Raw genomic sequence first — 144,179 nt, 5'->3', positions numbered from 1 at the left:
TTCTAAGGACTATATGCCTCGGTGGAGAGTAGAACCGAGGCATATATGTGTGTATTGCTTCGGGTGAGCATAGAACCGAGGTAGTATTGCTTACCTCTTAACCCAGCTGCCTCAAAAAAACTTAACCTACAAGTGTTTCATTTCCTTCTTCCTCGAGAAACAATTGTTCTCGCTCTCGCCCCTTTCCCCTTTTCCTTTTCTTTTCTCGTGAGCAACCAAATCTACAAGGCGGCTCCAAAATCTCCCCCTCCACGCAGAGACCAAACTTGAAATCGAAAACGAGATCCTTTCGCCTTCGTCTTTGTTCGCCAAAACCCTACCGCCGGGAGTCACCACCACCTCGTCGTTGCCTGCGAGTGCATCGCCTTTGGAAGGAAGAGCAAGCGGTGGCCGTTGGAAGTGAAGTGAGGTTGCTGATGAGCGACAACCATGGAGGTTGAACGGGGTTGCGCCATGGAGACGAACATGAAGGTTGGCAGCGGCGCTAGGTGGTGATGAACGGAGCTTCGTGATGGTGCATCAATGGAGGTTTCTGGTGAAGAAGGTAAGTGCGGCGACTTGCGATTGGGGTTTTTCTGATGTTGATGGTGGTGGTGCGAATTAGGGTTTGATGACGGCAAGGTGAAGATTGGGGGAAACTGTTATGCTCTACCGCGAGTTCTCTGCGCACGATGACGGTGGCGGTGAAGGCGGTGGTGGCGCGATTTGCTGGTTGCCTTTCTGATATCAGGTTGTGCGAAGGAGAGAGAGAGCTCTCACGATGGTCATGGCGGCGGCCTCATGGAGCTCGCGAGGTGTTGTGGCACAATTGCTGATGGTGGTGGCACGGCGCGACACAATGTGGTTGCTGATGGTGCGCGAGAAGCGTGTTTATGGGTGGCGGTAGTCGCGGCGGCGTCCTGCTTCTCTGGCTTGGTTCAATGTTGGGACGTGATTTGGAAGCATTGATTCAGAGAGGTAGGGACCACAAGAAAAAGTTCAGGGATATAATGGATGAGCTTGGAAAGTTGGAAGAAGAATGCAGACTAGAGGATGGGAGCTACCACTTCGGTTCAGTACATGCCTAAAATATGAAGAAAAAAAAACACGTTACTACCTCGGTTACCTAAAAATCGAGGCATAATCCTAATCTCTTTTGATTCGGTTCATACCCGAGGCAAAAAACTTACCCTTTTTTTTCTCATTTTTTATCTTTTAATTCCGTTATTATTACATAAATGATTGATGAATGAGTGAATTTGCTTTGGTGTGATAATGATTATCTAATGATGATATTAATGAATTTATAAATTGTGTAGAAGGAAATCTATTTATTTTTATAAATTTTAAATTTATTTTAATATTTATTTATTTTTATTATGGAAAATTATTTTGTTCTGTGAGGTGATATTCGTTTATTTTATTTATTTATTGAAGTGCAGCATTTATTATGTGACATTGATTTTATTTTAGGTGACGTTAACTAAAATAATCTTTTGGGCGTTGATTTTAGTTTTTTATGGTTAATGTTGAATAGATATTAGTTTAAAATTTGTTCGTTTGACGTCAGAAAAAAAATTAACTTGATCAAAGTTGACCAAAAGTATTTTTCGTCAGCATTAGAAATTTTTTGTTGATAAACTATGGACAATAATAACATTTTTTTTCATTGATAAAAAGAAACTCCAACAGAGGTTGACCAGAAGAATCACAACTAACGTATTGAAAAAAAATATAGATAACATTTATCGACAAATAGACTCTCCAACATTAAAAAAAAAAATCGCTAACAAATAATAAGAAGAAATAACAACGACCTATAATGACAAAAGATAACCCTAACAATGTGAATGAAAAACAAATCTTTTTAACATTAATAAAAAAATCTTAATTGATATAAGTCGTGAATAGTCTTGTGAGTATTGGTTAAGAAACTCACTCATAATACCAATTTTAAAATTAACCTTGAGTTATGTTAGCTAAAACTTAACTCTTATTGATGTTACTCAAGAAACAACCATTAACAGCTGAAATAATATTTTACATCAATTCTAAAGTGTTAACGAAGAAAAATTGTAATAACGTAGATATAAATAAGAGTGAGCTACAGTAAGACTAGAATAACCTTATGCAAATGAACCAAAATTAATAAGAGAGAAATTTAGTGATTTTTTTCTGAAAAAAGTCATGTAACTTTAGTGTAATATTTTATTGATTTCTTTTATATATTCTTTCAGAAATTAATCATTCAACCATGAAAATACAATAAAATTAGAAAAAGTCATTAAATCCGTCCTCAAATTAAAATTTTTACTTCATAAAATATAATTTACAATTATCTAGTTTCAATTAATCCAATTATTTTTATAAAATTTTAGTTTAAACTTTTTTACCTAAATAATATTTGTTATGATAATTTCAAATTTTCCTCTCTTGATTAACATTCATACTCTGGTCATCTTTCTCTGAACAGATAACACATCTTGACGTGCAAAATTACTTCACACAAATATAACACGCTTCGTCTTAATCATGGTACAGATAATTACTGATTAATATCAATCTCAGTCCTTCAATTAACATGCTGCTATGAGAAAGAATGACAATCTTGTTGGCAAGACAAACTCCAACTCAATTATAGGAAGTTCTGGAGTTTTCTTTTCAAGGCAATTATCCAGTTAGTGGACCACAAATTTCACGTACAAAAGTTAGAAGTCAGAAGATATTGATGGTTTATGCGATTCACCGTAGTCAGTCGGGATTTATCTTTGTTTCAAATATAAATATTATTTCCTATTTTTTAACTACAAGTTTTAAAATTAACAATATCTTGAATTCACAAAACCTTCTTGAAGTATATACATCTCCGACGTAAGATTAGACATTAATAGATAATTTGATAGGAGTAGAATAATGTCTACACAAATTTTGTTAAGATAGACTTTAATCATAATTCTGAATCTTACACAATCAACTTATAAAATAAAGTTTACACCCACTTATATATTATAAATTGATTTTATATCTGAACTCCCAACGGAGAGGGGGAAAAAAGAATACTTCACGTAACAGTAGTGACTTGGGACAAGTTGGTGGAAATTTAGGAGCGAAAGTTAGTACTACCAGCACTGTTGAGCAACCACTAACAAGAATGCAGAGCAATTGAAGAAGGCAAGGAAGTTGGAATGGCGAAAAAGGAAACGGAAGCAGGTAACCCAAGTCACAGAAAGTCGAAGGGAAAGGAAATGTAGTTTTGTAGTGAAGAATTAATTGACTTTGTCACGTTGCACCCCGATTTTCAACAATTTGAGCTGGAAAGGTTGGAAGATAGAGTGATGGGTGGGAAGGATTAGAATGGTATGCGTTGTTGAGAAGCATAGGCATTGAATTTTTTGGAGCATTGGGCAAATGGGGTAACAAATCCAATGTAAGCATCGTTTTCAAAGTGACGGGCAAAGATATTTTGACGAGATTTGGTGGGGGCGCAAGTTACTCCTATTTCAACTTTTTCACGGCACTCCACATGCTTCCAGATAATCATATCATCTCCCACCACTCTCTTATATTCCCTCTCCAATTCCAATTCTCCCATTCACACACTGTTGGCAGAAGGAGAACCAACCTTAAAGGCTAATCCATATTTTTAATAATGCGTATTCAACTCAGACACTTTGTGGTTGGAATGTTTCTCAAAAGAGAGCAAGTTGCATGCGCCTTTTTCTCACTCACCCCAACTTTTTCTTTGCCTTTTCGCTCTAATTTATTTCTTCCACCCCAAACTTTACCCACAATTAATCAGTATGGATAAGTGGTTATCTCGTTAATCCACAGTTACCAGTTCAGGACCTTCTGCATTATTAAAGCTTCAACCCTCACAAAACACTTTTTAAAAACACCAATTTGGGTATCACGTGGATATTAGTTTCGCAATCAAAAGACGTGACAAAACCTTCTTTAAAATAATAAAATGAAACCCAACTTTACCTGTTTCTTTTGTCTTACTAACAAAGCTTCGACACTTTCATTCCTCGTGTCCAACTAATTGCTTTACCAACAGTTACTTCCATCAAACTGAACAATTTGTCTTAAATTTCCTGGTGTTCGTTAATTCTTTCTTCTACAATTCATTTAATATAATTAAAATATGAATTTAAAAAAAATAGTTTTTGAATTCTAGCGCTTTGACCAACAATAAAAATTAAATATTTAAATACTGAAATTTAATTAGAATATATAATTAATACGTAATTAAATCTAAAATAAATAAAAAATATTATTGGGATTTATTCTTTTGCAACAATAAAACTATTTACAAATGGTAAATATGTCTAAGATGGAATTGGAATTAAGGGCAACAAAATTTGTGATTAAATAAAGTAAAATGACTTTACAGCCCTTGCTTTCGGTGTTTTTAGGGGAAGAAGAAAATGTAGGAGGAGTTCTGATGAAGACTGAGGAGGGTTTCTTTATACGTTTATACTTTAAAAGTTCCACCACCACACTTACTCTCGCACCGTCAAGGTGGGCCCTACGACACACCCTTTCACCATAACAAATTTTAACGGGTTTGGCTCAAAGATCACAGCATACTATTACTATTTACACCTCCTTCTTACAATGACACCTCTTTTGTTTTCCTTCTAGAAAATTGATAAAAGAATTTATATACAGTCTGGTATTTAGTTTTGGGAAGAAAATTCTCACGTTCTCTCATCAAAAGGAATAGCATCGAGGGATGTTCTTTTTTGGAGTTATGGTAAGCTTCTAAATTCGGACATTGATATTCTGGGTGGTGGGCCACATTAGCCTGAAGGATTCAAAATGGCTTCAGAATTGTTCACATAAAAGCCTTGTAAATTGCCATGTGCCTAAAATAATTATTAAAATCAAATCATCAATCAAATTTCTCCCATACTTGGAGTAAAGTGGGTAATATTGCATTGTGAATCATGTAACTATGATGTTCATATTTCTATGCTACTGAACATTTTTGACTCTTTTTGAAATTAATGAGTGTTGGTGCAAACTAGGTAAATAAATTATAAAACAAAATATAAAATTTAGAAGGAAAATATTGTGCAATGGAGAAAGACAAGAAAATATTATCTACTTAGGTGGAGTTCCCACAAACGAACAGTGGAAGAGAAACTTACTAAGCAGGTCCAATTCAACCATGATACTGCAAAGGTAGGAACTAATGGGCCTGAACAGCCCGTTTCTTTTCCCTGCTATTTTTGGATAGAGTGTTTCATCCTACACCTCCAACATCTCATCCTACACTTTCAAAAATTTTTCTTTTAATCTTTTGACATCCTGTATCTCCAACTTTTTTAAAAATTTTATTTTTAATTTTAATAAATATTTTTTTATTTTCATCTCTTTTCTATAAAAGATACTTTAATAAATATCATTTTATTTTATTCTCTTTAATAAGGCATTCTACACTACCTTAACAATAATATAATTTAATTTAAAATTTAAGTATTATTTAATATAATTTAATATTTTAATAATTATTAAAATATGATTTATATTATAATAATAGTAATATTAAAAAATAAAAAAAAAAATAATAAAAATAAAAATAGTATAAAATTTAATTTAATATATTCAAATATATTAAATTATATTAAAATAAGTTAAATAATTATTAAATTTTAAATAAAAACAAAAATTTTTAAAAATTTGTTTAACAGATATCAAAATCAGTTTTGTTTTTTATTTAAAATTTAATCAATATTTAATTTAATTGAAAATTATAAGATTATTTTATATTTTTATTATTTAATAATTATTAAAATATGATTTATATTTCTATAATAGTTTTATTAAAAAATAAAAATAAGAGTAATCACGAAATAAAAATAATATTAAAAGTTACATTTAATATATTAAAATATATTAAATTATATCAAAATATTGAATTAAATTAAATAATTATTAAAATTTAAATAAAAAACAAAATTTTAGAAACATACGTTAGTCGGATACAGAGATCCAATAAATTTATGATCGGATATGGATATCCGATAAATAAATTTTTCTAAAATTTTGATTTTGATTTAAATTTTAATAATTATTTAATTTAGTTTAATATTTTAATATAATTTAATATATTTAAATATAATAAATGTGATTTTTAATATTATTTTTATTTTCATTATTTTTATTTTTATTTTAGTTATTATTATTTATATCTTTTAATAAAACTATTATAAAAATATAAATTATATTTTAATAATTATTAAAATATAAAAATATAATAAATAATGCTATAATTTTTAATTAAATTAAATATTGATTAAATTTTAAATAAAAGATAAAACTGATTTTTGATAACAAGTTTTTGAAAATTTGTTTTTATTTACAATTTAATAATTGTTTAATTTATTTTAATATTTTAATATTTTAATATAATTTAATATATTTGAATATATTAAGTCAAATTTTTTATTATTAATATTATTATTATTATTATTTTTATTTTTTTAATATAGATATTATTATAATATAAATCATATTTTAATAATTATTAAAATATAAAATTATATTAAATAATATTTAAATTTTAAATTAAAGTAGAATTATTGTCAAGGTGGTGTAGAGTGTCTTTAATAAGAAAGAGAAGAAAATAAAAAGATATTTATTAAAATGTTTTTAATAAGAAAGAGAAGAAAGTTAAAAATAAAATTTAAAAAAAAATTAAAGATGTATGAGATGGAGGTTAAAAATGAAAATTTTGAGTTGCAGTGTGAAGGATGAAACACTCTTTTCGACATGGCTTTGAAGTGATTCATTATTGAGATTCTATTTTTGTTTATTTGTTGGATATTTTCCAGCATCTCTACGTTTACTAACTGCACCCCAATACTATAAAAAGACTTAAACATTCTTGACCATTACACTACACCACACACCCTTCTACCATCGTTTTCACCACCACCACCACCACCGTGGCATCACTTTTGTAAAGGAAGAATAAGTGAAAGAGAATGCGCACAGAAAGAAGAAAGGAAATACAGAAAGAAACTCATATCAAAAAGTTTTTTCTAGAACATGTTCACGTGTTCCCAAAAACAAATTTCGAAACATATTTTATATATAGATACGTTGAAAAACTCATTTCGAAAGAAAATTTATGAATTCTAGAATCTTCTTTGGATGTTGTGCAAGAAGTAAAAGGGGACACTTCTTCCTACACTCCCACGAGTTTATTTTTGTCCCTCCAAACTTTTTTCTATTTTTCATTTTACTTTCTTGGTAATAATAAACTGAATAACATAATAATATGGAAAAACAAACTGGATCAAAAAGTATAAGAAAGATGTAATGTTAACTGTTTCGGGTAAGCGTTGATACTCAAAGCACCATCAAGCTACATTATGTCCTCTATCTCTATTTTAGTGTTGTGAAAACAGGTTATTTAACTCGACTCGACTCGGTCTATCACGGGTTGGTCATTTAATAAACCAATTCAATCTGACTCATTTGTTAGTGAGTCAGAAAATTTGAACCTGACTCGACCCACCACGGGTTGATAAGTTAAACAAGTTGACTTACTTAATTATAATTTTTTTAAAATAAAAAAAATTAAAAATACAAACTTTTTGCATCCCAACATTAAGCAACAACAGATTCCTCTATTTCGATTTCACATGTAATATATGTTCTTTCAATTCTAATATCTTTTTTCGCTACTTGTTGCTTTTAGTTTTTGAAGTAAGAGGTAACACAACATATGAAGGGATAAATTCTCTGCGCGACATGTCCAGGGAATGAGCTGTGCATCCCGATTGTCGGAATGCTACTAACCCTTTTCATGAATGCAATGATTACTGTTTTAGAGTAAATCCTGATAAAACTAGTAGTTGAAATTGCTAAGACTGTGTGCTTGATCGAGGTCTTGAGAAATACAAGGAGTTTTCCAAATACAATCTGAGGCAATTAACAACAACTAACATGGGTTGGGGGTTGGGAATGATCAAAAGTGAAGTGAGAGCACCGTGAGAGCATAGCAGATCCGCGAGAGCAGAGTGATGAGAGTATTTTGTATGGTTTCATAAGATAATAAATTAATAAAATAAAATTAGGTGGGTTGGTGAGCCAACCCGGCTCACTACGGGTTCAACGCGGATGAGCCGGGTTAAAAGTTGACCCACATAAAAAAATACATTTTTTTTCAAACCCAACTCAGCCCGAACCCGTGGTGAACCGGGTTAGCCCGCGGATTGTAACCCATTTTGACAGCTTTACTCCTTCTTGTCCAAGTCGAGTGGGAGGGTAACTATGAAAGACCGAGCTCAAGTCAATGACTTTGCATAATAATATTGTAATAAAGATGAATAATCAGAATTAATTACTTGATCTCCCTGTCAAAAATATATTTATAGATATTATAATGAGGGCACCACTATATCTCACCTATTAATTACCAATAAATGATTTTAATTATTCCTATTAATTTTAATTAATGATTATTATTCTCATTAACTGCTTATCAATAGTTGTTATTGCTCAGATTAATTATCAATTAATGACTGTCCCGGACCGGACGATCATTTTCTCGCTGGATGGTCGATCGCCTGTTCCTTGGCTAACTAGGTGGCCATACAGTACACAAGCCCTCCAAGCCCAATCAAGCTCTTTATTGGAAGAGGTGCACATGGATTATTGGGAACTTGAGAGAGGTCGTTTGTGTAATATTGGGGAATATATTTTCGATACGCTTTAAGTCTTCGTTCCTCTCTGTTTTTTCTGATCAATGAGCTCTAGGAGTTCCCTGGGAATGTTCCCTAGGCCGTATAAACACGAGTGAAAGTTCACGAATAACGTTCCTCATCGGTAACCTTCCTAGGCAGAATAAACGCGAGTGAGAGTTCACGGAGAACGTTCCTCACCGAGCCATACACTCTATGTTGGCCAAGTGGTTTGTATGCATGGTCTTGTCATCTGCATTGAAGAAAAATAACAATTCGAATTTGAACAATTTTATTTGTTTTAGTTTGTTTGGTGATCTTCTGATGGGTTGTTTCTTATACCGTGATGAATGTTTTGAGATTTCATGTGATAACATGCAATGTATATTTGAGGGATATGTGATGATAATGAATATGTGGTTGATCATGTGAGTTATATTGATGAACATAATTCCATGACCCTCGTGAAGAGGTTACATGGTGGTGCGGTGTATTGTTGTTGTATGAATGTATGGAGCTTTATATATATTGGTGGTTTATTCTGACACTCCCAATAACCTCAATCTCAAGTAGAGATGGATAGTTATGTCGTGAAGTGTATCAGGAGGTCTAGTCTAGGGACTTTACCTTGACCAAAAATATTTTATGGACTAAACTTGTATGGTATCTTGGGGTGATCCTGCAATATTACCATTACAAGTGTAAAAAACGCTATAGTTTGACATTCATACTATATCCGGATGATCAAGTCTAAGTCTGTGACATGTTTAGGATGAATATTTATATTGTGTGTGTAATATAATGTATGATGAAATTTTATTTGATTAAGATAAATTGTTTTACCACTAACTTATCATTGCTTTTATGTTGTCTATTTCTGTGTATGTATTTCTCTTTTGCAATGATCACCTTAACCCTTAACCGGTATGAGCTTAGAGAGTGAACATATTTCTAGTTGTTTTAACGTGAGGAGGAAGATGAAGCAACAATATAGATAGGTTCTCCTTCTCTAGAAGCCTCTCAAGTTTCTTGTAAGTTATCATCTATGTAACACTTTATTTTAGTAGTTTTATATTTTTAAAATAAGATATTACAATTTTTGTCCTCTGAATAATTATTTTTTAAATTAAAATAATTATTTCATCACTTTTATCTTTAAGCGAGTATTTTTTAAATTTAACCTTTGTTTTCTATTTAACCTTTTTTAATCTTAATTATTTTATTAATTTTTATTATCATAAAAAAAATGAACATTTACACATATCATATGTATTTTGACTCGTATGTATAATGTTATTGTTTATTTAAAAATTTAGTTAAAAATATATTGAAATCAAATGTAACAAAAATATATGTAGTTTGGCTTGTTTCAATTTAAAAGTTAAAAAATAACCAAACTAAACTAATTTATCCAGGTTGGTTCAGATCAACACAAAAAATATTAAAATACGAGCCAGTGTAAAAAATTTGACAGTCAATCAAGTTAGTTCAATTAGCAAATATTCATATAGTTGTAACATATATAAAATAATAATAAAAAAAACTATCACTAATTTTATTTTTAACATTTTCTTTGATTTTTTTAAAAGCATGTCATGTAAAAAATCAAACAAAATTTTTCTATATAAAAAGGACTGATGTCAACCAGTGCAATAATAATCAAACTCATCCTGTTCTTTTGAGTGGATTTGAGAGGATGGATTTGAGGGGATTTGAGAGGATTTGAAGATAATTTTTTTTGTCGTTTATTTGAGTGAATTTGGAGGTAAATGAGAGTGAATTTGGAAATAAAATTTATGAGAATTAGTATAGAATTGTATTGACATGACAAATTAAAAAAAATTATTTCCAAATTCACTTTTATTTACCTTCAAATTCACTCAAATAAACGACAAAAAAAATTATTTTCAAATCCTCTCAAATCCCCTCAAATCCATCCTCTCAAATCCACTCAAAAGAACAGGTGAAATTTTATCAAATTTTAAAAACATATAAAATATAACAATCAATATAATTTAAAAAGTAGACAAAAATAATTAAGCAATATAAACTTAAAAGTAAATTATGAAAGTAACTTATGAAAATAATTGATGAAATGGAAAAAAATCAAACATGGGATGAATCTCTTCTTAAAAGAAAAGGTGCATTAAGAAGATATATTCGTTTTTTTTATCATTTTTGGTAAACACATTACTCGATATCTGACCCTTCATATTTATACATGTAATATATACTTTGTTTCTTCAAGATGAACCCAGACATGTGCTTAACAGCTTAATAGAATATCAGTCTACTCCCTTTAGTTGACACTACTAATCATGATTTAGCACTAATCACCTCACGGCTATTATCCCATAATTAGTTGACTTTTTTTTCCGATTCCACGTCATTGAGTGTAGAACTGTCAAAACAGGTCACTCGGTCCGACACGGCTTGGCCCACCACGGGTTGGTCACTTAGTGAGCCAACCCAACCCGGCTAATTTATTAACGAGTTAGAAAAATTCGAACCCGGCCTGACCCACCACCGGTTGGTAGGTAAATGGATTGACTCACTAGCTCACTCAATTATAATTTTTTTAAAATAAAAAAAATTACAAACTTTTCTATAATTTAAATCTAAACAAATTTCACTCGGGGTGTTTAATTAATTTTGAAAATAAGGAACTTAAATAATTTTTTCAAACAAAAACAAAATAATAAATAATTTTTTTATTAAATTAAAATTAAATTTTAATAAAATAAAATTAGATAGGTGGGTTGGTGGGCCAACCCGACCCACTACGGGTTCAACCCGCATGAGCTGGGTTGAAATCTGACCCGCATAAAAAAATACAATTTTTTCAAACCCAACCCGGCTCAAACCTGTGGTGGGCCGGGTTGACCCACAAGTTGTGACCCATTTTGACAGCTCTAATTAAGTGCCCTAATTGATTAGATATTGGGAAGAGGATGCCGGATGATTTAGAAACCAAATAATTTTGTAAGAAAAATTAGATTGAAATTTATAACTTATTATTACTATTATTATTATTATTATTATTATTATTATTATTATTATTATTATAATAATGATGATAATGATGATGATTGTTGTATTATTATGATAATTGTTGTTGTAGCTATAATAAAAAATATATATTAAAGGTATATATTGTAGTTTAATTTGGTTTGAATAGGTTTTGAAAATTCAAATATAAATGGAATTAATTCTGTGAAAATGAGTTGAAATTCGTGAGCCAATCCGATCCACTAAGGGTTTGAGTCGGGTGTTGGGTTTGAAAAAAATATAATTTTTTATGTAGGTTAGTTTTCAATAGGCTCACTTAGAACTAGACTTACTTAGAACTCGGCTCACCACCCCACCTAATTTAATTTAATTTAATTATTTATTATTTTGTGTTTCAAAATTATTAGTTAGCATTTTTTTTATTATATTGTAGATGAGGATAAAAAAAGATGTTTGAAGAGAGAAAAATATTATAGATTTATCTATTCAAGACTCTAATATTATAAATAGACAAGTGATACAAAAATTATCAATATTAAAAACTTTTTTGTTTGTCTTTTATACTTGTTTTTATGCTTGGATTGTATGATATTATTTTATTTTGAATTGTCTTTGGATTTTAACATCATTTTAGAATGAAATTTATTTAGATTTGAATTAAAAAAATTATAATTTTTTTATTTAAAAAAAAAACTTATAATTAAGTGAGTCAATGAGTCAACCCGTTTAACCCACCAACCGTGGTGGGTCGAGCCATGTTGAAATTTTTTCAATTCGCTAACAAGTGAACTGGATTGGGTTGACTCACTATTTGACCAATCCGTGGTGGGCTGGATCAGGTTGAGTCGGGTTATCCGTTTTGACAACTCTAAATTAAACAAAACTAATTAATTCATACAAGACAATTTTGAAAGATTTGTATGTTTTTTTTCATTTATTGGTTATTTATATTTAGTTTTAATTTTTTCAGATGGGTTAAATTTTAGACACTCCTAACCAGAAAGAATGTTAGTCAACTATTAATATTTTAACAAATAAAAATAGGCCAGAATTAGAATTAGACACAACAAAATAATTAACTAGATAAGTTCTATAATTTAAATGTTATATGAGCAATTTATTTTGTCATTTTATTCAATGCTATGTAATTAGGTCTTAAAAGAGCTGAAGGCATCTATTGGGTCTAATAACTATCCAAGTTAATTTATGATGTTGCAATGATCAAAAGTTAAAATGCTTCTTTTATTTAAAGTTTAAATTTAAAACGAAGAAGAAAAAATGCACTTAAATTAAGTTCATTCATTTAGGTTCGTTAAGATTTCTCTGTTTAGTTTATAAAAGAGGGTGATATGTTACCATTTAGCTTAATAGGAGGATTATACTCGTACTAAGAAATTTGTATACTTTTTTGACTGATATACATGGTTGATATAAAATAATTAGATATATTTTAAACATTTATTTCTGGGGGAGAAATTTATTCTTAGATTAAAATTAATATTTTTAGTTGTTTTAATTAAAATGAAAAAAACTTTAGCCGCTCTACGCACGTGTCTCACTTAAATACTATAAAATCATTACTAAGAAGCTTGGTAACAAAAATACAAATTCAAGAGGAGCTTTTGAAATTTAAAGATAAAAAAGGTCAACTTTATAATTTAGAGTGGAGAACGAAAATGTTTTGGGGAGTGAAAATATGTTTGAAAGTTAATTTAATTTTTGCTTATGTTCTTTGTCCTAGTTCGTAGGAGCCGTAATAACTTGTTTAGCCGCCTAATAGCGATTTTAAAAATGTAAAACCTAGCCAACATAATACCAATTAATTAATTAATCTTTTCTTCTTCCGAATATTGTGGCTCATTATAGGAATAGGAGAAGCCGAAACATCATATCAGAAGTAGGAGTGAAGTGCTCTTCTAATTATAGTTGCATTAAATTCAACATGCTTCTCTCAACTAAATTAAACCAAACAATTACGAATCATTCAACATTGCCACATTCAGATAATCTTACAAAGCACCTTTCATCAATGCCTATTAATTCCCTCCATTCCTATCAAGTACTTCCTTCGCCAATATCAATTCTATTTCCCCATCACAACTCAATTATAAAACATCCTACCAAACCAAATTTGGAGATACCCAAAACCTCAAGAACCCTAAATTTTCTACACTTTAACATATACAAACATCCAATTGATGCATTCTTTATTTTGTTAACTTACTTTACTAATTGTATGTTTGTGTTAATCATTTATTTCTCCTCTTCCTATCTACTATCGAGAATTGTTCACCAATCTTTTTCCCAAAGTTAATACAAGTTTGAATTGCATCAATGCTAGCAACATGCTAGCATGGTAGGGTAGGGTGTAATGTTATGGGATCATCTTCTATGCTTCAACTTTAGAGAGCGTGTCACGGAAACGACCCATTCAGAAGATAAGGATGGTAAAAGTTTGGAACTTTTGGATAATTGTTTTTCAATGGATATAACTTTTGTACACTTAGTGATATACTTTTGAGCCCCACGTTTCGTTTGGAACCTAACATGCTACCTTTTAGAGTTCACAGCTGGGAGGAAGGACATAATGCAGGAAGCAAATAAAGACTCTGAGATTCAATTGAGGAATTGTAAGATTTTACCAAACTAATCGGTTGTTTGCAATACATAAATTCTTTCTTTGCTATGCATGCCTCCACCTCGGTCATAAATGCTAGCCTTAATTGTTGTGAAACGGTGCTGTGATAAAATCAGCTACATGCTTTAATGAAAAAAAAATTGGATACAAAAAATGTGCCAACTTAGCTTGATAGCCTATAAAGCCATTTCGTCACTCAGAAAACTACCAACATACATTTGCTGTATTGCTGGAAGCTTTGTTTGGTCTGTGGTGCACCCGACTCAACAACTGAACGATGTGTATAGCTTTGTTTCTTTGGCAATGCCACCCACTGTACCCTTTTCTACTTTTGAACAACAGAGATGAATATCACAGTAGGCAAGCATTCTTCTTATTGCTGTTTATTTTTTCTTTATCTAAGTTTCTGGCACCTGATGACTTGTGGAAAATGCATGCACCTACACAATTGTTACTTGGATGAAGGCCTACGAAGCCTGTGTGTTGGTGGGAAGATTGTGATATATTGGGAGGAAGAGACGAAATAGCAATGGGAACATGGTTGGCTTGTTCTACGCAAGGAAGGGTGGCTTTTCTCACCAATGTTTTGGAGCTTCATACCCTCCCTGAGGCCAAAAGTCGTGGAGACCTACCCGTTCTATTTCTCAAGGTATGCTTAGAATCAACATTTTTTTTTTTTGTAATTGGACTGTCTACCAGCATAGAGAAAATGAAATCAAGCATGTTCAATATGAGAGAAAGAGATAGAATGATCCAATTCTCTGAAAGCATGTATCCCTGATACAAGACTAAGATCTACGTTGTTATTCTTTTAAGATTTTAGGTTCTTTAACTTTTTTTATATAAACTTTTTGTGGTTTACTGATGACAGAGCAGCAAGCAACCGAAAGAATTTGCAGAAAGCCTGAAGTCAGAGGCTCATTATTACAACGGATTCAACTTAATGTTGGTGGATATTGAGTCGAAATCAATGGTGTACGTCTCGAACAGGCCAAAGGGACAAGCTATTACCATTGAAGAGGTTGCACCAGGGCTGCATGTACTTTCAAACGACAAGTTAGATTCGCCGTGGCACAAGGTTAATAGATTCGTCTTCTTATTACATTAAAAGAACATAACTTACTAAAGTAATAGATTCTCTACCAAAAGAGTCCTAATTTGAGTCAGGTGATGTTTTTGCAGTCTCTACGGCTTGAATTAAGTTTCAAAGAACACGTTGCCAAATACGGGGAAGGCGAAATTGGCGTAAAGGAGGTGATTGAAAAGGTAATGAAGGACAGAGTTAAAGCCGACAAAAGCTTACTACCTCGAATATGCTCACCTGATTGGGAATTCAATCTCAGCTCCATTTTTGTTGAAGTAGAAACGCCACTGGTATGTTAACAATTCATTGAAGCCCACATTATTAATCATGGAATGGAACCTTTGAGTTCATGTATTTGCATGCAGGGTGTATATGGAACAAGGAGTAGTGCTGCATTGACCGTAAGATCAAGTGGGGAAGCAAGTTTTTATGAGGTTTATCTGGATGATGCCAAGTGGAAGGAACATGTAATCGATTTCCATATTGGGAAGTTGAAGTAGAGAACAGTCACACGGATGAATTGGCCTGGGCAAGAGTAATATATGACACAATTCTAGCTTTAGTATGCTCAAGTAATGAACTCTATCATCATTCATGAATGAGGAAGAATCAAAATCAATTGATCCAGTTTCTTCATATTTATGTAATTCATGTTTGATGAGATATGCCGTGAATAAGCACTGGTAATAGAGTGCATGCATGTATGTGGATTATTAGCCAATGAAATATAGTCATTGATAACATACAAAATTGCCCACATAGGAGAAAGCTGCGACGAACCATGAATCCAATATTCACTCACGCTGCAATAGATGACACAATTCCAGCTTTATGTTCATCGGCTCTAATTTTTTTCATAAAAAAACGACTACATTTAATGTTAATTTTAATCGTAACGCTTTTTTTTTTTACTTTAGGCATTCCACACTGTATCTAAGTTTTCTTTATGATAATTAGCAAATAATAGGACTCTGCACCATGCGCCATAATTGTTGCCATTTTCATTCTGGGGCATATGATTCTCAGCTTTGTATCTTAAATAATTTGTAATTAACTTGCAAAACATGTTAACTATAATGCCCTAACACAATGCAAAATTGGACAAATTCCTTATGTGAGTTCTGTGGAGAATATGAAGACCGTAACTCAGAAGTTTTCGATATGTGATATTTAAGCAGCATCACCACATATTAATAGATACTAGGAACTGTGTTCTCATTAAGCTTTTAATTTGGAAGTAAATATAAGGGGTTAAACGTAGTTTGTCCTAATTATTATACAAGAGGACGATGTAAAATAATATGTATCTTAACCTTAAGTTGTATTAAGATGTTTTTGATGTTACATTCAGCCTCATAATAAAGATATAAATTGGGAGGAATTGGAGTGTATGATAGTCAATTGGATTGATATGAAGTTATTTTGAATTGTACAATAATGTCTGTACCTTTCACATATTTAGAGATATCAATTGGGAGAAATTTAAGAAAATTTAGACACTAAGGACAACATGTTAAAAAAAAAGAGATTAACATGTTGGAAGGACAAACAATTAACATTTTTTGGAAGGGTATGTTTGATTAAATCAATCATTACTGTTCTCCTCTTATTCTTTTTATCTTTTTTCAAAGTCTCAGAAACAATGATAAAGGAAATTAGAAAAATCCAAAGACTATTTTTATGGAGATGGAGAACAGAATAAAGAAAATGGTCAACAATATGTAAACCCAAAGAATTAAGAGGATTAGACATAAAAAAATATACAAAGTTTTAATAGGCATTACTTGCAAAAAGTGGAAATGGAGGTATGCAAAAACACATTGTTATATGGGGATTTGAGAGAACTAAATCAACCTAATCAACTCAAACAGAGTATATATGGAAACAGAATATATATGGTGAAAGAACTTGAAGAAAATATGTAAGGTAGGATATGAACAACCATGGTTTGACAACAGTATCACATAGAATATAGGATGGGGAATATCAATCAAATTATAGAATAATATATGGAATAGAGAAATAATCCTTTATGAAAAATATCCTAGGCTATATAATAATTCAAACCCATGACAATAATGTATGAAATGGAAAATTTGAATAATAATCAATGAAGATGAAAATTAAAGTCAAGGAGGAAATGATTTTGAGTGAGAGTTATCCTAGGTTGACTTGTTGTTGAAAAATGACTTTAACAAGTATTTGTAAAAGATATAGGATCAAGATTATTGGATATGGAAAGGAGAAGATGTAGATATATATACAATGGTGGCGGCTTGCGGGTTTGCGCGTGATGGCCGGCGGCGTGGTTGAATGGCGGTGCTTGCGGCGACCCAAATGGCTAGTGATGGTGGCGGCCTGATGATGGGGTTGGTGGAGAGGAGAAATCGTGAGGCGGAGGGAGGCAAAGATGAGAATAGCGAGAGTGCAAGAGAGAAATCATTTGGTTGTTTGATTTTAACCTAAGGGTACTACCTCAGTTATATTTAAAACCGGTGCCTAAACCCTTTAAGTGCATCAATTACACAGCAAACCGGTGCCTAAACCATTTAAAATTCATATTATATGCCTCGGTTGGCCTTCTACTCGAGACAGGAACATCTATAAGCATCGGTTCATATATAACCGAGGCATATAACCGCTCAATATTTACCGAAATGCTACTGCACTTTTATACGCTTCGGTTTCAGTAGAACCGAGGCGTATATAGCACATTAAAAAAACCTTTTTTTTACTAGTGCAAACTCAGTAACAAGTTCCTTGGACAACAACTTCTCTCTAATAAAATGACAAACAATTTTTGTGTTTTGTTCTCTCATGAAACACTTGATTGGAGACAATATGAAGGGCTGCTTGGTTGTCACATTACAGTTTCAACGACTCATTTTTATAAAATTTCAATTCTTGAAGAAGTTGTCTGATCCACACAAGTTCGCATGTAGTTAAAGTCATAGATCGGTATTCAGCTTCAGCACTAGATTGAGCAACAACACTTTGTTTCTTACTTTTCCAAGATACAAGGTTCCCTCCAAGTAAAACATAATATATTGTAATAGATCTTCAATCAATTAGACAACTAGCCTAATTTGTATAACAATATCCTTCGATCCGAGTGTATCTAAGAATGCGAATCACTGCATTCCAATGATCAACGAACTATCAATGGGATTGCAATTTGTTAGGCTTGTTTCCTCTAAAATATCAAGAGCATATTTCCTTTGTGAAATGATGACACCCTCTTTTGACTGTGCCATTTTAATACCAAGAAAATATTTTAGACGACCTAGATCTTTAGTTTGAAAGTGGTTGAACAAATGATTCTTTAATTGAATAATTCTAGTGACATCATTCCGTGTAATAACAATATCATCAACATACACCATGAGATAAACACATTTGTCAAGAGAAGAATGACCATAAAACACTGAATGATCCACCTCACATCGTTTTAGTTCAAAATTTTGCCTAACCCGACTAAATTTATCAAACCAAGCTCAAGGTGATTACTTCAAGCCATAGAGGAAACGACGTAATTTTCAAACTAATTGAAACTCCCCATGAACAAAAAAGCCAAGAGGTTGCTCCATATATATCCCCTTTTCTAGATCACCATGAAGAAAGGCATTTTTAATGTCCAACTGGTAAAGTGGCCACTAAAGAATGACAACCATAGCAAGCAAAATACGAACTGTATTTGTTTTAGCCACAAAAGAAAAAGTATCACAATAGTCAAGGCCATAAACTTGAGTATATCCCTTAGCTACTAGACAAGCTTTGAGACAATCAATTTCACGAGTAGGAATGTTACTAGAGATATGATATGAGGCACTTGAGTCAAGGATCCATGGATTGACCTTCCACAGATTGAGATATGCAGGCAATTGACACATTGGACATGGAGGAGGATTGGCCAGGATTAAAAGATTTTCCATACTTGTACCTCAAAAATTCTTATTACTCTTCATTTGAAATTCTAGATTCTAGATCATTAGATTTAGAAACATGAGCAGCTTTGTCTAGATATCTATGTAAGGTATAATATTTCTCTTAAGTATGGCCTATTTTCTTACAATATGTGCATTGAGGACGCATACTACGACCACCACGTCCTCCTCGGTTGCTTTTACCTCCTCATCTTCCTTGTGGTGTTACCATAGTTGATGTTTCAATACCATCAATTGAATTTTTGTCTTTAACTAATGAAGGTATCCGAAGAAGTCGAGTAACTAGGTCGTCCATTGATGGGACTTGGTCACCAGCGATCATTTGATCACGAACATGATCAAAATCTGAGTGTAGACTTCTTAGAATTAAGACCATGTAAAACTTATCAAGCTTCTTGTTTATACCTTCTAAAGAATCAACCACAAAGAAATTCTTCAATTCCTCTACAACAACATGAGTCTTTCCTATGTGAGCAATCATATCATGATTGTCTTGTTTGAGGGAAGTCACTCTTTGAGTTACATTAAAGAGACGTTGCACATCATTAGCAAAGATATCATGTGCTCTTTTCCAAAAGGAGAGCATGTTTTGTAAGGTTTCAAAATTTCTAAAACCTCTTGCTTGACAGATTTTCATGGGACAACACATAATTGAAAATCAAGCTTCTGCCATTGAGAATTCTCTTCATCGGGTACAATGGAAATATCTTGTTCAAGATGATCATGGTATCCTTGACCAAGAAACCATAACTCCACGGAAGAAGACCAAGATAGATAGTTTTTCCAACTGAGTTTGGCAGAAGTAATGGTAGAGGTAGTAGATAGAGAAGGTGTTCCAAAACTAAAAACCATTATAAGGCCAAACAGAAGAGGGAAAAACTGATTTGAGGGTAGAAACCCTAGATTGAAGCTATTATCAATGGAACAACAAAACAGCGACCACAACACACTCAGGAAACTGAGGCAAAACGACTGGCAGTGGCGCGGTGATGTTCCGACACGAGGAAGGCGGCGTGTGAAGCCCACACACCCGAGACTGGTCGAAAAGAAGTGACGAGTGATAGTGCGTCAGAAGGAGAATGAAGCAGCGACCACCAAAGATGGGTCGCGCTCGTTGAGCTGCACCTAACCCTTGATTTCGTCGGAGAAAAAGTTGTGACGGTGACGATGGCGACAACAGACAACGACGACATCAGACAAGAATAGCAACCGTGGACAACGGTGGCGAACATTGGTGACAGACAACAATGGCGAAGGCTGACTCTAGATACCAACTTAAAGAGTTGGGAGAGAAACTGAAATTTTTTATTATTACTGTTCACTTAACACTAATACACATACTACCCTAGTTATAAGGGATAGTAGATCAACATAAAAAGGAAAAACAAAAGACTCCTAAAAATTCCACTCTAAAAAGCTTACTAGAAAATACATACATTTCAATATAGCTTATCCCATATTTCTTCTATTATAAATAGAGGACCTTATGTGTATATTCAACACAAAGGAGATTAATCACATACATAGTTTTCACTATATTCAATATATTATTTAGAGCCTAAGGTTCTTTTGAAAAAAAAATGTTGCCTCTACACTAGTTTCATAAAATTAAGATGGTAAGAATATGAAGTTCATCACGTATTAGTTTAATCATAAGTTTGATAACAACAAAGAAACAATATTTTCGCAACCACTAAATGATAATAAACTAGGGATGTATTAGGTTCAAATACTATACTACTGAGAGTTCTTTTAAAATTTATTATAAATCTAAATTCTGTGTTAACAAGAAAGTGAGTTAGTTCAACTGATATAACTAGAAAAATAGCTCTAAGCTAACTTTTAACTAAAAAAAGTGAGAAGAATAGTTATCTTGTCATTAGGAAATGAATATCTAACACTCCTTCTTAAGTTAGTATAAAGATAATAAAAGAATTTTCCTTAAAAGAACTTTAGGCTCTGATACCATATTGAATATAGTGAAAATTATATGAGATTATTCTCCCTTATGTTGAATATATGCATAGGGTCCTCTATTTATAATAGAAGAAATATGGACTAAGTCCAAAATATAAATAAGAAATAATAACAAACTAACTAAAAATAAAAGATAAGTATAAAATAAAAATAATATATCTAACAATCACGATCATATCACCGATGAGTCGCGCCACTCTTCAAAACAAGGTAGAAAAGTTAATCTATGTCAAATATCAGAAATTGTTCGTGCGACGAGACGAAAATGGAAACTCTCTATCGAGTACTAGATGTATGATGATCATATGGATGATGGAAGAGAAGATAAGAGAAATAAACAAATGAAAGAAAGGACAAAAGAGTCGGCTAGGTGGGATGACAGACGTACCTGTGACAAGCCTCGTTTGAAGGACACCATCCAAATGATATTTGGAGGCTTCGCAGAATGCAAAGCAACATCCTCAACAAGAAAAAAAATTATTTGAAGGCAATCCAGTTAGGAAACACAATGTTTATAAATTATCAACGTAAAAGATGTCACTGATTTTTTTTTATGATAACATTTTTTTATCTTTTTATCAATTTATCAGCATCAAACTGACCCATAAATAATGGATACACTCAATTTATTTCTTTTACGATAATGTTTTTTATTTTTAATCTTATATTATCATGTAAAAAAAACTTAATTTCTGACTTCTCTTCTTTCAACATGTTTTATTTCCATCTCTTTTAATCACACCAGGTTTGGTAGAATTCTGACATTACCATTGCGACTTCATACCTACAATTTTGTGCCTTTGTTCTTTTTTATAATTATTCAAAAAACTTTTTGAAGTCATTCTAGGATTATGAAAAGTAATTATATGTCAAAATTATAAAAACATCTTAACATAAAATTACCATTTGTTAAGAATTGTTCTTTTGATAAAATTTTATATAATTTAGATGTTTTTTGACATTTCAAAACGTTATATTGTATAATACAACAACAAAATTGTTCTATTTAAAAATAATTAGCATTAAAACACTAGAGAAAATTTTTAAAATGTAAAAGCAAAAAATATTTAATCAATTTATTTATATGGTATGAAGATAATATGACAAAATTAATTTCAACACAAATAGAAACACATGTCAAAATAACAATCAAAAGTGCTTCCGGTATAATTTTCTAAAAATAGAAGGAAATAAAAAATTTCAAGTCTGACAGTAAGTTGTTTTAAAACGTTTTCTTTTTCTTTCTTTTCTTCAAGTTGTAACCATTTATATCTAATTGTTTTTCATCAAATTGTTCTATGTCATCTTCTCTTGATACAAGCTCTTTTATAGTTTGTGTATTGTCTTGATTATCTGCCACCTGATCCAATACTTGAGTTTAATCCAAAATATGGATAGAATGTCTAAAGGCCGATCCAAACATATAAGGTGTGAACTTTGGACTGACGAGAGTTTGAAGATACAACAAAGTCTTTGGATTTATATGAAGTTTTGATTTAATTAACATATCTTTTAATATAGGAAATATTTTAGCAAAAAAAAAAGAAAAAGATGATTTACAATCTTAGTATCTATAATCAGGAAGGTAGTCCTAAAATCCAAGCACTTGCATTGTATATATTTAGTCCTAAAGTAGTAAATTTTTTTTTTGAAGCACTAACCATTTGGTAGAGGACAAAGTGACAAGTACTAAAGAGTTGGTGGAGTAAAAAAAACTTTTTCAAGATAAGTTTGGTTTATGAAATTTGAAGTATTAAAATATACTAAAAAGATTTTTAAAAAAATCAATACAATATATTTTAGGTTTAATACCCAATTTTGTCCCCAGTTTGGTTGACAAATCTCAATTTAATCCCTCATTTTAAAAGTGTTTGAAATGAGTCTTCTCTTTTAAAATTTTGAGTCAAATCAGTCCCTTCCGTTAAATATAACCAAACGACGTTAATGGGGTGATGATTTGGCATCAGTTAGTGGTTACGTGTCATAATTTGCTTGTGTGCGTCCTGACGTGTTCTGAAGATAGGGTTTTATTAAAAATTTAGATTTTTTTTAATTGGTCCTCAAAACTCTCGAATCATTCAAAACAACCAGAATCGCTGCCTCAATCTCGCAGAAATAGGTTTGATTATGTGCTTCAGCTTCCCATCCCATCCTTCTTTTGAGCTCGACGATTTCGCTGCAGGGAAGGCCATCGGAGATCATGGGAAGCTCTCGAGACCATGTTTTAAGCTCCTCCGACGAGAGAGCTTCAGATTTTTTGGAGGATTGCTTTTTGGAAGAGCGTTTCTTGCCTTTGGTGACGACGGCAACGACGACGGGTTGGGGAAGGGAGGCAGAGATGACGGTAAGGGTTACAGAGAGTTTGAGTAAGTCGAAGCGGTTGTGGTTTGGGGTTTTGTGGTTGTCGTCTTTGTTGGATTTTGTGGTGGGAATTCGGGAGAAGACGGAAGGGTAATAAGGGGATTTTGGAGGGCTTCTGAATTTGGGGTTTAGGAGAAATGAGGATGAAGAATAACGAAGAAAGCAATGTGAAGCCATGGAACACTATAATGCCACAAATTCTAACAATTGAGATCCATAGTGTATATATTCCAATTCAATCCAATGAATAAAACATGTCGAAATCATCCTCGCACTAGCCAAAGTCGTTGCCGCCATCGTGAAGCATCTTCATAGGAGCACCACCTCGTGCAAGTCGTGACGCAGAAGTGCCCCAATGCCGCCACCACCTCGCGCCTCATCACCTTCGTCTCGTGAGTTCGTCTTCTCGTAGGAAGATCCAGAAACAAACCACAGAATCGCAGCGCCTTCGTCTTCGCGAAGTCCCTCTAATCTCTACGCGTTGCCTCCATTCGAACCTGTAACCAAGGACAACACAGAAGATCTAGGAAAAGCCCCAAATCAAAACCCTAAGTCGCGATCTTTAATTCCCATGTCAATTCGCCCAGAATTGTGAGCAACGTTGGAATGTCTTCTCTGAATCGAGATTCACACCTACAGTTAGCGGCACAAACGCAAGCAAGATTGCGCCTATACCTTCTTTTGTAATTAAGGAATACGTCAGGACACACACAAGTAAATTTTGACACGTAACCACTAATTACTGCCAGATCATCACCCATTAACGCCGTTTGATTATATTTAACGGAAGGGACTGATTTGACTCAAAATTTTAAAAGAGAAGACTCATTTCAAACACTTTTAAAATGAGGGATTAAATTGAGATTTGTCAACCAAACTGGGGACAAAATTGGGTATTAAACCTATATTTTAATGCTCAACTGATAAAAGAAATCCAGAGCATCTGGACTCACCTACGTATAAAATTGGGCTCTTGTTTTACGCAGACGCAGGCAAAGTTTTTTGTGGGGGCACCTTCAGAAAACGCCATGTTCCCTTCATTCATCAATTTAATTATTAATACAGAGATTTTGCAGTAAACCAAAATGGTTGGTATAACATAATCCAATTCAATATGGGAAATGAAAAGTAAAAGCGGAGAAGTAAATATTAAATGGAGGGAGGTTTCTTGCATGACTGAATTGGTGAGAGTGTGACCTCTGTTGGCGAGTGACTCGAAGTTATGAAATGAATGTCAAAACTTGTTTGTTCTGGGCGGTACTAAAATAATAATTCTTTTTTTAATATTTGAACACCAAACTCGCTTTCATTAGCCTTAGAACAGTCCAGGGATAATTTAGTTTAACCAATATGTGTAGCATAGAAAAGATACATTTTTAAAAGAAAGTTAAGTTATAGTCGTATCCTCCTTTGGTTGTTCCTTCTCCGTCTACCACCTGCCAAGGAAACTTGTATATTATTACACGCTTTCAAGTCTCTTTAATTTTCCACAGTTTTGGTCAAATTGATTTTAATTTCTGAATACTTAAATAAAGTTGTAGTGCATAATTACCATGAGAAGAAGAAATGCATGTCACACACTGCATCGTCGGAGGTTGATCGACAAGTTCGTTTGATGCTTGGGGCCCAGTGGCTTACTACAACTCGTAATTATTTGTTAAATTAACTTCATTTAAATAGTAGTCGAATATTTTGAAAGGATTAATGTAGTAAGACTTCAAATAAATATAGATTTGTTAAATTCTCTTTTACAGAAATGCTTTTAAACTCTAATCTATATCATAATATAGATTTCAAATAAATATGTATATTATCATAAATGCTTATAATTTTCTTTTATTTGAGTTAATTAACGAAAATACAAACCGGTCTTAAAACTTTAAGGTTCACATCTTATCACGTCATCATAGTAGCTAATATTGAAAATAGTATAGAAGTCGATGCCTAAATATAATTCAGACGAAAGAGTGTATATAAATAGCTAATAAGCATCTATACTGCCATTATGCCATATAAAGGGTGTAAATAAACTATGTAAATAAACTATAAAAGCTGATAATAAACGTGTCGGCATTATACTCATTTAAAATTTAATGTAAAAGTTGAGGTTAGAGTTGGGAAACATAAGTTAAGTATGTTGCTTATTGTTTTTAATATACAATAGCAAGCAAGGACATTCTGAGGCAAAATATAATATAATGAGCTGCTTGAACAGTAAAAAAAAATCACAAAAATAGTTTCCTGTAGCCAAAATTTACATCTTGCCTCTCCACTAAATTCAAAAGAAAAAGAAAACCGTGGGAAAATAAACCTATTTTAGAAATTCTGTGGTGTATATGCACACGAAGTAGATCGCTGTACGTGCGTTGAGGCACAGCACTCCATTAAAAAATGGAGTCTAGGTAATAATTGTAACGCTTTCTGACGAACTCTAACAAGCTACCATAGGTTCTGTCAGCAATGCCCACAAATAGAGCCTCTGTGTCTGGGCTAAAGGATATACCAGCAATCTCACCAAATAGATCTATCTCTTGACCTTCTACATAACCAGAATGAGAGTCATAAACATGGACAAAGTCTGCAGGCTCAGCCATGGCCAAAAACCGTCCATCAGATGTGAATCTTAAGGCTCTTATTGCACCCATTCTTCCCTTTAACACAGCCATAGACTGTGAAAGATTTCTTATGTCCCACAACCTGCAAGTTGTGTCCTGATTCCCAGTAGCTAATATACGTCCATCTGGGTGCCACGCCGATGCAAAAGAGTAGTCCAAGTGACCTTTTAAGCTTCCAGTAATCTGGGCGATACCATAATATATATATAATCAGGAATCACACAAAATTAAGGAAAATAAAACCTTAAAAACAATTGCAAATTGAAGTACCTTTCCAGTGTTAGCATCAGCTATCAAGCACTCTGTACTATCCCCAAGTACAGCTAACGACTTCCCATCCGGGCTAACCGAAATATTCTGCAATGGCCAATGTGTAAAGATAACTGCTTTCTTCAAACAAATGTTTTAAGAGATGAAGACTCTAGTAACAGAAATATCAGTTGATGATACTCACATTAACAGACCAATCATAGTTGAAACAACCAAGGGAAGCAAAATTCTCTGCTTCAAAAACCCGAACTTGGGAATCATTATTTGCTGTGATGACCCTCAACGACCCACTGCAAAATGAAGGTTCAGTTATAAACCCAACCAAAACAAAATTTTAAAACAAAAAAAGTCTGCATTTAGCTGCTTACGCTGGATTGCGGTAAACGTCCACAGCATTGGTTATGGCATTATCATCTGTAGTTATTTTACCACAAAATAGAACTCCAGGCTTCTTCAAATTCTGGTCCACAAATAATTCACACGCATTAAAAGGGGGCTTCATTCGGTTAATTAATAGATTGAGTTGAAAGAAATAGTGAAAACCCTACCTTGCATATAAGCTCACCATGGAAACCACCTGCCACCATCAGATTTTCCTTAACAGTCATGGTGCTTATTTGCACTCTAGAGACTGGCTGCGCTAAAAATCCAGTACGCTTCTACATATGAACAAAAACACACTAATATCCATTGCATTGAGTACAACAGAAACAAATATGATTAACTAAGTGGCCACGTACAAGACTTGGAACAATTGGTTTGGCTACGTTAAGCACTTCTTTAGCCCTTCGTAATACTGCGGACCAGTGCATCACAGAGTAGTTTTGCATAAGGTAGACATCATGCTTCGAAGTTGCCCACAACAAGTTCCTCAGCTGCATAGACAACAAATATATTGATGACATTAATATCCATACCCAACAGGGAAAAAGCAAGAGAAAATATAGTATGCTAAACAAGCCTTCAATATCCCTCAAAGCACCAAGGTCTAGAATTGAACATGATCATTTGATTATAAATATTTCTATCAAATAACAATTAATCTAATTATTAGAACACAGAGTAGTAGGGTATACGACATCGAAGTGTTGTAGAATTAAGCTGTTGTTTTAGTATACTGTGGCTCCTAATTGATTCAGAGTCTGTGTATGTGCCAGGTGACATTGGACTTAAGCTCAGAATTGTAGAAAGTAGAAAAAGCTATACATCTCTGTCATTTCCGTTATTACAAAAGAGGCAGAAGTTAAGTGATTGGTGATAAATATGGACATGATGCATGCCAGTGGCCAAACTAAAATGGATGACTCTGATTCCTGGAAGGAAAACAAGACAGGCAGAGAACAAAAAAGGTTATCGTTCTAATCATGTGTAAACACCTAGTGATTGTGTAATTTCATAGACATCAACAATCACTGACACATCATGATCTCCAATAGGAAAGCGGGTAATAATACAAAAGTTCCGAAGAAAACTTTATCATGTGTGTTATAAACAAATAATAAAGTGCTTCGTGATGATGATGCGGAATAACAATTTTTCTAAAATACAACAGAATTTATCAAACTAGCACAGTTCTATACAGTATGAATTATCTCCATATTAATGCTAACATTTAGATCACTAGTAAGGTAACAGACTATCTAGGTACGAAAAGGACTAAACGTACAATAAACAGTAATTAAATTATTACTAGTCTATAGACAATAAGATGTAGAACACGACTAAGCATGAAGAATGTAGAAATACACAACTAAGATGAAGGATCAAGAGGTAAAATCCTCTCTTCGACAAGGAAAAAATCAACACTAACTAATAATAGATATTGTTAGAGCCCTCTCAGATCTGGTCAGATATTTTCCTATCATACCATATTATAATGTCCTGCCACGCTGCTCACTTTCCACCTGCTTTAAAAGCTGACATAAAGAGATAAATAGAGGGCCCAAATGCAAAAACAGGTTAAGTAATAAATTAAATTGCAGGAAAAAAACAGGGCTGCAGCTACTAATTTCACAAATAGATATCCATTATAGAAAAGAATGCTAGCATAAGTGTAAGGGATTGATCATACATACAAATTAGCAAACATTAATGGGAAACAAACATTGAATCATTCAAGACTATTCAAGCTGCAGAATTCAGTACAGATTATTCTTCAACCGTATAAGTATAAAATTTACTACTGTGTTATAGTCTTAAGTCACTCTAGTAGTAGATAAGAAAGCTGCACTGTTAAAAGTAAAAAGAGCATATACAAGACACCATGTAAGTTGTCTCCTCCGGCAACCCAACAAGGAAGCACATCGACCAATAACATATTTGGCTTGACGAAAAATAAATAAAGGTAAGGTAGGCTAACTTTAATAGTGGAAGACTCTGCTAGTTCCACTTAGAAACAATAATGGTGTAATACAACACAAAATCATTATGTTAGTTTTGGAAAAAAAAAATGGAAGAAGTCGATAAACCTCTGCTAGTCTAATCCAAAGTGTCGCATGTGGATGTGGGTAGGTGCTGTTTGTGCCCATCTCTATATTGCAAGTACGCATATTACACATGGAACAGAATCTGTTTATAAGCATATTAATACACATGGAACAAAATCTATTTATAGGAAATCACCGATCTTTTAAGCATGTCAAGTCATAGCATAGCCTTATGCATCCATACCCATAAATTATAATGAAACCGTCTTGTCCGAAGAAAAGAATTTCTGGCATCTATGAAGATATTCTCTTGAAAATCGACTCTTATGATTATATTAAAGAAAGTTTAATAAACAAACAGACTGTAAACGGAAGGGGAGAAAAGCAAGAGGATCCGTGAATAAAATTCTGGGGTTAAAAAGCCTTCAAGTAAGGCAAATGATAAGAAAACTGCTGAAACATCTTTATCAGAAAAATCCTCTAAAAGAAGATTCAATTCCTTTTCTAAAGAAATCCGGGCACAGCATAAAATTTCCAGAACAGATTAATTAATGATATAATATATTATGTTCAAGAGAAAAAAGGTTTCCATATGATAACCTTAAAAATATACAAAGGTTAAATTTGGATGAGAATTTATACATGTAAAATACAAAAGAGATCCTATTTAAATCCTTAATAGAGGGAAGTCGCCTTTAATTCAGTCCGTGTGTAGAAGAACAATACAAATTACATACCCTGCAAAACTAGCATAGCAAAATTAAGCACAGCAAAACTTTTCGGTCAGATAAAGCCAGGTATGGCTGTGAGGCTAACAACAGTAAAGAAAACCTGCAGGCATTAAAGCAAATAACCCATTTTATCTGATAACAGTAGTCCATGAAAACAAGAATAAAAATTATTACAAAAGTATAACAAAGACGACAACATGTAAGATCAATGAACGCATGCTTATAACTTAAAGTTATTTAATTATAATTATAGTAATAAACGTTTAAAGCCAACATGTAACAGTGAAAAAGTCACATCGCAACCGAATGAGACCCCTGTACCCTCTAATTTCTGGAATCTAGATAATAAGCGGCGATAAACAAAGTCTCTACCTGAAAATGCACAATTGTGGATTTGACGAGCCTGGTATTGAAGAAGAAGTCATAGAAGGTCTTCCCCTTCTGCACGTTCAAGCACTCCTGCAAAAAAATAAATAAAATAAAAGAACAAAATTAAGAAAAACGGTACAAAATGATATTAATTTATTATTTATTTACTACTATTAGGATCCAAAAACAAGAGAGAAAAACCTTATGAAGGTGGTGGCGTGAACGGGACAGGCTCTCGTAATTTTTATACTGCTTCAATCGAGTCTCGCGGTACTTGTCTCTACTATAATTGAGCCTCTCCCAGGGGATTCCCTGGATGTCTTTCCCGTTTCTGGCTTCAGAAGCGGTGGTATCAGTCTTTGCATTACTCTGTTTTCGCAAAAGAGAACGTTAATGACTGAAATAAAAGGAAGGAGAAAGAAAGAAGCGATAGCGAAGAAGGCATACGGTTAGGAGATCTTCGTCGTCCAAGTCAAAGTCGGAGTCTTGAGAATCGGCAAGGGAGGGTTGCTGAGGAAGAATGTCGGCGGAGGTGTGGCCTTGGAAATCAGAAACGTCGTCGTAGTAGTAGTCGCCGACGTACTCAAGATCGTCGTTGTTGAAGTGCTCCATTTTGAGAGAGAATAAGAAGATTGAGATGAGGAAAAGGGCGCAGGGTGAGAGGGTGTGGTGATGTACTTATAGAGTGGAGCAGGGAAGAGAAGGAAGAAGGGAAGGGAAGGGAAGCGAAGCGAAGGAAGAAGGGTGGGACCCGCCGTTTCGGTATTAGGAGGAAGTGGAATACAAACTTTGGGCTCCATTTAACCGAACGTTACTTTACTGTCTCTGCCGTTAACTTCTAACCTCTGCTCATCAAACCAACGCAGGGCTCGGGTTTGGCTTCGCCCCAGAGTTTTCATCGACCACTCTGACGCCATCGTTTTCTCATTACTTCTTGTTTCTAAATTTCATTATTTGTTTAAAGTTTTAAAGTATAATACTGATAGAAATACGATAAAATAATTGCCTAATATATAAAATAAGAAGGAAGAAGGCTCTGGTCAATTTCTTTTTATTTGGATGAAATAGAAAAAGTGAAAGGCAAGATTTCTTACAAGTCAGAAAGTAGATTTTTAATAAAAAATTAATTCCCTATAATGAAAAAATATATTAATTTAATTGTAATAATACTTTATCTTTATTAAATGGCATCGAAGTTCAGACACCATATTATTTAATATATATATATATATATATATATATATATATATATATGTGTCTGGTTTAGTTTTTTTCATTTTTCTGGTTTTAAGCTATTTTTGAATTAAAGTTAAAACTTAAAAGTAATTGCAGAAATAAGAACTTACGATAAGAAAATTATTATTTTTTAAATTAAAAACAACTTCTAGGTTAGAAGAGAATAAATATTTAAAACTATATAAAGAATTTTTTTTTTTTTTAATTATGAGTGTAGGAGGTTTTTAACACTAAAATGTTAATTTGGATTATTTGTTGAGTTTCTTTTATGTTATTTATCTGTTGTATTCAAATATACTTGATTTTCATGTTTTAAAATATATAAAAAATAATTTAAATATATTAACATCAGTATATTTTAATATTTAAGAGAGGATACAGTAACAAACTCAGCACCTAAAGTATTAAATATTATTGTTTTCTTATTCTTTTAGCCTAATGTTTTTTAGTTTAATTATGTTATTTATCTTAATATTATGCTTATGTTTCAGAAATTATATATTTATAATTTTTATGTTTTATTACTCAATTGGTTAAATCTCTTGATTATTATATTGATTTGAATGCTCTTAAAAATATTAATTGAAACAATATTTTTTTAATAAGTCATAATCATTTTGTAATTAGTATTTAAGAGTTAATAAAAATTTACTTGATTATGGAAAAACGTTTAGGAATGTTTTAAATTTTTATGATTATTCATTGTAAAGAATATTATATATATTTTTAATAATCTACGAAGAAGATTACACATAAAATATGAAAGATTATAGTCGATTTAGAGTTGTTAAATTTGATGAAAGCACATAAATTATCAATTAGGTAACTAAAAAATATATTAATAATAGTTTTAGCTTTAAGTGTAAACAAAGAAATTATCAATAACAATATCTATAAATAAATAAAGAAATCATTAATATTAAGTCTGAAAGATCATATTATTAGTCTAACTTGATTGAACATGATTTTGTTTGACTTAGTTTAATTTAAATTTGAATCGATTCAACTCGACCTAAGTTTAAGCTAATTTGACTTAACTTAAGTTTGAGTCGCTTAATTTTATTTTAGTTTGGCTTGATCTGAATTTGGTCATACTAGACCCAACTTAGTCTTGATCAAATTAAGACTCACTTAAGCTTAGCCAACTTGACTTAATATGTGTCAACCTCGATTCAGATGAGCATAGACTCATCCCAACTTAGCTTGACCTAATCTTAATCGGGCTAAGTTAGATTTGATCTTAATCAAACAATAGTTGCATTGGGCATAGTCCAACTTAGTCGAATTTAGGTTAATCTTGATCATATGAAGTTGTTTTAACTTTATTAAATGTGATTTAATGTAAGTCTATACCAACTTGACATGGCTTAGACTCAGATTAACTTTGCTCAAGCTAATGTCAACTCAACTCAATTAAAACTTAAATATATTTTACCCAAGCCAAGTTTAATCCCAAATTGACTATATTTATTTTTATTATCCAAACTCACTTAATCCAACCTAATACTATTTTACTTCATTTAGGATGGAATAATTTAAAAATAATTTCATTTAAAATAAATTGAAAAAGTTTTATAAAAGTAAATTAAAAAGATCTTAAAGAACTTTGACAAACAACAACCAATATAAACTAGAAAATATATCAAATTTAATATTTTTTTAACTTTTTGCAATATTTAATATTTAAATAATTTTTTAAATTATCATACTTTATTTAAATAAAAAATGAAAATTTCACTAATTTCAATTACGTTATACAAACAAGTTATTTGAAGAATAAAATAATTTAAAATGCAATAAAATTTAATTAAATATATTTAGATATCGTAAAAATATGAAATTTCTATCTAAATGCAAAATAATATCTCTCTCAAAATTGCCATACACCCAAAATCACATGCATTCACTGTACGTACGATTATTAAGTAGGTAAGACATTATGAATTAGCAGTGAATTAACATTGTCATGGTTAAATATTTGAATAAACCTTATAACTCTTTTAACTCTATATTAATAATTATATATAATCATGTAATTTCATTTAATCATTAATAAAAAAATTATACTTATACACACAATTAATTATTTTTGCAGACATTTAAATTTTCAAAAATCCATTTCAGCTTTTCCATCTTGGAACTCCCACATCTACAGAGATGGTCTGTTTGTCCATAAAAAAGAGTTGAGGAAAAAGCAAATTTCAATGGCCATCCTCAAACGCATCATATCCGATCTCACACTGCAAAAATTTATGAAAAAATTATTTTCATTGGAAAAAATGTACAAAATTGATTTAAAAAAATAAGGTAGGAAAAAAATATAAATGTGGTCCCGTCGAGCCAATGGTTGCTTGGGACGGGGTAATATAATCCACCTGTAGCGATTTGCGAAGTCCACGTGGCGGATTCAGAGGAAAGTTCACGAAGCCTGGCGATCTCTTGTTCCCCCACGTGGCATGTGTCAAAGGCTGGCCCACATACTTCCATTTCCCCAATACCTAATACCTCACCGTTTGTTCACCGTTTGGTTAACCATGATTAGTTAAGACACGAGTTTCCCATTCTTTGGTTTAAGCTCAAATCACGGTTGAACCTCAGTTTCACCGCCTATTCCAATTGCTATTATGGGCTGGGTTCACGGTTTCTCGTGTTTCTCTAAGTGCTTGCTTAAATTCATCAATTATTATCATGTTTCTTCAACTTAATTTAAATTATAATTTCAGGGATGCATAAAATATAATTTTTGAATGATTACAATTTCAAAATAAAAATATATATGAGAAATAATAGGAAAATGGTGAGAATAAAATCGAGGAGACTAGAAGGGCAATGCGCACAAAGAAACATGGTATAATGTAACGTTTGGCAAGATCTATTACAAGACAACGCAACCTTGAATTGGATTGCAACGACATCACTGAATTGTCGTTTAGTCAAGGAAAGCTTCCTTAAAGAGACGCCACGCGTCAAAATGCACTGAAAACATCAATATTTATGGTGTAATTATCGTTTAAGTAATATTATTATCACTTAAATTATCTCTTTTTTTCTAGTTTAATTTCTCTGTAATGTCAATGCAGAGTTATCATCCAAATAATTATGTTTTAAAAAATTGGTATGAATATACTTTTATATGATTATATAATTATGTCAAAAGTGTGAACTGTTTGTTCTTTATTATAAGAAATATTGTAGAAAATAATAAAGGAGATTGCGTTCTTGTTTGCATTGGTCGATAGGGATTTGGTATAATATGACGATCAATGAAACTTACCCACCTGCACGCAAGCTGCAACAGTGCTTCCCATGTTAATCTCAAAATAAAGCTTTTGGATTTTATCCTCGTTGTGGTTGAATCACCCTCCTAACAATATTTGGTTAACTTTTAAATTTTAAGAATATATCTAAAATTTAAATAAAATAAAAATTATAATATAATTAAAAAATAATTTCTTACACTTTTATGAAAGAGCAAAATTTTCATCTCCTGGTTATGTCAGTGGTTTCACAATACAGGCTTGCTGTTGCTGCATCCTCGGGCTACAGTGGCCCGGTGAGCTGCTCTATTTGGTTGGACCATCATCAGTTTGTTTTTTCTTCCAAAATATCTGTCTATTTTCACTTCCATATATCCTTTTCTCATTTTTTTTAAAGTCCACTTCTTAGTGTTCCGCGGACAACAACAATATAGGTAATGCTCATCTTTCACATATAAAATCCACACCTCATGAGTAGTTATCTTCTACATTTAAGTAGTCATGTGCAATAACATCTTCATAACAATTTTCATATATTATATTTTAATATGTTTGATAGTCTCGTCTTGTTAAATAATAGAGATAAAAAATAATTTAAATATACATTTTTTCTTTTTAACAAAATTATGAAAAAACTTTAAGTTCTTAATATAAAGGTTAAAACATTCAAGGACTAAATCCGATAGTTGCATTAAAAAAAATAAAAATGATGTAAATAAAGAATGACAAATTGTAAATAAAATTTCAAAACATTTTGAAAACACAGCTAATAGGAAGAAATAAAAAATCTAATGTTGATCATAATATTTGGGTCATAGTTTTCATTTATTTACTTTATCATTTCTTATTCTACCCTTAATATTTTATTTACTTGCAATTTACATTTCTACAAATCCTTTGTCTCCATTCTTCACTTTTATTTTTATTTTTCTTTCATCCATTATTCCACTTGTTAAAAAAATAACCAAAAACACAATATATATATATATATATATATATATATATATATATATATATATATATATAAATTGTTTATTAAATTCCTTATAAAAAGAAAATTCGATGACTTGAAAATTTTTGTGACTTTAGAAGGTGGATTTTTCATTACACTCACACTAATAATAGATGTATAAACACTAAAACATTTTCAAACAAATTGAAAATTTTATATATTTGTTAGTCCACTATAAATTAATCCATGTCAAATAAATTGGATTCATATTATACAAAAACATTAAACCAAAAGATTCCAGAAACAATTTCACATTCATCATAAAAGTTTTAACCGTACTTAAATAAGTAAATTAAAAATAATTAGATCTCTTTAAACTTGTTACATAAAATGTTATCTTAATTCGGCAGATAAAAATGCTTTAATTTGGAATATGGTGCATAAGAAACTATACAAAACACATTTTTATATTTCAATTTTTTTATCAATTCATATTTTTATAAATACGAGTTTAAGTTTAGTTTTTATGTAATATCAGTGTAAAAAAATATTATACTATCAATCATTCATATTAATTTGGAATATGGTGCATGAGAAACTATACAAAACACATTTTTATATTTCAACTTTTTTTATCAATTCATATTTTTATAAATTCGAGTTTTAGTTTAGTTTTATGTAATATTAATGTAAAAAATCAATCATTCATATTAATCATGACTTGCTGATTGATTAATTTTTTTTATAACAGGACAGTTTAGATTAAAGGAAGACGAAGATAAAGAAAAGTGGCGAAAGGTACTAATTACCGTCAACATGAATTTATAGTGGCACTTTTATATTGCTTACCGACATAAGAGATTTGAGAAGTCTTCATAGTTGCTTATTATAGCCTTTAAAACAAATTGGTTATTGTAAATATTAATAAGATTGAACGATAATATACAAATATTTTACATTCTCAACGTATTTAAATTAAAATCATAAAATATCTTCACAAAATCTTTAAAAATATCTCAAAGAGCAACAATTGAAAAGTATATACTATTCCCATTGGTTCTTCATTTAAAAATCAGATTGTGAAAAGTACGGTAGGGACTAGAGATGGTGTATTTGGTTTTTTAACATGCGTTAATAATAATGATTGATTGTTAATTATTTGCGAGGAATTTAATAAAAATGATTATTTTTTTAAAGTATATTTTTGGTTTAATTATACCCATTTTATTTAATTAATATGAGATTTCTAATATATTATCTCCCGTTGAATTATATATACCACGAAAGATAGAAGATAGAATTAAACATTAAAAATAATCATATTGAAGTAATAATTTGTATTAAACTCAAACTTTCTTCTTGCATACCTCCTCTAAAAAGAACATAAGAGAATAAGAAGTAAAAATTAAATATTAGCATTTTTTACGAAATGGGTGATTTTCTTACCTACTTTAAAAAGAACATAGGAGAATAAGAAGTAAAAATTAAATATTAGCATTTTTTACGAAATGGGTGATTTTCTTACCTACTAGGAATCCCATGTTACCTTCATAAACTTACAATCCACATAAATTATTATAGAAATATCATTTACTTGATCGATCTCTATTTGAATAGTTTGACTTTGGTAACACAATAAGTGTAATAAATAATAAATTTCATTGTAATAAGTTTTAGATAACTTTAATATTATATCAAGAAGTCACTAGTGTAAAATAAGTTTTTTATAACAACATATTATACTGGTTTAAATCCACTTGGTATAAAAAGAGAAGCGGTGACAATTTTGTAGATAATGTGAGATCTTTTATACTAGTTTGACCCATAACCGATATAAAATGTGACGTAAGGGCAAGTCTATACTACATTACAAAGACTTTCTATATTGGTTAAACCTAAAATTGGTATAAAAAGTTGAATATTCAACTATTTTAATTTTAAAAGGCCATATATTCACTACAACCACCATAGTATGTTAAATTTTCATATTCCCCCAACATTCTTTCTAAGTTTCTTCCTCGTGCTTTCTCCCAATACTCACGCAGTCTTTGAGTTTCATATTCACTTGCAATAGTCCTCGCCTTCGTCTCCTCTCTCTGTCGCTCTCACCGTCATTTTCACATCGGAGACCGTCAATGTCATTACCTGATTCTACAATGTTCCTAGTATGTTTTTTTACGTTTTTCGGTTTGTTGCATATGTAGTTCATCAGTGGCCAACAATGCAAATCTACATAGGTGGAAGCACAATTTAAGGATTTGTGGTGGTTGCTCGAATGATGCTCGTGTGACTGTCTCGTGAAGGTGTTATCATGTTGCAGATCTGTGTGTAATGACATCATCATTCTTGCGAGGTAGGTGGATTTGTGTAACACCCCTTTCGAAATGTCACGAGTGTAAAATTTTTCAAAATATTTCGATAAAACATTCATTTCTTTGATGTCATGCACATTTTGGTAGTCGTAGAAGTTTCAATGTTCACTCGTGGAATATGGTGTTGTTCATGTTCTAGTGGTTACAACAAGTCCTGTGTTCACTCGCGTGGTTCTGTGTGGTTGTGTGCATTTGTTTTGACATTGTATGGTGGCTCTGATTCATCATTGTCTTGGTGCAAAGATATATACCTGTGGCGGCAGCTAGTGAATGCATTGTAATTGTATGGTGCTATAATAAAAGAACATTAAAAATGTGTGATAGTGGTCATTGGGAGGCACCTATAGAAAAATGACATTCTATATTGATTTAATAAAATAACTTTCTATATCAATTTTAAAATCAGTATGAAAAATATTTTCTAATTAGTATAAAATGATTTTTTTACATTAATTAATAAATTTTAAAACTAATTCAATCTTATAAAAACTTTCAATTATATACTAAAATTTAAATGTCTTAAAAAAACAAATATTTCACTATTTAACTGCTGAAATATCAATAAAGTATACTTTGGATTTGGTGATGAAAAAAACTTTCATTAGATAAGGTGTTTTAATTAGCCTACCTCCGATGTGACATATTTATCTTATCCAATCCTTTGTCTTTTTGTTTTTAAACAAGCTAAAAGTATTTACTTTTAGAAAATATTCATAAACAAACCCAACAATCATGAATAATGGGTTAGTTTTAAAAATGTGATGTCATGTGCGTGAAAACTGTTAAGTAGAATTTTCAAAAAAGTACTTGTTTAGGCTCCCTCAATAGTCGAATTTGATTAGCATCCATAATTTTATATTTATTTCAAAAATTGGATTAAGATAAGAACCCGTCTCATTATTTTAGTCTGAACATGAGAGTTTGCTATTCATGTGCTCAAACTTCTCAAAGAATTTAAAGTAAAATAAAATATATTAATACTCAAAAATACACTTTTAATTTTGTTCGTTGGTTGATATATTTATTTTGAAGAATTTCTTTAATAATTTGTTTCTTATTAATAATTATTCTTATATAATTTCGTTAAGATTAATCTATTGACCGTTTTAAGTTTTAAAGTCAGCAAGTGAATAAAATCAATATTTTGAAACTGGATTGTTTCTATTATTTTTAAAATTAATTAAACTTATACACATGTCTTATTAACCTGAAGGGTAGTAATAATTTTAAAACTAAAAAAAAAAAATCCTACGAAAAGATGTTAGCATCAATTCATAATAGTAGAAGTTAAACTATGAGCGTGATTAGTAACAAATTTATTAAGTTTAACTTCCAATTTGAAATTCAGTATGTTTTGTTTTTTTTTTAATTTCACTTATGGGGCAAATGAAATCAGAATGACAACATCATGTTTATAATTTTGATAAAATTATAGAAATGAAAGGAGTAGAAGTTAAACTATGAGCAATGGTAATAAATTTATTAAGTTTAAATTCCAATTTGAAATTCAGTGCATTTTGTTTTTCTTAATTTCACTTTTGCGGCAAATGATAAATCAGAATGACAACATCATGTTTATATTGACCAAACAAGTTTGAGATGTGAATTGTTTAAAATAAACTTACATGATATGATTTACTTTGGAAAGTAATTTCCTGGTCCAACAAGACCTAACAAGTTTATTATGACTAGTTTACTAATTTTTTATTGATTTTAATTAATTGGTATATCAATGTAGTTCTTCTTGAAAATTACTCAATATCCTACAATCTGCTCAAATCTAGAATATGTGTAATTTGTTAGAATATTTTTATTCTTTTTACAAAAATTAAATGAAAAATATGCTTATCAATATGAAACATTCGAAAGTAGTGATCTCTTTTCTGAATAAGGGGATAGAGTCAACAACAACAACTTTTTGTGTTCATAACTCTCTTCAATAATTTGTTTATGTTAAATTATTTAGTATGATGTATAGAAGCTCCATTTTTTTGGTGTGTTTTGAGGGTGGTTATATGCAGGAAGGTGAAAAGTATATTCCATTTTCTGGACAATGACATACCCCTTCCGAAATCCTCTTTTCAAATAACATGATTTTTCTCTTCTCTGGAAAATATTTCCGGACAACTTAATAGTCAAAATATCAAATCTCCGTGGAGATAAATTACTAAAATTTAAAAGCAAAATTTAATAAGAATAAGAATGGAAAAAATATAACACAATCCTCCAATCAAAAATCAACATCAACTTCATCAATTATTTTGTTATTAAAGTGGAAAACAAATGAACGGAAAAGAGCAATAGCAACAAATTACTGTGTCGCAAGTTATTGTGTGTGGATGAGAGAGAAACAAATGCATGTTAGCAAACCCCATATCCATACATACATACATATATACATACATACATACATACATACATACATACATACATACATACATACATACATACATACATACATACATACATACATACATACATACATACATACATACATACATACATATATATATATATATATATATATATATATATATATAAACTTGGCATTTTATGTTCGAACAAAGATGATCTGAGTTGAAACAAGCAAATGGTTTATTTTATATATATATATATATATATATATATATATATATATATATATATATATATATATATATATATATATATATATATATAAACTTTGCATTTTATGTTCGAACAAAGATGATCTGAGTTGAAACAAGCAAATGGTTTATGAGAATCACTTCGTTTATCCTTGTCAGCTATAGAATTGCTCGCACCAGGCTAAGAGGTCACTTTCATATAAAACAATAAAGGGTAAAAGTGAAATTTTAAAAATGAATGGGATGCAAGTAAAAATTGAGCAGTTGCAGTAGGGAACTTCACAGCGTAAGAAGGAAGTTTATTTTTGGGTCCAAGACACTACAATCAGTGCCTAATAATATGGTCCAACATTGCACGATCTTCAGCTTCATCTTTTCCATCCGCACAGAAGGGATTACCATTATTCTTCTCTCGCCTTTTCCAATTGCTGAAGAGATTTTGTTTACAATAAAACAAAATAATAAGTATATTGAAGGAAATTGATATAATATTTAAATTGTAAAATGTCATAATATTCAATAGTTAGAAATATAAAACATATTGTTAACTTAATAGTTTTAGTTTTATAATAGTTTATCCTTATATAATCTCTCACCCTTTGTTCACTTAGAATAGATTTGGGGAGAGTGATTAAATAGATTTGAAAATAAATTTTTTTGTTGTTTATTTGAGTGAATTTGAAGGTAAGTAAAAGTGAATTTGAAAACAAATCCACTCTCACCTACCTCCAAATTCACTCAAATAAACAATAAAAAAATTATTTTCAAATTCTCTCAAATTCATTCAATCATTCTCTTCCAAATTCATTCAAGTAAACAAAACCTGAGAGTTTTATAAAACTCCAAGTCATAAAATGTTTTTACATCTTTTATTGGGTGAAAGCAATAAACAGCATGCCCGTATGTCATGAATAATTTCATAACAAAGAGTTACTAACTATATTAATGAAAACTGAAATAAATATATTTTTAACACCCTTGTTAATAAAGTTATCGAACTATGAAGTGAGTGGATTGAAAAAATTCCAACCTTCAAAACTTTCACAAAAAAAGTCATATTAAAGTGAAGTTCACCTGCTGTAATATTAAATTAATTAATTCTTAAATATTTCTCAAAGTTGTATGCATTCATCAAATGTTTTAAATTACAAATTAATACTTAAATATTTGGTACTAAATATAAATTGATTATTAATTAATTATTATTATTTGTAACAAGGATAAGTCTAACCTAACTTGACTCAACATTTTTTAACTTAAATCCAACATCAGACTCAACTTAACTTGGTCTGAGTTCAATTTTAAGACAATTTAGCTTATTTTAATTAAATTCAACTTAAGTTTCATCTAATTCTAATCATCCCCATCTAGCTTAAACTCGACCAGAACTAACACGAGTTAACCCTTACTTAACCTTAACTAATTTAACTCAACTTGACTCATTTGCATCTTAACTTAGTCAACTACCCTAATTCAACCTAACTCGAGCACATCTCAACTCAATCCTTGTAGGTTCACCCTGAACCTGACTCTTGATCCCTGAACCCTAAACTCTTTGGCTCAATTTAATCCAACCTAACCTTTCTTGATTAGAACCCAACTTGACCTTAGGCTGATCCAACTTAGTTTAACCTAGAATTAAACAAACTCAACTTGACCTTAATCAAGACCTAAGCTTCATTCTACACAACATAAATCTAATCTGACTCGACTTAACATAAATCTACCTCTAAGTAACTTGACTTGGTCTTAATCTAACTCTACTCATATTAACATAGGTATGAACTAACTTAACCCAATTTGAACTAGTTAAATATAAGTCAAAACTTGTCTTAACCCAACTTAACTTAAACAAAACTTGATTCGATCTAACTTGAATTAACTTATACCATGATCTAACATCAACTTGATTCAAACATGATTTGTCTTAACTTTACTAAACTGGATTCAACTCCACTTGAACAAGATTTGACCTTATAAACTTCATATAGTCTCAATTTAACTAATTAAAATTGAATGTAGATTTCATTCAATAAATATTTTTTATGTATATAAAGATATTTTTAAAGTTATTACTTTTTCTTTTCATTTTCATTTTTAAAGATCTTTTTTACAGATAGCCTTAACTTATAAAGCTTTTATGATCAATTTGACCCATACAATTTTTTTTTTATGTACACTTTTTATCTACTACATGAGTGCAGGGTAATATGGGCTATATATTGATAAGTATAATGCTTGAGTACATTTTGTTAGTTATTCATATCAATGGCATTATCCAGTCTAAAATATACATCGACTTGTGAAAATAAAAATAAGGCATGATTAGCAATTTTACTGACATACCAATTAAAATAATAGAAAATCAAATAGCATGAGACGCATGAAAATTACATAATTTCATGGTAGTTTCAATCCCCACCCCTGCAGTATTAAACCTTTGTATTTCTTCCCCATTTGCGTGAGCTGTAGCCACTTGCCCTTTCTTCTCGAGTTCAATTGGTCTACCCACCACCACATGCAGTGGATGTTTAAAGGGTATCGGAGATCTGAAGAAGAGAAAATATAACCCGTGTAAAACATTAGTGCCAGATATCAACTTCTCCAATGTAATTTAAGCTTCATACTGATAGACCAGTCAAATGATTACTGTCCAAAAAACAATGATTGACTGTAAAATTCATGCATCCTCCAATCGAGTCCACCTTTTCCCAGTCAATAGCAAATATTTTAAGCTGAACCAGACAAAACTGACCTTCCATATTATTTACCAAACTGATTCTCAAATTGGTTTGACATTTTAGAAACGATTTTTTTCTATTGTTCCATCTTTCCGAATTTAATTCATTGAACAACCTCAAGTTTGAATTAAGAAAATTAGCTTCATTCATCATACAAAACCCCCTTGACTAGTGAAATTGTTTGAACAACTTCAAGTTTGAATTAAGAAAATTAGTTTCATTATCATGCAAAATCCCTTTGATTACTGAAACTGAAAAATAGATGTAAAGGAGATCACTGGCAGGTGGCAAGTTGACATTTAAACGAAAAAACATACCCGAAAATTCCCCAAAAATATATTGGGGTGAACTTGACAGCCCTCTAAAAACTCAGAAATAGCTTCCCACCTGGTTTCCATCACTTATAGACATTTGACTACAACAAAATTACACCAAAAGGGAAGTTATAGTTTATTTGAATCCAGAAAAAATCTAAAACATAAAGTAGCAACATTAGCAGATAAGGAAATAATACCCAGCGACATTTTAGTTTTAACAGTTTGCAGTTGATGTGAGAGTCAGCAAAAGCTGCAACATTTTTCCTTGAGAATGACATGGGCAAGAAATAAATACCTGCCCAAAGCAGAAAACTGGCACCAGGGGTTTGCCCTTCTCCATTGCTATGCGCACAAATCCTCACCTTGCTTTAAGAAAGGCAATCTAGAAAGCAAATGATTCAAAGTATTATTAACTTGCTTGAATACAAATTATATAAAGGAGTTTCATATTGAATACCCATTTTATTTGGAACCTTTTTCGGACTATCTTTATATATAGTAGAAACATTATTTAAAAAACAATCAGAAAAATATAGCCACCAAATTATCAAGCAAATATGATGTACTGAGTATATTCTTTGCATATATTTTTAGGCATTTTGTGATTGTACAATGATTCAATTACAAAAGCAACCATACAAAATGACAAGGTGTTTAATTGGTAGATTGTAATAAGTGGGCCCATTGCTATAATCAAATTGAAATGACTTCACAGCCAATGTCAGAATTCAAACAAACAGGACTATGATCGCACCAGTTTCATGAGGCATATTAAATAAAAGATTTCTTTATTACAACCATCGCGGTGTGCAAACGGGTATGACTTTGCTGCTACAGATAACAGTATCTTGGCTCATTATTGTACATTTATAAAATAGCCTAATGCCATTGCTGCTCAATAATTCTAACTACTATTTTTTTGTTGGTCATTATATTTCTATACAAGTCTAGTGCTTCACATGAAAAGCTTTATCAACCTTGTTCCTTAGCGTTGGGAGAATTACATTATCCCCAATTATATAATCTCTCATATTTTACATTACTCAAATCTCAAGAATCAGGTACACCTTAAGAGTGTTATTGGCAAGTCATATTGCCATAGCTCAAACATTTCAGGTTAGTGATCCTAAAATTAGATCATAACATATATAAAATGAATCAAGAGAATGTAATTTTCCCACCTTTCCATCAATATTAGACATGAAATATCAGAGGGGGAAGAAACTAAAGTGCTAGTTAAGACTATCAAACATGGACCATTCAAATGGCAATGCAGCCCAAGTGCTTGCATAGCAAGAGAAAATGCCTGTACCAACATATTACTCCAATTTGACATCAGTTATAATACTATATCTAAAAGAATAAACATTTTCAGTTACCGAAAAAGATAAAAATATAAAAATATATACTAAAGAGGAAGAGAGAAAAACAATGTACCTCAGAACCATGCTCCATGAGAAATGTTTCTTGAACTCCACCAGGTATTAAGATACAACTGTAGCCAGCATCCAACAGAGAGGTAAACCTTTTCCTTGTCACTGGAGTCAAACCCAACGAAGTCCATATGTGTCGCAAAAAAGGTGTGTAAAAAACCTATTTATTAAGTGTGATAAGAAATTTTTTAAATTATATCCTCAATAACCTTCTTACAAAACAGGGTATATAAAAATCTTACCGCACTGCTAGCAAGAACTTTTATTTTGGGAAGAGGCATAAAACCTGTGTTGTCAGCTAATGAAACAACTCCAATTGGCAAAACTGAATGTGGGTCATAGCCCAAAACTGCATGAAGAGGCATGCTATAGTTAATATTGATGAACTACTAATAATAAAACACAGATAACTTAGAAATCATCACCGTAGAGAGATATAATAGCTTAAAACTTGCTATGATGTTTCAGATCTAGCTCTGCCAAAGGATAAGAAATAAATTGGTTCATTCAGGACACTTCGTCTTATTTATGCAACGTTCATTCTCTAAATGAATAATTATTTAATTTCGAAATGAATACTTGCATAAATCTGTTTAGAACAATATCAGCACTATCACGTCGCCTATCCACTCCTCAAACTAGCTAGTTTTTTTCTTGGTACAAAGGGAAAGGAAAAAGACAGAACAGAAAGCAACAAAGCTAGCTATAAGAAGCTTGATCCCCTAAGCAAGAATCCGAAGCTTTCAGGTGGTGGAATAAAAAACTCAGCCATCTTCTGATGAGCTCTCATACCAGCAAGCGCATCAGCGACACCGAAAGTAGATATTTCTAATTGCAATTTCTAAATTAAAAACATATTATTTATGTCAAACCTTAGAATGGACACCGAAAGTAGATATTTCTAATTGCAATTTCTAAATTAAAAACATATTATTTATGTCAAACCTTAGAATGGTCTCCTTCAACCATTTTAGGTTATAAGTTACACTTTTCCAGCAATCGCCGCCTACCATTATGAATGAAGCAACCAAGTAAAGGGTAAGGCAATCTCCTGCTCAACGTTCCTAAATCCAATCCTTCACTTTTCCAATCACCCTTTTTCATTGTATAAAAACCACAGAACAAACTTACCCAAAAAAGAATCTGTTTAAAATATCTAACCAATTTTAGACAAAAAAAAACAATACATAAATATGTGTGTATTTATGTCAAAAGGTTGTTTCCCACTTATAATAGAACACTATGAATGATCTGATAACAGTACTGGGACGTAACTCAAACTCAAAAATTGGCTTGTGAGGTGAAGTTTGTCCACTACATAAACTATTTTGGTCGTGTTAGTATCATTATCACTAGTAAACAATCTCCATTAGAAGGCAACAAAATTGCAAGAGAGAACAAAGATACACTTTCATCTAAGAAAAATATTCAGAAGTCAAACTTGAGTTAAGAGTAAGGGGCAAACCATAAGCACGATTGGGATGAAAGGCCTTCATATCTTCCACATGAAGAATGACGGGAAATTCACTGCAAACGTGCTTGCGTATGTACCTGAAATGCACCCAATTTTTTTTTCTGAAAAAAGATACATTTTATTCTACCAGAAAAGCAAGGGATTCAAACCCAGTGTCACAAGAAGAAAAAGAAAATACAAAAGCTTATAATAACTTAATCACCGTTTTTTACATCAAATTTTCATGCTATAAACAAGTACCTGGATAATTTTTGACCGAATTTTCTATTTTGATCAATAGGAATCAGCATCAACACGAGAAGCAAATATAAGCCTGAGATAACATAACATGAGAGGGGCCTCTTTCTTAACCTCATTCAAGGGAAGAGCAATAGGGGAGAGAAACGAACAAGAGTGCTTGGCTGAGAGAGGACGAGAAGCGTGAGGAGAATCAATCAACCAACCAAGAATTTGACAATAACTGAGTTTGACAACAAGCAGCTGCAGGATGAAAAACTATGTGATTTTACCATGTAGCTGTTCCACTGTTTCAAAACAGACCCAGAATTTGAAGAATTGATGTCTATAGAACTGATTGGGTCTTTCAAATGCTGAGCGGCTGAGCCAGTTAATGAAGATTTGGGTATCATCAAGATACCTCCCTACTCGTTCAGTTTCCATGAGCAACATCCACAAGATTTGGGACGTATCCATTCAATCTTAACAGAGTCGTCAATCCCTTCAATGTCCGATATATACTCTCTGTCTCAGGATGTCTCTCATCCAAGGAATAGAATTCTACCACACTATCATTGCACCCAATAACACTACATCCCGGTAATTTCTTGAACCCGGTATCTCTCGTTGCAATCTTCAACCGGGCAACATCCTCCCATCTTCCAAGATCCTTGTATATGTTCGAAAGCATGACAAAGTTTGCAGGGTTGTTGGGTTCAAGTTCAATGAGTTGCTCAAGTGCCACTTCTGCTATTTCCACATTCTTATACATCCGACAAGCCCCAAGCAGTGCTGCCCATATAACCGCATCCGGTTTTATTGGAATCTTTCTCACGAAATCCATAGCCTGATCTATAAGACCAGCTCTTCCCAACAAATCCACCATACAACCATAATGCTTAATCTGAGGCACAATTGAGTAATTATCAACCATCGATTGGAAATGCAGAAACCCATCTCTCACTAACCCCATATGCGTACAAGCAGACAAAATCCCAACAAATGTAACACCATCTGGCTTCTCTCCCATGCTCTTCATCCGCTCAAACAAACTTAAAGCATCAACTGCATGACCGTGCATGGCAAGGCCATTAATTATGGTGTTCCAAGTTATTATATCCTTCACATCCAACCAATTAAACATATCAAGTGCTTTCTCTATAACCCCACATTTTGCATACATGTCAATCAAAGCATTTCCAACAAACAAGTTGCCCTTATACCCAATACTCTCTGCATAAATATGCACCCACTTACCCATCTCAAGGTCCCCCAATCTGGAACATGCGGACAACACTACCACAACTGTGTAATCATTGGGAATGACCACAACATCACCACCTTCCCCTTCTTGTTTTGGTAACATCAACATCCGTTTAAAAGACTCCAAAACTTTGTTAAAGAGCCCATTCCGAGCATACCCTCCAATTAACCCGTTCCAAGAATAAACATTCCTCTCAGGCATTTCATCAAACAGCTTCTCGAACGATTCCACCTCACCGTTATAGGCGTAACCGTTCAAAACGGTGTTCCATGACATCACATCGCGGTTCGGCATTTTATCAAACAGCGCTCTCGCGGCTACCATGTCCCCCAATTCGATGTATCCCGAAACGACGACATTCCACAGCACAACGTCACGCTGTGGCGCCAGGTCAAAAAGACGCCTTGCGGAAGCCATGTCACGACACGCCACATGAGCAACGATGATCGCAGTCCAAGCGAAGACATTCTTCTCGCGCATTTCGCCGAACACCTTGTAAGCATCCCCGATGAACACCTCTCCTCTCACGGAGTACATGTGAATCAACGCGGTTCCCACAAACGCGTTCGACTTAAAACCACGTTTGGCCACCACGCAATGAACCTGCTCTCCTTCTCTAACCGCGTTCGCCTGAGCACACGACTTCATCACCAATGGGAAAGTGAAGCAGTTCGGCGAAGCACTAGCGCGATGCATTTGCGCGAACAAAACGACAACTTCAAAGGGACACTCCAATAGGGCAAAGCCTCGGAACATGGCATTCCACATGGCGCCGTTTGGTTGCGCAATTGTGTTAAACACTCTTCCAGCGTGACCCATTCTACCGAGACGCGCGCACGCCGTGATGAAACTAGGGGTGACGTAATCATTGCTTTGTAGTCCATGGGTGACTATTTGGGCTTGAATCTGGTGCAGCCGCGTGCACGTTTCGCATGACCTTAACAGGGATATCAGCTTCTCTTCCACAACTATTTGTAGTCTCTTCGGAGAATCGTTCACCACTAACTTCCCTAATTTTCTTTGCATTTGTAGTCGTGGATTGAAAACACATATCAACTGCTTGTGTATGATATTGGTATGTGTAGGACCCGGACTGTGTTCCACTTGGATCCACCTGACCGGAAAGTCTGATGTCTGTATGTCGTGTCAGAAGAGTACTGTTTTTTCAGAACAAAATGTTTGTACCATTTTTTTCTGAAAAAGGAAACATTTTATTCGACCAGAAAAGCAAGGGATTCAAGCCCAGTGTCACAATAAGAAAAAGAAAATACAAAAGCTTATACTAACTTAATCACGACTTTTGATATCAAATTTTCATATTATAAACAGAAACAAGTACCTGGATAATTTTCGACCGAATTTGCTATTTTCATCAATAGGAATCAGCATCAACACGAGAAGCAAACCTATAGACACGAGATAACATAACATGAGAGGGGCCTCTTTCTTAACCTCATTCAAAGGAATAGTAATAGGAGAGAGAAACAAACTGTAACGTTCAAACTACGAGTCACTTAAGCACATCAAAGTCAAAAATTTTATAAAGACAAAGTTAACAAATCCAAAAGAACTAAACTTTATTACAACTTTAAAACTCAAGTATTCATACATCCAATAGATTAAAACATCAAATTAAACTTTTAAAGAAATTTCTTTCATAAAATTCAGATGAATGTTTAAGCTCCACCAAGGCACATCTCTCTCGTGTCATCTATTCCATATCATGTATTCTTGTATGCTTCCGTACAATACAAATGTCATACGATCATCGCAATAAACATACAAAAAAACATAGGTGAGCTAAAAAATCAAACACAATAATAACAACAATACCATCATCAAAACAAATATAACAATAACCCAATCACTCTACCTTTATCTCAGTGATAACATCTCACCCTGTATCATATCACATAAATGTCACTCAAAGGTCTAAAGTCACAAAGACATATCTTCTCATCAATCTCTTGTCACACAAACTAAAGTCACACAGACTTCTCACAATGATCTCTTGTCACACAGACTAAGGTCACATAGACCAACATTCCTACAAGGCGGTTAAGTAGTCCTACACACAGTTAAGAACTTGTTCCTCTTAAAGAGCCAACAACTTTCCTCTCACTAACGATCACACAGACTAGAGAGACTAGAGAGTACGATACTCAAATCCATTCTTACTACCTCACACAATCTGAAGAGTGCTCCTTCCCAACACACAGGAGAAATAGACCCTGATATAAAGGAAAACTCATCCTAGACCACTTCATATTCTTGAACACATCAAGAACAACTTTCTATTTATCTCACCTCTCACTATCTACACTTTAACGTAGCCAATTCACTTCTATTGACTAAACTATGAGGTTTAATATCACATCAACCAAACATTCATTTAACACATCAACTATCACCAATCATCTGAGTTACAACATTCACCATTCTCAAATATTATGCACATAGCCATAATCCTTCATATAACGAGTATCTTTAATGTTACAAGACCTTTTAAACAAGATGCACCAAATTAGAACCACATTCACTCTACTTTTATCTTAGTGATAACATCTTACCTTGTATCGTATCACATAGATGTCACTCAAAGGTCTAAAGTCATAGGACATATACTCTCATCAATCTCTTGTCACACAGACTAAAGTCACACAGACTTCTCACAGTGATCTCTTGTCACACAGACTAAGGTCACACATACCAACATTCCTACAAGGCGGTTGAGTAGTCCTACACACACAGTTAAGAACTTGTTCTTCTTAAAGAGCCAATAACTTTCCTCTCGTTAACGATCACACAGACTAAAGAGTACGATACTCAAACCCACTCTTACTACCTCACACAATCTAAGAGTGCTCCTTCCCAACACACAGGAGAAATAGACCCTGATATAAAGGGAAACTCATCCTAGACCACTTCATATTCTTGAACACATCAAGAACAACTTTCTATTTATCTCACCTCTCACTATCTACACTTTAACGTAGTCAATTCACTTTTATTGACTAAACTATGAGGTTTAATATCACATCAACCAAACATTCATTTAACACATCAACTATCACCAATCATTTGAGTTACAACATTCACCATTCTCAAATATTATGCACATAGCCATAATCCTTCATATAACGAGTATCTTTAATGTTACAAGACCTTTTAAACAAGATACACCAAATTAGAACCACGTTCACATGTTCACATCATACTCATACGTACAAACCCAAGCAACTAACAACCGTTCATAAATATATTAACCACAGCAAACAATGCATGAAAAGACGAAGCTAAAACACCCAGGTCTCGCTCAGCGAGACCTTTCCAACGCCCAACGGCCCACCGCCCAGCGGTATAAAGTGGCGCTCAGCTCTAACATACTGCAACAGCTTACTACTATAATGCACTTATGATTACTGCAAACATTCAACTACATTTTGGACATTTTGTATGCACTAACCCCATTCAAAACACCTTGAAACAGTCACTAACAACACCAAATTAAAGAAAACATTCCACATCAGAGTTAATGCTCACACTTACACTATTATGGGAAAAACCAACATCTTTAAACATGCACTACACTCTCCCGTAACCCAAATTTCCAGAACATACCTTACAACATCTAAGCATAGCACTTTAACCACTATATTCCATAAACACTCGTCGTCACACACGACTTTATTTACTTCAATAAATATACATCAAAATTTACTCCAAATCCAATACCCCATTATTCACAATTCTGAACATAAAAAACCAGCATTATCACTTACTGTTAAGCTTTAACTCATTTATCCCCATATCAAAACAGATTGAAAATTATACTACTGCATAGTAATCTCAGGTTTCACAATTTATACAAACTAAAGTAATTCAATCGCACATATATCAGTTCATACCATCCTTATTACTTAGTTTACTTTAACACATGCACGTTCATCCATAATAACACTTCTTAGCATACCATATTCAGACAACCAAGCATTTCAGTTCTGCAGCCCAGTTTCAAGAAAATTCACAAGCTAATTCAGAATTTCAAACAACAATATCCTATATTAATCTTACAGAATAAGCACTAGTACAGTCAAGGGAAAAGACAACGGTTATTTTCGCCTTTAGACAGCGGTTTTGGAACCGAGACATATACAGGCGAGGCAAAAAGTCTACCCTTTTTACCTCGGTTGTGGACCGAGGCAAAAGGAGTAGGATTTGGCCTCGGTTCAAAAATAACCGAGGCAGTAAGATTTTGCCCCCTTTTTTCTTTTAAGGACTTTTGGCCTCGGTTCTCTTTTGAGCCGAGGCAGTATCTTGAAAATTTCTAATAAAAAAAAACTAGCCAACGGTATTGCCTTCTTATTCCCTGCAAGCAAAGATTCCTAAAACAAAGAATATTATATAATCAAATACACTACTTACAATAAGTTTCATTTACCTATATTATCTAACTCTAACTTTCAACACTGGAATCCCACATTGAACTGTTGTTTAGGACTCTAAGTTACAAGTGCAAGTAACTTCCAAACTCAAAGAAAAAACTATATATTATGTAAAATCGAACTCAACAATGGTGATGGTTGTGTACAAGTCAGGTTCTGTCGTTAAGGAGTAGTTGAATTGAACATATTTACTCTCATGGCCTTGTAATATGCATATTCTACATTTGCCAACCGACTCTGGAACATTTTCCATTCCTTTTTACACCTCTCCCTCACCTGCCACCAACACCATGGACATGATTCATCAACATGTATATTACTATTTAGTAATCGAAGTATTTGAATAATATAACAAGTATAATGTTCAACAACTATGCAAGCAAAACATTATATAGATGTGAGAAAAAGAGATAAAATTGTATGAAACGGGTATAATATAACATCCCTTGCCATGGTGCCTTCCCAGATTCTGATTCTCCCTAAAAAAACACAGAAAAACATGCATATCATACATAGGCAATGAGAGTTCAACTAATGAGACTAACATCAATTACCATAGAAACATGCATATGTTAAATCTTGCCTAATTAAGATGCAACCCAGAGCTCAAAAGCTGATCTGGAAGAGAACAGTCAATTTATACATCAAGAAAATGTTTACACAACAAACCAGTTTTCTACTTTGTCACTTCATGGCCACCTCTAATGCCATGGCCACCTAGTCCAGTGGGCTCTGAGCAACGTAATATTTCAACACTATAACTTTGCATACTATTCTGCCATATAACAGAAAAAAGTATATTTGCCTGAAGTGGATTTAATACAAAGTTTATTCAGTAATGTTGTAATTTCTCTCGTAGAGATGAATTTAACTAAAAGCAGAAAAAGTATTTCTGTCTAATACCGTACAGAGCAGAAATACTAGAAAAAAAATCAACTCTAAATTTTCCTCGCCTCTCTTAATAACAAGCTCTTCACTTGAGTTAATTGATCAAGAAACAGATGTGATTGTGATCATCCACAAATGAAACACCAAAAGCTAAGTTACAAGAAAGTGTTATAAATAAATTCGGTAATATGGGAACTATAATGTACCAATCTACAGAAGCAGCAATATACAAAGGATAAACAAGCTCAGGAACAAACTCCATAGCTTGAATGACATTCAAAATACCCAACTACACCAACAAAGACCAAGATAAGACATATTGCAGTAACACTTGCAGAGTTTATACATTTGTATAAATTACTTACAAATTCCCATGACTCATACGTTTCAACCAGCATGCAGTTCAACAACCCAGAAATCATATCAGCAAACATTCATAACAGCACAACAGGGTTCGTTCATGCAGATCCAGAAAAACACGTATACAGAAATTTCATACAGACGACCCACATCATGCTTTCATACACTCATACACGTATAAATTTAAATATATGTAAGCTTCCCTTACCTGGATAGCAGTGTACTTCCAAAAGCAAGATTTTAGGGTTCCCTCTAACCACGTCTTACACCCAGGTTTCGCTCAACAGTTCCCACGTAAATCTAAGATGCCAGAAATCGAAATAACTCAGACCTAGAACCCATGCATGCAACCAAAACTAGGGTTCGCATGAAACCAGAAAAGACGACGCTTAGAAAGGAAGACTTACCAGTTCCGCTCCAAATTCTGTTCGGTCCAAACGGAAGATCACAGCTGGACGAACGTTCCTACGGTTCTGGAAAGTGAATCGGAGAAGAAGAAGATGAGTTACAGAAGAGAGAAGAGCTACTGGTTCTAGAGAGAGATTAGAGAAAATGGAAGGTTTTGGTTCTGAGGAAGAAGATGAGTGATACAGGTGAGTGGAGGGGTTTTTTTTGAAAACTCTTTTTGTCAAATCCACGTTCGTGCGGACGAACGTCTCCCGATCCAACACCTGCACACGCACTCTGACTTCAGAAACTTCCATCGTGACAAGTGGCGCTCATGCATGCAGCGTGCAGCGCGCAATTAATGCATTGGACGTGTGGCGCGGCGCATTCATGGAAGCAACTAGGTGATTCAGCAGCATAATAAATACTGATTTGACACTTAACTACGCTTCTAATTTACCGGGATCTCACATTCCACCTATCTACAAAAATTTTCGACCTCGAAAATTAGAAACTCACCCAGAAATAGATTAGGGTACAAGTCCTTCATGGCGCTCTCAACTTCCCACGTTGAATCACCCGTCTTAGCGTCCCACAACATTTTCACCAAGCGAACGTCCTTGCCCTTGTAGTACTTGGTGCAGCTATCTTCAACACGGACTGGATGCAGTTCTAACGTTCGGTCTGGACGTAGCTGAATGTCTTCTAACTCCAGTACGTGTGACGGATTTGTTATATACTTTCGATGTTGAGAGACGTGGAAAACGGGGTGAAGGTTGGATAGTTGGGGTGGCAACGCAAGCTCGTACGCTACTGGTCCGATCTTCCTCAAAATTTGGTAAGGCCCAATGAACTTGGGAGACAGCTTCTTTGGACGAATGGCTCGTCCTACACCAGTGACTGGATTGAGTCGGAGGAACACATGATCTCCTGCAGCGAACTCCAATGGTCTTCTCCTTTTATCAGCGTACGACTTCTGCCTGCTCAAAGACGTCTTCAACCTCTCTTGGATTTGCTTGACTTTCTCGGTCGTTTGCTGAATAAGTTCAGGTCCAGTTAGCACGTTCTCTCCTTCCTTGAACCAACAAAGTGGCGTCCGGCATTTCCTCCCATAGAGTGCTTCAAACGGTGCCATTCCAATGCTCGCCTGGAAACTGTTGTTATACGTGAACTCCACTAGTGGCAGAACTTCATCCCAAGCACCTAAGTGATCTAGGACGCACGTCCTCAGCAAATCTTCGAGCGTCTGGATGGTTTGTTCAGACTGGCCGTCCGTCTGAGGGTGGTAGGCTGAACTCATTTGCAACCTACTACCGAGCTCGCTTTGAAGTGACTGCCAAAACCGCGAAGTGAACCTTGTGTCTCGATCGGAAATTATGCTCGAAGGTACTCCGTGCAGACGAACGATCTCCTGGATATACAACTTAGCTAAGTTGGCTAACGACATCTTTAAGTTGACAGCTAGGAAGTGGGCGCTCTTTGTTAGCCTATCCACGATCACCCAGATTGAATCATGATTTCTGACCGTGCGTGGTAGATGAGTCACGAAATCCATGGATATGCTATCCCACTTCCATTCGGGAATTTCCAACTGTTGAAGCAATCCGCCAGGTCTTTGATATTCTGCCTTCGCTCGTTGACAGGTTAGACATGATGCCACGAAACGAGCGACATCACCCTTCATTCCAGGCCACCAAAACGATTTCCGGAGGTCTTGATACATCTTAGTCATACCAGGGTGTATGCTAAGACGGCTATGATGCGCTTCCTCCAGTATGATCCGCTTCAGCTCGCCATCATTGGGAATGCACGTCCGACCCATGTAACGTAACATGCCATCAGTTCCAGCGTTGAAATGTTTGGCCTGATCCGTACCGAGTGCGCTTAAAACCTTCACTAGCTCTTCATCCTCTCGCTGTTTCATCCAGATTCGGTCGAACACATTGCTAGATATTCTAAGGTTACAGCACTTGATGCTGTTCGGTTCTAACTCAAACTGTAACCTTAGATCTCTGAAACTCTCCACCAAGCTCAGCTCGCGTACCATCATAGGCGACATATGCACCACTTTTTTGCTTAGAGCGTCCGCTACCACGTTTGCTTTTCCTGGATGATAGAGCAGCTCGAAATCATAATCCTTCAAGAACTCAAGCCACCTCCTTTGCCTCATATTCAACTCCTTCTGATCAAAGAGATACTTGAGACTCTTGTGATCACTGAAGACTTGGAACGTGGAGAAATGCCTCCAGATCTTCAGCGCAAAAACGACCGCTGCCAACTCCAGGTCGTGCGTTGGGTAATTCCTCTCGTGAATCCTCAACTGCCGAGACGCATACGCTACCGCTCGCTTCTCTTGCATCAAAACACAACCCAGACCTTGATGAGAAGCGTCGCAATAGACTTCAAACGGTTTAGACGTGTCCGGAATAACCAGCACTGGGGCGCTCGTCAGCTTTACCTTCAACTCCTGAAAACTGGCCTCACAACGATCGGTCCAAACGAACGGCTGATCTTTACGGGTCAACTGAGTTAGCGGCGCTACTATCTTAGCAAAACCTTCAATGAACCGTCTGTAGTAGCCCGCCAGTCCAACAAAACTACGTGCTTCCGTGACCGAACGCGGACTCTCCCAATCCAGTACCGCTCGCACTTTCGCTGGATCCACCGAGATGCCTCCAGCCGACACCACATGACCCAAAAACTGAATCTCCTTCATCCAAAATTCACACTTAGACAACTTTGCATATAATTCTTTCTCCCGCAACACTCCAAGTATAAGTCTAAGGTGCTCCTCATGCTCGTCTTCGGTCTTGGAATAGATGAGAATATCATCTATGAAGACGACCACAAACTTATCCAAATAAGGCCTGAATATGCGGTTCATGTACTCCATGAACACGGCTGGAGCGTTCGTTACTCCAAAAGGCATCACCACATATTCATAATGCCCATAACGTGACCTGAATGCGGTCTTTTGGATGTCATCTTCTTTAACCCTAATTTGATGATATCCGGATCTCAAATCAATCTTCGAGAACACAGCAGCCCCATGTAATTGATCCAGTAAGTCATCTATTCTCGGCAAAGGGTACTTGTTCTTGATGGTCAGCTTATTTAATTGCCGGTAGTCAATACACAACCGAGAGCTGCCATCCTTCTTCCTTACTAACAGCACGGGCGCTCCCCAAGGTGATACGCTCGGCCTAATGAATTTCTTCTCTATCAATTCCTCAATCTGCTCCTTTAGTTCAACTAACTCCGCAGGCGACATCCTATATGGCTGAACCGAGATGGGAGCCGCTGTAGTCACCAAATCAATTGTGAACTCCACTTCACGCTGAGGGGGAAGTCCAGGGATCTCTTCCGGAAAAACGTCCGCAAACTCGTCCACAACCGATCGTCCATTACCGTTTCGAGTGGACGATCGTTCTTCTACCATTCCTCTGGATTCCTGATCCTCGTGAGTCATAATCAGGAAACAGCTGGCGCCTTCCATAACGTCTTCTTTCAGCTGACCGAGCGTCACTGAAAGAACTTCTTCTTCTTCACCAGGGAAGATCAACTCCTTCGCTCCACAATCAATAAGAATGCGATTGGCAGCCAACCAATCCATTCCTAAGATCACCTCCAAACCTTGAAGAGGTAAGCAGATGAGGCTAACTTTAAACCTACGTCCCGCCACTTCTATAGGACACTTAACGCACATAGTGGACGTCCTAACCTCACCAGCTGCTGGGGTCGACACCACCAGATCAAACTGCATCTCGCTCACTTCTAATCCCAGCTTTTCAACACACGCCTTCGAGATGAAGGAGTGCGTTGCCCCCGAATCATACAAAGCACAGCAGGATTTACCAAACAGCATGCATTCACCAACAATAAGATTACCTGAGCTTGCTGCTTCAGCGCTCGTTATAGCATACACTCGCCCACTAGCTTGGGCTCGTCCTCCTCTTGGCTGATTTCTTCCAGCATTGGGTGGCCTCATCACCGCACGCCCACTCATATTGCACTCATGATTCGAATGTCCGTTTCTCCCACAACTATTACAGTGCTAGACTCCCACCAACTGAGGGCATGAAGATCTATAATGTGGCCCTCCACACCGGAAACAAACGACACCTCCCTGCCCAGACTGTCCGACAGGAACTATTGCTTGAGATCCGCTCGTCTGAGAAGACTGATTTGGACGAGTGTAAGGAGGTCTCCTCTGTACAGCTCCTCCTCTGGACACGATCGGTCCTCTACTCACTTGTTGCGACCTCTTCTGACGTTCCGCTTCTGCCATGTTCCTCTCCAAGACCTTGGCCCTCTCAACCATAGCAGGGAACGTTCGGATACACAAACTGGATATCAATACTTTCAAGTCGCTCCGCAATCCGTTTTCAAACTTTCTACACTGCCATACTTCACTCGTGGCCATGGTATTGAATCTGACGAGGTGCTTGAACTTATTGGTGTATTCGGAAACAGACATACCCCCTTGAACTAGTTGTAAAAATTCCACCTCCTTCGCAAACCGAACGCTGTCCGGAAAATATTCTTCATAAAACTTAGCCCTAAACACTTCCCAAGTGACCGACTGTTGTGCGTCTGCGAGAATGGCTCTCGTGCTCGTCCACCAATGACTTGCTTCTCCCGTCAACAGATACTCCGCGTACGCTAATCTATTCTCATCTGGGCATCTCTTGGCATTGAAAATTTTCTCTATATCCCTTAACCATTGATCTGCTTCATCTGGGAGACCCTTCCCACTGAACTTAGCCGGATGGTGTTGGAGGAAACTCTCTAAGCTCCATTCAGCATTTGGTTGAGCAGCGTTTGAAGAGGATGCTCCAGACGCACCTCTAGTTGCTGCAAGTATCTCCATCAACTGCCTCTGCGTGGTTTCAGAATTTGCACGGGAGGCCTCCAGACTCTGCATAGCAGCTTGGTTTTGCTGCATCAGAGTGGCGTTTTGTTCCATGAGGGTCGTGTTCTGCTGCTGTAAGCGGTCTATCACCGTCTCCAACAACCTAGCGTTGTTGGACGCATCAGGTTCGTTAGGCTGCGGGGGAGGAGGGAGTCTAGGTGCCATTCGTTCTCTGGATACAAAGAAAAACGAGCGTTAGATATGTCCAAGAGTTAAATAACAATAACTCATTAAACATACAATAAGCACACAGCAAAAACACAGTGCACTCATAACCCTACAACGTCCTTAAGAGAACAAAACTGCTCTGATACCACTAATGTAACATCCCAAAATATAGTAATTACCATAGATCAGAATTAATTACAATTAACAGTACAGTAAACAGTCTTTAAAATTAAACAGAGTTCAAGGGTTCAAAGCCGAACGGCTGCAGTACAAAATAACGAGCGTTTCAGAATAACAGGAAAAAATCAGAACGAACGGTTTTACAAAAGAAGTAACCGAACGTCCAAAAATGAGCTAACGTCTACAACCTAACATCTACGAGCGCTCTAAGGCTCGGCCTTTACTTCAACTTCCACCAGATTGGCATCGTCCAAATTTTCTTCTTCCAGCATTTCTTCAAGGGATGCACCACCATCTGCTCACATCCACAACGGATGATCATTGCAAGACAGGACGAACGTACATGGACAGTGGACAACACAATGGAAAAACGAAAGGGTAAGCTTACGTAATTTAAATTCATACTTCAACATTTTTATTCAAACCATCACACAATCAACTCATATAGGCATAACATCAATCAAACATAAATATACTAATGCTAGACCGACCGTCCGGACTGTATGAATCTGTGTAGTTACAAGCGTCCTTGCACCCGAGTGATGTAGTAACTGGGATACACCAAACAGCTGCCACTCGAGGTAAGTCCGTTCTTACGTCGCCCATGTTAACTTATGGACTAAGGACCTCCTGCCGTTCCCACACATGAATACCCCCTTCTACTTGAAGAGGCGTATCACGGAACATCAGGATGGACAGCGAGTCTTAACTAATCCACAGTCATACTTTACCAAATTTAATATCAAATAAAAATCAGAGTCGTTCCTCCTTGGAACGCTCGTTCAAATATCAATATCATAACTTCACCTCATATATGATTCGTCCAGTTTATAATTTCCTCAACATCACATTTTCATTCTCCATTACACTTCTCTAAAAGACGAACGTTAATCAACTGTATAGACGAACGCTGTTTGAGATCAGGACGAACGCTATTTCAAAATCAGATACTTATTCAGTTGTACGAGCGCTTGATAGGAGACTTTGCGTGCTTTAGAACGAACGTTCGATATAAGGCCGAACGCTATCAAAGACGAACGCCCGACATAAGGCCGAACGCTCGACATGAGGCCGAACGCTCGACATGAGGCCGAACGCTATCAAAGACGAACGCTCGACATAAGGCCGAACGCTATCAAGGACGAACGCTCGACATGAGGCCGAACGCTATTAAAGACGAACGCTCGACATAAGGCCGAACGCTATCAAGGACGAACGCTCGACATGAGGCCGAACGCTATCAAAGACGAACGCTCGACATAAGGCCGAACGCTATCAAGGACGAACGCTCTCAAAGATTCAAATAGGGACGCTCGTTCACGAACAGAATTCTTTCCAAATGAAGGAATCCCATTCTAAGTTATTTTAAGAGGAAACCGAACGGTTTAAGACCGTACAGTGACGAGCGTCATTTATCAAAGACATGATTTAAGTGCAGATTTCTCAACCTTAACAATTTTCCAGATTTCAACAATTTAACTTATACTTTATACTTCAAATGAATCTCAAAATGATGAACTTTATACTTTCACTTCCAGATTAATTCATATTCAATAATCAACATATTAACAATTCATACATTATAGTATTCATCCATCACTCATACGTTTCAACCAGCATGCAGTTCAACAACCCAGAAATCATATCAGCAAACATTCATAACAGCACAACAGGGTTCGTTCATGCAGATCCAGAAAAACACGTATACAGAAATTTCATACAGACGACCCACATCATGCTTTCATACACTCATACACGTATAAATTTAAATATATGTAAGCTTCCCTTACCTGGATAGCAGTGTACTTCCAAAAGCAAGATTTTAGGGTTCCCTCTAACCACGTCTTACACCCAGGTTTCGCTCAACAGTTCCCACGTAAATCTAAGATGCCAGAAATCGAAATAACTCAGACCTAGAACCCATGCATGCAACCAAAACTAGGGTTCGCATGAAACCAGAAAAGACGACGCTTAGAAAGGAAGACTTACCAGTTCCGCTCCAAATTCTGTTCGGTCCAAACGGAAGATCACAGCTGGACGAACGTTCCTACGGTTCTGGAAAGTGAATCGGAGAAGAAGAAGATGAGTTACAGAAGAGAGAAGAGCTACTGGTTCTAGAGAGAGATTAGAGAAAATGGAAGGTTTTGGTTCTGAGGAAGAAGATGAGTGATACAGGTGAGTGGAGGGGTTTTTTTTGAAAACTCTTTTTGTCAAATCCACGTTCGTGCGGACGAACGTCTCCCGATCCAACACCTGCACACGCACTCTGACTTCAGAAACTTCCATCGTGACAAGTGGCGCTCATGCATGCAGCGTGCAGCGCGCAATTAATGCATTGGACGTGTGGCGCGGCGCATTCATGGAAGCAACTAGGTGATTCAGCAGCATAATAAATACTGATTTGACACTTAATTACGCTTCTAATTTACCGGGATCTCACATAAACAAATAATATAATTAAATTTTTACAAAACAACATCGAATTTGTTCGTTTATCGGATATCATTCTATAACTCTGCTCAGATTTTCATATCCGATATATATATTTAAAATTTTATTTTTTCAAAATATTTTTATTAAATCTAATAAATTCATAAAAGAAAATTTTTAACATTTAAAAATATTCTAATTAAATTATAATTTCATACAATTTAATACATAAATTTAAAAATAATTATAAATAAAATAATTAAATAACTAATATAGGAATGGGTGTAGGATTTCTTAATAAAAGAAAAATGAGGTGTAGTGGTATTTTAGAAAATTGGAGTGCAGGCTTAGAGGTGCAAGGTGAAACACCCTGTTTTTTTATGTTAACATCTCTACACTTATGGGCTCAAATTTGATCCATTCTAGTATTTTTTTTAACCATTTTTTTATCTACATCTTTATCTTTTTTATAATAATTTTAAGTCTTGAACTTAGTTGGTAATTATAATTTTAAAAATTAATAATTATCATGTCAAATTTTACATTTTTTTTATAAATAAATTTTTTATCATATTAAATCTAATGAGAGTTAACTCTGATTTTTTATTTTTAAAAATACTTAGAACAAGGGTCTAAATAATTTAAAATATTTTAAAAATTATATTAATTTTAAACACTTAATTGATTCAAGTATGATCTGAGTCGAAATTTGTCTTAACACAATTTGACTTAATTTAAATAAGATTTGATTAATTAACTTATAATATAGTTCAACCTCAAATTGATTCAAACATAATTTGTCTTTTATCTTATTTGAATTTGATTCAACTTAACTAGAATTGGATTCGACTTTATAAACTTGATATAGTCTCATCTTAACTAATTAAATTTGACTATCCATACTAAACTAAGTATACATTTCATTCAATAAATATTTTTTATGCATGGTTTTTATAAGTCATTATCTTTTCTCTCTCTTTTTTAACTTTTAAAGAATTCTTTTTAGAGATAGCCTTAATTTATAAAGCTTTTATGAGCAATTTGACCTATACAAATTTTCTTATGTACACCTTTTATCTACTACATGAGTGCAAGGTAATATGGGCTATATTGATAAGTACAATGCTTGAGTACATTTTGTTAGTTATTCAAATCAATGGCATTATATATCAAGTCTAAAATATACATGGACTTTTGAAAATAAAAATAAGGTATGATTAAAAATTTGACTGACATACCAATTCAAAATAATAGAAAATCATGAGACGCTTGAAAGTTCATGTAGTTTGAATCTCCACCGCTGGAGTATTAACCTTTGTATTTCTTCCTCTCCTTTTGCGTGAGCTGTAGCCACTTGCCCTTTTTTGTTTGTGTCTTGAGTAATAGAGGCAATGTGAAGTGAAAAAGATGGGATATAAAATGGTGGGAGGGAACAATAATTGAGAAGTGAGAGTGTAACAATGGGCATCAGATTCACTTTTGCAGCCATCATTTTCCTGACTCTTCACACTGCTCACTCATCTAACCCACCATTCGCTTGCGATTGGTCCAATCCTGCCTCCAAATCCTACCCATTCTGCAACCCCAAACTCCCCATCCCTCAACGAACCAAAGACCTTCTCTCCAGACTCACACTTCAAGAGAAACTCTCCCAACTCGTCAACACTGCTCCTTCCATCCCCCGCCTCGGCATTCCCGCCTACCAGTGGTGGAGCGAGGCCCTCCACGGCGTAGGAAACGTCGGCCCCGGCATCCACTTCAACGCCTCCATCTCCTCCGCCACCAGCTTCCCTCAGGTCATCCTCAGTGCAGCCACCTTCGACTCCCTCCTCTGGTACCGAATCGGACGCGCCATTGGGATCGAAGCCCGCGCAATCTATAATGCAGCCCAGGCCCAGGGCCTCACCTTCTGGGCTCCCAATATCAACATCTTCAGGGACCCGCGATGGGGCAGAGGGCAAGAGACACCCGGCGAAGACCCTCTCCTCACTTCTCGCTACGCAGTTTCCTACGTCAGAGGCCTCCAAGGAGACTCCTTCCACGGCCGCAAGTTGAGGGGCCACCTTCAAGCCTCCGCCTGTTGCAAACACTTCACCGCTTACGATCTGGACAATTGGAAGGGCGTCGATCGCTTTCTCTTCGATGCTCGCGTAAGTAACCACTTCACTCCACACACCACTCAATTACCTTTTTCTCTTTCTTCTGAACTCTTGGATAAGATCTGTTTCAGGTGAGTTTGCAAGATTTAGCGGACACGTACCAGCCTCCGTTTCAGAGTTGCGTACAGCAAGGAGGGGCCAGTGGGATAATGTGTGCTTACAACCGCGTGAACGGAGTTCCAAGCTGTGCGGATTTCAACCTGTTAACCAAAACGGTCAGAAAAAAATGGCATTTCCGTGGCTATATTACGTCGGATTGTGGAGCAGTCGGGATCATACATGACCAGCAAGGGTTTACGAAATCAGCGGAGGAAGCTGTAGCTGATGTTCTTCGTGCTGGTATGTCTCTCTCTTCGTCGCTAATGGCACTGTTAAATCTTGGTCGCTAATTAAAACCACAAAGTAGCTTAAAGGGTGATTACCTAAATCGCATGTATACATAGAGGCCTTTATCACCTTTCTTCTGTCGGTTTACAGTAACATGGCTTTACGATGCTATTCATTCTCAACCATATTAATGCCAAAATCGATGCCTTGGCCCAGTTATACTCGGTACCATAATATGTTTATTAGTATTTCCTATGTTACCTTTCTGTATATTTTAAGTAATCGTTTAACATTTTAGGTTTCTAAGGTTCCCATTTTTGTATTTTCCCTTCTTCTATCAATAATACCATTAACATGCATATCAATAATACAAATTAGTGTTAATTATTTTCCGACATGTGAGCCCCACAAGAAGACTTTCTTTTTACTTTCCACGCAACTTGTTCGTACAAGATACTGACAATATTTTAATACTATCTATCTGTCATTTTATGATTGGTTTATGTTAATGTTTATATTTATTATTATTAATTGTGAAGTGATTTTGGATCAATCATATAATGACATATAAATGATGTTAAAATATTGTAAAAAAAAATTGTTGTCTATCATTATCCAATATTTATGGTGGCAAACTTATGCATGTGTATTTTAAAATTTAAGTGAAATTTATGAAATACAATTTTAAAAAATATTTAAAATTATAAATAAAATATGTTTAATTAATACATTTAAAGTTTTAAAAACACATTGGAAACAAAAAAGTGTTTTAAATTATAAAAGTATTGGTAGCTACAATTTAGAGAGAAAGAGCACACGTTTGTTTATAAAGGAAAAAAAATATAATCCAAAGTGACTAATTTGAGATTTTTTTAAATAGAAAAAAATAGTGCGTTGTGGATTTTAAAAATGGTTGGGATGATATATTAGGAAAATGTTAAAAAACACGAAATTCATTTTCACGAAAACAACAAGAATTCTTTAAAAGAGAAATGGTGCTTACTGAAAAAATTACATTGACCATTGTTATAGGAGCTATGTTTTCCGTCAAATTACATTGATATTGTTTAAACTTTTAAATTAATATTTGTTTAATTCATGTTTTCTAGACTAATAATTATGATATCACTGAATGAGGATATAGTTGGAGTAATATTATTATCTCAATAACAATCAGAAGTTAGTCATAAACTAGATTTGTTTTAAGTCTCAAAATAATATTAAACTATCTTATACCAGAATGGAGACATTTTTTTATCTCAAACAATTTTTTCAGATGCATCGCAGTGAATATGTTTTTAAACTTTGCAGGGATGGATGTGGAATGTGGAAGTTATCTGACGGATCATGCTGAATCGGCAGTGTTGCAGAAAAAAGTATCCATGTCTGAAATAGATCGTGCCCTTCACAACCTGTTTTCTATTAGAATGAGGTTAGGCCTGTTTGGTGGAAATCCAAGAAGTCTCCCATTTGGTATGATTGGTCCGAATCATGTGTGTTCCAAAGAGCACCAATATCTTGCTCTTGAAGCTGCAAGAAATGGCATTGTCCTCTTAAAAAACTCTCCCACACTTCTACCACTTCCAAAAACAAGCCCCAGTATTTCCTTAGCAGTGATAGGACCCAATGCCAATGCTTCTCCACTAACTCTTCTTGGAAACTATGCTGGTCCTCCTTGTAAATTTGTCACAATATTGCAAGGCTTTCAGCACTACGTTAAGAACGCCGTTTATCATCCTGGGTGTGATGGTGGACCAAAGTGTTCTTCGGCTAAAATCGAGCAGGCAGTAGAAGTTGCAAAAAAAGTGGATTATGTGGTGCTGGTTATGGGATTGGATCAAAGTGAAGAGAGGGAAGAACGTGATCGCATTCATCTAGACTTGCCGGGCAAGCAACTTGAACTCATCAACAGCGTTGCCGAAGCTTCTAAAAAACCAGTTATTTTGGTGCTGCTGTGTGGAGGGCCTGTAGATATCAGTTCAGCCAAGTATAACCACAAAATTGGAGGCATCCTCTGGGCTGGTTATCCCGGAGAACTTGGAGGCATTGCACTTGCACAGATTATCTTTGGCGACCACAACCCAGGTGATTTCTTTGCTATTTTATCAATTCAATGTCCCCTTTAACTTTTATTAGTTTCTGACTCTACAAAACTTTTAATCAAAATATCATTCACTTTACTCGTGTTTTAACTATACTCTGTTATTACCGAAATGGTGTGTGCTGCTGCCTGTCATGAATACTATGTAGGAGGAAGACTTCCAGTTACTTGGTACCCAAAAGATTACATCAAAGTACCCATGACAGACATGAGAATGAGAGCCGATCCTTCTACGGGCTATCCTGGGAGAACTTACCGATTTTACAAAGGTCCAAAAGTGTATGAGTTTGGCTATGGACTGAGCTACTCGAAGTATTCCTATGAGTTTGTTTCTGTTACACATGACAAGCTTCACTTGAACCAATCATCCACTCATTTCACGGTTGAAAATTCAGAAACCGTAAGGTACAAACTTGTTTCGGAGTTGGGAGAACAAACCTGCCAAAGCATGTCACTCTCGGTCACTGTGAGAGTTCAAAATCATGGAAGCATGGTGGGGAAGCATCCTGTGTTGCTGTTTATGAGGCCTAAAATCCAGAAAAGTGGAAACCCTCTGAAACAGTTGGTTGGTTTCCAGAGCGTGATGCTTGATGCAGGGGAAATGGCTCATGTTGGATTTGCCGTAAGTCCTTGCGAACATCTTAGTAGAGCAAATGAAGCTGGTGCAATGATTATTGAAGAAGGGTCTCAGGTGTTGCTTGTGGATGATCAAGAGCACCCCATAGATATAATTGTTTGATGCTACATATGAAAAAAAGTTACTTTCAGATACTTTTACACTCATTTTAACACATTAGTTTTCACCTTTTCGTTACAAAAATCATGTTAAGTAAATGTAAGTGTATCAACCTACTGTTCCCTGCTACAGATTTATTCTTCAACTGTCACAAGCTGACATGTTTCTGAACAGTTTGGGATCATGACACAAAGTAATGTACTATAATTTGATTTGATTCGTGGATCCATCCATGGTATTTTCAAAATATTCATTACAAATGTATTTCAAAAAATATTTTCAAATCCATATATATAATTTAAAATGTAAATTAAAAATGTGTATTTGAAATTATAAGTTTTGAAATACAATTTTTTATTAATTATACAATTCAAAAACTTTGAAATTCAAATATCCACAATCACCTCCAACAAACAACAATAATAACACTCAATACGCTCCCACTCATATAACTTCTATCACAGGAACAAGTTTGATATTCTGACAATTATAGGATGCAGGAAGAAAACATATGGGTGCAGGAAGTAATAATTTCCAAGGATGCGTATAGTATGGGCCCATTTTGCTAAGTTCAGCTCCAACCTTTTACAAAACAAGCACTTTCACAAAAATATTCCTCACAAGGTTTACTTTGGAACTGTATTTTCAATGCGTAACTCTTTAAGATCTTTTCTTTTAAGATACTTTGTGGAACACTTCTTTTTGTTGACATTGGGGGTTCACTTCACATTTTAATTTATTCTTCTTAATATTTCATATTAGTTCTAGTTATTGAAAATCACATTAATAATTATAGACGTCTTATTTCAATTAAAAATATAAAATATGTTTATAGATGTCTTGAAAACACTCCTCTAATTATAATCATATTATTATTTAATAAATAAATAAAAATTAATTCTTATGCCAGTTTTTTCATAAAATTTCAAGGATAACAAGACTATAGGATCAATTGATTTTTTTCTTTTCTTAAAACTTAATGAAGTAAAGAGGAACGAGAACGTGTCAAATTGATCTGCTAGATATTTACTTCTCAAATTTACCTGTTATTAGTTTGATTTCATTTACATATTCTATCTCACATAATATAATTAGAAATAATCTTTATTTTACAAAATTATTTTAGTTAAAATTTATTAGATTTAAATTCACTTTATATTATAATATGCTTTCATAGTCTATAGTCTGTTTTGTAAAGTTTGTTAACTCTCATCTAACTATCAAACCATCCATAAAGTCAACAAACACATGAAATGTCCATATTTAATTGTAATGGACATACGTTCAATTTTACGTTACCTAAATATAATATCAATTTATAATATATAAATTAAAGTATTTGTATTTTATAAATTAAATCTTTTTAAGGATAAATTAAGTTGAAACTCATCTTTTAGTATAACGTCAAAGTTTATATATACTGTGTTTCTTATTATGAAGTCAATATTATATCACCTTGAATTTCTTATTCTTATGCCTAAAATATAAATGTCTCCATTTTAAAGGATTTTTATTACAATGTCAATTTAAAAAAATTTTGCTTTATAGATTAATTTTTTAATAACAAGTTAATAATAAACTCACTTCTTAATATATAATTAAAGTTTATTTTGTTACTCATATTATTTGTTTAAATACGTTTTTATCCTTAATTTAAGGTAAAAATTGGAATGAGTTCTTATTGGATTAATTAGTCTTTCATATTTTTATAATTAAATGAATTTATTTCTTTAAATAAATTTATTTAAGATTTTAAATATGTTTATCAATTAAAATTAAAAAAAATATCTCAAATAATATAAATAACTCCAATACTTTTATAAGCTAAAAAAACTAAATCCACATATTTATAAAATTTAAAAAATAAATTGAACCAAAATTTTAAAAAAAAATTTACTTAAAGAAATAAAAATATATCTAACCCAATATATACTCTAACATGTAAATATTAAAAAAAAAAACATGTTAAAGATTATCCATCAACCATATAAAACTAATTTATCCTAAATAAAACAATCATTACTTTAGAAACCGATTTCGGTTTTAGGAAAACAAATCAGAAAAACAAATTATGAATACAAGTCTAATAAAATCATATATAATCATATGAATAATATTGGATTTTGGTTCGAAAGTAACTGAAGTTTTTAATGGGATGTACATTTTGTACCAGATGTCTAGTAGATCTTCAGTACATTTAGATCAGTCTATTCACTACTTTTTCGAGTCATGTGGTGTACTGTCACGTTCATAACAACACCTGTAATTAATAAATATATTGAGCGTCAACCCTTATACAGTAATTCAGACATGTGATTCGCAAAAAACTGTTTTGAACGAGGAGGACGATAACTTCCATTTAATTCATTAGTTAAAGTATTTATATTATTATAATACACTTGTTAAATGATTATTTCAGTTGTCAAAAGTATTATTTTAAATTAAGAACAGGACTAAACCACTCCTTTTTATATTCTGCAGTGCAAATAGATTTTAATACCGGGTAAATTTGGAAAGTTTGTAATTATGTTTTAAATGTTTAGAAATACTTTTTTCATGAATTTATTTGAAGAAAAATCACATTTTTTTTGTTTAGTTTGTTTAACCATTGGACATATTAAAAATAATCTAAGTTTGACTCAAAGTTTTATATTGAGTAAAACTTATAAAATTAAATTTTATATAAAATGAAAATTTCATAAATATATTATTTGAAGATTTTTTTTATTAAAAGCCATGTCAATATAGTATGTGATAAGATTCAATATCATATATATATATATATATATATATATATATATATATATATATATATATATATATATATAATCGAATTCAATAAATTTTTTTGTATGAAAATTTTTTTATAAGTGATATTAAAGTTGATATTTGTTATGATGATTGTTTAAATTGCTATAACAGCAACCCACTATAATCATAATAATATTTCAGCACACAAAACATTTGGATTTTAAATTAAAAGTATAATCAAATGTCTTATATGGAATAAGACTCAATGTCTCACATAAATAACCAAATCTAATAAACCCCTACATAAAAAAAATAGTGATATCATGATCGATAACGGCTTAAATCGTTTTAACAATACCTTTATCATAATGACAATAATAGTCCGACATGTATAAGATTTTTGATTTTTTATTAAAAGTCGTGTCAACTGCATGTCTTATGTGGGAGTAGGACTCCATATTATACATATATAATCAAACTTACGTGAAAAAAAGTCTATAAATAGTATAATAACAACTCTATCATAACAACAACGAGATTTCAATTTTCAAAAAAGTCTAGTGTTTAATTTTGTTATTTTTATCTATAGTAATAATTTGACTCATTTATTCTCAACATCATACTATCACATTTATATAATTGGAGGTGTTAAAAAGAGTTGTGGAAACGTATTGTTTAAAATCCTCAAATTATAAATACTTAATTGGCATGCTCGGTTTCAATATCTCTCTTGTTACATGAATCACTTATATCTATTTATTCTTATCTGTCAAAAGATTCTCAATGTACTTGTAATATAATTTTGTCTATTAATGGTATGAAAGGAAACAAAAAGAAAGCCAAAATTACAAGATAGTAAAGCGAGGTCGCGTTATGGGCTAACTATAAACTCTGAATTCAACAAATTTAAATTTTCTATTAACTTTTTTATACTCTTTCTATTGTGTCTTTAAAATATATTAAATAAAGTTTTTAAATATATCAAAAAAATTAACATATTAACATTGTATTTTAAAAGTACAACAAACAAATAATATTAAAAAGGTTTAATGTCTCAATACGTTTTTAATAGGTCTCTATTTTTGTTCAGAATCTCAAATATGACCCTTTCTCTTTTGACTTCTCAATTGAATTCTTATTTTTGTAAGATTGAATCAAATAGGGTCTTTTCGTCAAATTGATCAGACGGCGTTAAATATTGTGACCTGACATGCTGACAGTGTTGTTTTAACACACGTGTCATTAAAAACGTAGGTGAATTCTATTATTTTAAATTTTAAATTAAAAAATTAAGTTAAAAGAGAGAAAGTTCAAAAGGACAAAGTTCACACAGTTGGAAATTCAATTACAGAAAGTCTCGTTCTCTCTGCAATTGCGATTCACACCAAAGCGGATTCAATTGCGAAGGAAGAAAAGGTTGATGCCATTTCCTCTTTGATAGACCGGCGAGATGTGCCAAACCGGGATACTCCTCCTCATTTGGCTGTGAAATTTGGGGATGAAGTTGACACGACGATGCTTATGGTTGTTGGAGCATATTGGAGTCTGCAGAATGAGCAGGGGTGGAAACGCCTCGTCGCGGCACTGCGAAAGCTGACGCTGCTGCTGGAAACGCCACTTAGGGCCGAATTTGGGGCGCGGTGGAGGCTTGCCATCGACGAGGTGGAATGAGGCGTCGTCGTCAGCGGAGGCCGGGAAGAAGTCATCGTTGGTGAAGTCGAAGACGGAATCTGCAGGGTTCTTGAAGCGGGCCGGGTTGTTGAAATTGCGGGTCCAGTCGGCGATGCGACCCAATTTTTCAGAACGGGAGAAGGGGGCAAAGGGAACGTTGAGAGGAAGGTTGCTGCTACCGCCGACGGCCGCTGTTTCCGGTGGTCCCCAGTTGTCGGAGTTGAACGGAACGGCTCCCATGTCGAAGGCTTTTACCATTGGCTCAATGCGAAGGGTTGAATCTGAAGAATAGATTAGCGTGCTCAGAGAGCAGAAGACGAGTGAGAAACCCTAGTTTCGAAAGCAGATTTTATACAAGGGCTTCACATGGATGATGGATGAGTGGCGAGCCTAAAACTTAAAATTTCCCCAATTTCATTTCCATATTTTCACATCACAGTTGCAGAGAGTACGGGGCTTTCTGTAATTAAATTTCCAACTTTACCAACTTTGTCCTTTCTGAAATTGAATTTCCACTTTTTTAACTTAATTTTTTAATTTAAAATTTAAACTAATAGAATTTACCCACGTTTTTAATGACACGTGTGTTAAAACAACAATGTCACACACAATATTTAATGTCGTCTGATCAATTTAACAGAAAGGCCCTGTTTGATTCAATTTTACAAAAATAAGGACCCAATTGAGACGCAAAAAAAATGTCCTATTTGAGATTCTGGACGAAAATAAGGACCTATCGAGACATTAAACCTATTAAAGACTAGTAAAAATAGCTCGACTCAAACCCAAGACAGAGTTATGTTCTCTCAATTTTGTCAAAAAAATCTGCACTATAAATCTAATGAAAAATCTGTTAGAGGTGGACTTTAAACCTAACTCAACCCCACAAAATCGACTTGTAGAATGAGGTTTATATCCACTTATAAACTATGAATTGACCTTATCTCTAATTGACGTGAGACTTCTAACAGAATCATTTGGCATTCATCACTCAATCTGTCACGGAGGTTCATTGAAGTTTAGTGACATAACGTAATAAGATGAGAATGAGTGGTTGATTAAGTCAATAATAAATTGTATAACACTTTAATCTTCTGTGTTCTGATCATATTTAAACCATGTAAAAAGGTTAATAGATTTAATGTTCATTTTGAAATTAAAAATTCTCTTATCATAATTTTAATTTTAAAATATGTCTTGAAAGATTAACGAAGTAAGATGTATTTAAATTATTTTTTATTTAAATTGAAACCGAAACAATATTCATATGTATTAATTATTGTTTAAGAAAATCCTAATTGTTTGCAACCAATTGAAAGAGTATTGAATGATGAAGGATGGTTTTTCTGGATCAACTATCAACCACTGATTTATGCATGCAAGTAACAGACTTATAAATACAAGGGCCAGAATTATGACACCACATTACTAGTGGGGTGGGTCCAATTAAGAGTAGGATACTTTAATAGTATAAGTTAAGATGGTGGATCCACATGAAAATTGGTGGAATATGCCATAAAGGTGGTTGAGATTGAGACTCAAAAAAATAATTAAAATACTACACCGTCTTCATATATTATGAAAAAGAAAGTATATGTAACTATCATAAAATTGGACAAGGAAACTTTTTTGTGAAGGATATAACTTACAGTAAAAGTATGTATGCTGAATGTTGAATACTCTTAATTCCTGATAGGGATGATATTGATGGTGGTGGGGTCTGATATTGAAGATAATGAGCGAAGTAGCACGGTTGAGAAGGTTTGACTAGGGTTGGACATAATTAGTCTAACTGTACTAAAGTGTATTTGTACTATAAAAACTAAATTATTTTTATTAAAAACTGAATTATATTGTTTTGCAGTTTAATTTAAAAAACTGAACTTTTATATCCGCAATTAACTGTTTCTTCAGTTAACCAGTTAACTGCTTGCTTGTTTTATAATACTAAAAACTTAAATAAAATTTAATTGTATAAGTTACATAAAAAAAATTGATCAGAAAAACCTTAACAAAATCTATCCATTTATAAATTGCAATAATATAATAATTTTTAGTAAAAATAAATACTTAAATGAAAAATAATAATAAATTAGTATGATATATAATTATGAAAAGTATGATATACAAATATAAATTCATACAAATGACTAAGTTACATGTTTTATTAGAAAAAATTAATTCATACTAATTTATAAATAGTATTAAATGTGTCTTTTCTTTTTTGTCTTAAAATTATTTCAGAATAAGTTTTGAAAATTAATTTAAATTCTTAAAGTATTTTTTGTTAAACTAACACTTAAAATTTTAATTTTAGAAATTTAATTTAGGATATTTGTTTATTCAAAAATACTTTTCAATAACACTTTTCAATAACTTTTATTTAATAAGAAAACAAATAGTTCATTTATTTGAGTTATGATAAAAGTGTGTTTTTCTTATGTTTGCGTTTGATATGTTTGCGTGGTTGTAAAGCTCATTTATTTGAAGCAGTTTTGGTCACTTTGTAAAGCTCATTTATTTGAAGCAGTTAACTAGTTAACTGAACTACTAATTCAAAAGTTCAGTTTTTTTAAATTGAACCATAAAGCAGTATAATTCAGTTTTTAATAAAAACAATTTAGTTTTTATAGTACAATATAGTATAGATAATCTATAGTTTAGTACAATTAGGTTAATTATGTCCAGCCCTACGTTTGACACGAAGAATGGTGGGTCTATTGAGGAGGAGGTTCACCCGGAAGATATAATATCGATGAGATATGAGCACAATCATATAGAAGATTGACACCACTCTCTACCTAAAATCTTAAGACAACGAATTAATGAGTCTTTCATTTTTATATAATGTTCTACTTTCTCATTTTTATTCAATGAGACTTAAACTCACTTAAATCTCTAATAGAGAAGAATCGGTAACAATGGATCGCAAAATTATCATTCTCTCGTCGGAGTCATACATATGAGTTTTTATTTCGGGTATAACTTGTCATGTACTCATGGAAAAACCAAGAATAAGGTATACACATGAAGTAAAATAAATATTAAGACCATTACAATGGCTTTTTCTTTTACCCATATGGATTAATTTGCTTTTACCGATATTGTTACTGTCTTCAATAATTTTTTAATTATGTAGCTCACATAATTGAAGTCGTAGAAATAAAAGATGACTTTTATTAAAATTAAATATAATTAATCATATATTTAATTTTTTTAAAACTAAAATCGTACTTATATTAGATTGTTTTAGGAAATGAATTACATTGATCTTGATGATTTCTTTACTAATATTAAATAAAATAAATATTTTTTTGAGATTTTTTTTTTTAATTTTAAAAGAGTTGTCCACGTGTAAAGTCAATATTGTGTCACGTAACAATATCAGTGTCACATGTCAAGTTAGTGACAATGTTACGTGTCAAGTTAGTATCAATATCGCATGTCAGTGTTAGTTCTACATGTTAATATCTTGTACTCAATTCAGTCACAATTTTCATTATTTTTGTTCAATTTAGTTACAATTTTTTTTAATTTTGTTCAATTCAATCCCAATTTTAAATTTGATAAGTTTTAAAATTAGATGAAAAATTCTTCACTATTTTAAAATTAAAAGAATTTTTTTCATTATTTTTAAAGTTATAAAATTATTTTTAAATTTAGAAGGAAAATTTTTCATTATTTTTAAAATTAGATTTTTTTTTTAAAAATTATAAGGAATAATATTCATTATTTTTAAAATTAGAATGGAAATTCTATTTTATTTTTAAAATTAGAAGAAGAAATTTTCATTAATTTTAAACAAACTTTGACCCTGTTTTTTACATGTAAAAGAAATCAAAAATAAATATAATAATTATATTTCAATAATATAGTTAGAGTTGATTTAAAAATAATAAAATAAATATTTAATAAAAATATGAATTTAATAAAAATTAAATTTAATCTCAATTTAGAGAGAATGAAATTATAAGTTAATTGAATAATATTAATAAAAATTATGATTAAATTGAACAAAAATAAAAAAAATTAAAACTAATTAAATATAAAACATTGATACCATGTAAAGAACTTATTTAAATTAAAAAAAAATTAAAAAATAAAAATTATAAAGTGACACGTGAGAGACATTGGTCAATATCATAAATTATTTAAATGACTTCATAAAAATAAATAAATTAAACAAATTATCAAAATTAAAATCATATCAAACACGGCATAAAAAAATGAGTCATTAAACAAAGTCTACAAAATTAGAAATCAAAAATGATATTAAGCCTATTAAAAAATTTAGAATAACATAATATACATGGAAAAAAATCATACTCTTAAGGCACAATTTTTTTATATAAAATAAAATAAAAAAATTTAAAGTATAAAAATTTGAAAAAAATTAATATAGTATAACTTAAGTACAATATTTTATTATTATTTTATTATGATAAAGTTATATTTGTGACAAACAACTTCAATTTTTTTAATTTTTTATATTATAAGTTTATTTTATTTTATATTAATAAATTTGTATTTTAATAATTTTAAAGGAGTAGTCAAATAATTGTATGACTTATGTTTTAAAAATAATAAAGAATTATTCTTCTAATTTTAAAAATAATTTTATAATTTTAAAAATAATGAAAAAAATTATTTTAATTTTAAAAATAGTGAATAATTTCTTATCTAATTTTAAAACTTATAAAATTTAAGAGGTTTAAACCCTCATTTAGTCCTCATATTTGTGTGCCAATCTCAAGTGGGTCATCATTTTTTTTCGGTCTCAATCGGGTCCTTAAACTTGTTAAAATGAGCCAATTAAGCCCTCTCCGTTAATTTTTCAGTAACCCCGTTTGCCTTTGCTGAGGTGTAATCTGTTTTAGTTGACGAGACATTGTTTATTAAATTTGATTGGTGTTGTGTTGTGTGAATAGATTGCCACGTGTGATGTGTTAGCCCTAAAAGTTAATATTTAGAGAGAACCCTGATTTCGAAAGTGTTTAACATTTCTGTTTTCGTTAGGAAGAGTTGTGGAAGCAGTGTTGAAGTGACGAAATGTCTGGTTCTTCTTCGTCTTGCAAATGCACAGGTTGGGGTTTTCAAAATAGCTCTGCTAGTGGGAGCAGGTTGGGTGTAAAACCCAGTTGCTTTTATGGTCGGCCTACAGTCTTCCGCGTTGCTAGAACCCTTAAAAACAAGGGTAAAAGATTTTGGGGTTGCCCTAACTTCAAGGTGAGTTTAATGGAAGTAGTTTTGTGAGTTATTGTATGGTTTTGATTTTCCATAGGGTGAGAGTTTTGATTTCGGTGACGAGGGAGTGTGTTTTGTTGTTCCACAGGTTGGGAGTGAAGATTTCGTTGGATGCAACTTTTTTGAGTGGTGCACTGAAGAAGTAATTGATTCTCGAAATGTGGTGAATTTAGAAGACAGTAGTGCAAGTGCAAGGAATGAAGAAGTGAGTAGAAGTTTGATGAAGATGGAACAAAGTGTGATGAAGATGGAAGAAAGAGATGTTGAAAAGCTGAGAATTGGGTGTTTGGAGAAAAGTGTAGTTATTTTGGAGAAAAGGATGAAGGTTTTAATGGGGATGGTGTTTGTTACATGTGTTTGTAATGTAATTGTGATATCAATGTTGATGAAACTTGGTTGATGAAAGTAGATGAAAGTAGATTTATATGAATGTAATTTGATCTTTGGAAGGATGTTTGGAATGGAATGTTGTTGTCTGCCTGTTTTAAATATAAAGTTGACTTCTTAATACTGTCTTATTTGATTAATGTAATTTTATATGGGTTGTTGTTGTTAAAGGAAGTGCAAAGGTAACATCAGAAAGCAACTTTGTTAAACATCATAAACATATGATAACGACATGAATAAAAAGTGGATTTCATTATCATTTAAGAAAAAAACCTTATATGAACTTTGTCTTACTCAGTGCATAAGATAACAAAACAAACCTGATATTAACATAACAAAAGAAACCTGATATCATTACTTCATCAATCTTACCCAGTCAATAACAAATGAAAATAAACCTTATATTACTTCATCAATCTTACTCAGTCAATAACATAAGAAAATAAACCTGATATTACTTCTTCAATAGAAATTACACCAAAAAAAACCAATAATACATTGGTCCTTCATTAGTACAGAAAATTAGAATAACATAATATACATTGATAAAAATCCTACTCTTAGGACACAATTTTTTTTATATAAAATAAAATAAATAAATTTACGGTATAAAAAATTGAAAAAATGAAGATAGTATAACTTAAGTACAAAGTTTTATTATTAATTTGTTATGATAATTATATTTGTGACAAACAACTTCAATTATTTTAATTTTTTATATTATTAATTTATTTTATTTTATTTCATATTAATAAATTTGTATTTTTAATAATTTTAAAGGAGTCGTCAAATAATTGTATAAATAATTGTATGACTTATGTGTAACTCAATATACTCATTTATGTAGAAATTGCAAAATCATTGAAGTATATTTTTGAAAGATATCTTATAATTCTTGTACGACTTTAGAAGCTTACTTTTGGAAGAAGTCGTTCAATTCAAACACGAGTTTAGCTTAAACAAAAGTTGTTCAAACCTTTCACGACTTTAATTAATGTATGATTAATTACATTTAATCCTAATGGAGATTCTTGTTCATCTCCATAAATTCAGCAGTTTACACGGACAACTTCAGCTTCACGAGTCAGAAATTATAAAAAATAATGATGATTTTTTTACAATGAAATCATGCCAACAAGATATGGCTTAGTTTTAAATGAATTTTTTTAAAAAAATCGACCTAGAAAAATAATTTCAAAAACAAATTAATCCATATTGAGAAAGAAACCATCACCATCACTGTAGTATGACGTAGAATTTTCAATAAACATTTATATAAAGTTCTAACAATAAGTCAAACTTTTTGTAGGCTAATATTAATTTCTACATTTGAGTTTTCAGAATTCTCATTTAATCTTTAGGAATTAAAATGCACGTTATTTTTTTATTTATGTTTTTGCATTGGTCTACAAAAAGTGTAATTTTTGTCCACCGAAGTAGCTGATATTCGTGGAATTCTTGGAACCAAGCTTTGATGTAATTACCAATAAATACGTGCTCAAGTTAATGATCATATAAAGGATTACGAGAACAGAAATTTGGTATGAATTTAGTGTTAAGTGTACATATCTTACGTCATCGTCCTTTTATTGTTGTCAGATCTACCCATACAATTCCTGAGATTTTTGTTGATCCAGGGACTTTTTTTATATTATCCTTCAATGTTTTTATTTTATGATATTCTTCAATTTTATACTTATACAATTATCTATTTTTAATAAAAATAAAATTAAACAATTTTCATATAATTGATATTACTTCTCTTATGCATTTTAAGATATTTTTTATTTTAAGTATATTTGTTGAAAGTGCTGGAATAACTAAAAATATATAATATAATATAATTTTTACTTTTTCAACTGATTTTGTAAAGGTAAATTAAATTTTAATTTTAATTTTTAATATGATATTATAGTTATGATGTAAAGTTTATCCTAATAAAGTTTATTATTTATTGGATTTATTGTTTTATTAATATTGAATTATCTATAATAAACTTTGACATGAAGAAATGTGATAAAAAGTCTTTACTGTGTATAATTGAGTGTAATTTTCATCTTATAGTTAAGTCTTTTTAGATAAACTTATTTTTTATTTAGACAATATAAATATATTTTTTTTGAAAAACTTATTTTTATTTAGATAGTATACATTAATATTAATCATCATACAATGTCTAAAAAAACTATAATGAAGTGTACTTGTGAGACCTCGAAAAATTAAACCATAATTATCTTGTCTAATCTCAATTAATACACTGCTGAGTCACCTGTCAGCTTTCATAAATGCACCCACGCCACACCTCCAGTGCATTAAAAACGCACTTTGCACTGCATGCACGAGCGCCACGTGTCACGTTAGAAGTTTCGGAAATAAGAAGTGGGAGTGCAGGTGTCAGCAGAGGAGACGCTCGTTCGTTTGGGCGTGGAAATTAACAAAACTGAGTTTTTGAAAAACTCTCTCTCACCTGCACGCACTCTTCTTCTTCCTCAGAACCCAACCCTTCATTTTCTCTAACTTCTCTCTAGAACCAGTTCACCTTCTCTCTACTGTAACTCATCATCTTCTTCTCCGATCACGTTTCAGAACCGTAGAAACGTTCCTGGAGACGTGAGCGTCATTCTGGACCGAACAGAATTGGGATCGGAACGGGTAAGTTCTCGTCGCTAACCGTTTGTCCATTCGGTTTCATGCGAACCCTAGTTCTGGTTGCATGCATGGGTTATAGGTCTGAGTTGTTTATGATTTCTGGTGTTTTAGATTAAGTGAAAGTTGTTGAGCGAAACCTGAGGGTAGAACGCTGTTAGAGGACGAACTAAACCTTGCTTTTTGGGAGTACACTGCTATCCAGGTAAGGGAAGCTTAATAATTTAATTTATACTTGGATGTTGTGTGCAAGCATGATAGGAATTGAATGTATGAGATGTATGCTGTTTGAGTATGCTTGAACGATCGCTGTTATGCATGAATGAACATGGTATGTGCTGGTTGATACGTATGAATTGGAATATGGATGATTATTGTATAGTATGAGTTGTTAATATGAATTCTATAAAGTATGTAAATTAAATGATGAATCTGAAATTATAAGATTATGAATCGTATGAGAAATGTGAGTTAGAATAGATGAAAATAGGAATATGATAATCCTTACTATGATAAATTGCGTTCGTCATCGTACGGTCTTATACCGTTCAGTTTCTAGTCAATTGCTTGAAAATGAATTCTTTTATTTGAAAAGAGTCCCGATCGAGAACGAGCGTCCCTTGAAATACTATGTTGAGCGTTCGGCTCAGCCTAGTGGTAATCTTGTAAATTAAATTAAGCTATTATCCCTTATACTTATAAATTGGTAGCGCTCGGTCTTACACTGAGCGTTCGTCCTAATTAGCACTCGGTCTTATCCCAAGCGTTCGCTCTAATTAATTATTGGTCTTACATCTAGCGTTCGTCCTAAGAAGTGTACGGTCTTATACCGAACGCTCGTCCATACCTTTAATTTCATAACGTACGTAAATAGCGTTCGTCTCAAATTATCCGTAAAAGAATATTCGCTTTCGGCCATTGACTAGCAGTCGATCCTGTTAAACAAATTGTCCTCAGTATAACTAAATAATCGTTTTTTTTGTATCTCTATCCATTTGAATTGGTCTAAAGTCTTTGAATCTCAATTATTCTGAACATTTATGTTATATCTCTAAGAGTCGGTTCATTCAACTGATTCTAGTAGTAGTCACGTTCGTCATGTAAAATGCGTCAGCTTTATTCTTTCTGAACAGAAGATCTTTCGGTCTCACTCTTGACGTTCGTCCTCGTTATGAAGAGGATTGGACGCTCGTCTTTTTATGGAAGTGGAACATAGAATGAAAATGTAAATAAAAGGAAGTATTAAGATGTGCGAACACTATAAGAATTGAAATTATGATTGTGGTATTTGAACGAGCGTTCCATGGAGGAACGACTCTTATATATATTGAATATTAAATTTGGTAAAGTATGACTGTGGATAAGTTAAGACTCGTTGTCCATCCTGATGTTCCGTGAGTACTATCTTCATGTAGAGGAAGTATGTCATGTATGGGAACGGCAGGAGGTCCTTAGTCCATAAGTTAACATGGGCGACGTAAGAACGGACTGACCTCGAGTGGCAGCTGTTTGGTGTAACTCGGGTGCAAGGACGCTTGTAACTACACAGACTCATACAGTCCGGACGGTCGGTCTAATATATATATATATATATATATATATATATATATATATATATATATATATATATATATATATATATATATATCTATATTTTGGATGATGTTATATGTTGAAGTTAAGTGTTTGTATGAATTGAAATGTTAATGTATATGTTGACGTATGAATTAAATTACTTAAGCTTACCCTTTCGTTTTCCTTGTGTTGTCGGTGTGTCTTTGTACGTTCGTCCTGTCATTGCAATGATCATCCGTTGTGGATGTGAGCAGATGGAGGTGCGTCACTTGAAGAGGTGCTTGAAGAAGAAAATTTGGAAGACGCAAATCTGGTGGAAGTGGAAGTTAAAGCCGAGCCCTAAAGCGCTCGAGTGTTTTCTTTTGTTGTCTGTTAGATTTATTTTTGGACGTTCTATCATAGTTTTGTAAGACCGTTCGTCTCTGAACTCCTGTGTTTATCGTGCTTGTTTATTTCTGTAATTTTAAGCCGTTCGGCTTTCGACTCTCGTTTAGATTTATAAAGACTGCACTGTTTTATTGATTTAATGTAATTAATTCTGATTATGGTAATTACTGTATTTTGGAATGTTACAGTACTTAATTATTTTTTTTCTCGTAAGTATTTATTGAAAATTTTTAGTGACTCAGTTATTTGAATACTTTTACTACTACAATAAAGTGTTTTTTGTTAATAAATGAATTTTAAGTTTAATTCAATTTTATAAAATAAGATTTGTATCTATTTATATATTATAAATTAATTTTTATAATATTAATTTTATGTTTAGTTTATGTGACACTCCCAACAAATTTACTAACAATTTCATCTTTGAAAACAATTTTAAAGTTTGTGTTTTATTTTATCTTTTTTAATTTAAAGATCATTCATTAATTAATTATCTAAAACTATGTTATTAGAAGAAAGATAAAAGAAAGTCAATTTTCCAAAAATGTGTAAAATTATAGAAAAATTACTTTGCTTATATAAAGATATGTAAATAATAATTTGATCTATCTGTCTATTATCCATATATATATATATATATATATATATATATATATATATATATATATATATATATATATATATATAAAAGATTCATTCACATCATTTGTAAAATTTAGCTAAATTATAAATTAATCCATTCAAACGTTAATTTTTATTCTTTTTATTAATTTGATTTTGTATATAAAATTTCATATAATTTTAAAATTATTTAAATGTTTATCATTTTAATTATTTTTAAAGAGCAATGTAATATTTAAAAAATATGTAAATTTTTATTATTAAATAACCATATCTATAAAAAAAATTAAATTATATGAAATTTATCATTAAGATAATATATAATTAATGAAGTTCAGCAATTGAATTAATAAGTTTATATATATATATATATATATATATATATATATATATATATATATATATATATATATATATATTACTCTGTCATTAATATTATGACTTGGTATATATAACCACCACCAAAGTATTTGGTTGATGCACAATAAATGTAGTTTGTGTTCAACTTGACTTTGCCAGTAACTTTAATGAACAAGTTATGGTGGTTGATTTGCACCAGTAGACATTATTGGAAGACATATCTTCAAAAAGACACATATAAAGTAAAAATATTCTAATAAAAAAATTATATAACAGAAATTTATATCCGTCCAAAATTATTTTATTTAATGTTCAAGGTTTTATTAATAAATTTTGTTAAAATAAAAGATTAACATAAATTGAACACTATCTAACTTGTGTAACTATGAGCCATATATATGCTTCTTCTTGTAAATGTATCTCATGTGTAACTGAGTGTGGTATCGGTCTTAGGGTTGAGGTGAGATAATCCTTATGATATAGCGAACGGAAATTTTGAATATCAGGGAAAAGTAAATAGTTCAGAGGCGTTAAGACTAAAAGACTTAATTTAATGATTTTTTTTTTACAGAATACATTTTAAGAGTTAAAAAAGTGAAGAAGAACATCTATAGAAACATATAATAAGACTAGTTAGTAACTATACGAGTTTCAACGATCTCTTTGTTTAAAAACACATAATAAATTAATGAATAGAATAAAATGAATTAAACAAAAATTAAAACTAACAATTATTATATTAAATTAAAACACGATTATTATTAGTTAAATTATTATTAAATTAACACTAATTCAAAGTTTATTATGAAATTTATAAATATATATTAAAATAAATTAATTACATTTAATATCCATTTATTATTAAACAATCAAAATTTTACTGAATTTGAAATAAAAATACTTTCTGCATGTATCTCTCCACAAGCAAACGAATTGAATAACAGTGACCAATGCAAAAAAATTGTACGAATAAAGTTTGAAAAATTGTTATCCTCAACCCCACAGAAGACTAACCAATGAATTGAAGTTGTGTAAGAATTGAGGTAACTAAATGTGCGTCAACCACCAACGTCCACCGAGGCTCATATATAAAACTACTTAACCTAAGTTGCTATAAAAGGAATGCTATCATATTTCAGTGGAGAAACCAAAAACAAAACATTCCTAGAGTTGATTTTGCATCCCTTTGGAATGAAGGTTAATATCTATTACTTGGATAAATTGGTACTTATTATTGTGGTGTTCAACTCTTCATTGCTAATTTTGCATCTCTGTACTGAACAGTATGAGTGAGGATCAGAAAAAATCTGCCTCCACGGGTCATGATGAACTGGTAGTTTCACAAGAACAGCATGCTAAGGTATATGTTATTCTAGTTTTCGTTCTTTGTATATTAACAAAGTTTCTTTTACCCATATTGAGTGTGAAAATATCAAGACACAATGTCTTGAGTAAAAGATGTAGCTCTTGATGAATTGTTTTCTCTCAGATCACTGAGGTGAGAGGGTTGATAGGGCAGTTATCAGATAAGGAATCTGTGTACTGTTCTGATGCATCCATTTCAAGGTATTTAATGTCACGCAATTCGAATGTTAAGAAAGCAGCTCAAATGTTGAAACAAAGTCTGAAATGGAGAAAAGAATACAAACCGGAAGAGATCCGCTGGGTAAGTTAATTACTACTTGTCTTCACTTTCTTTTATCAAGTTTAGATAAATCATGGCTGGCATGTCTTCTCTTTCAAAAAAATCTAGAGTATGACATTTTTCTGAAATGTTTTTCGACATGGAATTTTTGTTGATGCAGGAAGAGGTTGCTGATGATGCAGAGTCAGGGTCGATTTATAGACCCAATTATCAGGACAAGTACGGTAGATCAGTGATTGTATTAACACCTAGACGCAAGGTTTCTTCTGAGGATCAATTTCAATCTCTATCTTGTTTAGTTTAATCAGCAGCCCTGAAACTGTAATCATAGTATCATACTTGGCTACTGGAATGAAACGGAAGAATGAGAATAGGTTTTTCGCTTTTGTTAGTAGGAAACACACTTAATTTTATGAATTTACATAACAGTGCTGTGTGCTGCTGATTCTTTTACTCTCAGCTTTGAAATTGAGGTCAGGGGTCTATGAACTGTGATAAGTGGTTAGTTAGAATCCTATTTTTATGAACAACTTTTAAGAGCGATAACATTCTTGTTTTTATTTCATTTGTGGTCTGAATCTGTGCTGCAGAACTCCAAATCAACAGAGAGACATGTTAAGTATTTCGTACACTGCTTGGAGAATGCCATTTTAAACCTTCCTCCACACCAAGAACAGGTGGTTTGGCTGGTAGATTTAGAGGGTATCAAGATGTCGGATATATCGTTCAAAACGTCACGTGAAATTGTCCATGTATTCCAAAACTATTATCCAAAGCGCTTGGGTTTGATAATTCTGTTCAATGCGCCTGTAATCTTCCAGCCATTCTTCAAGGTATCTAAATTAAACCCTTTTCATTGATTTTCCTTACGAGACTATTATATGTACATGCATTGCCTTGGTAAAGTTTTAAATGCTACTTGTAAAGTTTATGCACGTAGATTATCTTGGATTTGTAAAGTTTATGCACGTAGATTATCTTGGATTTATGGAGAGTGATCGAGAAAATTTGAAAAGATTTGAAGATAAATTTTTTTATTGTTTATTTGAGTGGATTTAGAAACAAGTGAGAGTGAATTTGGAAGTAAAGTTTGTGAGAATTAGCGTAAAATTTGATTGATGTGATAGATTAAAAAATTTATTTCCAAATTTACTTTCACTTATTCCAAATTCACTCAAATAAACAACAACAAAAATTTATCTTTAAATCCTCTCAAATCCCTTCATCATTCTTCTCAAATCTATTCTGTTCAAGTCACAAAAGACTAAATTTTGATGTTACCTGATACTTACGAGTCATCATGAATCTATTACCATTTTGTGACGTGAAAGAGGGAACTGCTGCAGATGATGAGGCCCTTTTTGGAAACTGAAATTTACAATAAAGTAAAGTTTTGCTATTCGGACGACCAGAACTCAAAGAAGACTTTGGAGGATTTATTTGATATGGATAAACTTGAATCTGCATTCGGTGGGAATGGTGACACAGGATTTGACATAAATAAATATGCTGAGAGAATGAAAGAGGATGACAACAAGAAAGAAAGCTTGGTTACTCTCAAAGGGTGAGGAATTAGAATGAGAAATAATATACCAAGGCACGAAGTGTCAACTTTATGTATGATTTACTAAATTGCAATGATAAATAATCATGCTCGGTAGCTTGAACTTCTAAAATTAATAAATAAATAAACCTACTGCTACAACTTGTAGTATCAATGTTAGTTTCATTCGATGTATTATACATGAAAGGGGAGGTAAAATTAAGAGTAGGGTGGACTATTTTCAGTTATTGTTACGCGTTAGAGTTGCCTGAGCCATCTAATTAATCAGCCGGACTACTTTGAAACCAAAGAAAGATTTAAATATTCAAACATTAAAATCAGTGATTCATGGTGCGACAGTTGTCAATCAGACTCAGAATTTAGATATAGGTATTTTTTTCTCTTTTTAATGGTTTTGTTAGATAATTTTTCTAAGAACTCTGTATAAACAATTTTTCATAGTATTGACTTGTTTAAATTTATTTTTAAAAAATATTTGAAACGAATCACAAGTTACTATGTAGACATTTTTAAAAAATTATTAAAAAAATGTTTAAAAAATATTTTTCTTTTTCTAATATTAATAATATTAGAGAAGTTTTCAATTATCTCATCATTAACTAGATTGTCTTTTACTCGTAAATGGAAGAAATTTTTCAATTGGTATTGATAAAATAAAATCAGCAAAAACTACTCTATCATCATCGTGAAAATAATCTTAATTAATATTTTCTAACAAAATTTGGCTAAAAAATAATAGCAATCAAACATTAATTTAAAATACCTTAAATATTACAAATAATTTTGTATATTTGATAATGAAAAAATTACTAAATTTAATTTTTTATAAAAGAAAATATTTAAAATATATAATATTTTAAAATATCATAAATTCAAGTTTAACCTATTTTAAATATCGTGTGAATTTTTCATAAACTAATTGATTTTGCAAGCTTTTCTACTAAATTAGTGTGATTTTTTTAAATTTATCAAAACAGATAATTTTTTTAAAAAAGTTATGAATATAAATAAATGAAGTCAACATGACATATATTTATATATATAAATTTAATTCAAAATATTTTTAAATTTAAAGTGGTGTTAAGATGATTGAACCAGAATATTTTAAGCTGAAATCATATTAATGTGATATGATTTCGATTTAAAATATTTTAAACTAAAGTTATGTTATCATAATACAAATTATACTACAATTAAACTAAAGTAATATCATTAGGAATATTTTAATTTAAAATATATTGAATCAAAATTATTAACTTATTATGACTTCAACTTAAAAATGTTATGCATTAAAATTAATATCATTCTTTAACAATAAAATTGTGTTAAAATTACACTATTTATCATATTGGTATATTTTTTTTAAATTATTTATTTTAATAAATTTATAAATGGTACACTAGTAAAAAAAACGATTTTGTAAGTGGTGGAAGCACGATGACCATAATTCTTATTCGCTTTTACATCAATAATGTGTTAAAGAAACGGATGAATCAGAGAATGATCCATTGGTTCTAGAAACGCGGCCTGATATCTGAGATGAAAGAAGGCTGATTAACATGCTATCACATATAGAAAGCAGTGCCCATCCACTAAATCATTTTTAAGAATAAGTTATTCCGATAATAAAATAATAAGTGAGAAGATAAATAAACCTTATTATATTTGTTATGAAATCTCAATTCAGTTATTAAATTTGAAGTAGTTTTAATTAATTTTTTTTATTTTAAAAATATATAAAAAATAAGTTCAAATCGTTGAATATTGCACAACAACCATCTTTTTTTCTTAACAGTCGAATGAACCTCAGTGCATTCAATTGTTTAATTTTTTTTTTCCAATGTTAGAAAGGAACAACAAAGAAAAATATGCCCTCGAGAGAAATGCGTTCTGATTGCCTTTCTAATTCCTCTTTGGAGGATAATTATTTCTTTGAGAATCATTTCCATTTCCATTTTTCATTGTCTTAAGCTCCAAGACTAGGGTTTGCAAGAATGAAGGTGCAAAAACTAGCTTTTTGAGATTGAAATTGAAAGAAGAGTGTAATATCAAGTATTTTAAGTTGTAGGGGGAATGGATCATGTTTTGTTCACAAAACCAAAAACAAAGACTTATGGTAACTAATGATGAATGAAGAAACAAGGTTTATGATTGTCTTTTTTTTAATGGAACTTGAGATGACTTTATGACTTGATCATGTTCTTTGTTTGCTTTCAAAGTTTTTGCTCATTCTATGACTCTGTTTGTTTTTTTTATTTTTAAGCAAATGATAAATAACTTTAAATTGATTGAACATGACAAACTCTCAATTTCTGCTCAACATCTCCTTTGTTCACAATGTTCAAAATTTCTGACAAAACTTTGCAAATAACGACAATTATATTTTACATAATAAAAAAAAATCTATATTACCATAACTACTGTGAATCTTCGTTTACCATTTAGACCGCATTAATGATTTAAACACATTTTAATTAAAACTACTTAAAATCTAATAACTAAATTGAGATTTCAAAATAAATCGGAGAAAAAAAATTGTTTAAAATATTATTTTACGTGTTATATTAAATAAACTCTTATAAAGTAAAGAGTGCTAATACCTTCATTGTGGTGTATTTCTCGACCATTATCAAGCTTAGAAAAAAAACCTTTTACCTATGCTTTTTCGTACACATTCTTTTTAATGAACCACGGGCTATTCTTAGCGTTTGTTCAATTTGTATTTATTGGTCATCTTGTCATTATGATTTGAATGTGGCAACTACCTCAACAGAACAATTATTATTAGGTATTTTTTGTGAGTCTTCTGGTTGAGTTTTTTATATTTAGACTTAATTCGATTTAAAATGTAAATATTTCATTACTTTTATGATTTTAATGTATTTTGACCTTTTTTTTTTTCTTGTTTAAGTTGTATCTTCCTCCTATTTGCAATATATTTTTTGTTCTTATAGATTTCTCCTGTTTTGTAATTGGTTTAAGTGTAATAAGGATGGAACAACTAAATGGCGTGTGAAGGCATTATCATAGGGTTACTGTAGTGGATTCCATTGTTATTACTAGTTAAGAACTCTCCTTTTTTTTATGTTGAAATTATGAAAATCATCTGGGCTAATGAAAGTGCTTAGTAAAAATTGTAATATATATATATATATATATATATATATATATATATAGGTTAGCTAATTTGTGTAACTTCTTAGAGTGTTGACAAAAAAATCTATATTCATATAAAAAAGACATAATTTAAATATAGAAATATTTTAATAAATTTTATTTTTAATTTAAAATAAAAAAATAAAAAAATAAAAAATAAAAAATTTAAAAAATTATTCATGATATAAGGTATTTTTATTGATTAAAATTTAATACACTTTAAGATATTACATAAATTAGCAAACTCATTCATATATATATATATATATATATATATATATATATATATATATATATATATATAATATGAGATATTATTTATATAGATATAGTATATCTAACTTAGGTGGTGTGGTTGGATTTTTTACTACAAATATCTAAACTTTCAGCTTCATTGAAAATTGTGTTAATCGGTAGAACACTCTTTTAAATTCAGTTAGAAACAAATTTTATCTCAAATTTTAAATAACTTTAAAGTTACAATTAATTTTTTTCAACTCCAGTAAAATTAATGTGTGATTGAGTCAATCCATACTAAACGGAATACACTTCTAGCTGAGACCTTAGTTAATCTTATGTAAATTTAAAACTAATTTTAGAACCGTGGAAGTTTGGTCTATCATATAATTTGTTTGTGCTTTAATTCTCTTTTCTTTTATTTTAGGTTTTCGTGTGGATTCCATGGAGGACTAATTTTTCTTTTTCCAATATGTTGGTTTAAGAATTTCTTATGGAAATTAAGTTGAATTTTAATTTATTGTTTAGCTTGGTTGGAATACTTTTCTATACCCTCTTTCTTTAAATTTTGATTGTAAATTTGTTATGGACTCGTCATCCTTCAATTTATTGTGTTCTTCATTGATGTTATATTGTTCAAGTGACAATGAGAAATTTTATTTAAAATATTGGTGGCACAACACTTTGTCCAAGTAATAATTATTTATTGAATGTTTCACCAAAACCAATTAAAAGATTTCAGTTGAATGTTTAACTCTTGCTCAAGTGACATGTCAATATAATTTTGAATTTCTTTCTAATATTTATTATGTTTTTAATTAAGTTATAGAATGGTAACGTGGTACATTTTGAAAAAAAAAACACTAGTGCAAATTAATTATTAATGAACGTTAAATATTACTTTATAAAAATTAATGTAACTGTAAAAGGTGTTGCATGATATACCTATAGAAGTGTATAATTAATCTCATGACTTATTCCATAACTTATAATTCATTTTCTCAATTTTGTTGAGTGATGTCAATTTTCTTTCTCCGATATCAACCATCCTTTTATTTATTTAATATAAGTTTTGTAGTTGGCTTTCGTTATAGGAAAGAAAACTTCATATCACCAAGTGTTATACTATTACAGATACTATTAAAAATGAGACTAATTCTCGACTATTAAATTACATGAACAAAGGTATTAATATGTGAATATATATATATATATATATATATATATAAAGATTTATTTAAGAAAAATATTATTGTTATAACAAAAGAATAATATAATTAAGATTAAAAAAAAAACTTGGATGGTATTTTAAAGCAAAAATTGTTCAACAATTTTCTCAAGACTCAATAAATATGCGTTCATATATTTCTTTTGCGTGTGAAATTATGGTACACGCGTGTACCTGATGTATCTACTCACGCTATCATAATAAATGAGCATTATGGCAACATACAACTACCACTACACATGTCGGATGGACAGGACAACTCGTTTCAACATCTTTACTTCATCATTATATATATAGCAAATTCTGACTTAATAAATAACTTAAGGTTGTTGATTTTGCAGTACCGACTTTAAGGCCCAAATTAATCTAGATCTTCAAATCATAGTCATACAGACCGTATAGTATGACCTGTTGTGTACCGAACAGTAACTATATTTTAGATAATCTTACAAACATTAACGGGGCACCAAATAAATCTATAGATCATGAATTAATATATTAATTTTAATGTTAATCAATTTAAAAATAAAATAGATCAAAATCAATTAAAAGTTCAATTAAAAATTTATAAATAAATATTTGAGATAAAAAAAATAAATAATTTATATTTAATGTGTCATTAATTTTTAACTTCAAATTAAATTGATTTTGATATCAAAATATTTTTTATAAAGTTTTTTTTTATGATTTAAGCTGTTTAACACAAGACTTAAATTTTCGAACAACATTCATAATTTAGATGATTCATTATACTTTAGACCATTTAACTCAATCCATCCTAAGACACAAAATAACACTAATTATCTCAACATGCTTAAACATTGATTTTTCAACAAAAATGATTCAATTTTATCATCTGATTTTGGGATTTTTAAGAAAATTAGATAAGTTGTTATTGGATTGCCCGTGCTTACTCTTCTCACACTTTTATCTTTCGTTTTTCAGAACATATACTTTTTACATATTTAGTAGGGTATGAAGCGAAAAAAACATATATGTAGCAAAACATTGATAAAAAACAAGGAAGAAAGTAATAGTTATTTCTTAACAATGTGTTAATGTATACATGATTTGCCTCAATGTTCAAATAGATTCATAAGTTAAATTCTAACTCCACAGTGAATGTGTATTTTTCATAGAATCAGTTTTATCAGGGAAAAAAAATCGAGTAATTAATTTTAAGATATATGTATTACAATTTGTTAAATTATTTCATAAGTCGGTGTAGTATTCAACAATTTTAATTAGGTCACTAAATATTTTATATAAATGTATTAACGAACTTATATTTATTTTTAATGTTGTCAAAAATTAAATAGTTACAATGGTTTGATACGTAATGAGATTTCCTTTTCTTTAAATGTCAATATTTTCAGAAGCTTTGAAACCAGTTTTTTCAATTAGTTTCTTTAATTATGTTTTTCAATCACTGTTTTCACTCAATTTAGATACACTTTTACAATTTCTTTTAGACTTCACTCACACCATTCGAATTGAAAACTCATACCATTGGCTTTGTAAAAAAACCAATAAAAAAGACTAATTAAAAATAATAATTAAGATAATAAAAAATTATGAAGTAATTTAGAACATAAACCATGTTTTTACCTAAAAATTTAGGACCATGTTTTTTCTAGTTTTGGTAGCACACCGCATAATTTGGATCACATTAAAATAAGGTACGTGTAACTGTCTTGCAGGATACACTAACAAACAAGCAGAGCCACGAACAGAACCAGAATCCACACTACCACCAGTTCGGCGAACGCATAAGGTGAATTCTTTGCTTCTTTATCGTTTTCTAAATATTGTGTATCGATCTGATCTTCAGGTGAGAGATGTTCGTCTTAGCAGCACCTAGTACCATTTTATTATTTCCATTTTCTTAACACCTACTTTATCGTATCCTCTTTTTTATTCTTCTTCTTTGCTCCGAACTTACTATGTATTTTGAGAGTTAATGTCTTGTAACTGTCGTTTTTTGTGAGTTTAACCACTCTTCATTGTCTTCAGAGTTAAGTTTTACATTGTGTGCCTTACAATGTAAAGGGTATACGTAATCTGTAAGAAATGAAGCGAGCGTGAAATGTCAAGATGTACAAGTAATCTAAAATTAACAATGGTTTAATTTAATATAATTTATAATTTCCAACCGGTATTGAACGATGTCTTTGCGTTGCAAAGGGTGTAAGGGTGAATATGAAAGGTAAATGAAGTGTTTAGATGCAGGACTAATCTAAATTAATTCAGTTTCATGTGATTTTCAAATGGTATAGACTTGTGTGTGCTCTTATGTTTGTTGTGGTTTTTATTAGCTTTCTACTTTGTTTTATTATGTTTTGTTGTGTCATGCTCACTGGGGTCAGATCTCAATTTTTTATTGCAATTAAAAAATTGTATTGTTTAACTTTTATAGCCGACAGAGTTCTTAATTAAAAAATAATAATAATGAACTGTTGGAAAATGTGGTTGAGAAGAAAAAATAATTGGGAGAAAAAGGAAAGAAAAAACTACTATCTTGAGCTAAAAGTGAGAACGTGCATGGAAATAGTATATGAGGGAAGTTAAGTTTATATGTGCAACATGACATAATAGAATACTGCAAGCGCGTAACTACCCTAACAATTGATATGAACTTGCTAACAAATTGAGCTATAACTGTGAGTTAACCACTACGTATGGTAATTAACTGTTTAACAAGAGTGGCTATAAAAGGAATTCCACAATTCAATGAAGAAACCACAATTAAGGATCTCCCAGAATTCACTTTGGTTCCCTCGGTTTAGTTTGCTTAATCACATAAGGTAACTTACTATTGTTGGTTTTGGCGCTGTAGTTATTCGGAACGAAGATGAATAACTATCGCTACTAGAAATTGGTACTGCCCATTGTTCAATTGTTCATTGTTAATTCTTTATCTCTCTATATATAGTGAACAGTATGAGTGAGGTATCGAAAAAAGCTGCCTCTAACGGTCATGAGAAAATGGTGATTTCCAAAGAACATCAGGCAAAGGTATGTCCAATTATTTTTACACTCCTTGAATCAAAGATACATATTACTGTTGTTGCATGTGAAAATACCAGTGTACAATGTTTTGAGTAAGGAATGTAGCCTATAATAATTTGCTCTTCCAGATTACTGAGGTGAGAAGGTTGATAGGGCCATTATCAGCTAAGGAATCTCTGTACTGTTCTGATGCATCCATCACAAGGTATTTAAGCTCACGAAATTGGAATGTCATCAAGGCAGCTCAAATGTTGAAGCAGAGTCTAAAATGGAGAAAAGAATACAAACCTGAAGAGATTCGCTGGGTATGTTACTAATTGTCTTCACTTTTTTAATGAATATTTTAAGAGAAAATGCATGTCGGGGATGAGTCCTCCCTTTATAAAACTTGGTTAAACGAAGATTTGTTTCCATATATGGTTGAAAGTCTCACGTCGACTAGAGATAAGGTCAAATTATAATATATAAGTGGGGTGCAAACCTCACCGTAGAAGCCAATTTTGTGAGATTGAGACTTAAAACCACTTCTTAGTATGGTATCAGAGCCATTGTTGGAGTCTTTTTATAAACTAGCTGTAATTGATTTTCTAATGTTGTTCTTAAGATTGACGTCTGTTTCATTATTGTCTCACATGGAATGTGTGAGCTAGACATGCTTTTGTCTATTGTCGATTTTCACGCATTGTGACATTTTGTTTTGTAAAATTATATTTGCATGGATTTTTCCTTAATGCAGGAAGAGGTTGCTGATGAAGCAAAGACAGGGTTGATGTATAAACCAAATTATCATGACAAATATGGGAGATCAGTGCTTGTAATGAGACCTTGTCTCCAGGTTTCTTCTGAGAATCACTTTCAGTCTCTATCTTGTTTATTTTGATAAGGATGAGATCCTATAAAAGTAAGACTCGGCCCTTGGAATGACTAAATGAAAGAATGAGAACAAGGGATGTATTATATATATATATCATGACCAGCTACCTTGTTTTTCATTTTAACCACATAAAAACACTGTCGAATGGGTTTGTTTTACAGTATCTTGTTATAGTTTGATCTTCTTAAATTTCGTTTCCTTAGTTTTCTGGTATATGCTATATTTTGATTAGTTTAAGCCTTTGCAATCAAGAAACTTTGGGAAACCACAACAAGGTTAATTAGCAATGGTTCTAGAGTAAGTAATCCATTTTTCATTTCTAATTTCATTTGCCGTCACTCTTGAACTGCAGAATTCCAAGTCAACACAAGGACAGATTAAGCATTTTGTGTACTGCATGGAGAGCGCCATTTTAAATCTTGCACCAAACCAGGAACAGGTGGTCTGGTTGGTAGATTTCCAGGGTTTCAAGTTATCAAATATATCAGTCAAGGTTGCTCGCGAAACTGCCCATGTGGTGCAAGAGTATTATCCAAAGCGTCTGGGCTTGGCAATACTGTACAATGCACCCATGATCTTCCAACCATTTTTCTCGGTAACTAAATAGAAAACTTTTCAGTGTAGCAATTCTGTATAGTGTTTTATATGCACGCTGCTTTGGTATATATGATATGTCTGCGTCCACTTGGTGAAGTGTTAAATGCAGAGTGACTATATTACGACTTTGGATGACCAAGGGGCATTGTCATCTTTTCTCTTAACTGATGCTTTCTTTTTTTGCTGCTGTTCCGTAGAAGATTTTATTTGTGTGCGTGTACGTGTTTATATTGTTGATTTTGAAGTTGTGATGTTACCTGCTATTGAGGAGTGATTATGTGTATATTATGGATTTTAAATTGTGATTTTAGCCGCTATTTAAGAGTGAATATGTGTGTATATTGTTGATTTTTAAATTGTGATGTTAGCTGCTATTTAAGAGTGATTATGAATCTAGTGCTATTTTGTAACGTGAGAGTGAATTGTTGCAGATGGTAAAGCCCTTTTTAGAGACTGAGACTCATAACAAAATAAAGTTTGGCTATTCAAACGACCACAGTACAAAGAAGATTATGGAGGATTTGTTTGATCAGAGTATTCTTGAATCTGCATTTGGGGGGAAAGGAGAAACAGGAGTTGACATTAATAAATATGCTGAGAGAATGAAAGAGGATGACAGTAAGAAACTTTCTTTCTGGACACCGGTCAAGTCTCTGTCATCAGTTTCACACAATGCCCCCTTAGATTCAATCAGGTTAGATGCAGATTCTGATGCTTCCAACAATGAGAAAATTCTTGTTCCTAACTGATCAATACATCTTGTGTCTTGAAAATTCGATCGCATTGGGATGAAAAATTACATACGTAATCAGTGTTGAGTCAATTGTAATGCAGCAGGACACTATGACCCTATAGTTTGAAGCCTAATTCAAGAACATTATGTATCAACTTTATGTATGATTAATATGGTAACAACATTGCCTAGTGGCTTGAAGCTTGTGAGCTTCGATATTGGCATGAAATTCATATCAGCTTCTTATGTGATTGACAATATTTTACATCGCAAGCAGGCAAAAATTTAAGTATTTTTAATAAACTAGAAATAAAAACCTAGTATTATTACGACTTGTATGAACTTTAGTTTTTTAATCTTCATTGTATATGGAGGGAGGGAGAAAATGAGATGTACAAGAGTAGTCAAGAATAAGTAGGAATTTAACAAAACATTCAGAATATCCAGCAAAATTCACAATAGAACTGATTTACAATTAAATAAGGACCTGAAAGTGTCTTAAGAAGCATCATCAACAGTCTCATGAAAACCTTTTGAAATAAGTATACATAAAAATGGGAGTTCATCTCTACGTATATTATATATATATATATATATATATATATATATATATATATATATATATATATATATATATATTGATTCAAAACTGTACTACTAACACATTGAAAACAACCTAGCTTTAGGACAACTGGAAATATTGTTGACCTAACAGAGCCACCGAAAATATCTCCCCCTTTGTGATTCAACTGTGACATTTCTGATTAAATGTGTGTATGTATTTCCTGAAACAGCGAGAAATAATGGAATGTAGCATATTAAGATTAAGAATATGATAGTATCATAAGAAGATGAAAAAAAATACTCAATGAGTTCTTACCTAAACAATATATCATTGGAACATGTCATCCAACTTCTGCTTGTAAAGAGCCAAACGCTGTCAACAAGTAAAGGTGTCAGTGCCTTTCCAAATTAGTTCAAAAGAAGATTTAAAGGACCGGAATTTCAACATTATAACAAGCATCGATCCATGTAGCAGATGATGGATGACTAATAACAGATCAGAGCGGCCAGAAAGTGCCAACTCAGTCTGTATACATTAATTTTCATCCGCAGTACAAGTCAGAAATTTGAGGAACGAATGCCACTTTTTCTGGCATCAAGACCAGCCTAAAATTAACATATAATTGAGTTTGTTCTCAGAAACTATTACTGATTCATTTCATTTACTATTACGTGTCGCCCATGCTAATCAACCACTAGTTGAAACCAAAGGAAAGATTTTAATGAAGAAATCAGCAAGTCAAGGTGCAACAGTTTTCTATCAGGTTTAGATTTTTTGAATTTTCATTAGTCAATGGAATTTGCACAAACTTGAAGCTTACAGTCTCTCCCAGGAGGGGCAACAATGAAGCTTTCATAGTTCACAATAAGAACACGTATCACTAACACTCATAAGGAATAACATAGCATACACATGACGAATAATTTCACAAGCAAAACCATTTGATGATCTATTTATAGATGACTTCAAGTGCCATAGCAAACTTCCAGAAAACAATGTTAACCCTTAAAAAATTTTACATTTCATTAAAAAAAGAAAAAAATACATCTTAAATAAAAGCTGATATAAAACGCATCCTAAAAGTAGGATACAATAGCTGACATAAAAAGCATACCTTTGTATAGGCATAAACTCCAGCTTCAGAAGGCCTTGTGGGACTTCCCCTCCTAATGTATCTTCCCTCTTTGAAAATGTAAAGCATGGGAATTCCAGTTGACAGTTCCAAACTAATGACCTGGTGGTGAAAGAGAAAAAAAATGAGTATGTACTGTCATATGCAAACTTAAGAGAATAATTTTGAATACTACAGCTACCTCTTGGGAAGTTAATTTATCAAGGTACATGATAATGGATCTCAATGAATTCCCATGGGCTGAAATCATAACATTCTTTCCAGATAAAAGTTGTGGTTCAATCTGCAGAATTGATGTCAATGGAATCAGTTCCTTGTAAATGTTACATGCTGTCTTCAACCATACCAGAAATTTGGCCATACAGCATAAATCAAGCTACATAAATGCCTCCTCTCCAGCATATATAGGCTATAAACTACATTAGTCCCGTAAAACATCAAACATATAACACATGTAAGTGGACTAAAACCGAGCTACTGAGTTGAGAGGAACATCAAGTTGAAACATTCACCATGTTTGTCTGGAAAACTTAAACATCAAATACATAGGAAAATGGGGAGGGGAGGGGTGTAATTTACAAATCAGATTCTTTTAAAAAAATTATACAAAAACTATATTTCCACTTACTTGGTCTCTGAAATAGGCAACTGCTCTTTGGGCACACATTTCCAAGCTTTCACCATTTGGAGGAGGTATGTCATAACTCCGGCGCCACTCATGTACTTGCTCTTTTCCATATCTGTCGGCTGTCTCTTGCTTATTGAGACCTTGCAGTTCCCCATACCTGAAAGGATAACAATTATGGTATGACAACAATAATATGTTAATGTTATTTGTGACATTGTAAAGCAGAAGTTTTAAACAGAGGAAACAGGAAAAAGATTACTACATTCTTTCATTTAGTTGCCAAGCTGCTATGACTGGAATGGACTGTTTTTTTGTATCTTCACTAAAAACTTGACTCCACGACCTTGCTCGTTCACTTTCATTGTGCAACATAATAGGGACCTACTGGGAAGTTGACGGTTAATATTTAGAAAACAACGTTTCAAAACTTTACTGCAGTAGGTAAAAACATTTCTTCAAATTGTCTAGACTAGAGTTTAGTGCACTGTTATGTACATAATTAGCACCAAGCAAAACCGGTGAATTTTTCTATGAACCAATTTTTTGGTTTGTGGTGTCTGTCTAAATAGATCAAAACTCCTGTATTTTCAGCTAAGCACTAGTTATTTGGATATGGTATGCTTACTAGTATGCCGTAAGCTTTGAAAAGAAAAAATAGCTACATATTCATTTGCGTTACCTTCCCACGACGGTGCTGGGTCATAGCAAGCATGGCTGTCATTTGTGCACGAATCAAAGCCGATGTAAATATGACATCAACAGGAATGCTGCTAATTCTTTTTCCAGCTTCAATTGCTTCATCTATACCCTTCTTGCTCAGAGGGACATCAACACACCCTGTGAATAAGTTCTTTTCATTCCATAATGACTCGCCATGCCGAATAAGGATTAAAGCTGCTTCATCTGAAGTCAAACATATTGAACAGCAATAAGACAACATCCAACTAACAACTTAAATTTCTTGAATGTTGCAACCACCTCAAATTTGGTGAGTTCAACTTCAAGAAGCAATTTAAAGAAAGCCGTCCAGTAATAAATATAATTAACAGGAGTGTTCATCTTACTTGATTTCTTGTTACTGTCACCAGCGTTGCTTCTTGAAGGAGACAACACCGGATCGACCACTGATGTTTGCGAAGCTAGAGATCGAATTACTGTACAATTCCTCCGGCCAGAGCGGTTAGTACTTCTCCTTGACAAGCCATTACCACTGATAAAATCCCTAGCCACTAATCTCACTATGTTGTTTTGGTGCTTCTGGTGACGATTCAAATTATTCAGATGAGAATGGGACTGCACAGTGCCAATAGCCTGGTAATATACTTCAGCAGCCATTATCTGAAAATTGAAAGCAACACACCTGAGTAAGACAACCCTTTAGAGTTGAAAATTCAGGATCAGAGGGCCATTGTCGTGCCCAATTGATGCAGCTAATATGTAGGTTTATTTAGTATTATGATGTACCCTCCCATATTTGAATCAAGGAAACGGCAAACACATACTTTCTTGGAAGAATGTTCAATGCCAGAAAGGGAAAAAAACTACCTTATATCTCTATCTAAATCATCATAGGGAAATTTAAAAAATGGTTCCTTACAAAAAGATAGCAGATCTATAAAAGGAATATAGCAAGGAAACAAGAGAAACCCCACATAGAAGTTTCATACGCAAACAGAAAAAGAGGAAGAAATTAAATTTAGTTTATTGGCATGAAGTAATTAAGACGAAAAGCACGAACAAAATAGTATGAGCGTACCCAGGACGCAAATAAGCAAAGAAAAGAGCCAGAGGAAAAAGCAATGAAAATGTGAAAGAGAATGTGATAACATTGATATACCTGGTTTATATAGGCGTGGCGAGGAAAACGAGGTGGATAGAGAGAAAGAGTGGAGTTTAGTGTTAGGAGAGAATGTAACGAAGAAGAAGATGATGAAGAAGGCGACGGAAATAGAGAAGCGAGGGTAATGTGTTGAGTCCAAGGAACAGACGTTGATTTTGGAGAGGGAAAGGTAGTTGTGATTGTCACAAGTCTCAACTGGCAGGACAATTGACTAGGAACAGAAATAGAAGAAGAAAATGGTGGTAGGTTTCGTTGTGTCCAAAAACTCGCATAGGTTGTTGGACAAAAAAGACTGCTACTACCTGCAAACTAAACTATCTTTTTTGTGCTTATTCTTGTTTTTCTCTGTCCTTCCATTTTCCCAAAGATTATTACAAATATTAAGTTAATGACATTGAAAAAAAATATATATTACGTTACATGAAAAAGTCTCTCTCATGAATGAGTGAGGATTTTTTTTTTAAATATTAATAAAGTGAAGTGGGAGTCTAATATCGGTGAGTGTTTCTTAAAAAGATGACATGTATTTTCTTTAGTGGTTAATGTAATTGTGTATTTAAAAATTATCACTGATTAAATTGAAATAATTTTACATTGCGGTGGTGGTTGATATTAGTATGGTATCATTGTATATGACCTGTTTCTTTTTTTCCTTAACAAAACGTTGGACCGAGACATTCTGAGAAAAGTTTTTTAGAAAAATAAGATAAAGAGTTTATTATTGTAAAGAAAATCACTATTAACATGTTCATCAAAATCCTATTTACTTGGAAAATACATTTGATTATTCTTACACTATAATTGAGTTATATAACAAAACAAATTTAGAAAGTGCGAATTATGAACGAGTCATGTTCCACATTAAAAAATGTCCACTTGTTATCGTTATTAATATATTAGTTGTTAACTGTTAATTAACAGTAGTAATAAAAAAAACTCACCTAACCACCACCACGTGTGTGGATTCCACTGCAATGGTACTTTCACTCTCTTTTTTTAAATAAAAAATATAATTTAACTTTCACTTTTTCTTGTTTTAGAAAACTTTATCCATGACATACTTGCTTTGATTAATTAAGAAAAAAATCCAAATGGTGAAACAAATTTAAACATCATGAATATATGAATTGCATAATATATAATTTCAACGAATTTTCAAGCAACTCAAATTCTCAAAACACCGTAAACTTAAAAATAAGATAATTTAACTTTTCTTATCTAAGAAAATCAAATCACTAGAAAGCTTAAAACCTCCAAATATATAAAAAAAATTATATATATATTCCTATAAAATAGATAAGATATATCGTTAAAACTATTGATCAACATAAATTGTTATAAAAAGACTGAAACAAAAAAAAAACGACTCGAACCGAGCCATAACAAACTGAGCTAAGTTGAATCGAACAAAACCAAATCGACCCGGACCGAATTAAACCAAACCGAATCGAACCGAACTGGAGCTATCGAACAAAACCGAATAAAATCGAATCAAACTGAACCGAACCGAAAGGAGCTGAGCTGAGCGAATCTGAGCCAAGTCAAGCCGAACTGAACCAAGCCGAGACAAACTGAGTCGAACTAAACCGAATCGATCCAATTGAACCAAGCCGAACAAAATCGAACTAAATTGAATCGAACCAACTGAACCAAGCCGAATAGAGTCAAGTCATGTCGAGATGAGTCAAGTCGAGCCGAGATAAGTCGAACCGAACTGAGCCCAACCAAGCCAAGACGAGTCGAGCTAAATCGAACCTAACCGAATCGAGTCAAACAAACTCAAACAAATCAAATCAAACTGAACCGAATAGAGTCAAATAGATCCGAACCAAATCGAATCAAACCGAATCAAATCGAACCAAACTAAATTGAGCCTAATCATACCAAACCGAACCAAATCAAACTAAACTGAACCGAACCAAGAGAAGTCGAACCGAGCCGAGTCATTCAGATGTAAGCTGAATCAAATCAAACTGAACTGAACAATATCGAATTATACTGATCCAAATCAAACTTAGTTGAGTCGAGCCGAGCCAAACCTAGTCTAGCCGGTCAGAGCCCAACCAAGCCAATTAGAGCTCAGTCGAACATAATCAAGTTGAGTCTACTTAAGTCCAGCCAACCAAACTAAACCGAATCGAACCAATCAAACTGAACCGAATCAAACCGATTAAATTAAACCGAACTAAATCCAACAAAACTGAACGAACCAAACCAAACCGACTGAATCATATGTTGCAACAATCAAAACCAACATTGATATTCCATCGGCATTTTCAAAGTAAATCAGCTTTCGCATGCGTGTCATGGTTGGCTTGTTATGTGGTCAAGAGAAAAAATTAAAATAGTGTAAGAATATAAGAATGCAAGTTTTTTAAAAATATTATACGATCTATTGAATGGTTATTATTTATTCTAATTTTATTTTATTTTATTTTTCTCAACCAAATCCCTTCAGCTTCAATTTTATCTATTTTCATTGACTTTTATTCATCTTCTATTTTATTCAACCTTTTTCTCTCTTAAACACTAAATTGAGCATATGTAATGCATTGCGCACCTACTTATTTTCTTTATGTTTTTTTATCTACTTCATTTTTTTGTATAGAATTGCTTTTTTTTTTTTTATCTTTGAAGTATTGATGTGATATTTAAACTTTTTGATGTTTCAATTGAGTTATACCTAAGTATAACAAAAAAGTTATAAATTTTATCTTCTAATTTTATAATTTTACTTATTATGTCATAAATTAATGGTACATATATTAATTTCTTAATTCGAACTCCCACTTAAGGTTAAATTATTAAGTACTAATAGAAAAAAAATCTTATCACAAGACATATTACCATAAAAAGATGAAAAAAAGTTTAATTCTGTTTTTAAAACCTTCTTTCTTTTTATATTAATATACATGACATTCTTATATTAATTCATAATATAATTGTACTTCTTAAAAAAAATCATTTTTACGAATATATGTTAATAACAAATTTAATAATAAAATTTATCGATAATATCAACATAAACTAAAATTTATATTATCGACAGATATTCATTGGTAATATTTTTTATGAAAAATTTCATCGATAACTTATAATTCTTTTTACAAACATATGTTTTTGTTGTTAATTTAAGCAACAAATTTTTCTCTAAATCTGATGAGTTTTTTATATATTAAGGTAGACAAAAGAGAAGAAGAGAATGAGGAAGAAAAGGAAAAGTGAAGTCAGTAGTGATAGCGACTGCAAAGGCATGTCGGTTGAAGTTAGAGAAAGATGAGGAAAAGGAAGAGAAAAGACAGGAAAAGGAAGAAGAGGAGGATGAGTTAGAAGTGACCGTAGTGGACGCACGACAAAAAGGAGAAGAAAAATAAAAACAAAATAGGAAAAGGATTAGAAAGAATAATATCAAATTATAATTTTTATCGATAAATTTTATCAATAACCAAAATTCATCGATAAGTATCAATGGATAATTATCAATGAATTTATGATCATTGATAATTATCAAAAAAAATTCTTAATTCTATTAATAAACTCAATTTTTTTTTCTTTTGCAAACTTATATTATCAATAACTTTTTTCTATTAGACAAATTATGCATTTACAATATGCAAATTTTTTGTAATGCTTTGGTATTAAAACATTTGGTGATCGTAATAAGGAATTATGGCAACCATCATTTTAACAGTTTGAAATTAGTCATCAAAGTATTTTAAAAAGTTTAATATGACACTCAAAATCAACTACATAGATTACTTGCAAGCGATCGTCAATGTCCATAAATATACTATCAATTACACATAATTATTACTATTGTCTAGGTTGTGTGACTATCATTATCATAACATCATTTAATGTATGCGATGATTTACTTTTCATTGTTCATTAATTATATCGACAAAATTATTTGTTGAAATGATTGGTATTCTATCAAACTACATTTTAACTTCATCCATCATTTAATTTTTTGTTAACTTGACGAGACGGGGTTACCATTATTTTTTTTATAGTTTTATAATTTTATAACTTATATATAATTCTCTTCACCAATTTCAATTATTATAACTTTTTTTTCACTATCCAACCTTTTTTTAAAATTCAACATCATCAATCCTCAATCTAACCTGAATTTTTTTTATTGAATTTTTTTTTTACCACTTCTTTGTTAGTAGGAAATTAGCAAAAGTCAGTAAAATAAATTCTAGAAAAGAGAAAGGTCCTTAATGACATCGTCATGCAAGTCAACAATTAGGGAAATTGTACATTAATTATGTGATTCTCTTTAACATCTAAAACCACCTAAATATTGTTGCATTTTCCACTTTACAACGTGAAAAACGCATGAAGGATTAAACTTAAGATTCACACTTTACATATTCGAATTGTGGAAGACAAAGGTGAGAACCGAACTAGAAAATTGATTTCATGAAAACAAAAACACCTAAAGCTTCGACATGGTAGCCATGGTGGGAGAAATAACTCCTGTGAAAGTTTTATCCTCTAGAGTGAGGTGCACAAAAAATGAACTGTTTACAATAGCCGAAGATAAGGTTTCATGAATGAGATTGAAGTTCAACTAATACGAGTTTATCTAAGGAGTATAAACATTATTCATATTGGAATTCAGTAAACACACATGCATAAGCACGAATTGTAAAATTAAACTAGTAGAAGAACTTATTTGGATGGAACCATGCAAATGAGACTTGTAACGTTTCACTAGAAGCACAAAAGTTGTTTGATATGTGCCACTTGGACTCCTCTAAGATAAGTGAATGAGTCACCACTTGAACCACCTCTCCCAAGATAAGACTCTAAATTAAACAACACTCAACTCTCCAAAATGGCATAGTTTCATTACTCATTAATAAGGTTTGATTTACAATGGAAGCAGTCCCTTTATTTATAGTTGAGGTCAGTTGCGTTAAGTGAAAGTAAAAACAACTAATTCTATTTAAATCTCTAAACATGTGCCACTAATCACAATTTGTAGATCTGAAATTAGGAAAATGTGTGTCATGTTGATGGTGTGACTCCTTTATAGAATTTTTGATGACTTGCGACCCACTTAATTAATTGATTTGCAACCCACTCAAAACAACATTGAGCACCTCATTGTTTTGTTAATGACTTCCTCTTTATTGTTTTTTTAGGAAAAAGACTCACAACTTTGCACTCCTGATGACTCACGCTATTAGTTATTCTCTTGGATGTTTGAGGTTCATCATTGATTAGGGATGTATCACCGACCGAATATACTATAGATTTTGTAGTGTTTTGGATTCAGGTATTCCTTCACTAAGTAAGAAAAGTTTATGAGTTGGAGTTGAGATTTGGATAAAAAATTCATGAAAAACCTATTGTAGGAGAGGTTGATGAGTTGGAGTTGAGATTTGAATAAGTTCACCAAAATGTCTTCAAAGAAGACATTGTTGGAGAGATTTAAGAAATGTAGGAAAGTGGTGGTAGGAGATCTTTTTTAGTAAAAATATTGTAAGCAAATTTAAGGCTTCATTAATGATACGTTGAAGAACAAAAAGAAGAAAATTTGTACTAGATGATGAATAATATGACATATAAGTGATGATTATAAATTAAAAAATATAAAGTTAAAAAATAACGTGTGATAATATGATAAAACATGAGAAGAATCACATTAAGTTAATAGAAAAAATAAAAATGAAAGCAGCGACAAATGGGAGGTGTTTACGTTTGTGATGTCTTTTAAGTTATTTGAAGAGCAAAGTGAGAAACTAATTAGGCAGTCTCTCCACTCCCCACCTACCCATTTGGTATGAGTGATTAGTTTGAATTGAACGATGAGATCAAGGGCTTTGACATTGAAATCTTCAAAGGTGGCTTAAATAAAGTAATAAACCAGATCGATCACGTGTTCAGCATGCAATACAATGAATCAACAACTACTTCCTCCGTTGCAATCGAATATGCCTCGCATTTTGCGCCTCCTTAATCAACCTCCATCTTCTGTAACATTTAAATATACTTTTTTAAATGCTCTTTAACTTAAAAAACTGTTTCAACTTTACATAATCTATCATACTTTTCAACAAATTACTTTATATACTGATATATATGCAGCTTGTATAAAAAGATTTTTAGTCAAATTTGCCCATCATATATTGACTATATGTATAAATTACTTAAATTGTAATTGAAAAACTGTAAAAGCGTTTTACAATTTTGTAATGAACTCTTTAATTTGTTTTACTAAAAACATCGACTAATTTATCATTTAAATATATCAGTATTTAACATTTATTGTGGTAATTGATTGGATATATTAATTGATAGTCTTTTTCTCTTTTAATTTAAATGTGCATATGTTTAAGATTATTGATAGTTTTAGAATGTCTGTTGGATACCATTGTCCTCGATATATCAATTCTTTTATTAAAAAGAAATTATGGTATGCCATATTATAAAGATATTATAATATAATTTAAATTGTTTTCAACTAAGAATTTGTTAATCACGAGTCCAGTAATAAATTCTTATTTGAAAACAATAATATTGAACAGTTTAAAACAGCATGAATATTGGTGCTGATAAATTATTAGAGCTGTCAAAATGGGTCACAACCCGCGAGCCAATCTAGCCCACCATGGGTTTGAGCCGGGTTGGGTTAGAAAAAATTGTATTTTTTTTATGCGGATCAGATTTCAACCCGACTTGTTTAAATCCGGCTCATGCGGGTTGAACCCGTGGTGGGCTGGGTTGACCCACCAACCCACATACCTAATTTTATTTTATTAAAATTTAATTTTAATTTTATAAAAAAATATTTATTATTTTTTTTTGCTTGAAAAAATTATTTAAGTTTTTTATTTTCAAAATGAATTAAACACCCATGTTGGAAGTGAAATTTGGAAGTGAAATTTGTTTAGATTTGTATTATAGAAAGTTTTTAATTTTTTTTATTTAAAAAAAATTATAATTAAGTGAGCCAATGAGCCAACCTGTTTACCCACCAACCCGTGGTGGGTCGAGCCGGGTTCGAATTTTTCTGGCTCGTTAATAAATGAGCCGGATTGGGTTGGCTCACTAAGTGACCAACCCGTGGTGGGCCGGGTCGGGTCGGGCCGGATGGCCCGTTTTGACAGCTCTATAAATTATAGGGGGTGCTAAATTACCACGGACATCTCAAAAAAGCCAAAGAATTTATGTTATATTTTATATTGTTTTTATAAATTTATTTAGATTTTATTATAAAAATTTGCCTAAGAATTTTTTTATTACTTATATATAACTTGGATCATACTTTCATCACTTTATAATCATATACTTTCTGCCACAATCAACATATACACAATCTCAACAATATACATTACTCACCACTCACAAATTATAAAAATAACATCTCCACAATTGAATCTAAGTTAATCAATACCAAGAACCAAATAGCTTCAACTAACCCATAACATCTCATAAAATGCATCAATTTATACATACCTAGAAGTAATATAATTATTGATTAACACTCACGTTTCAATATAAGAAACAATTATCCTTACTTTATTATATATATATATATATATATATATATATATATATATATATATATGATACTTACAGTATCTTGTAAATATACATATTTATATTATATTAGAAGCATATCAAACTCTCTTTTCAGGCACCTGTTTTGCTGCAATCAAGGCTACTCTGGATTCTAAATTAATCATAAAATGTAAAATGGATATTGGAGTTATTGTTTGAAAATACCAACACACCATTAAACTAATATATATAGTACGTATTTTATCTTATAAATATATATATTTACATTATATTATTATTATTATATATATATATATAATACGTAACGTTATAAATATATATTTTTATATTATATTAAACTAATATATATTATATTAAATATATATATATATATATATTTATTTATATATGGATCCTTACTTTAAATTTCAAACACACAATGACTGATTTCCAAAAATTATAATTCACTAGAAATTAACACATGATAACTTTATGCATCTACAATCAACTTGTTTTATTTTATTTTCATCTTAGTAGAGATCTTTCTTTATCCCAATTGGTCACCGGAGACGACCTACATGTCTGAACGCATCAAACTCACCTTCGACGCCAGCACATATGACTAGTCACAACTGACTGGACCAGGTCAAGGCTGCTCTATCCTACCAACAAAGAAAAAGGCTCTCAACAATTAACAATTAATTTATTTAAACTATCTACATGTTCTCTTATGCTCTAAATCTGAAATGCCTAATTTTAATATTTTCACTTCCTCTCACAGCAACCTGAAATAGTACCTGTACATCTATTTAATACCCATATACATGCTATTACATAACCCTTACTCCAGACCTTCCAACAACATCAATTTCAGCCAACAAACTCATTCAAAACAGATTAAATTCATCACATCACAACATGCACAATTTCACAGTTTCAGTTATAACACCCAATACAATAAAAGTCATAAAACAGTTTTACAAGAGCACATCAGTTCAACATTCATATGCATATATTTTTATAAAATAAATTCATACAAAAATAATTAGCTCCCCTTACCTGGAAAGCTTAACAGTACCACTCTTAGGAACGCTCTAGCAGTACCTCCGAGGCGAGTTTGACAGCATCTATAAGCCACCAAAAATTGGTGCAGAGCACATTTCTTAGAGTTGGAAAGGACAGAAACTAAAGGAAAAGCTACCAGTAACAGGCAACCAGCAAGTTGCATGGCTTAGGTTCAAGAACGGTTGAAGAAAAGGAAAAAAAACACTTACCGATCGGAATGGAAAAACGTTTGGTGCAGCGAGCGCGGAAACACCTTCAAATCAAAATTTGATCGGTTTAGTGAAGAGAAAATCTAAAGAGAAGACAGAGAGAATTTTAGGACAAGGGTTTTAGAGAGAGAAAGAAAGCTGGCAAAATGAAGGAATTCTGAATTTTAAAAAACCCCTTCCTAAGGTCATGGGTCCTTAGCTTATGGGCTGACTACCTCAACATAAGGCCCAACAACCTTATTATTTTCAGGCTCTTACATTACATGTGATCCTATGTTTTGTATTTATTTATTTATTTTTTAATAAATTTTTATATGAAGACAAATAATTGAAATATTAACTTTAGTTGATAAAAAAATATTTTAATTTCTTTTATATATATATATATATATATAAATGTATATATATATATATATATATATATATATATATATATATATATATTTGAGTTAGCATTTTTTTTGTCTAAACTTATACAAGCATATTTCCAGTAATTTTTAACTAAATCACGGTATATTACACTGCAGTAAATAGTTTTTACATTTTGAAACCGATTTAGTAACGTAGCTAATTTTTATATATTATGAAAACTATTTTTGGTGATACAATTTTGTCAATATATTAAGAAAAGTTTCCTTATAAAAAGAATTCTTCAAAACTACTCAAAAAATAGTTATATATGAATAAACATGTAAAGAGAAAAAAAGAAGGTGCAAATAGAATCTGCGTCTAATTCATATCTTCTAAACAGGAGGTTATAGGTACGTGGATTGTAAACATGGGCTTAGCTCCTTTTTTTATCAGTTAGTGAATAAATATATAAAATAATTTATTCTTAATATTTTAAAAAGTATTTATTATTTTAAAAAAATACATATAAAATTGTTAAAGTAAAATATATGAATATTAAATTGTAAATATTCATTACTTTAAAATGAATATTTTTAATTAAAATGTATAACATACTATTCAAATTCTTCTTATAGTCAAATTTAAGAGACTCTCGCTTATATTATAAATAAAATTTGTTAAAAGAAAGTTTATCTTCTGTATCAGATGTAAAGCTTAAGCGAAAAAAATATGTATCTTGTTGAAAAGGAAATTATTCAATATACTTCAATTATATTAATGTTTTATGTTAAATAATTAAAGTATTTAAGAATATATATTTAATATCCTTTAATTCTGCAAAAATAAATACAAGATAGAAGAAATCCTATTAAATTGGAAGTAGTGAATAATTTCGGATTTGTACGGAGACAAACACAAGATTAGTAAGATTTACACGAATGCAAAGTAAATATTTTCAGTTTTCATATATTCAGTTATTCGTGATATTTAAACTAAAAGTAAAAATAGTCAAAATTAAATTATTTAGTATTTTTAGTTAATTTTTTAAAATAATATTCACAAAGTTTTTATTCCAAGACATATTTGACATAATATCTTATCAAATTATATATTTATATGTTAATAGGTGCATAAATTTAATGTTTAGGTGCAAATAGTTTAATGAAATATTGATACTTTTTAGTTGTCTTACTTCACAATTAATCCAATTGCACTTTCCATAACATTAAACTAATGTGTATCATTTTGACGACTTAATGCATTATAATCATGCACCACATAGTTTTCGGCCTCTGGGCCGCTTCAACCACAAGGCACTTACTTTGAGCCCCAATTAGTTTCTAACTTTAAGAATAATATAATCTATTTTTAAAAGAATTATAAAAGATGATTTCAAATCATAAATTTTATTCATAGATTAGATCTAATGAAAAACTAAAAAATGTTGTCGAAAAAAAAATGCAAAAAACCAACTAAGTTGAATTAGATTAGGTTTGCTTAAACCCCAAACAAATTTGTTTGCACCCTAAATCCTCGTACAGAAACAGTAAATTTAACCATTTGATAGTTTCTACGAAAGTTTTTAAACACTGATTTGTTATATATAACAGTTGACAATGACGCCATTATTAAGTCCAACTATATTTGATACTGATTTGATCGTGAAAAGAAAAAGAAAATTGAAATGGACTTTGATCTTTATTCTAAGAAACTATAACAGAAAACAATTAGACCAGACAAAACCCAATTAAAACGGATGCCGTTCGAAATCAACCCAAGTGATCGGTGACTTTTGCCAAAACTCAATAATTGTAAGGAAAAAAATGCAGGAACCTTTAACCGCCACCAAAGGGCAGAAAACTTAATCATCAAAGCCATAAATATGAGAAAATGTTGATTTATTTCACAATCAAGTCTATTATCAGTATAATCTCAAGGAAAAGCACCTTCAACGAAAAACAACACACCTCAAAGTCCAAGACAGATCTTGATGTAATAATATATTTAAGCAGGGTCCATCAACATATATATTATATATAACATAATATGAAAATGTCGAGATAACACTCCACATCAAGATTGAATTAAATAGACATGAGGAAACCCAAAACGAAAGTAGATAGTGATAATATACTGAAATCAATCAATTAATTAATTAGTTCTCATTGTCGAACTCCTGGTATTGCCTGAGGACCTCAGCACAGCCAGCAGCAACATCCTGAGACATGAATCCCATGGCATTGGCGTACCTGTCGTCGGAGGCAATGCCATTGTAGCGGGTGAGAATAACAAGGGCTTCGTCACGGCCAGGGGTCACTTCCCTGCATTCAGGGTGAGGACTGCTCACAAGCTTAGCATTGCAGACCTCATCTGCATGATCTTCATCCACGTATATTGTGTATGCTCCGCTCGAATCAGTCTTCCCATTCTTTGTGTACACAACCTCGTTGGTCGTCCTGCTCTTGCATTGCAACATAACCTCCGCACCTGCCAACAATCATCCATCAAACAAAAACATCTTACAATCTTCCAACAACTACTAAGTGTGCATGTTTGGATTCTTACTGGATCATTCGATACCACCTCAATATGCGTAAATTTAAGTAAATGCTCACTTGTGTGGTCCATATTTAGACTATTGATTCTAGATCTATAATTGATTTTGAAGTGAAATAATCGATGGTGACTTCAGATTTTGTGATATAAAAAAAACATATATTTTACCACTAAATTGCTTTTGAACCACCAAGCATAAAACCCTTCCGTTCAAAATCAATTTTAACGAAAATCGAAATTGCGAAATTAATTTTTGAACAGATCCACCCAATCAGGCCACAGTTAACAACAAAGCAAACAAGGGGTAACCTAGTAACATGTAGCAACATCGTGTGCAAAACAAATAACTAACACAAAGATTTTCCCGAAAACAAACTCCAGGTCTTCGTCACTAGAACTTGCAAAGTACTCATTCGTAAGTTTACAACAACTTACACAGTCAGATCTGATATCACAGTTGAGAAATTCGAAATGAAACTACCGTATTATCCTAAACCAAACGGTTCTAAGAGTAGAAAGGCGAAACTGAAGTAAGCAAACAAAAGCACACGAATGAAGACCTCAAAGATTACATTGAAACGTCAGGGATTAAGTTTAGGAAACAGATCTGAGATTTTAGTTCATAAGACAGAAATACTAGCGTTTAAAAGAGAAAGAGAGAAGAAAAGGATTAGCAGTTACCAGCAATGTAGGTGGTTGCAGATGTCTCAAAACCAGCACGGCAACGGTCACAATAGACGCGACCCTTCACGGAAAAAGGGTTCTTGGCTGGGCGAATGGCCACAACCATCGCCGGAAGCACACACAAAGCCAACAATAACACTGCCCTTGAGGCCATAATGCTCGTCACCGATAGCACAAGAAGAAGAAAATGGAGAATAAGAAGAGGCTTTGGATAGGAATGAGTAAGCACAGAGTAAATTGGGGTTGAGGAGTTCAATAAAAGGAGCGGTTCGAGTGTGAAGTTGGAGAAACGGGCATAAAGAAAACAAAAGCAAAGCGCGTGGTAAAAGTTCGCCTGCGCTGGAGCACACCGCAGAGAAAAGTGGTGACGCAAGTAAAACATGCCACGTCATTACGATAAAAGATTGTCTGTTTGTGATGAAGTTACGGTAAGGGTGTAAAGAGAGAGGAGCGTAGAGGAGAGGAAATGAGATGAGGCGGTGTGAATCATAATGTTTGCAGCTGGCGCTGTCGGTGATGGCATGTGAGATGTGAGTATGGTAGTTAACAAGCTGTTTGCCCATCCAAATGAAAGTGCATCTGTTAATTCCGCGTCACGCGCCGAAAATTTTGCATTCGGGAACCTGATCCTATCGTGTTAAAAGTCGCATTATTTTGCTAATCCAAATAATGTTCCTAAATATCAACACGAAAATTAAATGAAACATATTATAGATAGAATTTTGTCTTTTTCAAATATTAAATTTGTATTTTTTTTCCATAAAACCTCGAACTTGTAACCATTGTATTATAATTCTATAATTTATTTATTTTATTATTTTAAGGATTTTCTGTTCTTTCTTAAATATTTATAAGATTATGTTTACCTTTATTAAGAAAATTTACCGAAAGGAAATGGTCAGCTGCAAAACCTTCACCATTGATTAACTATTGTGACAATTGGTCAGTCGTTAAAGTTTCTGCTGTGTTCATCTTTGGATCCGAGACTTTATTCAACTTCATTTCTTTTGGTTATTAACAAATTATGTAAAATTATTTTGTTTCAGAGATATAATTAAGACTCAGATTCGTGACTGTTAGAATTTACACATTATTTTACTCTACTGTGCAAAGTCTTTGAGGTTGAGTATCATCATTTAGTCAACCACTAATCTCATGGTTTATGTGCTTATTTAAAAATAAATAAATAAAACCATGTTCGTTACTTGACGTTCTCGTGTTTTATGTCCAAATTGAAACCAGAACTGTTCTTTCTATTTTTTATTATATAAATAAAAAATATATTTACAAATAGTGCAAAATTATATTTTGTGTATATATATTAAACTTTGAATAATTTTCATTCAAATTTTATTAATAAATGAGACCAAACAGTTAAAAATTTATTAATGTGACCAACAACATTTGTCAGATAATTTAACGTTCATTTTAGTATTTATCTCAATTTTTCATTTTTCATCCTTCCTCTCTGGTACTGTACTTCCATAATAGGTTGTTGATCACAAACATTTTACCATCACCCAAAATCAAGATTTAATGTCTCTTAGCTTTAAGTTTATCCCAAAGTTCTAAAATATCCCAAAATTCAATGCAATTTTATCCGTAATTGTGTGTCGTTTTTTATGAGTGAATTCATATGTATGTTTTTACAAAAAAATATTAATAATTTAATTAGTTAAATTAGATGTAAATAAATGAAGATTCTAGTTTCGTATTTGCATTTATCTTTAACATAATTGATATTTGTGACTATTAATCTAACTCATGGTATTACAAATTAATGTGAAACACTTAATATTGACATCACTATTAATCTAACTCATGGTATTACAATGTACATCATTTTAAAATAGATCTTTCTAAATTTGACATTAATTCTTAATAAATATTATTTAATAGTAATTAATATTACATTTAATTCCTATTATATGAGTATTGTATCATCCCAAAAATACAATGTAAAACCATATCATAGAATAATCACATATTAATAATATTATAGTTCAATTCTGCAAGGGAAAAAAGGTACGATTATGGTCGAATGACCTTACAAAAATACCATAGAATTTAAAACTTTACATAAAGAAGAACTAGACCGAACGGTTTCAAAAACTATGCTTATACCGAACGATTATACAAAATGAAAATCTCTAATTGCCGAATGGTCTTAAGGTTCAGCCTTAACTTCCACTTCTTCCCAGGTTTCTTCCAGCAAGCACTCTTCCCCTTCTGCTCACATCCACAGGATGATCATTGCAACAGGAATGACGACCGAACGGACAATACAGACAAGACAGGAAATAGGGTAAGCTTATGTAATTTAATTAATTCAATAAAACATATAATTCCATGATTCAATCAAACAACAACCAATCATAATCATACATCAATGCATGCAACGACCGACCACTTGACTATGACTGTCCGGACTGTATAAATTCTGTGTAGCTACGACGTTTGTGCACCCGGGTGATGTAATAGCTGGGATGCCCTCAACAGTTGCCACCCGAGGTTAGTCCGTTATACTTCGCCCATCTTAACCTTATAGACTAGGACCTCCTGTCATTCTCACACATGATTTACTCCTCTCTACTTGAGAATGAGTAATCACAAAATATCAGGATAAACGCCACTTTAGCATGACAACATTCATACTTTACCATTCCATAACAATTCCTGAGATATTCCTCCCTGGAATACTCTTTCATATCCATACTATTCCATTCATATCTGTCAACACCCAATTTCGTCCGGATTGACCAATAGATATATTTTATTTTCATCATGAGCAGTACACTTAATATGCAATGAGACACCATTTCATCAACACTCTTGCACCCACTAATCTGAATATGGTTAATAAAGTTTGAATGCAGATTGAGTGGAGGCGATAGTGCGTTTGGTAAGGGAAGGTAAAATATTTTTGGTGGAAAGAGCACTGGAAGATTCATCATGATCACGGTCCAGCAGCACTGCAACGTTAGTAAGTGTGTGCTTGAAGAGAATAGAGACAGCAGCTTGGAGAGGAAATGGCAGCAGGGGGCCATGGGAATCAACTTTGCACCCAAGAAGCAAGTCTTGAAATATTTTTAAGCACAATAATTGCTGCACCAGCCGCCCCATTATTTTGATGGAAAGCAATGTTTTTGTCTCTTTTAAAAGTGCACTCATTCTACTGAAATAAGGGAAAGTGGAGGGCCCGTGTTTGGTTTAATTTTTGCACCGTAGAGGAAGCACAAGAAGTGGGGATATTGGCTTTAAAAGAAGCTGGACAGCAAGCAAACGGGGGGTGTGATCAGAGGGGGAAGACGTTCCAGAGTAGAGGGAGAGTTTCTTTCTCCTTTCAATCTCTTCATTCCTCCAAAACCAAGTTCATAGATCTGGATTCTTGCTCACATGAAACCCAATTACCTTCAATCTCGTTCCTATTCCGTATTCTTCGTATTCCTTACACCCCTTCAGCAAACCAGTATCAACATATTTCACCCACAAAATTGATGTCCATCATCATGACCAAACAATAAAATCCTTTCCCCACTCGTCTCTTCAAAACTGATCTGCAGCTAGTCCAGAGGTCAAAAAATTATGTGTGAGTATTCAAATGAAAGCCCTTTGAGTCTAGAATCTAACCCAAAAAGTTTCATTGCAATTATAGTTCTGTGGAAAAAGATATGAGCCAAACAGTAAACCAAGGTCAGTGCCAGAAACGAAACAGCCAAGCCTGATTTCGAAATTATACTGCATCTAGTCCAGAGGTCCAAAAATTATGTGTGAGTATTCAAATGAAAGCCCTTTGAGTCTAGAATCTAACCCAAAAAGTTTCATTGCAATTAGAGTTCTGTGGAAAAAGATATGAGCCAAACAGTAAACCAAGGTCAGTGCCAGAAACGAAACAGCCAAGCCTGATTTCGAAATTATACTGCATCTAGTCCAGAGGTCAAAAAATTATGTGTGAGTATTCAAATGAAAGCCCTTTGAGTCTAGAATCTAACCCAAAAAGTTTCATTGCAATTAGAGTTCTCTGGAAAAAGATATGAGCCAAACAGTAAACTAAGGTCAGTGCCAGAAACGAAACAGCCACACCTGATTTCGAAATTATACTGCATCTAGTCCAGAAGTCCAAAAATTATGTGTGAGTATTCAAATGAAAGCCCTTTGAGTCTAGAATCTAACCCAAAAAATTTCATTGCAATTAGAGTTCTGTGGAAAAAGATATGAGCCAAACAGTAAACCAAGGTCAGTGCCAGAAACGAAACAGCAAAGCCTGATTTCAAAATTATACTGCATCTAGTCGAGAGGTTCAAAAATTATGTTAAACAAAGAAGGAATTGGGCCCAAATACACCATTTCAGGATGCACCCAAGTGTTCTTATTTACGCCCCTGGCATATCAAAAGTTGAAGAAAGAGTATTGGTCCAAACGAAGGAGTTCAATTTTATTCTCTGCACCCCTGGTTTTTATCTCTGCACCCCTGGTTTTTATCTCTGCACCCCTATTTTTATTGGTCACACTTTATTTTTAAAGTTTTTTATTTCTTTATTTCTTTTACTGTATGTAGCCCTTTGTGTGATAACTACACTCTTGTATATTGTATTTTGTCGGGTTTGTTCGCAAAAAGTAAAAAAATATATAAAATTAAAAAGTGAAAAAATAAAAAATATATATAAAATAAACAAACAAAGCCGTGTGAGTGCTCGTGCGATCATACGCATCAGCCTAGTGCTCATTACGCAAACAATAAGGAAAAAGCCGTGTGAATGCTCGTGCGATCGTACGCATCAGCCTAGTGCTCATTACGCAAAACAGTATAAAATAAGGAAAAAGCCGTGTGAGTGCTCGTGCGATCGTACGCATCAGCCTAGTGCTCATTACGCAAAACAAGGAAAAAGTCGTGTGAGTGCTCGTGCGATCGTACGCATCAGCCTAGTGCTCATTACGCAAAAAAAATCTAAATATTACATCAAAAAATACCAAAAAAATATAAAAGTCTTCAAAAACTAAAAACATCCACATTTTCAAACAACAATCAATATTGCTAGCCAGAACTACGTGATCCTTGATTCTCCATCAAAAGTGGAGATACGTAGGAGCAAGGTCAGTCCTTGTCAGGTTCATTTCCCCAAAAATCCAAATAATTTCAAAACAAATTTTCAAACAATTTTCCAAACAAATTTCTCAAACAGTTTTCTAAACGAACTACGGAACCCTGATTTCTCATTCTGAATGGGAATACGTAGGAGCAAGGTCAATCCTTGTCGGGCCCAAAAAAATAAAAAAAATATTGTTTGTTTCTTTAGAGTTTCATTTCAAGGGAAAGTTAAACATTTTGAAAACCACATCCATATTCGCGCATTTAGTTAAAGGTACTGCCTTAGGGCAGGCGTTGTAGGGTGCTAATACCTTCCCTACACGTAACCGACTCCCGAACTAAGAATCTCATTTTCGCAGACCATGCCTTATCATTTTATGGTTTTCTCCGTAGTTTTCCAGAATAAACTATGGTGGCGACTCCAAATCTCTTTTTTCCAAAAATATCGTTATTTTTTCGGATCGTCGTCCCGTCGCGATTTTTTCCGGTTGCGACAGATGGCGACTCCGCTGGGGATTATGAGAGAGTCAGGCCATTTAATTAGATAAGCGAATTCGATGTGGTTTTTCTTTGTGTTTTTATTCCCTTTGTCTTTATCTATGTTTAATATTTGGAATAATTGCATGTGAGTTTCTTTTACTTTTTATTTATGTTTGAAATAATTGTTTCTACTTATCTGTGTTTATTTTTGCAATTGTTGTTTTACATTATAATCTCCCTCCACACAATATGCATATCATGAGTGAGGCCCTATACCCGGGTCTGAGCGCAACTTAGAAATAGAGGGGTTGTGTAGCGGTGTCACTCTGGGATGTACTTCCTGTTTGGCTATCGTGAGAACCCCAGCCAGAGTCTGTTCCCTTCATTTGTGTCTCCACATCTAGTTGATTACTCTGACTGTTGTGGAGAAACGGTGAAAAGAGCCATAGCTCTGGTGGCCTGACTTAAGCATTAGGAAGCTATCCTTGTGAGTGCATATATTTGGCCTTAGAACTTTTGTCATTCAACCTTTGATAAGGCACAAAAGGGAGAAATGTGAATTCCTGTAACCCTCATGTTTGCTTAATAAAAATCACACACCTTGTACATATCATCATGTCTCTTTACATTTTTTTCTTTTTCTTTATGTCACATTTTGTGGATTCTAGTCGAGAAATTATAAATTTGTGATTGAATCCTTATGGTAAAAATGGAAATTAACATGGAATTTGAGTTGAGGGGTTTAAGAATTTGGTGAGTTTGTCAAAGAGGAAGGATTTGGGCAAATCTTAAATGCACGTCTGGAGGCCAAAGCTCTATACAACTAAATCGGGCAATATACCCATGTCTTGTCCTGGGTGAAGTTTATGGGACCCTTAATCGTTGTTATGAACTTAAAGGGGGAAAGATGTTATGTTGTCTACCAGTGTTGTATTTGTGGTTCATTTCCCGTGAGACTGGAGACGCCTTAAATTCCCTATACCCCATGGACGAGTTATTACAGTATATAATCGATTACAAGGACACTGTAAACGATTACCCGAGAGAAAATTGGATTTTGTACAAAAAGTCCATCACAGGTACTCAGTCAGGTGAACATGGGTCACCATTGGAAAAAGAAGTGACTTTTAGGCACTTTTGCACTTGTCTTAGGCTGTTCCTTGTGAACCACATGTGAAAAGAGTAAATGAATGGACACAACTTTGTGCAAGTTTAAACGAAGAACAAGATAAATGGTGTGTCCCTTGGCAGCATAGATCATATTACATATCATTGCAGGAGGTATCCTAATGTACCCCTCATGGGTATTAGGTGGTGTATTAATTGCAATCCTATGTTAGCGCAAAAAAATAATTTGAGTATCCTGAGAGGATCGCTAACACCTGCATCTCTCGCCACATTGCAGATCATATGAGGCATGAATCTTTGCTGAAATGTTTCATCAAGTTAAAGACACTCGGGGCAATGTTGTTCGCTTCGAAGAAAAGCCCAAGATCATGGACTGTTAGTGGAAGTTCCCCTTAGCCAATGAATCACGGAAAGGGTTAAGACAATCAAGTTGTAATTAATTTCCCTTACCCAAATTGCAAAAAGAAATTTCAAAATGAGGAGCAGTGGATAGAAGCAGCATTGACAAAACTAGAAGGAATGTTGGCGTTAGCTAAGAGGGAACATAAAAGATTGGTGAGTCAGATGAAGAAAGAATATGTCGTTGAATAAGGACAAGTTAAAAGAATCGGAAGAGAAGTCTCTCACAGCTAGCTTCCCTTGCCAATGAAGCCATTAAAGACGTCCCTAAGTTCTTAGCCGCTGCTGGGTCTGTAATGTCAATCATCAACCCGCCTAAGGGGATTGAAACATTCCTAAATTGATGCGAGAAACTGGTCAGATAAATGAAGAATGTGATGATTAAAGCCTGTTATGGTGGACCAAGAATTCCTGTGTCTCGCATTTTGGGGATTTCTGAATGATGAATCGCCTTATTGACTCTGTTTTGTGTTAATTTCCAAATTATACCGGGGCAATTATTTTCACAGCTTTATAATTTCTGACTAGAAATTTTGAACTGCGTTGTCTGTTCTTTTCTTTTTTTTTTTATTTATTCCTTTTTTTTTAATTTCTTTCAAAAAAAAAAAATTGAAAAAAAATCTTGAGTCACTTGTCTTTCTTGCAAATTACCAAACTTTTATTTTTTCAAAAAAAAAAAAAAAAATAATAGCTAATTTGATAATCAAAAGCAAAGTTGCAGTGTCAGATTTTCCCGAATTTGATGTTTTCTTGCAAGACGTGTTTTCCACCCATAGAGTTATTTCAGCGTGTATTGCAGCGTGTTTTCCATTTGAGGCTTGTCTTGAGCCAGTTTCTTTCGTTGTTTCATACACATATTTCATTGAAATTTTGCTTATCTCTTTTACTTCAGATCTCATGTTTTTATTCGAATTCAATTTTCCCTTATTTTCTTGTAAATAAATTATTTTAGCCCATTTTTTTTTATATACATATTTGTTGTAAAATCTTGTTTTGACCAAATAAAAAGAAAAAAAAAGCATAAAAATCCATTTTATTTCATCATCAGAGCAAGATTTACACTAAGGTCGGAAACATGATTTTGAACAAGGACATCATTTTGAATATACTCACACAATCTTAACATTTGGTAAATAAAATAAAAATGCATAAAAAAGAGAAAAAAAGCAGATATAACAAAAAAAAGTGCAAAGTCACAAATTAAAATACAAAAAAAGAAAAAGCAAATAAAAAATAAAAACAGATAACAAAAGCAAATAAACATTGTTCAGAGTTCGATCACTGCTGATCGTTAATATTACAGACCATTAAAATAAAATAAAAAATAAAGAAATTTCAACGAAAGAATTCCCGAGCTGGTTGTGGTGGTCTAAGGGAGAGCTCCGTCGAGGGAGCTCTGGTTCGGAATGCGAGAGGCATGGGTAGAGGGATTTGGCGTTCGTCCCTGTCGTCGTCGATGATGATCGGAACGGGGAACAAGTCCAGCAGCCTCGGCGCCCTCATAATTACCCAGCCATATTCTTCCAAAAAAAAAGTTTTGTGTCAATAATAGAAGAAGAAAAAAATTGAAAAAAAAAAAAGAAAGATGGAGGTGATCAGGATGCTTACCATACATGTATAGCGGCAGTTGTGAGAAGAGAGTGCCAGTGGGGTCCATCTCCGCTTGCCAGCGTCTGATCCGATTGCCGTGGTTGTTGAACCAGCAGTGCACGTTGTATTCAGTGGCTTCTCCGAAAACCCTTAGTCGAGACGCAATCTCAACGACTTGGGCTCTGCTGGGATGTGTGACCCCATAATTGTAGATATTGGCCATCATTTTGACCTGATCATCAGTAGGTCGCCACCGCTGACTGGTGTACCTCTCCATCTCCATCTCGCTCATCTTTCCTCTCTAAGTTTTCTAAAACATATAAAAGAAAAATAAAAAGAACAAAAAAAAAAAACAAAACAAAAAGCAAAATATTAGATTCTTTATTCAGTGTTTTTGTTTCCTGTTAGGTTTATTTTGTCCGGTTAGTCTTTGTTATTTCAGTGTCTGGTATCGGATCTGTTTCACGGTCCTTGCAAGAGGGTCCTAAAAGGATCTATGTCCTTCTGTCTTTGTCCATATTGTCCATGTCCGGTCCATACAAATCAATTTCTTTTTTTTTTTAGTTTTCTGTTTTTATGGGGTACGTGGCGTTGTTCTACCCGATTGTCTCTGCCATACCTTCAATCGAAGGGAGATTAACGTCTGGTTTCCAGCCGATATACCCCTTAAGTTTAAGACAGTTGTGTTTTTAAGTGTTTTAAGTTTATAAAAATGAAGAAAATTAAAAAAAGGAAGAAAGAAGACTCAGAAAGAAATGCAGAGAAGGGTGAGACGGAAATAAAAGCAGACAAATCAAAAGGAAGAATGAAGAGCTTGCAGGAAAGAAAAGCAGAAAAAAAAGACAGAAAGGGGAACAAGAAAGAAAAGCAGAAGCAGAAAGCTAGAGAATAAAAAATAAACCAGAAAGCATAAAGGAAAAGAAAAACGAAAAGGGGAAAGCAGGAAAGAACAAAAAGCAGAATAAATAAATAAATAAATGTGCAAGCATGAAAGAAAAGCGAAAAGAAAAGCATAAAAGAAAACAAAGAAAAATAGAAAGAAAGGAATAACGAAAATCATAAAGGAAAGCAGGAAAAGGGAGAGGGAAAGAAAAACACAGAAAGCGTCAAGAGAGGGAAGAAATGAAAGAAAGAAAGAAAAACAAAGAAGGAAGGAAGGAAAGATTAAGAGATCGGAGTACTTACCCGGAAGCAGAAGGGCTTACTTACAAAGCTCGCCGGAAGACTCAGACGCCTTCGAAGGCACGCAGGTACAGAGCCTCCTCGCAGATTCCAGATGCTCAAGGAAGAGAGAGAAGAGAGAAAGGGAGAGCAAGAGAGAGAGTGATCAGACTGAAATGTCGGCCTACGCGGAGGAGCGCTCGATTTGTAGCCAAATTTTCCATTGTAGCCACAGTTTCGGTCGTTGCCACCGTGTGATGCCACAGTCCCGGTCTTTCTAAAAAAAAAAAAAAAATTTGAAAATCTGAAAACGGGTAAGGTTTTTGTTGGGTCAATCCGGCCCAATACAAGACTTCTTAGATGATCCGATTTCACCAAAAAATAATAAAACAAAATATAAGAAATGTGATAAATAGAAAATTTTCAAAAATAATAAATGGAGTGATGTAAAATTTGAAGTGTTCAAAATTGTTCTTCATTTGCATGATAAAGGACATTTTTCAAGTTCATTGGGCCTTAGTGACATGTTAACCTTCTTTGAACCCAATTCTTCTGAAATATGAATTTGAGTGAAGAATTATTTGGGCACGTTCGTAATTTTACATCACACCATTTTGTTTGATTTTATTCCTTCTACTACATTTTGAGTAAATCTAAATAAAACAAAATATACTGAAAAAAGGGAACAGTGCTCGATCCCATTAGGTCCAATGGCCTTCGTGGTTTTCTCTCGAGTCTACTTCTTTTGAAAATATGTCAAAAATATTTTGTTTTCACATTTTTGCTATTGGATGATGTTTAGTACATTTGTTCAAATTGTCCTGTGTGATTTTCTTTGAATTTGTAGTAAAAAAAATCTGAGAATGAAAGATGAACAGTTTTTGAGCCCATTGGGCCCCGTTGTCATATGCGGTTTCTCTTGAACCAGTGCATCTGAATTTCTGAAAAATAAAAAAAATTCATGTTTCTGTAGATTTTGTGTTTTCAATTCATAATTTGTGTGAACAAGTATTTATGCAAAAAATGAAAATAAAGGAATTCAGACCCTTGTCTGAAGATTTCGTCATGGTTGGGCCCATTGAGTCTAGTAGTGTTGCAAAATTTTCTTTAGTTCAATCTTGTGAAATCTTCTCATAAACAAAAAAAATGAATTTCTTTTAGCTTGTTCCATAAACTTTGAAAAATGAAAAAAAATTTCTTGGTCATCTTCTTGTGTCATGCTCACATGGCTCAGGTCATCTGATACATTGGGTCAATGTGCCTGGTAAGTCCAATTTCCTTTTGTTACTTCTCCTCAGGATCGATCCGATCTGGATTTTCCCGTGTCGGAAAGTAAAAAAAACAAAAAAAATCGAATCAAAATAATTCTTTTTTAGCCCAATTCAGCCCATTACATGCATATTTCTCCTTAAATCCTGTTTCTAAAAGATAAAAACACTAAAAAATTTCAAATATGTTTAATGTTTTTCACATTGTGTAAATGAATAAAACAAAAAAAAAACATTTTTATTTTTCGAACGTTTTTTCTAAATCAAATTTTCTCATATCAATTTTTGCATTGCTCACCAAGTCTAGTTTCTGCACTGGTTCCCAAGCCCTTGTTTCCATTTTAGCTCTCAAATCCTGTTTCCCATACTGGCCTGCAAAGCTCAGTTCCCATGCTGACCCGTAGGGCCCAGTTTCCATGGGCCAAGAAATCCCATTTCCCCAATGGCTCACAAAGCCTATTTTCCACATTGGCCGAAAAATCTCAAAAAAAAAAAATCCACATTGGCCGAAAAATCTCAGATTCCACATTGGCCCAGAAAGCCCATTTCCCATACTGGCTTGCAAAGCCCAGCTTCCATGCTGACCCGCAAGGCCCAGTTTCCACAAGGGCCAAGAAATCCCAATTTCCACAATAGCTCTCAAAGCCCATTTCCCATACTAGCTTGCAAAGCCCAGCTTCCATGCTGACCCGCAAGGCCCAGTTTCCATAAAGGCCAAAAATCTCAATTTCCACAATAGCTCTCAAAACCTATTTCCCATACTGGCCTGCAAAGCTCAGTTCCTATGCTGACCCGCAAGGCCCAGTTTCCATTGGCCAAGAAATCCCAATTTTTCCAATGGCTCACAAAGCCCATTTTCCACATCGGTCCGCAAAGCCCAATAATAAAAAAAAACAAAAAAATCTGCTTTTCAACTAGTATCATCATTTTTACTTTTCTTCATGCATAAAACCAAAAAAATACGCAAAAGTTGAGTCAATTGTTTTCTATGCAAATCATCCATTTTATGAGATTTCAAAAAAAAAGGGTAATGGATGTCATAATCTCCTGTAGTCAAATGTTTAAATCACATATTCTTAAGAGATATCTGTGTGTGCATTACTTGAAAACATCATCCTTCAGCCCTCGCTATACTAAGAGATTGACCCAATCATGTCTTTGAGCCCAAATAATAAACACCAAGTTTTACACTGGGGCAGATTTTCCGTTGCCTCCACTGGCCTTCATTTGGGAGATTCCTAAATCTGTTAGGACAAAACAAAAACAAGGAAAAAATGAATAAATAAAAAAAATGAATGACTCTTGTTGAGATCATTTAGTCTTGTCTCCTAATTAATCTTTTGAAAATAAAGCAATCAAAATTTGAAATGATGTGTGGCCATCTTTCTTCATCCAAAAACAAAAAAACAAAATATATCCTTTGATACCAAATTTGAGCCAATGAGAAATTTCTTTTCAAAATTTACCCAAACAAGGGTTACCATCACAGTAGAAGTCGACTCAGATTGCAAAAGAACACACTTAGTGATCAAATGAAGAGTATTCCTCAAAAGTGAAGCAAAAGTGGAAAGAATCACGAAGTGATGGCAAACAAAGAATGAAATTTGAGAAAGAGCAAAGAAAGTCAACAGTGTTGACGAATGACTGATACAAGGTGCAAATGGTAACTCTTGTTTCAAATAACCCACAAAAATTTATTTGAGCCTTTATATCATTTCTTTCAATACCCTTCAGCCCAAGCCACATTACAAGCCCAATAAAAGTCCACACAGATTGAATAATGGTTGCTTAAACTTTCATAAAGCTTAATTTTGAGACAAGACAAAATGGCTAACAATGGAGTTGTAAAAAAAAAAATGAAAAAAACAAATGTCCAAGGATGAAGGGAACTCCCTATTGATCAAAATTATACAAAGGAAAATCAAGCTGATTTGGGTAATCCTTTCAAACCAATCATTTCCATATCTATCACAAATTTTTGAACAAATTTCTGTCCCATTCAAACTCTTCCCCCAATTCCTAAACTAGGGGGCAACTTTGGGCAACTTTTTGAATTTCAATGTTTTGGCCCATTCAAAATATTGAGCAACTTTGTTAATCTCATATTTGTTTCGTCTATCTATTCGAAGTTCGTACCAAGACCAGGGCATCCCTTGTTGGGCCTCTCAGATTTGTCCGCACTGAAATTCATATATCCACCCTCAAAACAGGGGCAGACACTTTGGGGCTTTGTATGATTTTGAGTCCATCTTACCATTTGCAAACCCAAAGTAGGGGCAACCTCTTTTTGAACCTCGTTTAATTGACTCTTCCCAAAACTAGGGACAACTCTGTGAGTGTCATGTGTTTTGGCCCATTCAAAATATCGGGCAAATTTGTTAATCTTTCATCTGAATATTCAAAGCTCATACAAAGACTAGGGCATCCCTTGTTGAGCCTCGCATGATTTTGGTTCGCCCCGAACTTCAAAAATCCATCACCACCAAAATTGGGGCAATTTGTGAATCTCACAATCCCTAATTCATGACTTATTTCCTCATAATTCACAGATACAGTTGTCCATACCTATCTTTTTACCATGTCCTCAAACTGGGGCAGTTTCTGAGTATCTACTACCTTACATTGGCATTAGTAACTGTTTTAAGGAGTAAGAGGCCCGAGTAGCCAACCCAGTACTCTCCAAATCCTTCCACATATTTGTCCCAACCCTTGATATCAAGCATGTACGCACTAATATTTCGTCAAGAAATTTCTAGCACAAAAGCTTCATTTTGAACATTTAACTTTAGAATTTGACATCCATAAAAAAAAAATGATGATAAAAGTCTAAATCTTCATAGACCGGATGATTTCAAAGAAAAACAACTTGACTCAGTAAAAAGTGTCATAGTTTCATAATCTTCCATCACGGATCAAGAGTCAACATCATGTACACATTCTCGTGAATGTTCATCAAATCTTCTTCTTTCAAAAAGACAAAAAAAATCAAAATGCATCAAATTTTTCCCCTCCAATTTCAAAATTTACAACAATCATGTTTCTCTTGCATATCAAAGCTGCAAAATCCTAATCCCTGTACAAAATGCAACACTTTGTTTATTGATTTCAAAAATTTCAAAAAAAAAAAAAAATCATCAGAGTCAACATATTTTCAAAAAAAAAAAAAAAACTTCGAATTTGTTTTTGTAAATATTTATCAAATCTTCTTCCTTCAAAAAGAAAAAAAAAATCAACATGCATCAAAGCTTTCTTTTGCAATTTCCAAATTTACATCAACCATGCTTCTCATTTCAAAAAAAATAAAAATGGACACTCATTTCTATCTCAAAAAAAAAAAAAAAAATCAAAAAAAATCAAAAAAAAATCAAAAAAAATCAACATTTCAAAATTTCAAAACAAATGCAAAAATTTCAAATTCAAAACAATCCCAATTTTACTTTCTGCCATTGGTATCTTGGCCCTCTGCGAGGCAATGGTCAAGTCCAGGTTTTTAATTTTCTGTTATCGACCCTCTGCGTGGCAATGGTCGGTTTTAAATTTCTGTTCTGTGAGTTTGACCCTCTGCGAGGCAATGGTCAAATCCAGGTTTTAAATTTCTGTTTTGTGAGTTTGGCCCTCTGCGAGGCAATGGTCAAATCCAGGTTTTAAACTTCTGTTCTGTGAGTTTGGCCCTCTGCGAGGCAATGGTCAAATCCAGGTTTTAAATTTCTGTTCTGTGAGTTTGGCCCTCTGCGAGGCAATGGTCAAATCCAGGTTTTAAATTTCTGTTCTGTGAGTTTGGCCCTCTGCGAGGCAATGGTCAAATCCAGGTTTTAAACTTCTGTTCTGTGAGTTTGGCCCTCTGCGAGGCAATGGTCAAATCCAGGTTTTAAATTTCTGTTCTGTGAGTTTGGCCCTCTGCGAGGCAATGGTCAAATCTAGGTTTTAAATTTCTGTTCTGTGAGTTTGGCCCTCTGCGAGGCAATGGTCAAATCCAGGTTTTAAACTTCTGTTCTGTGAGTTTGGCCCTCTGCGAGGCAATGGTCAAATCCAGGTTTTAAATTTCTGTTCTGTGAGTTTGGCCCTCTGCGAGGCAATGGTCAAATCCAGGTTTTAAACTTCTGTTCTGTGAGTTTGGCCCTCTGCGAGGCAATGGTCAAATCCAGGTTTTAAATTTCTGTTCTGTGAGTTTGGCCCTCTGCGAGGCAATGGTCAAATCCAGGTTTAAAATTTCTGTTCTGTGAGTTTGGCCCTCTGCGAGGCAATGGTCAAATCCAGGTTTTAAATTTCTGTTCTGTGAGTTTGGCCCTCTGCGAGGCAATGGTCAAATCCAGGTTTTAAATTTCTGTTCTGTGAGTTTGGCCCTCTGCGAGGCAATGGTCAAATCCAGGTTTTAAATTTATGTTCTGTGAGTTTGGCCCTCTGCGAGGCAATGGTCAAGTCCAGGTTTTTAATTTTCTGTTATCGACCCTCTGCGTGGCAATGGTCGGATTTAAATTTTTGTTCTGTGAGTTTGGCCCTCTGCGAGGCAATGGTCAAGTCCAGGTTTTAGTTTTCTGTTATCGGCCCTCTGCAAGGCAATGGTCGAGCCCAATTTTACTTTCTGCTATTGGTATCTCGGCCCTCTGCAAGGCAATGGTCGAGCCCAGCAATCAAACTCAAATCATTTGCTTCCATAGGGTTGGTACACCCTCCACGAGGTTATTACACCTCATTCACTTCCATAGGGTTGGTACACCCTCCACGAGGTTTCTACACCTCATCAACTTCATCCATAGGGTTGGTACACCCTCCACGAGGTTGTTACACCTCATTTCACTTCATCCATAGGGTTGGTACACCCTCCACAATGTCTACGCACCTGATTTCTGTTGGCCTTGTTCATTTTTGTTTTAAATTTTTTCTGTTGTTCATTTTTCATTTTGAAATCTAGACGAAATTAGTGTTTCTTTCTTTACTTAGCTTTTACTCCAATAATACGAAAATTCAAAATTTTCATATTATTCAGTAATATCTAAGTAAAGAGGGGCAGCTGTCAACACCCAATTTCGTCCGGATTGACCAATAGATATATTTTATTTTCATCATGAGCAGTACACTTAATATGCAATGAGACACCATTTCATCAACACTCTTGCACCCACTAATCTGAATATGGTTAATAAAGTTTGAATGCAGATTGAGTGGAGGCGATAGTGCGTTTGGTAAGGGAAGGTAAAATATTTTTGGTGGAAAGAGCACTGGAAGATTCATCATGATCACGGTCCAGCAGCACTGCAACGTTAGTAAGTGTGTGCTTGAAGAGAATAGAGACAGCAGCTTGGAGAGGAAATGGCAGCAGGGGGCCATGGGAATCAACTTTGCACCCAAGAAGCAAGTCTTGAAATATTTTTAAGCACAATAATTGCTGCACCAGCCGCCCCATTATTTTGATGGAAAGCAATGTTTTTGTCTCTTTTAAAAGTGCACTCATTCTACTGAAATAAGGGAAAGTGGAGGGCCCGTGTTTGGTTTAATTTTTGCACCGTAGAGGAAGCACAAGAAGTGGGGATATTGGCTTTAAAAGAAGCTGGACAGCAAGCAAACGGGGGGTGTGATCAGAGGGGGAAGACGTTCCAGAGTAGAGGGAGAGTTTCTTTCTCCTTTCAATCTCTTCATTCCTCCAAAACCAAGTTCATAGATCTGGATTCTTGCTCACATGAAACCCAATTACCTTCAATCTCGTTCCTATTCCGTATTCTTCGTATTCCTTACACCCCTTCAGCAAACCAGTATCAACATATTTCACCCACAAAATTGATGTCCATCATCATGACCAAACAATAAAATCCTTTCCCCACTCGTCTCTTCAAAACTGATCTGCAGCTAGTCCAGAGGTCAAAAAATTATGTGTGAGTATTCAAATGAAAGCCCTTTGAGTCTAGAATCTAACCCAAAAAGTTTCATTGCAATTATAGTTCTGTGGAAAAAGATATGAGCCAAACAGTAAACCAAGGTCAGTGCCAGAAACGAAACAGCCAAGCCTGATTTCGAAATTATACTGCATCTAGTCCAGAGGTCCAAAAATTATGTGTGAGTATTCAAATGAAAGCCCTTTGAGTCTAGAATCTAACCCAAAAAGTTTCATTGCAATTAGAGTTCTGTGGAAAAAGATATGAGCCAAACAGTAAACTAAGGTCAGTGCCAGAAACGAAACAGCCAAGCCTGATTTCGAAATTATACTGCATCTAGTCCAGAGGTCAAAAAATTATGTGTGAGTATTCAAATGAAATCCCTTTGAGTCTAGAATCTAACCCAAAAAGTTTCATTGCAATTAGAGTTCTCTGGAAAAAGATATGAGCCAAACAGTAAACTAAGGTCAGTGCCAGAAACGAAACAGCCACACCTGATTTCGAAATTATACTGCATCTAGTCCAGAAGTCCAAAAATTATGTGTGAGTATTCAAATGAAAGCCCTTTGAGTCTAGAATCTAACCCAAAAAATTTCATTGCAATTAGAGTTCTGTGGAAAAAGATATGAGCCAAACAGTAAACCAAGGTCAGTGCCAGAAACGAAACAGCAAAGCCTGATTTCAAAATTATACTGCATCTAGTCGAGAGGTTCAAAAATTATGTTAAACAAAGAAGGAATTGGGCCCAAATACACCATTTCAGGATGCACCCAAGTGTTCTTATTTACGCCCCTGGCATATCAAAAGTTGAAGAAAGAGTATTGGTCCAAACGAAGGAGTTCAATTTTATTCTCTGCACCCCTGGTTTTTATCTCTGCACCCCTGGTTTTTATCTCTGCACCCCTATTTTTATTGGTCACACTTTATTTTTAAAGTTTTTTATTTCTTTATTTCTTTTACTGTATGTAGCCCTTTGTGTGATAACTACACTCTTGTATATTGTATTTTGTCGGGTTTGTTCGCAAAAAGTAAAAAAATATATAAAATTAAAAAGTGAAAAAATAAAAAATATATATAAAATAAACAAACAAAGCCGTGTGAGTGCTCGTGCGATCATACGCATCAGCCTAGTGCTCATTACGCAAACAATAAGGAAAAAGCCGTGTGAATGCTCGTGCGATCGTACGCATCAGCCTAGTGCTCATTACGCAAAACAGTATAAAATAAGGAAAAAGCCGTGTGAGTGCTCGTGCGATCGTACGCATCAGCCTAGTGCTCATTACGCAAAACAAGGAAAAAGTCGTGTGAGTGCTCGTGCGATCGTACGCATCAGCCTAGTGCTCATTACGCAAAAAAAATCTAAATATTACATCAAAAAATACCAAAAAAATATAAAAGTCTTCAAAAACTAAAAACATCCACATTTTCAAACAACAATCAATATTGCTAGCCAGAACTACGTGATCCTTGATTCTCCATCAAAAGTGGAGATACGTAGGAGCAAGGTCAGTCCTTGTCAGGTTCATTTCCCCAAAAATCCAAATAATTTCAAAACAAATTTTCAAACAATTTTCCAAACAAATTTCTCAAACAGTTTTCTAAACGAACTACGGAACCCTGATTTCTCATTCTGAATGGGAATACGTAGGAGCAAGGTCAATCCTTGTCGGGCCCAAAAAAATAAAAAAAATATTGTTTGTTTCTTTAGAGTTTCATTTCAAGGGAAAGTTAAACATTTTGAAAACCACATCCATATTCGCGCATTTAGTTAAAGGTACTGCCTTAGGGCAGGCGTTGTAGGGTGCTAATACCTTCCCTACACGTAACCGACTCCCGAACTAAGAATCTCATTTTCGCAGACCATGCCTTATCATTTTATGGTTTTCTCCGTAGTTTTCCAGAATAAACTATGGTGGCGACTCCAAATCTCTTTTTTCCAAAAATATCGTTATTTTTTCGGATCGTCGTCCCGTCGCGATTTTTTCCGGTTGCGACAATATCATATTTTAAATACCATCATACTTCACATTACATTCCTCATCCATCATATATTTAAATAAATATCATCATAATTAATCATCAACATAGTCATACCAATCCAAGAAAACAATATCCCATCTTAGAAGCAAGACCGAACGAGAGAATATCTCTTAAACTAATCTAACCGAACACTTAGTGTAAGACCGAATGGTCTTTCACTTATCCACAGAATAGGACCGAACGGTCCATACGAGACAAGACTCATCATAAGCCTAACACTTACAATAATAAGGAAAGTTGACTGGATACACAACAACTTTGACCGAAAGATCTTTACTAGACCGAACTTAAGAAATATGTGGAATACTATAGAATACATATAATTAAACCTGACTGAAGATAAGGAAAGTTTTTATCACAGACCTAAGAGTTTAAACCGAACACTACAAACTAAGGCCGAACACTTTGGAGTTTGGCCGAACACTCTTAATATCCAATGCAGATATATTACGGAATATATTGTAGAACCGAGCGCTTATTTCGAAGCCGAGCACTACTGAGACCGAGCGTTTGGTTTATGACCGAGCACTACTGAGATTATACAATGAAGGAATATAATATTTAAGAATTTAGGTATTTTTGAATATCTTAACTAAGCTGATTAAAGAAGTACAAATGAGAAACTATATGTAGACCGAACGCTTATTTACATGTATAATAATACAAAACCGATCGATCATTAACTGAAATTCTCTACAGAAGAAGAATCCAGTTCAGACTGAATGCTCAAAGAAAAACCGAACGATCAATAATGACTCTCGGTGTCAAACACAGGATTACGCAGAAAGCTGCATATTGAAGATCAAACCCTATATCAACCCAGTTTACCTCAGTTATAAATCATCCACTCATATAAACAAACATGCAGTAGCACCAATACTTCATATTCATCAAATAATCAAACAAACATACAACCATTCAGAACTAATAATCTTAATCAAATTATATAAGCTTCCCTTACCTCTTAACTCAGTCGAACGCTCACGCTTGCAGAATAATGGCTCACCACTATAAATTCTTCTACCCTTAGAGTTCATCGATTACGAAACTAGACCAAAATAAAAGACCATAATTGCTATCAGAATTTCATATAAGAAAAATGATAGTCTCATGCAAACAGAAACTAAGTTTGCATGTGCCAGAAAAGTAACAGTGCTACGAGAGGAATGAACTTACCAGTTCAAACCAACAACTTGATCAGTGCAAAGTGAAACTCTTGGCACCAGGAGGACTCAGGCGCTGCCTGAATGATGATTGGAAGAAGAAAAGGGTAACATTTTGTAGAAAGAAGAAGAAGATTGTAGAGAGAAGGAGGAGAAAATGAAAGGTTCAGAAGGTTGAAGATGAAGGGTGCATGCAGAAAAAGTGACACGAAATTTGAAAGTTTAAGTTTTACATCACCGTCAAAATCGATCGGCCACTCAGCTGCTCACACCTGTCTTCCACTTTCTGATTTTCACTAACACCTGACCTCCACTCACACAGAGTTTTTAAGGGTTCTGACAAATCTTTATTTTTTAATTTAATTAAAAAATTAAAATTAGAAAAAAAAACTAAAAAACATCTCACGATCATATTATTAAATTACAAAATTAATAAAAAAAATTATAAATATAGGTGAATTATAAACTATAAATGTAGATTATAAATTATATAATATGTGAATTAAGACAGTTAAAAACACAAAAAAAATATGATGCAAACGTCAGTTCAAAAAGTCACTATTTACATTAAATTTGTTTCATTAAAAATATTATGATAACTTTATGTGTTAATTTACATCTAAAAACACCATTTTATATAATGCAATGAATGACGGTTTATGTCATCATTCACTATAAACCACCACTTTATATTTTGTAGTGACACGAATTATGTAATTTTCGATATCATCGTAGACGTAAATAATGATGGTTATAACCATCATAATATAAAAAAAAATTGACACAACTTACACAATTTTTTTAGTGTATAAATAAATGAGTTAAGATAATCCATTTTGATTATATTATAATAAATATACAAAATAAAGTAGTTCGAAAAACAAAACTATTTTTAAATTAATCATTTCATTTAATCCACTAACCTATAATAAGTCGAGCTGAATTACAAATTTATGACACACCAAAATCTGTGTTGGATTGAACGAACTCATTTTAAACTCGATCGGTAATTGACAAACTTGTATAAGTTAGATTGATTCACTTTAATATCCTTAATCACGATGGTGAAGATTAGAGCTGTTAAAATAGGTTACAACTCGTGGTCAACCTGGTCCACCACGGGTTTGAGCGAGGTTGAGTTTGAAAAAAATGTATTTTTTTATGCGGGTCAATTTTCAACCCGGCTCATCCAGGTTGAACCCGTGTGAGCCGGGTTGGCTCACCAACCCACCTAATTTTATTTTATTAATTTATTATCTTATTAAACCCTAAAATTACCATCTGGATCATTATACGTGGATTGTATTGTAATTTTTTTATTTATTTTGAATTGTCTTGAGTTTAACATCATTTTAGGAGTGAAATTTATTTATATTTGAATTACAAAAATTTTGTAATTTTTTTTATTTAAAAAAAAAATTGTAATTAAGCGAATTAGTGAGCCAACCCGTTTAACCCAACAACCCGTGGTGGGTCGAGCCGAGTTCAAATTTTTCTGGTTCGCTAATAAATGAGCTAGGTTGGGTTTGGTTCACTAAGTGACCAACCCGTAATGGGCCAAGTAGGGTCGGGTCGGGTGACCCGTTTTAACAGCACTAGAGAAAAGATGTTACTAGAAATGTTGATATAAATCTTGAGGTGTAAATATTTAGTATTTCCAAGCTTGAATATTTGATGTTTCCAACCACAACATGCTAATTCATGACAATGCGACTATTGAAGATGTTAGATATTACGTCTAATATCAAGTCTTGAATTTTCATTTTGTGATTTAAATTTTTTGTAAGTGATATTTTATCCTTCTGTCGCATCAGTAGTCAAGCTGAACATTGTGAGAATACTTTTATCGCTAACAACAAACCAAGATTGGCCTCCTCTACAATTTTATGTGAAAAATGTTTTCCTACACGGAGAAATTTCAGAAGAAATTTATATAGATTCTCCACCAGACATGACAAATTCAATTGGAATGAAGGTTTGCAAATTAAAGAAGGTTATATATGGATTAAAATAATCCCCGAGAGCATGGTTTGAAAGGTATTCCAAATCTATGAAGGCATTTGGCTATAGAGCAAGTAACTCTTATCGCACCTTATTTTTTAAGAAGAAAAAAGAAACATTACAACTTTGATTATATATGTAGATTATATGATTGTTACACGAAATGACCAAGATGAGATTTCTAATTTACAACATTACCTTGCATCTGAATTTGAGATTAAACAACTTGGAAACCTCAAGTATTTTTTGAGTATTAAAGTAGCTAGATCAAAGCATGGTATTTTCCTATGCCAAAGAAAATATATTATTGACTTACTATCGGAAACTGAGATGCTTGGGAGTAAACCAATTGATACACCAATTGAACAAAATCATAAACTCTTTCAATGCTCAAATTCAGCAAGCATAGACAAAGGGAGATCCAGAGGTTGGTAGGAAAATTAATTTATTTGTCTCATTCACGTCCAGATATTACCTATGCATTGAATGTTGTTAGTCAATTTATGCATGACCCACGAAAGTTTCATACGGATCTTGTTGAAAGAATTTAAAAATATTTGAAGTTCATCCTGGAAAAGGAATTTTGTTCTCAAATCATGGAAATTAAAGGTGGAAGGGTATATTGATGAAGATTAGGCAGATTCAAAAGATGATAAAAGATCTACCTCTAGATACTTTACTTTTGTAGGAGAAAATCTTGTAACTTAGAGGAGTAAAAAACAACATGTAGTAGCAAGATCTAGTGCTAAAGTAGAATTTAGAGGTAAGACACTAAGAGTATGTGAACTTTTGTGGATTAAAAATGTGCTATTAGATTTGGGCTTTAAACTAAGTGAAACTATAAGTTTGTATTGTGACAATATATTGACTATAATAATTGCTCACAATCCTGTGCAACATGATATTAATAGACATTTCATCAAAGAAAAGTTTGAAAGTGGAATAATTTTCGTTTTCTTTATAAGATCAGAATTGCAGTTGGTTGATGTTCTCACCAAATGAGTGTTAAGGAGAGTGTTTAATGAATCTCTATTCAAGTTGAGAATGTGTCATATCCATGCACCAACTTGAATGAGGTGTTAAGAGATGTCAAATATTCTATTACCTAATGTTAAAACAATCAAATAATGTGTTAGTTATAATTTAAATATTATGAAAAATTATAGATCTTTATTTATTTATTTATATATATATATATATATATATATATATATATATATATATATATATATATATATATATATATATATATATATATATATATATATATATATATATATATATATATATATATATATATGGTACAATACTCTTTCAAATAACACATCAAAATTATCTTTTAAACATTTTTTATAATCTTCAATCAAACATATTTGTTAAATAATTATCCATGATTTTCACATTAATTTTGGAATCGTAAATTGAAACAATAATCTTACATTGAAAATCAAGTGTTTATTAGTTCTATTTGGAAAAGATTTACGTCGAATTGATTTAATTATAAAAAACAAGACAAGTATCGAAACAAATCCTCTGAAAACAAGGAATAAATTTATTAAAATTTTAAATAATTTACATATGTATGACGTACATTCAGCTAATGTTTATGTTAAATGTTTTTTTTATAAAGCAGTTTCTTTTTACATAAAGAAAATGTCCTTATACTTCAAAAGCAAAAAGGAGTGAAGTTCGTATCAGTTGATGTTTTCACAGATTTTTTTTTATTACATAAATCTTAAAAAAATGGGTGAAGTCCTTATCACTTTTTTTTATTGAACTAGAGTATACATATAAGGAAGAGAACAATGTTAAGAAGTTAAAATTTTCATAAATCTTGTATTGTCTTAAAATTAATTTTATTTGAAATAATGAAAAACATTTAGGTAATTTTATTGATTTATAATCCAGGTAATTTCTAAAAAACATATTTAAATTTAAATTTAGTTCATATAATTCAGTGTTGTTTTCTTTTTCGGTGTCTATACATTTTTTTTGTTTTATAACCTTTTATATATGTCTCAATTGTTAATATTTGTTACATGAAAGTTAAGACAATTAAATATTATTACGTAAATCAAATAAACAAAGTGACTATGACTATGAATTTGAATTATCTGTTGGGTTTTCTGTATTATTTCTTTGTCGTGTTTTTAAAATATATTGATAAACACGATTGTAATATTTTAAAATATATTAAAAATATTTTTAAAATACCAACATATCAATATATTAGAAAAAAAAACCAATAGAAAATCTAAGACTCGTATCAATTAAGTGGCATGTTAAATAATTTCACATATGCAAGGGCCTGAAAATATATGGCAGTTGGGCCTTATGTTGAAGGAGTCAGGCCCATAACACTAAGGACACTATGACCTTAGTAAGGACTTTTCAGATCTGAGTTCATTATCTCAGCTTCTCATTCTCTCTCTAAAAAGCTTGTTTCTCCATTTCTCTCTGTCTTCTCTCTACCATTCCCTCACGTTTAGTGGTTGCATGTTGGATTAGGTGGTGCTCAAGTGACCGCAGCGTAGAGATCTTCGCAACCATCCGAATAGATTTTTCATTCTTCAGCGGGTAAGTAGCTCTTCACTGTTCTCCGCTGTTTGGGACCTAGGGCAAGTTGCATGTGCCTAGTGTACCCTCCTTTACGTTTTCCTCCGTTCATTCTAGCTCTAAGAGTTGTTCTTGATCACCGCATTGCGGGTTGTAGGGTGCTGTCTAGATTATTCGCGTGTGGGGTACTGGAGCTGCGGGTCTTTGAGCTGAGCAAAGAAGTTTCAAGGTAAGGGGAGCTAGAATGTTTCTTTAATTGGTTGCATGAACTGTATGTTGAGTTTTGTACTGCTGTACTGTTGATATTGTGTTTTGATTTGAAAAGATTTAGTTGCATGTGTTGGGTTGAATGATTGTGAAATTGGATTGTAATGTATGTAAACTGTTTTGAGATGTATTTAAATTCTATAATGTCTATGTTGATTCGTTTGGGCTGAGAGACATGTTGTAATAGTGAATGGATGGAAAAATTGGTATTTTGTAAGGGTTTTGGGTCACTTGAGAGGAAGTGAGGTAGTGATTTTGGAAAGTAAGGGTTCTGGACACATTTGGGCTGTTGGGACGTCTTAGGCAAGTCATTTGTGACCTGTTAGGATCATAAAACTGGACTAGAACATGTTAGAAGTGGTAAAATCGAAATTGGGTCCTTAAGTTGTGAAAATTGATGTTTCAAAAGATAAAACTTGATCTTAATCACTTTAGAATGGTAGTAGGAATGTTCAGAATCATTTAGATGAGTTTAATTAAGTATAAAACAAGAATTAAGGGTGTTAGAAGTTAGTAAAAATGGTTAGGAATGGTTGTGTTAGGTGTTGTTCATAATTATGCAGAATTATGCAGTTTCGCAACTGATAACCGTTCGGCCATGCGCTGTTGAGGGTTCGGTCTTAGCGTTCGGTCGTAATAGCGTTCGGCCTTAGTGCTCGGTCTTTTTAGCGTTCGGTCTTAGTGCTCGGTCTTAAGTAGAGTTTGGCCTTAGTGCTCGGTCTTAAGTAGAGTTCGGCCTTAGTGCTCGGTCTTGTTAGCGTTCGGTCTTAGTGCTCAGTCTTAAGTAGAGTTCGGCCTTAGCGCTCGGTCTTAGGTAGCGTTCAGTCTTGATAGTGCTCGGTCTCAGGTAGCGTTCGATCTTAGTGGGTGGTCTTGGTAGCGTTCGGTCTTAGTGGACGGTCTCTCAGGTAGCGTTCAGTTTCTTAAGTAGCGTTCGGTCTCAGGTAGCGTTCGGTCTCTTATGTAGCGTTCGGTCTCTCAGGTAGCATTCAGTCTCTTAAGGAGAGTTCGGTCTCTTAAGTAGCGTTCGGTCTCTCTTAGTGAGCGGTCCTGAATAGTGTTCGATCACTTCTTCAGTCTTACCATGTATGGACTGTTCAATCCTGTCCTTTAGGAAGTGAGATATCGTTCGGTCTCCACCATTCATAGGGTGTTCGGTCTTGCCCTTTAGGTGTTGATGTTTTCTGTTCAGCCTATATTCCTATTTATTCCAGTATGCTATTTTACTTAATTGTTCCAGTTGCTTTAAGGGTTTATGTGTGCATTAACATGTTGGTGTTAAAGTGGAAAGTATTAGTATTGGACGTAATTCCATGATCCTCAAGGGGGGATACATGGTGGTGCCCTTTCAGTGTGTTTAGAATGATTTGCATGGTAGGTCAGTCTTGGGGGGTTTTCCTGACGCTCCAATGATCTTTCATTCTCAAGTAGAGAGGATTGATCCATGTGGTGAGGAGTAACATGAGGTCCTAGTCTTGGGTGCTTCCAGTATGGCCCAAGGTGAGTGATAACGGACTAACCTCGTGAGTGTGGTAGGGTGAAACCCATTGGCAATGGCTTTGCAAAGCAGTAGAAGCCACCACGAGTGCATAACCCGCCATAGCTTGACAATCATTCTAAGTCAGGACGAGTCAAGTTTAAGTGTAACAAGTCATGTTTGTATAGTATAGTATATTAGTCTTTACTTGCATGTTTCCTATGACTGTTATAACATGATTTTTATATCTAGCTCACCCTTGCTTGTGTGTTTGTGTTTGCTTGGGTATGCTTTCTTTTGCAATGATCATCCACTTGGATGTGAGCAGAGATGGATGAGGTGCCTCTGGAGCAGGCTTTGGAGGAAGATGATGCTGCTGCTTAGTCTCCTTAGGATTCTATCAATCATTCCTTATCTTTTGAAATACTCTAGTATGCTTAAGTTTTAAAATCTGACTCCTTATCGGATGACTGTACGCTTAACAAACTTTATTTACAATCTACTCTAACTGTTCTCTTTTATTTAAATGTGGACTTACTATGTTATATGCTTCTATATAATCTGGGATGTTACAACATCAACAATGATACTTCATTAAAGAAAAAGTCTATAAAACTAATTAAAAAAACACAAAATTAAGAAAAGGGACATTAGTTACAATATGAAAACATGTTTAAGAATTTAATAAAAATAAATCAACACTTAACTATAATTTTTAGTCCAAACACCATACTTTACCGATTTTTATTATTATTCATCTTTGAAATCATTAATTAGACATGCATGAAATGAATATAAAGTTGTGAGTAGCAAAATATATAAAATGTTATGGAAAAAAGATAGATTAAAAACTCTATTTGAATACAGTGAGCAAAAGATGAGCCATAATTAATATTTTGTTCGTTACATTTATTATATATTTAACTTCAATTGAAGTTTATAAAGACATTTTCCTTCACACTCAAGCCATAAATCAATGAGCATAAGATTAGCAATATACCATTCATTCCTCGTTAAAGGGTGTATTATGGATCTAACATCAATTTAAAGGGTGTTGCTCCCTCCACCACCACACCTTTCTCCCTCCACCTCCCCTTTACTATTTTGTCCTTCAGTAAAATTTTATTTTTAGGGTTATTATTTTTTAATTTTACCCATTCACAACCTATTTCATTAATAACCTATTCTAGTCTCGTACATGAGTAAAATACTTTTATTTCATTTTAACATTATATTTCTTCCTCTCTTTCTTTCGGTTGTGAGATACTAAGAGTTGCAAAGGTTGGTGGTGGTGGAAAGAATTATCAAGCAGTCTCCCTCTCGTGGTACAGTGCGTGGAGTGGTGCAGTGCGTGGAGTGCTTCCTCGTATTCGAATAAACCTTGAAATAAAACCCTAAAATAAAAAATGTAACCTTTAAACGGAGGTGACATCCTTCAACGGATGTCAACATCCTTCAACGGATGTCAACATCCGTTTAAGGAAAAACAGATGTCGACATCCATTTTACCTTAAACGGATGTTGACATCCATTGAAGATGTCACCTCCCGTTTAAAGGTTACGTTTTTTATTTTAGAGTTTGTTTTATTAGGTTACATCTCCGTTGATGTATACTTCCTCACGCTGGTTGATGCTCTGGACGTTCCTCGATGTTCCTCCACACCACGACGACGACGCTCCTTCACACCACGGCGGCAATGGAAGCTTTCAAACAAAAACAAACTGGGAAGAAAAAGGAATGGAAGTGCGGGAGGTGGGGAGGTGAAACGAAAATGGGAAAAGGGGAAGAGAGTTCCGTGGGTGGGTGCTGGGAAAGTAAAATTAGGGTTTCAAATTATTTAAAATAGGGTAAAAGTAAAAATCTTTTTAACTTAAGGATATAATTGTATTTAAAATAATGTGGGGAGGTGGAGGAAGTATAGGGTGGTGGTGGAGGGAGCAACACCCCAATTTAAACTATAAAAACGTCTTCCTCCATTTTTTTAGAGCTGTCAAAACGGGTTACCTAGCTCGATCCGGTCCAGCCCACCACGGGTTGATTACTTAGTGAACCAACCCAACCCGGCTCATTTATTAGCGAGCCAGAAAAATTCGAACCCAGCCCGACCCACCACGGATTGGTGGGTAAACGGGTTGACTCATTAGCTCACTTAATTACAATTCTTTTTTAATTAAAAAATTACAAACTTTCTATAATTTAAATCTAAACAAATTTCACTCTTAAATTTCACTTCAGGGTGTTTAATTAATTTTGAAAATAAGGAACTTAAATAATTTTTTCAAGCAAAAACAAAATAATAAATATTTTTTTATAAAATTAAAATTAAATTTTAATAAAATAAAATTAGGTAGGTGGATTGGTGGGCCAACCTGGCTCACCACGGGTTCAACCCGCATGAGCCGGGTTTAAATGAACCGGGTTTAAATGAACCGGGTTTAAATGAACCGGGTTGAAATCTGATCCGCATAAAATAATACAATTTTTTCAAATTCAACCCGGTTCAAACTCATGATGGCCCAGATTGATCCGTGAGTTGTGACCCATTTTTGAAGCTCTAATTTTTTTTTCACCAAAGATATAAGTTAGTAAGAAAGCCTAATTAAACAATTAAAAATATAGAACAGTTATTCTATTAAGCACTACAAACGCCATACAAAATTGGAAACTATCATATACATATAGTTATGTCTACAAAATTTTCTCTCACACACTGCGCTACTCATCACATTATTTTCAATATACCTTACTTTATCACAAAAAGGTCACAAAAAAATTATTTTCTTAGTTGCTCGAATTCAATTTCTTTCTTCTTCAATTGTTAAGGATCAACCCTTACAATACAACGAACACGAAACAATTTAAGGAAGGGTTGGAAAAAAAGAGAACCAGGGACGTCAGAGGAATTTTTATTCTATGGAAGTGAAAAAAGAAGAAAATAAGAATGGTGTATTGTTTGCGAATAATGTTTTTAAAGAACATAGTGACTGTTAAATAAGACTTTTTTTTACATTGGTTTTATAATAAACCAATGTAGAAAGTTAAATTTAGAATCCAAGGTTTGCAAATGTGTCAACCTTCTAAACCAATTGGAAATTGATGTAGAAAGTTAGACTCAACATTTATCAAAACATTTGTGATGTTGTAAGTGTAATATAATTTTTAAAAAATATTAAAAAACTTCAAAGTCTATATTAAGTATAAGGAACAAGTTTATAAATTATTTTCTAAATCGACTTTTAGAATAGCTAATGTAGAAAATATTTTATTAATCATTTATAACATAAAGATCCATACCTTCATGTCAATATTAAAAAAATGTTCATTTTTTCACCTATTTTTATTTTTTTGTAGTTCAAAGTGTATTTAAACATTAAACAAAACAAGAGTATTTAAAAGAGTTGTTGATTATCATGAGTTTCTTTATTTATAGATGGAGGACCTAACAGATGAACCACTCATAACTAGAAAATCACTTTTTATTATGATTTCCGCGACAACCTCCGCGTCTCTTTATGTGTAATTTTCTTTTTATCTACTTTGATGGATATGTGTATGAAACAGTGATCATCATTATGGTAACAATTCATCCTAAAAGCAATTCACATCCTCTATAGGGACCAATATGCAAAAAGAAAAGAAAAACTTATGAAACAAGAAAGTTAGAAAAAGCACAAATATCCTTAATTGGCGAGTTTGCGAGATTCGAGTAGGATCATTATAAATAATAAAACTATCCCTGAAAGCATTTAACAACAATACACATCCAAAACTCAAACTTAAGCCATTGATTGATCTCACATGAGTTGATTCTCCATTATTATCTACATCCGGCTCCCAAAGTAATCTTTGATATTTTCACCCCAAAATTAATGGTTGCAACTAAAGATGCCTCATTTTACTGTTTTTGGATCCATCACCCACCAATTAGATTCTCCACTTTTGATACCTTCTCATGTCTCACTCAACTCTATGCAAATAGAACACAAAACAAAATAAATGCAGAGACACTCTTCCTCTCTGTCTTTTCTACAATGTAAGCTCAACAATTTTACAATGATGAATAATATCTTTGACTCTAAAATTTAGCAATGTAGGGATGACAACTAGTCGAGTCTAATATAAATAATATCTATTTATAATTTAATCTATAAAATGAAAATTCAATATGCAATCGACTTGCTATTTGTGTAAATATTTGTTTCAGAAAATTTTATGAGTATTTTAAAACTTGCAAATATCTATAAAAACCCGTGAATATTAAAATATATATTTTTTAAATATTTTTAAAATAAAATTAAAAAAATATAAAATTTAATATAAATTAAAATTTAATTTTAATTAAATTTAGTCTAATAAAATATAAATTAATTTTATTCTAAATTAAATTAAATTATTATTTTTATTTTTTTGATAATGGATTTCCATGAGTAAAAAAGTATAATCCTTATATCTGATCTATTTATAAATTGATATTAAAATATCCATTATCCATGTGGGTAATAAGTATCTATAGTTACAAACTACTTCTCAGCGGACATAGATTTTTTTATCATCCACAAATATAACAACACCAGAGAAAATATTTCTTTTATAAGTATCTTTTTATTGCTTTATTTTTTATTAAATCAAGATTTTAGTTAGGAGATTCAAATTTACTTTTATTTGCGGAAAACAACATATTAGTAAAGTAAATTATATTAACATGAAAATAATTATATTAAATATGTTACTTAAATTTTAAATATTCATTACCTAGTGATTTCTTTTGTTGCATAAGTTGTGTTTTTTTTAATGTAGGAGTAAACTATAACAGGTTTGAATGGTAAGAAACTAACGTGATGAGTCGAAGATCTTAAACAAATTGAATAAACAAGACATACTCCGCCACACAGAGTATAACAATACATACAAAATTTCAATAATGACCTCAAGAAACATTTAAAATTTCAATGAAGTTAGAAGTAATTCATGGGAGTGGCAACAGTCTGAAGGAGATAAATTTTGGTCAGGGGAAAAGGAAGGGCATAACTGAGATTTAGAAAGTACGGAGTTACCACTAAATGCAGTGGATCCCAATCTTTCATACAATGATGTGAAATTTGAGTGGCCAATGAAACTCGTCCTGAGTGATTTTTTTTTTGGGAGACTCGAAAGTATCCTAAGTTCCCATTACAATTTGCATTTAAAAAAAGGGAAAAATTGTTAATAACACAACTTCAATCATAAAATTAAATGATGGCAACTGAAAAGGAAAGGTTGACGTGAGATTTCATTTCTCGTTAATGATGAACATCACACCCATCATCAACGGCCCAGATTCACTCCTCGGTTTTAGGTTCTTGTTTTATTCATCTCCCCAAGCCTCGCCGTTTTCCTCTCCACCTACTTGTAACCTG

The 144,179-nt window shown here is 32.8% G+C and overlaps 10 protein-coding genes and 1 long non-coding RNA gene across 30 annotated transcripts in view; 5 read left to right on the top strand and 6 right to left on the bottom strand.

Moving 5' to 3' along the window:
* The first annotated feature begins 14,251 nt into the window (after window positions 1-14,251).
* On the top strand, window positions 14,252-16,231 carry LOC108331350 (uncharacterized). Its single transcript, XM_017566002.2, has 5 exons — window positions 14,252-14,682; window positions 14,788-14,971; window positions 15,194-15,400; window positions 15,505-15,696; window positions 15,772-16,231. The coding sequence occupies exons 1-5, from the start codon at window positions 14,600-14,602 to the stop codon at window positions 15,904-15,906; spliced, it is 801 nt and encodes a 266-aa protein (XP_017421491.1). The 5' UTR covers window positions 14,252-14,599; the 3' UTR covers window positions 15,907-16,231.
* Window positions 16,232-25,879: 9,648 nt separating this feature from the next.
* Window positions 25,880-31,023, bottom strand: LOC108331762 (uncharacterized WD repeat-containing protein C2A9.03). 11 transcript variants are annotated; one of them, XM_052876175.1, is made up of 10 exons: window positions 30,301-30,362; window positions 29,642-30,189; window positions 29,042-29,141; window positions 28,441-28,489; window positions 27,314-27,448; window positions 27,122-27,232; window positions 26,942-27,033; window positions 26,758-26,863; window positions 26,574-26,660; window positions 25,880-26,486 (listed from the first exon to the last, which is right to left on the bottom strand). In XM_052876175.1, exons 4-10 carry the CDS (start codon window positions 28,441-28,443, stop codon window positions 26,073-26,075), a joined length of 948 nt encoding a protein of 315 aa, XP_052732135.1. In that variant the 5' UTR covers window positions 28,444-28,489; window positions 29,042-29,141; window positions 29,642-30,189; window positions 30,301-30,362; the 3' UTR covers window positions 25,880-26,072. The 11 variants fall into 11 exon arrangements, with proteins under 11 accessions (XP_052732135.1, XP_052732138.1, XP_017422164.1 ...); XM_052876178.1 differs by having other exon boundaries at window positions 29,737-30,189; XM_017566675.2 differs by lacking the exons at window positions 28,441-28,489; window positions 29,042-29,141 and adding an exon at window positions 30,547-31,023 and having other exon boundaries at window positions 30,103-30,189; window positions 30,301-30,468.
* An 11,725-nt stretch (window positions 31,024-42,748) lies between these two features.
* On the bottom strand, window positions 42,749-53,672 carry LOC108332074 (pentatricopeptide repeat-containing protein At3g29230-like). 5 transcript variants are annotated; one of them, XM_052876592.1, is made up of 10 exons: window positions 52,559-53,672; window positions 49,307-49,373; window positions 46,877-49,161; window positions 46,728-46,800; window positions 46,479-46,564; window positions 45,256-45,362; window positions 45,018-45,173; window positions 43,876-43,962; window positions 43,581-43,678; window positions 42,749-43,071 (listed from the first exon to the last, which is right to left on the bottom strand). In XM_052876592.1, the coding sequence occupies exon 3, from the start codon at window positions 48,991-48,993 to the stop codon at window positions 47,137-47,139; it is 1,857 nt and encodes a 618-aa protein (XP_052732552.1). In that variant the 5' UTR covers window positions 48,994-49,161; window positions 49,307-49,373; window positions 52,559-53,672; the 3' UTR covers window positions 42,749-43,071; window positions 43,581-43,678; window positions 43,876-43,962; window positions 45,018-45,173; window positions 45,256-45,362; window positions 46,479-46,564; window positions 46,728-46,800; window positions 46,877-47,136. The 5 variants fall into 5 exon arrangements, with proteins under 5 accessions (XP_052732552.1, XP_052732551.1, XP_052732550.1 ...); XM_052876591.1 differs by having other exon boundaries at window positions 43,778-43,962; window positions 46,728-49,161; XM_052876590.1 differs by having other exon boundaries at window positions 46,728-49,161.
* Window positions 53,673-58,101: 4,429 nt separating this feature from the next.
* On the bottom strand, window positions 58,102-59,124 carry LOC128196273 (uncharacterized). Its single transcript, XM_052876526.1, has one exon. It carries the CDS (start codon window positions 59,122-59,124, stop codon window positions 58,102-58,104), a length of 1,023 nt encoding a protein of 340 aa, XP_052732486.1.
* Window positions 59,125-63,126: 4,002 nt separating this feature from the next.
* On the top strand, window positions 63,127-67,277 carry LOC108330035 (probable beta-D-xylosidase 7). The gene is made up of 4 exons (XM_052876990.1): window positions 63,127-63,887; window positions 63,968-64,235; window positions 65,535-66,308; window positions 66,474-67,277. Exons 1-4 carry the CDS (start codon window positions 63,198-63,200, stop codon window positions 67,061-67,063), a joined length of 2,322 nt encoding a protein of 773 aa, XP_052732950.1. The 5' UTR covers window positions 63,127-63,197; the 3' UTR covers window positions 67,064-67,277.
* Window positions 67,278-83,743: 16,466 nt separating this feature from the next.
* On the top strand, window positions 83,744-86,113 carry LOC108331036 (uncharacterized). 2 transcript variants are annotated; one of them, XM_052876880.1, is made up of 6 exons: window positions 83,744-83,899; window positions 83,987-84,062; window positions 84,192-84,368; window positions 84,508-84,606; window positions 84,938-85,180; window positions 85,679-86,113. In XM_052876880.1, exons 2-6 carry the CDS (start codon window positions 83,988-83,990, stop codon window positions 85,913-85,915), a joined length of 831 nt encoding a protein of 276 aa, XP_052732840.1. In that variant the 5' UTR covers window positions 83,744-83,899; window position 83,987; the 3' UTR covers window positions 85,916-86,113. The 2 variants fall into 2 exon arrangements, with proteins under 2 accessions (XP_052732840.1, XP_017421136.1); XM_017565647.2 differs by having other exon boundaries at window positions 83,746-83,899; window positions 85,694-86,113.
* Window positions 86,114-92,199: 6,086 nt separating this feature from the next.
* On the top strand, window positions 92,200-96,010 carry LOC108330925 (uncharacterized). Of its 2 annotated transcripts, none has more exons than XM_017565528.2 (6): window positions 92,200-92,306; window positions 93,465-93,547; window positions 93,670-93,846; window positions 94,278-94,376; window positions 94,768-95,010; window positions 95,444-96,010. In XM_017565528.2, the coding sequence occupies exons 2-6, from the start codon at window positions 93,473-93,475 to the stop codon at window positions 95,759-95,761; spliced, it is 912 nt and encodes a 303-aa protein (XP_017421017.1). In that variant the 5' UTR covers window positions 92,200-92,306; window positions 93,465-93,472; the 3' UTR covers window positions 95,762-96,010. The 2 variants fall into 2 exon arrangements, with proteins under 2 accessions (XP_017421017.1, XP_017421016.1); XM_017565527.2 differs by lacking the exon at window positions 92,200-92,306 and adding an exon at window positions 92,351-93,336.
* Window positions 96,011-96,390: 380 nt separating this feature from the next.
* LOC108318739 (2,3-bisphosphoglycerate-dependent phosphoglycerate mutase 1) lies at window positions 96,391-100,184 on the bottom strand. 2 transcript variants are annotated; one of them, XM_017556420.2, is made up of 9 exons: window positions 99,908-100,184; window positions 99,135-99,408; window positions 98,750-98,973; window positions 98,333-98,451; window positions 98,071-98,227; window positions 97,624-97,725; window positions 97,425-97,544; window positions 96,626-96,682; window positions 96,391-96,530 (listed from the first exon to the last, which is right to left on the bottom strand). In XM_017556420.2, exons 2-8 carry the CDS (start codon window positions 99,403-99,405, stop codon window positions 96,638-96,640), a joined length of 1,038 nt encoding a protein of 345 aa, XP_017411909.1. In that variant the 5' UTR covers window positions 99,406-99,408; window positions 99,908-100,184; the 3' UTR covers window positions 96,391-96,530; window positions 96,626-96,637. The 2 variants fall into 2 exon arrangements, with proteins under 2 accessions (XP_017411909.1, XP_017411910.1); XM_017556421.2 differs by lacking the exon at window positions 99,908-100,184 and adding an exon at window positions 99,827-99,872.
* A 5,439-nt stretch (window positions 100,185-105,623) lies between these two features.
* On the bottom strand, window positions 105,624-108,818 carry LOC128196173 (uncharacterized). Of its 3 annotated transcripts, none has more exons than XR_008248378.1 (3): window positions 108,703-108,818; window positions 108,488-108,555; window positions 105,624-105,898 (listed from the first exon to the last, which is right to left on the bottom strand). It is a non-coding gene; the product is annotated as an uncharacterized LOC128196173 (long non-coding RNA). The 3 variants fall into 3 exon arrangements; XR_008248376.1 differs by lacking the exon at window positions 105,624-105,898 and adding an exon at window positions 107,849-108,090; XR_008248377.1 differs by lacking the exon at window positions 105,624-105,898 and adding an exon at window positions 107,849-108,085.
* A 2,209-nt stretch (window positions 108,819-111,027) lies between these two features.
* Window positions 111,028-112,572, bottom strand: LOC108332193 (protein DOWNSTREAM OF FLC). The gene is made up of 2 exons (XM_017567375.2): window positions 112,291-112,572; window positions 111,028-111,540 (listed from the first exon to the last, which is right to left on the bottom strand). The coding sequence occupies exons 1-2, from the start codon at window positions 112,445-112,447 to the stop codon at window positions 111,209-111,211; spliced, it is 489 nt and encodes a 162-aa protein (XP_017422864.1). The 5' UTR covers window positions 112,448-112,572; the 3' UTR covers window positions 111,028-111,208.
* Window positions 112,573-144,071: 31,499 nt separating this feature from the next.
* Window positions 144,072-144,179, top strand: part of LOC108331042 (FCS-Like Zinc finger 5) — a 1,200-nt gene continuing 1,092 nt past the window's right edge. Inside the window, exon 1 of the mRNA XM_017565657.2 lies at window positions 144,072-144,179. This exon is cut by the window's right edge and continues 437 nt beyond it. The gene's annotated coding sequence lies outside the window, so the exon portion shown is untranslated.

This window comes from Vigna angularis, chromosome 4 (genome assembly GCF_016808095.1).
Source record: "Vigna angularis cultivar LongXiaoDou No.4 chromosome 4, ASM1680809v1, whole genome shotgun sequence".
In the NCBI taxonomy this organism is placed as follows: domain Eukaryota; kingdom Viridiplantae; phylum Streptophyta; class Magnoliopsida; order Fabales; family Fabaceae; genus Vigna; species Vigna angularis.
The sequence above is the reverse complement of the archived record's forward strand: the minus strand, read 5'-3'. Positions and strand labels throughout refer to the sequence as shown.

What these genes read in the sequence shown, in the direction of transcription:
- LOC108331350 (XM_017566002.2), top strand. Translation starts at nt 14,600, where the DNA reads ATGTGTATAGCTTTGTTTCTTTGGCAATGCCACCCACTGTACCCTTTT. An exon ending in TACCCGTTCTATTTCTCAAG is followed by an intron (nt 14,972 to 15,193) that starts GTATGCTTAGAA and finishes TACTGATGACAG; the next exon opens with AGCAGCAAGCAACCGAAAGA. An exon ending in TAGATTCGCCGTGGCACAAG is followed by an intron (nt 15,401 to 15,504) that starts GTTAATAGATTC and finishes ATGTTTTTGCAG; the next exon opens with TCTCTACGGCTTGAATTAAG.
- LOC108332074 (XM_052876591.1), bottom strand. Translation starts at nt 48,993, where the DNA reads ATGCAAAGAAAATTAGGGAAGTTAGTGGTGAACGATTCTCCGAAGAGA.
- LOC128196273 (XM_052876526.1), bottom strand. Translation starts at nt 59,124, where the DNA reads ATGGCACCTAGACTCCCTCCTCCCCCGCAGCCTAACGAACCTGATGCG.
- LOC108330035 (XM_052876990.1), top strand. Translation starts at nt 63,198, where the DNA reads ATGGGCATCAGATTCACTTTTGCAGCCATCATTTTCCTGACTCTTCAC. An exon ending in GCTTTCTCTTCGATGCTCGC is followed by an intron (nt 63,888 to 63,967) that starts GTAAGTAACCAC and finishes GATCTGTTTCAG; the next exon opens with GTGAGTTTGCAAGATTTAGC. An exon ending in CTTTGGCGACCACAACCCAG is followed by an intron (nt 66,309 to 66,473) that starts GTGATTTCTTTG and finishes AATACTATGTAG; the next exon opens with GAGGAAGACTTCCAGTTACT.
- LOC108331036 (XM_052876880.1), top strand. Translation starts at nt 83,988, where the DNA reads ATGAGTGAGGATCAGAAAAAATCTGCCTCCACGGGTCATGATGAACTG. An exon ending in TATTAACACCTAGACGCAAG is followed by an intron (nt 84,607 to 84,937) that starts GTTTCTTCTGAG and finishes TCTGTGCTGCAG; the next exon opens with AACTCCAAATCAACAGAGAG. An exon ending in TCTTCCAGCCATTCTTCAAG is followed by an intron (nt 85,181 to 85,678) that starts GTATCTAAATTA and finishes GTGACGTGAAAG; the next exon opens with AGGGAACTGCTGCAGATGAT.
- LOC108331762 (XM_017566675.2), bottom strand. Translation starts at nt 30,711, where the DNA reads ATGGAGCACTTCAACAACGACGATCTTGAGTACGTCGGCGACTACTAC. An exon ending in CACGCCACCACCTTCATAAG is followed by an intron (nt 30,190 to 30,300) that starts GTTTTTCTCTCT and finishes ATTTTTTTGCAG; the next exon opens with GAGTGCTTGAACGTGCAGAA. An exon ending in GACGTTTACCGCAATCCAGC is followed by an intron (nt 26,864 to 26,941) that starts GTAAGCAGCTAA and finishes TTCATTTTGCAG; the next exon opens with TGGGTCGTTGAGGGTCATCA.
- LOC108318739 (XM_017556420.2), bottom strand. Translation starts at nt 99,405, where the DNA reads ATGGCTGCTGAAGTATATTACCAGGCTATTGGCACTGTGCAGTCCCAT. An exon ending in CCCAGCACCGTCGTGGGAAG is followed by an intron (nt 98,452 to 98,749) that starts GTAACGCAAATG and finishes ACTTCCCAGTAG; the next exon opens with GTCCCTATTATGTTGCACAA. An exon ending in ATAAATTAACTTCCCAAGAG is followed by an intron (nt 97,545 to 97,623) that starts GTAGCTGTAGTA and finishes TTTCACCACCAG; the next exon opens with GTCATTAGTTTGGAACTGTC.
- LOC108332193 (XM_017567375.2), bottom strand. Translation starts at nt 112,447, where the DNA reads ATGGCCTCAAGGGCAGTGTTATTGTTGGCTTTGTGTGTGCTTCCGGCG. An exon ending in TGCAACCACCTACATTGCTG is followed by an intron (nt 111,541 to 112,290) that starts GTAACTGCTAAT and finishes GATTGTTGGCAG; the next exon opens with GTGCGGAGGTTATGTTGCAA.
- LOC108330925 (XM_017565528.2), top strand. Translation starts at nt 93,473, where the DNA reads ATGAGTGAGGTATCGAAAAAAGCTGCCTCTAACGGTCATGAGAAAATG. An exon ending in CCAAAGAACATCAGGCAAAG is followed by an intron (nt 93,548 to 93,669) that starts GTATGTCCAATT and finishes TTGCTCTTCCAG; the next exon opens with ATTACTGAGGTGAGAAGGTT. An exon ending in TCTTCCAACCATTTTTCTCG is followed by an intron (nt 95,011 to 95,443) that starts GTAACTAAATAG and finishes GAATTGTTGCAG; the next exon opens with ATGGTAAAGCCCTTTTTAGA.